Source organism: Lithobates pipiens, unplaced genomic scaffold (assembly GCF_037356315.1).
Source record: "Lithobates pipiens isolate NorthernLeopardFrog02 unplaced genomic scaffold, aLitPip1_a1.2 Scaffold_23, whole genome shotgun sequence".
In the NCBI taxonomy this organism is placed as follows: domain Eukaryota; kingdom Metazoa; phylum Chordata; class Amphibia; order Anura; family Ranidae; genus Lithobates; species Lithobates pipiens.
The window spans coordinates 66,952,177-67,096,355 of record NW_027507785.1 but is presented as its reverse complement, the minus strand read 5'-3'; the positions used below and the strand labels follow the sequence as shown (position 1 = coordinate 67,096,355).

The 144,179-nt window shown below is 44.1% G+C and overlaps 1 protein-coding gene across 4 annotated transcripts; it reads left to right on the top strand.

The window, feature by feature from the left end:
• The first annotated feature begins 29,316 nt into the window (after window positions 1-29,316).
• On the top strand, window positions 29,317-129,877 carry MTMR14 (myotubularin related protein 14). Of its 4 annotated transcripts, none has more exons than XM_077451799.1 (19): window positions 29,318-29,642; window positions 40,996-41,144; window positions 57,692-57,800; window positions 61,488-61,563; window positions 65,062-65,119; window positions 65,883-66,002; window positions 67,000-67,073; window positions 69,286-69,356; window positions 71,385-71,459; window positions 82,239-82,305; window positions 84,478-84,563; window positions 89,039-89,115; window positions 89,568-89,604; window positions 90,785-90,858; window positions 94,377-94,435; window positions 95,968-96,106; window positions 96,707-96,904; window positions 111,066-111,221; window positions 128,206-129,877. In XM_077451799.1, the coding sequence occupies exons 1-19, from the start codon at window positions 29,553-29,555 to the stop codon at window positions 128,384-128,386; spliced, it is 1,896 nt and encodes a 631-aa protein (XP_077307925.1). In that variant the 5' UTR covers window positions 29,318-29,552; the 3' UTR covers window positions 128,387-129,877. The 4 variants fall into 4 exon arrangements, with proteins under 4 accessions (XP_077307927.1, XP_077307925.1, XP_077307928.1 ...); XM_077451800.1 differs by having other exon boundaries at window positions 29,321-29,642; window positions 96,707-96,877; XM_077451801.1 differs by lacking the exon at window positions 111,066-111,221 and having other exon boundaries at window positions 29,317-29,642.
• The last annotated feature ends 14,302 nt before the right edge of the window (window positions 129,878-144,179 follow it).

Below are 144,179 nucleotides of genomic sequence, written 5' to 3'. Positions count from 1 at the left end.
CTCGTAATGCATTGGCTTGTGTTGACCTTCCCCAGATGTTCAAATAAAAAGGAAAATTGGGACTTCAAGCAAAGGAAATACAGACGAGATATAGAACATGGCCCATTATAATTGCTTGAGACAATTTTTCCTGACATGAAGTCCCTTTGTAAATAAAAAAATCCCCTTAGAAACGTGGAGACGTTTCCACTCTGCGGGTTGTATCACAGCTATTCGGTGAAATGCAGATGATTTTGAAGCTCTTGCGTGGGTGTCTGTGGTGTGAATTCATTTCCATTCTTTAGAAATGCTTTCAGAATGTAGAGTATAGTAGCACCCGCCACAACGAGGACTTCATTGTTATGCTACATGCGCTATCACAGTCTTTAATGAAAAGCCCCTCCACGCTGATACTAGGAACCGCAATTCAGCTAGTAAACAGCACCTGGATCAGCAGCAAGGCAATGTCTTGATATTGTATTTAACAGATGGAAGAGCAGCCAGAGGGGAAGCTGCAAGGAAGAAGGGGGGCATACATCTGCAGCCGGAAATCTGGGACACACTTGGAGTGGTGAAAATGTCTTCAGATATCATAGAGAAAAGAAACAAAACAATATTTATAGTGTCATCATGTACCACCCTATAGGTCAGCTTATCTCAACCAGGGTTCCATGAAACCCTAGGGTTCCCCATAGGTTGCTAGGGGTTCCTTGAACTGTGGTTGATTGACCTCCTATCTGATGGCGCCTGCATAGTTTTGGGTCTTGTGCCATTTTGCAGAGCCAGCAGCATGGCACTAATGGACTTTATAGCTGTCTGAAAGGGTGTAATTCTGACCACTGTGGTAAGGGGAGCACAAAGGCAGCCACAGATATGCGGTAAAACATTTTAGGGATCAGTGAAAACAGATGCGGCTAAAGACTGGAGATAGAGGTGGATCTCAATTTGACTGACTTCAAAGTAACCTGTTTGCCGGACAATGCAGATGCCAACCAACAAGGAAGCGGCGGGGAAATGGAGAAGAGCAGACTGACTTGGGTAAGTGAGGGTGAGGTAAGGTTTGCTTGTCACCATGCCACCATTAGAGACTTCAGGTCTTCTGAGAACCATGCCAATGGACATCCAATGAGAAGCATCCAGATCATTACTAGGTAGGGACATGGGCACTGTCATGAATCATCAGCAGGGATGGCCAGATCTGCATGGCTACACTCAGGACACTGGAACCAGACAGTAGATACTTTAAGTGAGATTTATTTACAGTGAAACAAAATCCATCCAAACCCCAACACACAGCAAACATAAAAATAATGCAAACGAAAACCCTAGAGATAGAATACCTGACTAATAAACCTAAAAAACAGAAAGCCTAACTAACAACTAACTACATGCAATAGTTTATAAGGGGAGGAGAGAGAAACATACAACTATACAAAATAAAGAACACAAAAAGGGCAGGGGAAAAACTGGAGGTTCAGAGAGGAGATGGGAAGGAAGAACAAAACTGGGAGGAGGAACAAGGGAGAGCAGGAACAAGGCAGCGGGGTACTGGGTACAAGGTATAGGGTAGGAGCAAGATTAGAAAAACTGGCAATGAGATCTGGCAGCAGTAAAACAATGGAGTGAGAGGGACTAATAGAGGAGGGTCTAAATACCCATCCAGCAGCCAGTATCAGGTGGAAACTGATTACTGGGATCTGATAGCTTCTGTTATACACCAACTGTTGAATACTGGAATTGCAACCCCTATGCAGCACATTTACAAGGATCCTTTCACTCTGCAAGGAGTGAAAGGATCCCTTCACTCGGCAAAGATAAAAGACTTGAGACCGGTTTTCAGGTGACTATAGATTTAGGTGAGTATTTGAAGCATGTAGAATAGGTTATTAATGCGACAATAATTAACTATAGGTAGGTGGGTGGGTGAAATTATTTGGGGGAAAAGGTTCCCTAGTGTGAGCAAAGTTTTATGGGAGTAAGGGGTACAATATACTAGCTTAGATCAGGAAATTCTTGAAAAGGGGAATTATAAGGTGCATTGGAAAGGTTGGAAAGTGCTGAATGGCAGATGAAAAAGTTCAGAGTACAGGGGAGACATGTAGGAAGTCTTTAATGCAAGAGTTGAGAAGGGCAGAGCTGAAAGAGAAAAGGAGGCCAATCACAGAGGGAGATGATGCAAAAAATGGACACGGGTAATTTCTGTATGACCTTGTTGGACATCCTATTCAAAAACTATGGGCATTAATATAGAGTTGCCCCCCCCCCCCTACACACTTACACACAACACACACAGACACACACTTTTCAGCTATAAGGCCGCGTACACACGCGGGGACTGTTCGCTCAACTTTGTCCGTCAAACAGTTTCAGCAAACAGTCCGCTCAAAATTAGCATGGACGGACTTGCCCACACACGACGAACGAACAGTTTGCTGAAACCGTGCGCGATGACGTGAACGGCACGTACGACGGGACGGAAAATACAACGTCCTATACACTGCATTACAACTTTCGGCGTGTAAATCCTTTCTGAGCATGCGCGGAACTTAGTTTGACGAACAAGCCTACACACGAGGGGACTGTTCGCTGAAACCAAGTTTCAGCGGACAGTTTTTCGGAAATTCCGAAAAACCTTGTTCAGCAAACTGTTCGCTGAAACTGTCCGCTGAAAGCCCACACACGGGCGGACTGTCCGCCGAAACACTGTTCAGCGGACAAAGTTGGGCGAACAGTCCCCGCGTGTGTACGCGGCCTAACAGTCTTAACTCTGCTAGGAAGGGATCCCACAAGATTTTGAAGTACGTCTGTGGAATATTTGTGCACATTCAACCAAAGGAGTTTTTGTGAGGTTGGATATTGATATAGGACAAAAAGATAATGCTAAACATTGGCATTCCAATCCATCCCAAAGGTGTTCAGTAGGGTTGAGGTTGGGCACTGTGTAGGCCACTTCTGTTGCTTTATACCAAACTGGTCATGCCATGTCTTTATGGTCCAGGCTAGTACAGTCATGCTGGAACAGAAAAAGGACCTTCCACAAACTGCCGTCAAAAGTTTGGAAGTGTACAATTGTGATGGTGAGTTTGAAGCCAATCTGAAGACCCAGTGGAGCCAGATGGGTGGCACCCTAACCCAGTGATGGCGAACCTTGGCACCCCAGATGTTTTAGAACTACATTTCCCATGATGCTCATGCACTCTGCAGTGTAGCTGAGCATCATGGGAAATGTAGTTCCAAAACATCTGGGGTGCCAAGGTTTGCCATCACTGCCCTAACCTATGAAGCTTCTGCTAAAACATTTGTAGAAGATATCATAACCATTTCTGCCTACAAGAATAGAACGCAGAGGCTCCCAATTTCAGTAAGGCCGCATACACACGGGCGGACTGTATGGCCTACTTAGTCCGTCATACAATCCGACGGACAGTCCGTCATACTTTCGAATTAACGGACTTGACCACACACGGATAGCCAAACAGTCCGACGAAAGCTTGCGCGATGACGTGTACAGCACGTACGATGGGACTAGAAATAGGAAGTCCAATACACAGCAATGCAACCTTCCGCCGTGTAAATCCTTTCTGAGCATGCGCCATTCTTAGTCCGTCGAACTAGCCTACTGACGAGCGGATTGTCCGCTGAAAACAAAGTATGACGACAGAATTACGGAAAATTTCGAAATACTTAGTACGCCAGACTGCACGCTGAAAAAGTCAGCTGAAGCCCACACACGAGCGGACCGCCCGTGTGTACGCGGCCTAAGATATACAGATTTATATAAGGATTTCTTATGGCTCAGACAGTTCTATTCCCCAAATAGGAACTGGTGACATAAAAAAACAGAACGTGCCTTTGTAAAGATGCCTCTCAGACACAGCCTTTACCTTCCTCTGTGTTGTCATTAGCAGTTTATCTTTAAAATGTTGCTGTCTGATTGGATGATATAGCCTGAGGCGGCAATGATAGTGGAATGCATACATCAATGATTTCTTCAGCTACTTCCCCAGACTCCTTGCAGGCTGCTCCCAAGGCTGCATCTAATGTCCGGATCTGTGTCACGAAACATGCCACTGTTTTGCTTCCAATTTATTTGTGCTGTCTGCCCTGAGGATATTCATTGCTGTGCCGAATACACCTAGAGAAGTTTATTGAAGTCACTGCTTATGCATAATAAAAGAGATTTTAATAAAAATGCAGTGACAGGTTCAGTATAAGATGCTGTCTGGCAGTATGTGAATGAACTACAATTGTGCTGTGTATATGTTCTGACCAATAGTCCATTGTGGTGCAATTGATCTGTAGAATACATCAACCCCTAAGTCCTGGTCAGGGATAGATGCATTCTGCAGCTTCATTACACCACAATTGGTGTCTAGAATATCTTCACTAATATCTTTAAATTTGGTTTCCCAAGAAAATAGAAGGTTTATTTGATTGGACCCTTCTGTGTAGTAGAGCTGCACGATTAATTGTTAAGAATCAAACTCGCAATTCTTTTCCCTTTCCGATCTTAAACCAGCATTTCCCGATTCTATCTAACAAGTGCAGAGAGTTCTCTGATAGCTGGAAAAAAAAATTCCAGGCAGCCTGCTTTGTTTTTTATCACAACATGGGGGATAACTATAAACAAAGTAACACTTCATTCTTTAGATCAAAGTGATGAACTTCTGTTTGTAGATGAGGGAATTTTAACCACTTAATGACCTTTTTCTGACACTTGCTGCTTACATGTCAAAATCAATATTTATTGAAAATTACTCAGAACCCCCAAACATGATATATACCGTATTTATCGGCTTATAACACGCACTTTCTCCTCCTTAAAATAGGGGTAAAATTGCGTGTGCGTTTTATACACCGATATAGGCTGCCACAGAGAGGACGAGCGCTGCCAAAATAGAGCCGGATCTCCTGTGTACTCGGCTCGCAGTCCCGCTCCCTGGACTTCTCCTAGCATTGACGTCCCGGCATTGGACCGACATTATGTCCATCATAGTGTTTTTTTTCCTGAGACCCTAGAAAATAAAATGGTGGTTGTTGCCATATTTTATGTCACACTGTATTTGCTCAGTGGTCTTTTGAACTCAATTTTTTGGGGGAAAAAAATTAACTTTAATGAATTTAAAAAAAGCTAAACGGAATCTTGAGAAAATTGTAATCTTTCTTCTAAGAAAAAAAAACTTGATTCTCATTTTAGCCAAAATCGTGCAGCTCTACTGTGTAATAATATCAAGGTGTGCTTTCTGACATCACCAAAGGGCCACACATTGAGTATAGAAATGCTACAGAAGACTGTCTGAAACTGCAAACATACTGGAAGAGACTATAATAGCGTATGGACATGCTACAGGAGATATAGACTGCTAGAGGTTAACTCCATTGCCAAAAGCCAGGTGAGAGATTTAAGAGAATAGGTGGTCTCTTTTAATGGCTTACTTTATGTAAAAAAGTGTTATTCTTCTTTCAAAGTCCAGCTCTGTCCAGCAAGGCACATATATATCAGTACACGGTAGTTCAAGAATGCAGTGCTTACATACAGAGGGACTTCCGAGGCAAGCTTCCTTAATCACTTGCCGCCCGCCCTATAACAAATAGACGGTGGCAAAGTGGTTGCATAATCCTGACCGGACGTCATATGACGTGATCAGGATTATGAGCCGCTGCGCGCCCCCGGGGGCGCGCATCGCGGCGATCGTTGTTGCGGGTGTCAGTCTGACACCCGGCAACTACGATCTCGGTAAAGAGTCTCCGACAGAGACTCTTTACCACATGATCAGCCGTGTCCAATCACGGCTGATCACAGTGTAAATAGGAAAAGCCGGTGATCGGCTTTTCCTCACTCGCGTCTGTCAGACACGAGTAGAGGAGAGCCGATCGGCTGCTCCTCTGACAGGGGGGGTCTGTGCTGATCGATTATTAGCACAGCCCCCCCCGAGGATGCCCACACTGGACCACCAGGGACGCCACCAGACCACCAGGGATGCCCAGGACAAGGTATGCCACCCTAGACCACCAGGGATTCCAGTCAGTGCCACAATGGGTGCCAATCAGTGCCCATAATGGATGCCAATCAGTGCCCACAATGGGCATCACTGATTGGCATGCATTATTGATTGGCACTGATTGGCATCCATTAGTACAATATATTATAATACAATGCCGCCTATCAGTTCCCACCTGTGCCGCCTATCAGTGCCCATCCATGCCACCTATCAGTGCCCATCCATGCCCACCTGTGCCGCCTACCCATGCCCACCTGTGCCGCCTACTCATGCCCACCTGTGCCGACTAACCCATGCCCACCTGTGCCACCTATCCATGCCCATCCATGCCAATCCGTGTCAGCTATCAGTGCCAATTTGTGCCACCTATCAGTGCCCATCCGTGTCGCCCATCAGTGCCACCCATCAGTGCCGCCTATCAGTGCCACATATCGGTGTCCATCAATGCCACCTCATCAGTGCCACTTCATTGGTGCCACCTCATCGGTGCCCATCAGTGCCGCCTTATCATTGCCCATCAGTGTAACCCCATCAGTGCATTTATTTTGCCTGAAGTTGGGCTTTAAGTGTGTACCCATGAGGTTTCCCAGAGGTGGCTTCCCTGCAAGGGTGCTGTCCTATCTAGTGCAGTGCACAGGAGTGTGCAAATTTGAAAGTTGGAAAGCATCATGGTGACCTTACTCAGATGTAGAACTGATTAGACTGTGAGCAAACCTATACTGGTTCTATCCGATAGGAACCTGTCCCTAATGCTAGGCCTACCCCTCCCTTACAAACAGGTCTCTGTCCCTGTCTGTAAGTTTCTACATTACAGACTTCATTAAGGTGACCAATAGATAACCCCTTAAACTTCCCAGATGGCTGCTCAAAGCTCGAAACAGAGACTCATGGTCTCCCAAGATGGATCCTGGAGTCCATGCCAGAGGATACATTGATAGTCTGAATGGGCCCTCCTCTGTGCCCAGTAGTGACCGAGCCGAGGGCTATACTGTATGTATACCCCCTTAAACTTCCCAGATGGCTGCTCAAAGCTTGAGACAGAGACTCATGGTCTCCCAAGATGGATCCTGGAGTCCATGCCAGAGGATATATTGATAGTCTGCCAGGCCCTCCTCTGTACCCAGTAGTGACCGAGCCGAGGGCTAAACTGTATGTACTGGAACTCCTTAGTCCAAGATGGCTGAACAAATAACGTGAGAGCTCTCTGTCCAATGAAATTCAGGCTCTCTCTCAGGGTCTCTTTCATTCTCTGTAAGTTCCCACATTACAGGTTTCATCAAGGTGACCCATAGATAACTCCTTATAAGTGCCAGATGGTTGCTAAAATTTTAAGAGAGCTCTGTGTCCAATGAGACTCAGGGTCTTCCAAGATGAAGCCTGGAGTCCATGGCAGAGGACACACACTGATCCTATGCCAGGCTCTCCTCAATGCCAGTAGTGACCAAGCCAGGGTTATACACAACCCAGCAAGAGTCCAAGATGAACACCCAAGTATCCAGAGAGCTTTGTGTCCAATGAGCAGGGCCGTCTTTAATATAGATAGGAAAAAATTTCTTGGGGTCCCCTCATGCAATTTCCCTCTCCACCTACTCTGAGACATATAATAAATAGCAGCTAGACTTAAAACCTGTTTTCTGTATCAGATCAGGCAGCAAATGAGATTGGTTGCCAGCAGTTACAGCATATCATTACTGCTTACTGACTAGTTGCTAGAGGTTACAGCACACATTACGGCTCACTGATTAGTTGCTAGAGGTTACAGCACATCACCTCCTCACAGCAGGGGAGAATGATATACATAGGAATGCCGCCTTTATTTGCATACCAATGCCGCCGGCCGCAGTTATTTACTTAGTATTGTCGCCGCTATTTACATACGAATGCCGGTTATTTACATTTAAACATAGGTTCTGCAGGTGAGTCATCTGTATACAACAATAGGGCAGAGCTGGGAAGCATTAGTATCAGCACGGCACACTGAGATATTGGGACACAGCACAGGAATAAAACAAGGGACAAGGGAATTTAAACCTGGATAGTTGGCAAGTATGAGGCAGCTGTTTTGGGCCCCACAACAATGACAGGGCCCAGGGCAGCTGCCCCTTTTGCTCTGCCTTAAAGACGGCCCTGCCAATGAGATGTAGGGTCTCTTAGGATGAAGCCCAGAGTCCAGGGCAGAGGACACAATGATACTAAGCCCAGCTCTCCTGTTCGCCAGGTAGCGAACAACATCAGTCATGTGACCACTCTGGGGCATTATTTGTCACAAATGAAATAGTGTTCGGGATGGTGTTCGGAGGCAGGAGAGGTAAGTATTTACAGGCATGCCTTACCTGGGAAACTATTATAAAGCAAAGGGTCACTTTACAAGGTAAATTGCATGGTTGTGGTTTTAGTACCATACCCGAAATAACCATCCCCCAGCTCAGAACATGTTTATGTTGGTGATGGTTCGGTTCTTGAGCCAGACACAATATGTAATAGGTCAGAAACCTGCCACCCCCTGCTTGTCTCCTTGAATGCTGATTACTGAATGCATAGACACAACACTGATCATGCAGCTTTCGTGGGACCACTGCCAGACCAATAATCAATAATTGAGCTGGCTGGGAGTGACCTTTATATCTTGAGAACATCTCACACTGTGAAACAGAGGAGGACAGCTGGTTAGGAAGACACTCCGGCATTTCCAAGGCAACAAGGCACAATAACAAAGGGATCCCCGATGTGTAATTTATCTTGCACCATGTCTGTTTTTAGATATTTTTTTGTTAAACTGGAACATAAAAAATAAATAAAAAATTGTGTTTTTTTTTAATTCAGAAGAAGCATACCATGTCTCTTGTGCAATAAAGTTACTTGGCTGCCTGTCTGCACCCATCAAAATATGTAGGAACTAAAGGGCATGCGTGGGACTGACATTATCTGCGTACACACGGTCGAACTGTTTGACGTACTTAGTCCCTTGAAACACATTTCAGCGGACAATCCACTCATGTGTGGGCTTCAGCGGACTTTTTCAGCGTGCAGTCCGGAGTACTAGGAATTTCGGATTTTCCAAAAATCTGTCCGTCGTACTTTGGTTTCAGCAGACAATACTGTCGTCAGTAGGCTAGTTCGACGGACTAAGAATGGCGCATGCCAAGAAAGGATTTACACGGCGGAAGGGTGCTTTGCTGTGTCTTGGACTTCCTATTTCTAGTCCCGTCGTATGTGCTGTACACGTCATCGCGCAAGCTTTCGACGGACTGTTTGTGTATCCGTGTGTGGTCAAGTCCGTTCAGTGGAAACTACGACGGACTGTCCGTCGGATTGTATGACGGACTAAGTAGGCCATACAATCCGCTCGTGTGTACGCGGCATTAGCCTTGCCAATCAAAATGGCCGATGACAATTAGAACCCGAGAGGAGACCAGATAAAGACGTCAGTGGCCGATGAGTGAGTTCTGGGACACCACAGCACTGGAGTGGAGGTGAGTATTGTTTTAAAGAGCAATGACAGGTAGCAAGCAAAATCAGCCAACTAATTCTATCTAGCAGACATTACAATTAGGTATGTAAGTCCACTCATTGCCTCTTAAAGTCCAACTACAGGTTTAAACACCCAACTCTCTCCACACTCCACAGGCTGCCTTGCACATTCTCCTTCAATCCTGCTGGCCTGTCCTCTTCCAGGTTAAATAATGTCCAGAGTCATTCAACCCACTTGCTGTTAGCATAGGCTGTCATGGACACACCCCCTGGGATGGGTGGACAGGGCCAAACAAAATGTGGAATTGAGCTTTAAAGGATAAATGTACAAGATACAAATATGTGCAGCCTACTGCCTGTTAGCGCAACACATGCTTCAAGAATAGCATCCCAATGTAAATGTATGGTAGCTGCTATCACAGTACCATGCACCATAACCACAACACACCAAGCATGCATTGTGGTGCTCAGCATTGTTAAAAATACTTCATGTGTTGAAATATCCTGCTAACCCCCATTCACATATAGCATGAGTATAGCCAGGTGATTTAGAGGCTTTTTTTGTGCACTTGTATGTATAATTTATAGTACAGGAACAGAATCACGTGTTTCGCCCCCGAAGATGTTTAAATGGGAGTGCCTTACAAACATGAGTAAACACTAATTTTGCAGATGCTTTTATTCACATCTTTGGGGCTAAAACATTGAGTGATTCTGCTCCAAAGAAGCTCATGTTGCTTTTTGAGTCTTGCGTGACAGTTGACACAACACTCAGGTGTAAGCAGGCACATTAAGGATAAGGCCCCTCTCAGACAGACGTTCTGATCAGGTCCTAATAAGAAGGTCCATTCATTCCTACAGACAGGCGGGTGTAATGGAATTGTGTCGCCTACCTCTGGGTAAGTTCAGGCATGCTCAGAGCAACAGGAGAGGGCTCTGTCCTCTTCCGTTTAGGTGGAGCTGATTGGTGGTAGCCAAATGTAAATGGACAGCGTGTACTCCCGACCACCCATAGAGCAGGGTGGGCTCTGCATATACTGAATGTGCCATCTGCCCCTTCTGCTCCAATTAGCTAACAGATTCCCTGCTGATCATAATGGAATCTCCCCCATATGAAAGGAGCCTAAAGGCTCATCTTGAGCATTGTCATCTTGAGGCTTCATCTTAAAAATTGTCACTCTTCTAGAATTGGCGCAACAGAACGCTCAGGTGTGCATTTGTCAGGAACCATGAAACAGACAGAGACAGAAGTACAATCAAATCACACTGGTTTATTAATAAAAATAAAAAGGTAAATAGGAAAAAGCATAGTCAAGCATAGCCAGGGTCCAGTAGTCAGATCGGGTAGTCAGCCAGTTCAAAGTTCATAAACCAGATCGGGTAATCAGCCAGTCCAGACGTCAGGGATCCAAGGAGAGCAACTGCAAGCAGGATAGAAGCCAGGAGGGATGTCAGCAAGCCAGTCTTGAAACAAACAGCAGGAGATGGTTCCTAGTGATGTGACCAACGCGAAGGCAAAGGAAAGAGTGAGCTGGAAGGCTTTAAATAGGCAGGTCAGACGAGCATCATCAGGGACAGCTGGTAACTGTGGAAAGAGAAGAGAGCTGGCAATTAGCCGACAGCTGAGCGGCCATCCCAGAGGAGGAAGGGCTAAGCCAGCCCTGACAGCATTGGAGATGCAGCATTCCACAGGGCATGAAAACACACGTGTTACAGTGGAACTAAACCTAACTTGTAGAAAAATGCAGGCCGTCAGCTCATTATTGCAGAAGAGACATCCTGTGTGCATTCCCAGCATACTCCGACTGTGCCGGAATGACTGACTCCCGTGTACATGCGGTGGATGATGTCATCCCCCACCAGTCAATCAAGAGTCTGAAAACCAAGCATCTGGAGATAAGTTAACAGCGGCTGGTGAAGGATGTACCTACATCGCTGGAAGGCGGAGGTGATAATATTCGTGAGTTTAGTCCCCCTTTAATGCATTCACAAGTGTAAACAAAACTCTGTAGGTCTTTTACTTACCCTTCTGGGCAAAACATATTTTAATCATATGACTGTTATTTATTTTATTACAGGTACTTAGATAGCACTAACAGTTTATACAGCACTTTACATATTGTACATTAACATCCAGGGCTTACAATCTAAGGTCCCTATTTCACATACAAATACTAGGGTCAATACAGACAGGAGCCATTTGACAATTTTGAATGTACCGCCCACACTTCGGGATCAAATACATCCACATCTCAGGAAAGAATACTTTGAAAATTGCAAGGAAGGAGACATTAAGGATGGTGTAACACATATGTCATAAAAGCATACATTTTTTATTATGCATCAACTTTAAAAACACATGAATACACCAAATGTTAAAATCATACAAGAAATATCGTATACAGTAATATTTGATGTCGCCCAACATGTTTCGCCAATAGGCTTCTTCAGGAACTGCAAAGCATTATATGCATTGTCACAACTATAAAGTCATAAATACAGAGTACTAAAACAGTTTTTCTTGCACTAGATTGAAAATTTCAAGGAAGGAGCCTTTAAACATGCCATAACACATATGTCATAAAAGCATCAATTTGTATTGTGCATCAACTTTAAAAACACATGAATACACCAAATGTAAAATCATACAAGAAATATTGTATACAGAAATTAAAGTTGTCGTTCAACATGTTTTGCCAATCAGCTTGTTCAGGAACTGTAAAGTCAGGGATCTAACCAGCGGAGGTGACGCTTGCAGAGCAACCTTGTGGGTCAAGCCAGGGACTGACCCGGTCAGCAGGGATGAAGCTTGAGAAGTATCTGGAGTGCCAAGCTAGGGACCCAGCGGGGAAGCATGGGTGACTGTTGCTAGGGGGTTCCTCGTAGTCTGCCTCCTTCGGCGCCTGGGCTCCTGACGTTACTTTCCTTGGCGCAGGAAGGGAGATCGCCTCTCCCTCTTGTCAATCATCTGGAACATGTGACAGGTCCCAGATGATTGCCCGGCCAGGCACGGTTCGCAGCGCCGCTCGCGCTTGCTCAGTGGGTGCCTGGCTGTGAAGCCAAAGCTGGGTGGCCACAGTTAAAATGCTGGCACCGCCGAGCGGAGGGGGAGATGAGCGGGGCTTCGATCGCCCGCATCCCTGGACCCTGGGACAGGTAAGTGTCCGATTCTTAAAAGTCAGCAGCTGCAGTATTTGTAGCTGCTGACTTTAAATTTTTTTTTTAAGCGGAACACCGCTTTAAGTGGTTAATTTACCGCATTGTTCACACCTGCCTAAAACTTTTGCAAAAGTACTGTACATATACAAAAGTCCACTTTAATAAAGTGTTATAATCATAAACCCGAAAGTCAAGGCTTTTTTCCACCCATCGTCTTCATGACATGTGTTGTTTTCATTGTGAAGTGTCATATTGGCGCTTTTAGACATATGGTCATTGAAGCGTGAACAGGGGCACAATCGCTGTCCCGCAGGCTCGCTCCTGCATCTCATGGCCTCGCCGGAGCGGGTGTTCTGTCTGTAAGGGCGATCGGGGCTCCGCAGGTCAGAGAGGCGGCAGCTGGAAGTCTGTCACAGGCATCCATGTTTAGCTACAACTAGGAAGAGGGTGAGCGTGTTGGCAAAAGATAGCTGGCAGCTGCCACAACCCAGTCACATCCGTCACACAACACCAACCAGTAATGACAAGAGCAAGGAGGATTAACCTGTTGGATACACTATGGATTTCATGTCACTTGGTGGTAAATTGCTTTCAAGAATGGGAATAATCGTCCTTTGGGGAACAGAGGAGCCTGTAGAATGAGGCACAACAAGAAGGAGACAGTAAAGCTTATGTAAACCCAGAATCTATTTTTCTGAAGGCTTGCATGATGTCTCACTATATACAGATTAAAAATATATATATATATATAAAAGTAGATGGACACACTATATTGCCAAAAGTATTGGGACACCTGCCTTTACCTTTGCCTGAACTTTAATGATATCCCAGTCTTTGTCTGTAAGATTCAATATTGAGTTGGTCCACCCTTTGCAGCTATAACAGCTTCAACTCTTCTGGGAAGGCCGTCCACAAGGTTTAGGAGTGCGTCTATGGGAATGGTTGACCATTCTTCCAGAAGCGCATTTGTGAGGTCAGGCACTGATTTTGGACAAGAAAGCCTGGCTCGCATTCTCCGCTTTAATTCATTCAAAAGGTGTTCTATCGAGGTCAGGACTCTGTGCAGGCCAGTAAAGTTCTTTCACCCCAAACTCGCAAATCCATGTTATTATGGACCTTGCTTTGTGCACTGGTGCGCAGTCATGTTGGAACAGGAAGGGGCCATCCCCAAACTGTTCCCACAAAGATGGGAGCATGAAATTGTCCAAAATGTCTTGCTATTCTGACACCTTAAAGTGGTTGTAAACGCTTACAGACCACTTTGACCTACAGGTAAGCCTAGATTAAGGCTTACCTGTAGGTGCAAAGAAATATCTCCTAAACTTACACGGTTTAGGAGATATTTGCAAAAGACAGACACCACTGTCTACGGCGCATGTGCCGTAGACAGTGGCGCACAGGCGCACTGAGCATGCCTTTGCTAACGGCGATCATGCCGTTAGCAGCGGCTAACGCGTGCATGCGCGGGAGTGACATAATCGTGGCTCCAGCCAATCACAGCGCCAGAGCCGCGATACCCGGAAGGAAGTTGGACGCTTTGTGGAAGAGGGGACAGCGGTGACTTCGCTGGCTCCTGTGTCAGGTAAGTGACACATAATGGGCTACTATGCAATTCATAGTAGCCCATTATGCTTTACAAAGAGGAAGTAAAACCCATCAGGGTTTATTTCCTCTTTAAGAGTTCCCTTCACTGGAACTAAAGCCCGACCCCTGAAAAACAATTTGTGAGGTCAGGCACTGATGTTGGATGAGCAGGCCTGGATCGCAATCTCCGCTCTAATTCTTTGTGCCTGGCTGTGCAGAAGTGGGGGATCCCTGTTGATCTGCAGACCTTACGTGGGGAGTGCTACAACTAGCTTTAGCTGTAACATTCAGCTTCAATCCAGAGAGTTACCCTGCAGTACTTTTTTCTGCCACTATATGTCCTCAGTACATACCGCCCAACATCTTAAGATGGGAACGAGGGACACCTACTAGCACATGTATGTAGGCATAGGATATTAACCAAGAATTAAGGAGAATTAACCAAAAACAAAAGATTAATTGAATCCACAAGGGCTATTTTTACCACTACTATTAAAAATTACAAATGCAGAAATTTAGAATTTAGATGAAAGGTTTAGCTCTGGGAAACACTTTTTGAAAGATAAAAAGTGCATTTTATACACAACTATATAGATCAGACCAAAATGAGGGACAAATGAGGAGGAATGAGGGACAAATGAGGAGGAATGAGGGACAGAGGGACATTGCTTCAAATTAGGGACAGTCCCTCCAAATCAGGGACAGTTGGGAGCTATGTCAGTCTGATTCACTTCCTCTGAGCCCATGTCATCCTGGACCCATCCCTGCCTGTGCATGAACAGTGAAAGGAGAAAGCAGCACAGTGATGAGCTCATCCCTCTGTCTGCTCTCTCCTCCTATCAGATGTTTTTTGTCAGCAGATGAGCTGATTGACTCCATGTGCTGCTTCTTCCTCTCACGCTCCAGGGACTTACACAGCTTGTATTTAACCACTCCAATACCAGGAACTTTCACCCCCTTCCCGCTCAGGCCAATTTTGAGCTTTCAGCGCTGTTGCATAATTGTGCGGTCATGCAACACTGTACCCAAATTCTATTTTTATAATTTTTTTCACACAAATAGAACTTTCATTTGCTGGTATTTTATCATTACTGTTTTTTTTTTTGTTTTTTTTTGCTTAATAAATGAAATAGACTGAACGTTTTGAAAAATTGCAAATTTGTGATATAGGTCTAAAGCCCCGTACACACGAGAGGACTTATGTCCGACAGACTTCCGAAGGAGTTCCGTCGGAGTTCTGCCGGAGTTCCGACGGAGTTCTGACGGACTTTTCGGCTGAGCGGACTTGGCCACACACAATCACACTAAACTCCGACGGATTCGAACGTGATGACGTACGACTGGATTCGAATAAGGAAGTTCATAGCCAGTAGCCAATAGCTGCCCTAGCGTCGGTTTTAGTCCGTCGGAATAGCATACACACGAGCGAATTTTTCGAAGGGACCGGGTCCGGCGGAGTTCCTTCGGAAAAATTTGAAGCATGTTCCATATTCTAAAGTCCTTCGGACTTTGGCGAGTCAAAAGTCCGTTGCAGCCCACACACGATCGAATAGTCTGACGGAATCAGTCCGTCGGACTTTGGATGTTGAAAAGTCCGCTCGTGTGTACGGGGCTTAAGTGTCTCTCTCCTGAACTGGAGGTATTGATGTCTGTTCTTTGTTGCTATCAACCATTTAAACATTGAAACTGCAGCAGTATTCTATAGGATTGGAAATCAGCCTTTTGGGGTCCCTTTTTTTAACCTACTCTTTTGAGTGAGTTTTCTTCTCTTGTTCCTTTTTTTATTATGTAAATTTTGGCTATTATGTTTTTCATGTCCCCATGGTGACCTATATACGCTGTTGGCCTCCCCCTGGCTTTGACAATGTGATCTCTATCTCTGTTATTGAATCTGCAATATATCACGTGTTGACTCATGTCGTTTAGTACCTATTTTGTTAGGGATGTGATGTTGTATAATATATTTGTATAATTAATTAATAATAAAAAAATTTTTGTTTCTTTGTTAGTTTACTAGTCACACAAATCTCTCGCTCTAGAAGAAGCGTGTTAAAACACGCGAAACATGTAGAGCTTTCTCCTTCTCAAGCAGTACACCTAATACCGCGAGTAGAATAATCATATTTTGAAGATTATGTATTAAATGTTTACTATCTACTTTCAAAAGTAAAAATGTGAAATGGCGGTATAGTCTGTATATTATGGAGTATAGGGGTCCTGCTGTGATTAGATGTTCTTTTAGCAATCTCTGTTGTTTAGTACAATGGAAAAGATAATATGTTCTTAATAAAATGTTGATTTTTATCCTTATTCCATGATTGTTATTTTATATATGATGCCTAAAAAGTCCAGAAGCCCCACCTTTTGTCTTTTTTGTAGAATATTAATTGGGAGGTGGCACTTATTATACCTCTATGTATCCACAGCACCACTGTGTGTGAGATACATTCTCTAATTAGCATTCAGATCCCACTGAAGGTGGAACAGATGGTGCCGAGGGACAGGAGGAACATGAGTGCCAGCAGGTATTGATAGCAGAACGTAGACTCGGTGGGTCAGGCAGGGCACCAGATTAGGAACAGAGGCGATGCAGGGTAGACCAGCTGAGGTTAAAGGTGCATTCTGCTGGAACTGTAAGTTCTGGATGTGTGACTTGTCGGAGCTCCCAACAGGCTTGAAGCAGGAATACACCATGACAACTGGAGCTGGGATGAAGGACAGCCAGAGCAGGCACTCGGGAATAACATGGAGGCAAACTGGAGAAGGAGGCATAGTCAGAGGGGAAGCCAGGGTCAGCAACAAGCAGGCAATGGGGTACCAAAGCATCAAACAGAAATGTAGTCAAGATTAAGTTGAAGTCAGGAAGAGATGAGCAGAAACATAAACAGGCTCCCAGGTCAGGTCAATAACAAACCAGGTAAGAAGTGGATATCATGCAGGATACAACCAGGGCACAAAGGAACGGCTGAAGACCAGTCAGCACTGAGCTCCTGTGTGTGCGCATGTAGCACTGCCCCCTTGAGTGCTCCTTTGATTTACCTGTACCTGTGACTTACCCACTGCCCTTACCCCTTACTCCAACCCACCTGACACTCTGAGTTCAGACATCTTCTTGCAAACACCTTTAAAAGATATTCCAACACAAGTCAAATAGATATTCACTTAAGTTTTAATGAAGTAAAGATATGTGCACAAGGGGAGGGTTCATGGATCAACTGAGTTCTGAATAACAGCCAAACTCGGGTGAGGAACCCCCCAAGAACCAGCTTGATTACAGTTCAAATAGCACAAGTGCAGGATATACATATATACAGTTAATGCCAACTAGAGAATAAACGGGTGTTTGTAAAGATTCCACTAGATAATGTAATATGTTACCATGCTAAAGGGGAATCCCAGGCCAGCCTATTAAACCTCTACATCCTAATTAGAAACCAGATAGAATAGGAATAGAATAGGGGCCATTTAAGCAACAGCAGTGTCCAGGGCGCAGGCCTGCGGTAATCTTCACTGGCAGTTGGAGCTCATTTGATTATATCCAAGAAATGGCACAGTGATGTGATGATAAGCAGGGAAACTTAATCTGGTTAGTGATAATCCTTACAGTAGCTCAGGATATGGATGTCTATGTACAGTGTCTTATGTAATGCAATAAAGTGTTTCCATGGGCAAGGTGTCTGTACACAATGTTCAAACAAGATGACCAGATAGGGATTGTGAACGATGGGCGACTTCCCCCTCACCAACTGCAGAACTGGATAAAAACCTCCCAAACAGCGATCCTGGATGAGATGTCCTTCTGCTAAGCGAGCGGTGATGGCCGATCGGCTACTGGACACGGATGATCGTTGGATCTGTCTGATGAAGTGGTACTGCGGTGAAGTCTCGTGAACAGCAAGCAGAGTTGGCCAGGCTGAAGTCACTGGATTGCGGCGTGGTAGGCCGCAGCCCTCTCGCCTAGCAGGAGAGAGGTGTTCACTCAGTGAGGCCCAGGAAGAAGAGAGCACAGGGTGGATCTGCTGCCTCTTTCATAGTTTCTTCCAGAAGTCTGTTGGTGTTGCAGAGGGGCTTCTGGGGACTGGGATGTGTAGTCCAGGGGGTAGTTTCACAACATCAGATCGGCTGCTCAAGAGACTACTAGTCCCACAATCTCCCTTGTTTGGCTTAAAGATATGATGTCAGTTACTGGAGCGCAGCACTAGAGAGACACAGGAATATATGGAAAGGGGTGGTCCTCGGAACTGTAATCCACTGTCGGCTACACACGCATTCCTGCGCATATGCATGTGCCTGGATACCAGTCCATGGGCAATACCATGCCTGTGTGCACGTCTGTGGGCCCAATGTGTTGCAGTAACTTCCTGACAGGTTGTTTTGCCAGATAGTCCATGATCTCCGCCGCTGTCTTTTCAACCCCTAGTAGTAGTTTTCAGGCTCTGTGGAATGTGTGACACAGCAGTGCCTACCCACAGGACATAGTGACTACGTGTCACAGAATTTAAGGAAGTAAATGTGTAGGGATCTTCACAGAGTACGTTTACAAAATTCAAGAACGTTCAGAGTAATAGGAATAGGCTAGAAATAATTAAAATACAATAAGGAAATGAATATATGATTTTACATTTTGACCATAGTTATGTTTTATGAAAACTGTATACAGTGAGACATGATGCCAGATTGACTGAAAAATCAGATTTTGGGTTTCCGCACTCTTTAATCTACCTGTATAATGAGATAAAAAAAGCTCTTGTCTCCTTTTGCGTAAATGGGATGATAAATTTCCTAAAGTACAACTTTTTTTCCTACAGGCTTTTGTTAGCAATATAAAAATAGGAGCAGAGTGTACATTGCAATTACATTTACGTAATACTGGATATTCTGGATATGCCAGCTTCTATTCATGGCATGTTCAAAGTGCTCTTTTAGCATTAGCGATGCTGGCGCTGTCAAATTTTATTTCAACTATCAGGGATTTAGCATAATTTAGATGGGTGATCTTAAAATGTACCTGTCCTGTCAAATACTATATAATTATTATTATCATTTAATTGCAGGCAAAGCCCCCTTGTCCTACAGTGTAATGTGTACCACATTCAGGGGCCGCTGAGGAACAATGATGTTTCTATACCAAAACCAGATGTATAGATAGGCATATTAACGGTATAATGTGATTTCTGTCTAATCTGTTAATATCCTGTTTCCCTTTCTCTTTTCATTATCTCTTATCAGATGATCCAGTGGGAGCTTTCATTCAGACATATGGAGTTTTAAAGCTAGTTGCTCTGTTGTGCATTCCATTTTGCTCTGGGAATCCTTTGTCATCTATTAAATGTTTGTTTGTAAACAACAATTCTGTGGAGATATTCTGTATTTACTATATGTTCTCCCACTCTTTTTTTTTTTGGCCCCTTTCACACAAAAGGTCTGATCAGGTCCGCCTGTCAGTTTTTCATTTGAACCTGATTGAATGGTCCATTCACATCTTTGGAACCCTATGGAGTTGTATCTGTTTACAACCGCCTACCTTCATTCTGCTAAAAAAAAAAACATTCCTCTCCACCTGTGGATCTAAACCATAATTGCATGAAACATAAGTTGCTAAAGCATTGAGTATCCTAAACAATTACCTTTTTTTTTCATATAATAATGTTTTAGTGTTTTCTTTATCCTTTTTTCATTTTCAGTTTTGCTGATCATCTCCATCCCTTTAAAGGTGAGCTTCAGGTACGATCTTAATTGCATGGTTACATTGGTCCAGCTTGTGGGCAGTATGCAGTGGGCTTGGCACTGTTAGTTCCATGGACGCCACTATCACGGATGGTCAATATACACTGATGATATCATAGCCCATTATCCCAATTGCACCCTACAGTCCTGTATCAATTTACTCAACTGATGGTTTGAATCAGTCACTTCACTTGCCAGGGTGCTGCTTGTCTCTTCCTCTGGAGGTGTCAAGAGTATGGCTTCTTGTAAGCTTCTTTGGGCTGGATTCTGTTCTGGGGAAATGAAGATTGATCATGGATCCCTCTGGACAATTTAATTTCTTTTACACTTCTATTTATAGGATCTCTATCCCAAATTCCATCTTTTAGTGAGTAAATAATCCCCCTGAGGAAGACCATGACTGTACAGGTCGAAACACATTGGGGTATCAATGTGGCTGGCATTCTGTAATGTAATGTAATGTTTTGCTCCACTGTATCAATATCGCTATATGTGATGGAATTGCTTTGTAATGTATTGTATAACCAGACCTCATATTTTATAGTGGTTGTAAACCCTTTACAACCACTTTTTGCTGCAGTTAAACCTATAATAAGGCTTACCTGTAGCTACCCTGGATATCTCCTGAACCTGCATGGTTTAGGAGATATCCCCTGTATCTGCATGTGCCGATGTCATACGCACTGAAGCAATGGCACGTACCTGCCGTTGCTTCAGTTAGACTGTTGCATGCATGGGAGTGATGTTATCTCGGCTCCAGCCAACCTCAGCACTGGAGCCTGCTACACCTGGATCTAGGTGAGGGAATCAGATAGTGAAGCGTTGCGGCTTCACTTCCCGGTTCCCTACTGCGCATGCGAGAGTCGCGCAGCGCACTAGGAATGGTCCGCACTGTATCTGGGACTCATGTGTGTCCCAGCAGACAGCGCGGCGGGACAGGAAACGGCATAGACTCCCGTGGGAGCCTATGCCCGGAAGTGGGTGCAGATACCTGTCTTAGACAGGTATCTGCACCCCCCTCCCCCCTGAAAGGTGCCAACTGTGACACCGGAGGGGGGGAGGGTTCCGATGAGTGGAAGTTCCACTTTAGGATGGAACCCTGCTTTAAGATCTGAACAAAGCTAAGCAGGACAACTAAGCTAAGCAGGGCAATGATGTGTATAAGATATTTAATAGGTGCAGAATGTACATCCTTGTTTTCTGTTACTGCAGACAGACGGAGCCTTATGTGATGATACCGAAGCTGACATGTCCCTCTTCTATAAGGCATGCCAGACTGGGTTAAAGTGTTAATATGTCTTGGAAGAGAGGGATGCAAGGGCACCAATTCAAGGACACTTTTTATATCCAATTAGTGTGAAAGCCGACACAAGATAGGTGCTTGAGGGAACAAAGGAGATGTCTCAATTGAAGCAATTGAAGTATACCAGGACATGAGGGACATGTGCTGTCTTACCGATAGGGGAATGAATAGCACAATGAAGTCTCACAATAAACTTTGCCTTATAAAGCTGTCTAGCACATGTCAAATAACATTAAGGCAGGATTTGGTGTTAACTTAAAGTGGCACTGGCTTCTTTCTGTATGCTTCCTTGAGTTTGGTTATCCATACATGTTATTCCCCATAGGCCCATCGCAGCCCTATAAGTATCTTCTATGCACTAATTTATGACTTATTGACCATTTTCGATATTTTGGGATTAACATCCATAAAAATATCACTAAATATGAGGCAGCCAAAATAACTGCTTTCATAACCCAAATGCAGTCCCAGCCTTTTATTCCAAGCTCTTTGGACCATATCCCTAGTCATATCCCTAGTCTCCTAATACATACTCATTCACTACTTAAAGCGTTTGGCATGTAATTGTTTTTTAGGGGGGGGGGGGGGGCTTCATTAGGAGGGTGACTTCCTGTCCCACTTCCTCCTTTCGCCTTAGGCGGCCCCTCCCTCTAGGCGATCTCCTGGGACACGTGACAGGTCCCAGGAGATTGCCTGTCCACTCCGGGAGACATCCAGTATTTAAAAGAATTCATGTCATTCTGCTACCAATACAGTTCTGATTAAGATTTTCATTGTTTACACCTTCATAGAACAGTCACTTTCTACTTTTATCTATGTAGGCCTGTCTGTAGGGCTTGGAGTAGGCAAAACTAAAATCGGCGCCCCTCCCCATGTAAATTTTCCTCACCTTTTCTTGTTTAGTGTAAGGTGACCAGATTTTTAAAATGAAATCCGAGGACATATTTTTTTTTTTTTACTAATAATGGCGGCAATCACCGCTCTCTGCCCATTGCCGCTGCCGCTTGCCTCACAGCCTGTCAAGTCTTACTCTCCGGGCCCCCTGGCTGCTATTGGGTGGGGAGCGGAAAAAAATCACTCCGCCAGGGAAGGCAAGGAGATAAGCAGGTAGGTGGCTGGCCGGGACTTGAGCCAAGGCAGAAGAACATGCGAGCGGAGCTGGATGGGCATGCACCCGAAACTGAAGAACTATTCCCTCCGCTCCGACCTGCACATGATCATCAGAAAGGGGCACAGATAATGGAAAAAAATACACTCCCCTAAGCTAGTAGGAGTGGCAGAACGGGGGGGGGGGGGGGGATGTCTGGTTACCCTAGTTTAGTGGATGTGACTCCCTCCAAAATTCAAGGACTACAAGCCCCAGCATGAGTCCCTGAAATCTCACGGGTTCATGCTGGGGCCTGTAGTCCTTCACTAGTTGACTAGTTGGGGGGGGGGGGGGGCAGGTGTCATATCCTCAGCTCTGAGAAGCTCATGCTAAAACCAAAAAATAAACAATCACATATTTTACAATATAAATTGTGCAGCTGTACTGGGGTTGTCACCAATTTTCTAAATCATATAGGAACTAAAAATTGTAAGAATGTTAAAAATGGTTTATGTCTCAAAGTCTTGTTCAGACCTAGGGAAGTGGTGGCTTCAAATCTTTGAATCCATTTAGTTTCTCTCTGAACCTTATCAAAATCACCACCACAAGGGTCTCTGAAGTCCGCTCCAAAGCTACAAATCCCATATGTGATGTGTCAAAATGATGATTTTTACATGTTTTTAATGTTATCATTTTACCATTACTGGATCTCCAATCCTTTGATGGTTTAGCCAACGTAAAATACTCTGCAGGTCCATGAAATTAGATATGGCGCTCATGTTATCACAGTCTATATATAGCTTGGGTACAAAGATCTCCTTGTTAGGGAGTAATGCACCTTCATATTAATGTGTGTAGCAGCACAATGCAGGACAGCACAGTAATGTGCCAAAAGCACAACATGATAATGTGTGGTGTTCTGCCAAAAGATTGTCCATGCATCACTATTCACAAAACACCACAATGCATGTTAGCTTGCTGTTGTGCTACAATGCACCACCATCAGAAGGTGTATTGGGGTGCCATTCAGAAAGAATGAATAGCATCAGTGCACTTAAAGCGGAGTTCCACCCTATAATGGAACTTCTGCTATAAGGGAGGTGACTCCATGACATGCCACATTTGGCATGTCATTTTTTGTGGGGGGGGGGGGGGGCGGATACCCTCTTTTTAGAAGGTCTCAGCCTCCATTTCCTCCTGGCGCACCGCGGCACCGGAAAGGAGATCACCTCTCTCCCCTCCCTCTCTGCAATCATCTGGTACACGTCACAGGTCCCAGACGATTGCCCGGCCAATCACAGCGCGTGGCTCACGCGTGCGCAGTGTGTGCCCGGCTGTGAGAGGAGGGGGAGAGGAGCAGGACACACACTGCGCACGCGTGAGCCAATGCAATTGAGTTCCCTGGCCTGCACACTAGAGCTGCACGATTCTGGCCAAAATGAGAATCATGATTTTTTTGCTTAGAATAAAAAGATCACGATTCTCTCATGAGTCTCGTGACGTAAAATCTTTCACATTATACAAAAAAATGTCTAACTTTACTGGTTAGTGTGTGTTTTTTTTTTAGCAATTTTTTTAAAGTAATTAAAAAAAAAAAATTGCATTGCAAATACAGCGTGACATAAAATATTGCAACTGCCACCATTTTATTCTCTAGGGTGTCTACTAAAAAAATATATATAATGTTTGAGGGTTCTAAGTCATTTTCTAGCAAAAAAAAAAAGATTGTAACTTGAAACCAACAAATTTCAGAAAAAGGTTTAGTGTTTAAGTGGTTAAACTTTTTTCACTTAGGCTGGGTTCACACTGCTGCGGCTACGAGAATCGGATGTGATTCGCACCGCACTGCAGTGCAAATCACATCCGATCTCTGTGCGATGCGAGTTCAGCCATACAGATAGTATGGCTGAATTCGCATCGCACCCTCCCCAAACTTGCACAGGACCCTTTTTTTGGTCCGCAGCAGAATCGGATCGCATGGGTGTTCACACCATGCGATCCGATTCCTGTCCGAGTTTGCAGATCGCACTGCGATATGTGAACTGATCTGGGGGTGTCATTAACATTTCACTGACACTCCCAGCAGTTCGCATAGGGCATAGGGTGTGAACTGCCGCCGGGAGGCATGCGATGCGGGAACCCGCCGCGGATTTGAGGCGTTCCCGCATCACTGCAGTGTGAACCCAGCCTTACACACAAAGTCTATTCCATTGACACATTGTTACAATGTTTATACTTAAGTTCAACTGATAAATAATGTTTTGATTCTTGGTAGACTGCCCAGTTTTTCTCTTCCTTTCTTTTGAGGGCTGTGGCTTCAGAAGAGCAGAGAGAATTCTCTGCATGGAAAGAATCGTGAAACACTTTAGTCAAGATTGTGATAACGATTCTTGATGATTAACTGTGCAGCTCTACTGCACACCTATGACACCAACTACCGAGGAGCAATTATAGGAAGCAGAATGTATTTTATATTATAGAGAACATAACTGTTGGACATTCTGTGCTGCTGAGGGCTATTGTCCCAAGATCAACACCATCATTTAAGAATTATGAGAAAACCAATGCTAAGAAAAAGTGTCATATCATATGTTTTCAGCATTACCCGTTCAGACAATATTAACCTATCGTTAATCATTTTATTGCAGGTGCAGATTGGACAATAATATCTACATCTTCCCTGACAAGATCTCTCTCTCTCTCTCAAAAACAGAAAACAAAAACACTAAAAACAATTTTCTATGTTTTCTGTATTTCTGTTTCTATTAATTTATTAAAGCGGAGGTCCACCCTAAAGTGGACCTTCCGCTCATTGGAACCCTCCCCACCTCCGGCGCCACAATTGGCACCTTTCAGGGGGGAGGGGGGTGCAGATACCTGTACAGTACAGGTATTCTGCACCCACTTCCGGGATAGCTCTGTGCGGAAAGGGGCGTAGATTACGCCCCTTTCCGCAAGTACCCGCCCCTTTCCGCAAGTGCCCCGCTGCCTGCTGGGAAACACACAGATCCCAGAGGCAGCGGGGACCGTCCTTATTGCGCAGCGCGGCTCGCGCATGCGCAGTAGGGAACCGGGAAATGAAGCCGAAAGGCTCCATTTCCTGATTCCCATACCCAAGATGGCGGCGGCAGCACCCGACAGACGATCTAGAGATCGGCTTCGGGTGCCGACATCGCGGGCGCGCTGGACAGGTGTCACTATTTTAAAAGTCAGCAGCTGCAGTATTTGTAGCTGCTGGCTTTTAAAAAAAAAAAAAAACGCGGAGTCCCGGCGGACTCCCGCTTTAATTCTTATTGCAGGTATAGATTGGGCAACAAGGGCTAGAGGTTCCCCGATCTTCATCACCCCTGCATTGCTGGACTTCCTTCCACCTGCTTCGCTGGATGATGTGATTGACAATGGAGTTACAACGAGGGACATTTTTTTCAGATTTATATTTTTAACCACTTGCCGTCCATGGCAATTTTTTTTACATTTTTCACAAACATGTAGAAATCAGCATTTTTAGCTATACAGTTAGTTAGAACCACCAAACATTACAGATTTTATTAAAGCAGAAGCCCTGGAGAATACCATATATTTTTTATGCCACATAATATTTCCACAGCTAATTCTCAAAAAACATGGGGGTTGCTTTACTAAAAGCAAATAGACTGTGTACTTTGCAAGTGCAGTTGCTCCAGAGCTTACTAAATGAGGGGAAGCTCTGCTGACTTCCATCATCCAATCGTGTCTAAGCAAAAATGCAATTGTTGTACATTTTCTTTGCATGTGATTGGGTATTCTTTGTAAAGTGAAGCATCACCTCGTTTACTAAGCTCTGGAGCAACTGTGCTTGCAAAGTGCACAAATTATTTGCCTTTATTAAATCAAGTCAAAGCGTACAGTAGAGAAATGTAATGTAGTGAAGAGTAGTGTTGTGTAGAGTAATGTAGCCTGGTGTAGATTAGTGCCGAATACTGGAGTATAGTGTAGTGCAGGTAAGTACAGAGTAGTGTATAGTATAGTGTAAAGTAGGATAGATTAGTTAGTGTTGTGTAGTGTAGTGTAGTGTAGAGTGTAGTGCAGGTAAGTACAGAGTAGTGCATAGTGTAGTGTAGAGTAGGATAGATTAGTTAGTGTAGTGTAGTGTAGTATAGAGTAGTTTAGGTCTGACCAGAAAAGGGATTACTTTGACGCAGTTGGCCAGCTTAAGCATGCATTACAATGCATGTGAACCAAAATTCCCTGTCTTTGTGCAAAGTTTGCTAGAAATGTTTAAACAGCGTATATAGAGCGCAGAAGGTTGATTTCGATTTTTTGGTATTTCGGGGGAAAACATATATACACTATATAGAACCCAGATGGGTTATACATACTGTATTTATGTGTGAATCTAGATATACTATTGCATTTTAGTATATGCGCAGGCAGACGGGGGGTGACTTTACATTTTTGTATTTATTATTTTTGTTTTATTTAAATTACTGTATTTATTGGCGTATAACACCCACTTTTTCACCATGAAAATTGGGTGCAAATAGCGTATGCGTGTTATACGCCAATACTGCAATTTTAGCTGCCTCGGAGGGGGCAGGGAGGGAGGCGGGACAAGCGCCGTCAGATTACATACAGTGAGAATCTTTTATTTACTTGACGGCCTCTGTAATAGGAAGTCCCGTCTCCTGGGCCACCATTGGACCACTGTTCTGTCTATCATAGGAGATTCTCACTGTATGTAATCTGCCCGTGTTTGTCCCGCCCCCCTCCCTGTTCCCTCTAGGCTGCAGATGGGAATCGATCAGGCTGCACTGATGGCAATGGTGAGGCCGCTGCATTAATGGCAATGGTGAGGCTGCTGCATTGATGGCAATGGTGAGGCCGCTGCATTGATGGCAATGGGGAGGCTGCTGCATTGATGGCAATGGTGAGTCTGCTGCATTGTGGCAATGGTGAGTCTGCTGCATTGTGGCAATGGGGAGTCTGCTGCATTGAGGCAATGGTGAGGCTGCTGGATTGATGACAATGGTGCGGCTGTTGCATTGATGGCAATGTTGAGGCTGCTGCATTGATGACAATGGTGCGGCTGTTGCATTGATGGCAATTGTGAGGCTGCTGCATTGATGACAATGGTGCAGCTGCTGCATTGATGGCAATGGTGAGGCTGCTGCATTGATGGCAATGGTGAGGCTGCTGCATTGATGGTAATGGTGAGGCCGCTACATTGATGGCAATGGTGAGGCCGCTGCATGGATGGCAATGGTGAGGCTGCTGCATTGATGGCAATGGTGAGGCCGCTGCATGGATGGCAATGGTGAGGCCGCTGCATTGTGGCAATGGTGAGGCTGCTGCATTGATGACAATGGTGAGGCTGCTGCATTGATGACAATGGTGCGGCTGCTGCATTGATGACAATGGTGCGGCTGCTGCATTGATGACAATGGTGCGGCTGCTGCATTGATGACAATGGTGCGGCTGCTGCATTGATGACAATGGTGCGGCTGCTTCATTGATGACAATGGTGCGGCTGCTGCATTGATGGCAATGGTGAGGCTGCATTTATTTGGACTGATGAGGCTGCATTGATGGCACTAGTGAGGCTGCAGATGGGCACTGATCAGGCTGCATTGATGACAATGGTGAGGTTGCAGATGGGCACTGACCCTTATTTTTCTTCAAAGTTCCTTATTTAATATTTTAGTTTTTTTCCTAAAAATCCCCTCTTAAAATGAATGTGCGTGTTATACGCCGATAAATACAGTATATTTTTCCTTTTTTTTTCTCTTTAAATTGATTGTAAATCTTTTTTTTTTTGTTTTTTTACTTGTTATACTTACCTGTTCTGTGCAATGGTTTTGCACAGAGCAGCCCCGATTCTCTTCATCTGGGGTCCCCTGCCGATGCTCCTGGCTCCCAATACTTGTCCAATACAACCATAGCAAGCCCTTTGCTATGGGTCACTAGTGCAGGCTTGATCCTGAGCTGCACTGTGTGTGTCCCTAGACTCACGCAGCGTGGCTCAGCCCCCCACCTCTTACTCTCTCCTTACAGGCTGTGATTGACAACAGCAGGGGCTATTGGTTCCCCCTTCTGTTCAGTGTTGAGAGAGGGTAAAGTGCGGGAGAGCCACCACTGTGGTTAACCATGTCTCTCTAAGCCACACCCAGTATTTACTGCAATATATCTACCCCCCCACCCCCCCATCTCTCCGCAGCCTGTTGCACGAGCTGCAAGTTTTCCCACCCCAAAGAGTCCCTCGTTCTCAAATGACACTGTGGTTGGAAGGTAAAAATTTGTTCCATGACTACCATATTTGGCTTTGCATGTGTGATATGCAGGCAGAAAAAAAAGTCAGTGGCAGAAAATACATACAAAGTATCTTGTACATAAAAAATAAAAATAAAATAATAATAATAATATATATATATATATATATATATATATATATATATATATATACATTTTTTCCCCCATTCTTCTTTAAATTGTAAAATTCCCTAGAGGGGCAGGGACTGATCTGCATGGTCTGTGTACACTGTAAAGTGCTGCCTCAGCATAATATAGATATGGGAAATATACATTTATTTTACAAATAGTCCAATTTGGCTTGGAACACAGCAAACTAGCAGTCTTGGCAGTATTTAGGGATAGAATGTGCTCTCTACTGCCACCAGCCAGCCGTAGATGGAACTACAGCTGTATAAACCAACGCAGACTGTGCTCTCTACTGCCACCAGCCAGCAGTAGATGGAACTACAGCTGTATAAACCAACGCAGGCTATGCTCTCTACTGTCACCAGCCAGCATTAGATGGAACTACAGCTGTATAAACCAACGCAGACTGTGCTCTCTACTGCCACCAGCCGAGCTGGCCTAATTCGGGGCTACAGCGGTGTCCCTTCTATGTAAACAATAGCTGATCGTGCTCTCTAGCGCCTCGCAGCGGTCAGATGTAGAATTACAAGCTGTATTATGATGTTAGGGAGAAGCACGTTTCCTATTCTTACTCCTCCAGCCGCCTCCGATCCCGCACCCCCTCCACCTCATCCTCATATCATATCCTAATTATTTATATCACATCGCGGGGTACTTCTCTTCCCCAACCAACATGGCCGCCAAGTCGCCCCCGTGACGTCATTGCGGCCCGCGGGTGACAGGTGTCAGAGGCGTCATAAGGAAGCGTCGGAGGGGTGCTACGGATGTGCTGTCGGGCGGCTACCGGTGCTCCGGTGTTGGGGCAGGGCCGCAGCCAGTGACCGCTATGGAGGAGCCCGGCCGGCAGAATGCCCTGGGGGAGCTGCTGGAGGAGTTCTCCCGGGCCCAGTTCCGGGCTAAGGACGCCGGAGTGAAGGTGAGGGGCTCGGTACCGGGAGCGCAGAGCGGAGGTTGTCATGGAGACGCCGGAGAGACGGGCCGTGTGTGAGGAGGAGCTCCGCAACAGCGCCCCCCTCCGCCCGCCGAGCCACATGTCCGCCTGCCGGCCACTGCTGAGAACTGCACTGCCCAGTGGACTACAACTCCCAGCATGACCCCCTGACAGCTCCTATTATTACAGGGGGACTACAACTCCCAGCATGACCCCGACAGGTCCTATTATTACAGCGGAACTACAACTCCCAGCATGACCCCGACAGGTCCTATTATTGCAGGGGAACTACAGCTCCCAGCATGACCCCCCTGACAGCTCCCGTTATTACAGGGGGACTACAACTCCCAGCATGACCCCCTGACAGCTCCCGTTATTACAGGGGGACTACAACTACCAGCATGACCCCCCTGATTGCTCCCGTTATTACAGGGGGACTACAACTCCCAGCATGACCCCCTGACAGCTCCCGTTATTACAGGGGGACTACAACTCCCAGCATGACCCCCTGACAGCTCCCGTTATTACAGGGGGACTACAACTCCCAGCATGACCCCCTGACAGCTCCCGTTATTACAGGGGGACTACAACTCCCAGCATGACCCCCTGACAGGTCCCGTTATTACAGGGGGACTACAACTCCCAGCATGACCCCCTGACAGGTCCCGTTATTAGAGGGGGACTACAACTCCCAGCATGACCCCCCCCTGACAGGTCCCGTTATTAGAGGGGGACTACAACTCCCAGCATGACCCCCTGACAGCTCCCGTTATTACAGGGGGACTACAACTCCCAGCATGACCCCCTGACAGGTCCCGTTATTAGAGGGGGACTACAACTCCCAGCATGACCCCCCCCTGACGGCTCCTATTATTGGGGGGGACAGGCATAGACCATAAATATTTAGAAAGATGAGGTGTTGGACCAAAAGGCCAAGATTATTTTAATTGTGATGGAAATAAAAGTGGCATAAAAACTGAACAATTTATTATTAAACACAGTCAGAGCTCAGTCTGCTGAAATAAAAGGAATTTTTTCCTGAAATCGGGTAAAAACACGAATCCAGTTACGACAAAAACCAAAGAGCCCAAACCACAGAATTCTGACTGATGGGCCCCGGGGGGGAATAATAAGGAACGTGCTGTGATTGGACGGGGAGAATACAGAACAAGGGCTAAATGGCAGTAAAAAGATGAATTGTCTGATGGAATAAATAATGACAAACCTGTTGAAATAAAACTCCTTGGCTAAAAGTACTAAACAAGCACTTAGAGAATCAGACCGCTGGAATAAAAGATTTGTCAGTTCTATCCAAATTCTCCAGTCTGCATATAGAGGAGAGCAGCCGCTGCGGACACTATGGGGGGGGAGGGGGGGATTTACTAAAACTGGAGAGGGTAAAATCTGGTGCAGCTCTGCATAGAGACCAATCCGCTTCTAATTACAGTTTGTTCAATAAAGCTTTGACAAAAAATAAACAATAAAATACTGGAAGCGGATTGGTTTCTATGCAGAGCTGTAGCGGATCCTGCACTCTCCAGTGTTGGTGAATGAACCGAACAAGAGCGGTCCCAGTATCTGAACGCATGGATCAGCACTCGCCTGAGGCTGAGTAGCCTCATTCATGTCTGTATGAGCCGGTTCTCACAGGGGGGACTTAGTCGCCTGACAAGTCGCGTCCCGTTCTGTGCAATGGAACCGTTCTAATCGGAGCGACTCAAGTCGCTCCGACTTAGAAAAAGGTTCCTGTACGACTTTTGGGGCAACTTGAGATGACTTGCATTGACTTCTATACAGAAGTCGTTTTGCAAGTTGCCGCAATGGTCGCGTCCAGGTCGCCTGAGGCAGTCGTGCTGTAAGTCGTGCTGCCTCAGTGTGAATCGGACCTATGTGTGCATGTAGAGGAGAGCAGCCGCTGCCAAGACTGCATTCATGACCGCAGTTGGGGCCCCGGCCACACCACTGCGATTTGTCATACAATGTGATGGTTCCAGATCGCATGACAAGTCGCACTCCAGAGTCGCACTGATTTCAAAAGTAGTTCCTTCACTATTTTTTTGCACGTTCAGGTGCGACTTGCATAGACTTCTGTACTTGAAGTTGCACTGATGTCTTCCAAGTCGCACCTGAAGTAGCACTGAAATGCTTCATTGAAATCGTACTACTTCAAGTGAAGTAGCATGATTCCAACGTCTCGATCGGTGTGACCTGGGAGGTAAAACGCCCAAAAATCTCAGCATGGTCTCCTGACGGATCTGTTATTACAGGGGATATACTGGGGGACTACATATCCCAGCATGGCCTCCTGATCTGTTATTACAGGGGATATACTGGGGGACTACATATCCCAGCATGGCCTCCTGATCTGTTATTACAGGGGATATACTGGGGGACTACATATCCCAGCATGGCCTCCTGATAGATCTGTTACTAGGGGACTACATAGCCCAGCATGGCCTCCTCGCAGGTCCTGTTATTACAGGAGATATACTGGGAGGACTACATATCACAGCATGGCCTCCTTATAGATCTGTTATAATTGGGGGACTACATATCTCAGAAAGGCTTCCTGACGGGTCCTGTTGTTAGAGGGGATATACTGGGGTACTACATATCTCAGCATGGCCTCCTCACAGGTCCTGTTATTACAGGGAATATACTGGAGAACTACATATCCCAGCATGGCCTCCTCGCAGGTCCTGTTATTACAGGGAATATACTGGGGAACTACATATCCCAGCATTATCTCCTGGCAGGTCCTGTTATTAAAGGCGATATACTAGGACTGAGGGCTTTAGAGAGGAGTATTGAGGCAGGAGGGGGCTGTGATGAAGCGATGTACAGCATCCTCCCAGCCCCTCTCGCTAGCCTTGATCTGCCCACATTGCATTGAGAAGCACAGAGACTCAGTGATGTCACTGGACCCAACATAAGGAATATTAAGAAAATGGGTTTTATTTAACATGTCATTGGCGGGGTACTGGGAAGGTAAAATATAAGCAGAATAGACTTTGACCTGCTTGATCAGGCAGGCGTGGATGCGTGTTTCCTGAAGCTCTTTGGGTGATCGGTCAGAGAAGTGAAAGCGATTTTCTTCTCCTTTCTGTTGTGTAAATGTCGCTCTTTTGAGAATTCTTTCCTAAAATCATTCATTGCAGACGGGCCAGTCATACGCGCAGTTCATGTTTTGGTCCTTTCCATAGAACTGGTCTCCAGCAATTGTGTTTCAGGAAACCAGTCATTTGAGGATTAAAGAGGAACTCTAGCCACACTTTTTTTTTTTTTTACCTTTTCAATGGGACTGAACAGAAATTGGGGCCACAGTCAGCTTTATGATGGTTTGTGTCCCCAATGGGGACATTTTCACTTTGCTTCTTGTGTGGTCAGCAGAACTGGAAATGAACAGTTCTGGCTGGTGTTGGGATTTAAAGTGTGTGTGTGTGTGTGTGTGTATATATATATGTATATGTGTTTGTATATATGTGTTTTTTATTTATTTTTTTGTGATCACATTTCCTCTGTTCTCAGCTGCAGAAGGAGCTCAGGGTGCTGGGGGAGAAGAAACAGCAACACACTGGCCTTCCTAGTAAATGGCTGGGCAGGGGGGATGTGTCCACGAAAGCCAGGTCATTGGAGGAGAGCAGGCAAAGCCAAAAAACTGACCGTGGTGTGTTCTATCGCTTAGTGTGGTCAGTTTTTAATAGGAAAGCAGATGGACTGGAAGGAACACCAGGGATTTCAGCAATATAAGGAGAACAGGATATTTTATTATAAAAGTACATGGTACAGCAGGCACACATCAGGAAATGTTGGGTTTACATATTCTTGACCGCTGGAAGATTTACCCCCCTTTCCTGACCAGGCCATTTTCTCAAATCACCTTTCAGGACAACCCCGGAGAGTAGCTCCACCTTGCAATCAGGAAACACATGCCCGCTTTAAAAACACCTCCTCTTCCTCCATGGCTTCAGTTATTGTGTTTCCTCCTTGGAGGAAGCATGTGCCTGAACCAGGGAGAGCTACACTCTCTGCAGGGGAGTAAGGCTTACCTTTTGTTGCAGGTTGTTTCTCTTTGACCCCCAGCAGCATCTCCACGGGGAGAGGACTCCTGGAGCTCCTGGTCCCGCCATCTCACGGGAGTAAGGACCCTCGGAGTGCCGGCGTCGGGTGCCCGGTGTCCGCTTGTTAGCACAGGGAGGGCTCTGTTGCTGGCGGAGGCCGCTGCAGGTCAGCGGCGTGGCTCCGTTTTCGGCGCCGGGTCCCGGGCGGCGACGGCGTCGTTTACGGTGACGCGCGGGCGCTCTGAGGGGGCGTGGCGCCGTGGTTCAGCGCCTGGAACGCAGGGGTCATGGGGCGGGTCAGGTGACCGCGTGCTTCCGCTTCCGGCCGGCCTTGATGACGCGGCGGCCGGGAAAATTTAAAATGAGAGCTGTTTGTAAAATAGCTGCCTCACTCAAGCGATGGAAGAGTGCAAGCCAGCTATGGCGGAGACAGGCGCCCCCAGCACCGGTCCAGCCCAGGTACGTAAGGTGCACTGGCACCCTCTGCTTTACTGTGGGTTATGTCTTTGTTTTGTTCCCCCCTCTTGGGGGCCTGTCGCTGCAGGTCTGAGGTGGACTTCGCTCTGACCTTTTGCAGCCTAGTTCTGGGGTCTCACTAGTGGTCTGTTTGGTGGTGGGTCTCTGCACTGGCTTGGTGTTAAACAACTGGTTGTTGAGAGCTTTTAGTGAGTTAAACCTGTATGTCGTTTCAGGAAAAATCACTAGGAAAAGCTAGACCAGGTCAGAGAAAATGTCCTTCTTGCAAAACCCCCCTCAGAGATTCATGGCAGAAGGCAATGTGCAGAAATTGTATCAGAGAATTGATGGAAGAGGAAACATCTCAACAATATAAGGATTTGTTTTCTTCGGTTAAAGAGCTGACAAACTCCTTGAGTTCAGTCAGGTCCATCCTGATACAAAACCCTCCCGCACAGACCGAGCCTCAGAACTTACCGCCCAGCCCCAGGGCGTCGTCATCCAGACAGGTGGAAACTGAAGAGTCTGGAGACGAAGGGGGTAGTACTCTCATCTCCTTCAGGGATTCTGAGGAGGAGGAAGAGGAAGAAGATAGCAGGGGCTCCAAATTCAAGCTATCACTAGAGGAAGTAGATGATATTTTAAAAGCAATCTACACTACTCTAGAAATTCAAGAAGAAAAAGTACAACTGTCAGTTCATGATAAAATGTACCAGGGGTTGGACGAAACAAAACGGCGAGTTTTTCCTGTCCACAGGGTCCTCTCAGATTCAGTGAGAAAAGAGTGGAAGGACCCAGAAAAAGCCCCTTTCTTCTCTAAAGCTCTCAAGAGAAGGTTTCCCTTCGAAGATAAGGACTCAGAGGTTTGGAACAAAAAACCCAGAGTCGATGCAGCTTTCTCACAGGTATCCAGACGAACGGATCTAGCCTTTGAGGATATGGGGATCCTTAAAGACCCAATGGACAAAAAAGCTGACTCCATCCTTAAAAAAGCTTGGGATGCCGCGTCAGTCAGTCTAAAACCAGCAATGGCAGCTACGGTGGTGGCCAGGAATCTGGAATGTTGGGTAGAGAAGCTGAAGAGCCATATTGAGGCGGGGACACCCCGCAAGGATCTCTTAGAGTCCTTTCCACTGATCCTGAATGCAGTCAAATACATGGCGGATGCATCAGCAGAATCGGTTAAACTGGCCGCTAGGTCTTCGGCTCTTGTAAATTCAGCCAGGAGAGCAGTTTGGCTGAAAACATGGTCTGGGGACACTGCTTCTAAGGTCAAGCTGTGTGGTCTTCCCTTCTCGGGTGACTTGCTCTTTGGTCCCGATTTAGAGTCTGTGCTGGATAGAACAGCCGATAAAAAGAAGGCTTTTCCAGTTAAAGGGGTTCTGCACTCATAATACAACATTTGCCCATTCTGTTGCCTCTAGTTAATATATCTCATAATGCCACCTGTTTTTTTTTTTTGGATTCACCTACCTTTTGTAATCTTCAGTAGTTTATTTTAAACCCCTGCGGCGATGGGCGGTCTCTTGCGGGGATCAGCGTAATTTCCTGTTGAAGCCCGCACTGTCTCCTGGGATCTCGTTCGTGTAATCCCAGGAGACATTGCGGCTAATGCACCCGACATCTCGCGAGATTTCGGGTGCTACAGCCGACATCTCGCGTGATTTTGGTAATTACAGCCGAGATCTCGCGAGATCTCGGCTGTAATTACCGAAATCTCGCGAGATGTCGGCTGTAGCACCCGAAATCTCGCGAGATGTCGGCTGTAGCACCCGAAATCTCGCGAGATGTCGGGTGCATTAGCCGCAATGTCTCCTGGGATTACACGAACGAGATCCCAGGAGACAGTGCGGGCTTCAACAGGAAATTACGCTGATCCCCGCAAGAGACCGCCCATCGCCGCAGGGGTTTAAAATAAACTACTGAAGATTACAAAAGGTAGGTGAATCAAAAAAAAAAAACAGGTGGCATTATGAGATATATTAACTAGAGGCAACAGAATGGGCAAATGTTGTATTATGAGTGCAGAACCCCTTTAAGAAAAAGCAGATTGCTAAAAAGAATTTTCGTGCTTTTCAGCAGTCCCATAAAAAAGACCAGGAGCACAAGAGCAGATGGGGTTCACAGAAGGGCAAAGGCAGGGGTGGAGTCCTCTTTAGATCTCCCCCAGAGCAGTCCCCTAAGAACAAGTGACAATATCTCCCCAGTGGGGGGGGGAGACTGTCAGCTTTTCGCGAACAATGGGACAGGCTGTCTCCAAATCTGTTCGTGAAGAGCGTTGTCGATCAGGGGTACAGGTTGGAGTTTTCAGAACTACCCCCAAGCAGGTTTTATGTGACAACATTGCCAAGGGATCAGGAGAAGGCCTCTGCAATGAAGCTGTTGTTACAGGAGCTGATACAGCAAGAGGTTCTGATTCAAGTCCCAGTAAACCAGCAGGGCGGGGGTTTTTATTCACATATTTTTCTGGTGAAAAAACCCTCAGGGAAGTACCGTCTAATCCTGAATCTGAAATTCCTGAACAGGTTCATTCGGTACAAACATTTCAGGATGGATACAATTTTCTCCATCACAAAGCTGTTGACCCCAGAATGCTTCATGGCATCCCTGGACCTAAGGGATGCCTACCTTCATATACCAATTCATCAGGCATCGCAGCAGTTCCTGCGCCTGGCATTGAAGGTGGGGAGTTCGGTATGGCACCTCCAATTTAGGGCTCTGCCGTTCGGACTCTCATCCTCTCCCAGGGTCTTTACGAAGATTATGGCAGAGGCCTTGGAACCCCTGAAATTGAAGGGGATTCCAGTCGTTCCTTATCTGGACGACCTTTTGTTTTTTGCAGACTCCAGGGAGCAGGTCCTAGTCAATCTCCAGAGGGCCCAGTCTCACCTCGAGGGCCTGGGATGGCTTCTAAACCTAGAGAAGTCAATCCTGACCCCCTCACAGGAAATGACATTTCTGGGGTATACCTTAAATTCGATTCTCCAGAAAGTTTTTCTACCGTTGGAAAAACAGGAAAAGTTACAGCTAGCTGTACAGCGGATACAGAGCAACCAGACAGTCTCAGTCAGGATGGCTATGGCAGTTCTGGGCCTGCTTACGGCAGCAATCCCGGCTGTTCAGTGGGCCAGGTTCCATTCCAGACCCCTTCAGAGGGAGGTTTTGTCAAGCTGGTCCCATCAAGATCCTTTGGAAAAACAGCTAAAAATTTCGTCAAAGACGAAAAGGGCTCTTTGGTGGTGGAGAGACCAGGCAAACCTCTCAAGGGGCCTGGTGTGGACCTTTCCTGTGGACAAGCGCCTTACTACAGACGCAAGTGCCTGGGGCTGGGGAGCCCATCTGGATGGTCAGACATCTCAGGGGGTCTGGTCCAAACAGGAAGCTCAAAGATCATCCAACTGGAGGGAGTTGAAGGCGATCTTTCTGGGTTTAGTGGCATTTCAGCAGAGTTTGAAAGGCCACCATGTCCAGGTGTTGTCAGACAACACAACAGCGGTTACCTACATTATGAAGCAAGGGGGAACCAGAAGCAGGAGCTTGATGGAGCTGGCCAATCTGTTGTTAGCCTGGGCAGAACAGAACACAGCCTCACTATCGGCAGTGCATCTGAAGGGCTCTCAGAATTTGTTTGCGGACCTCCTAAGCAGGTGCAAATTACTAGAGGCAGAATGGAGTCTGAATCAGGAAGTGTTCCTGATGATCTCCGAGGCCTGGGGGGTTCCACAGGTAGACCTTTTTGCCAGCCAGCAGAACTCAAAGGTGGACAGGTTCTTTTCTCTTCACCGAGGAGATGCAGCAATAGGGTTGGATGCATTCGCTCACCCCTGGCATTACCAGCTGTGCTATGCCTTTCCCCCCTTTCCTCTAATTCCACTAGTACTGAGGAAATTCAGGGAAGAAAGGACAGACTTAATACTAGTCACTCCTTTTTGGCCAAAAAGGCCTTGGTTCGCGGGTCTTCGAAACCTAGCCTCGAAGCCCCCATGGAGGTTACCACTCAGAAAAGATCTGTTATCCCAGGGGACAGTAAGTCATCCAGAGGTGGAACTCCTGCAGCTAACCGCCTGGTTTCTGAGGAGGACCTATTAAAAGCCAAAGGTCTCTCAGATAAAGTAGTAAAGACTCTGCTGTCCAGTAGGAAGGCAGTTACACAGGCAATTTACATGAAGGTCTGGAAAAAGTTCAACTCCTGGTGCAGTTCTAGAGAACTCAAGGTCAAGAGCACGGTGTCCGTCTTGGAGTTTCTCCATGAAGGAATGGAGAAGGGTCTCGCAGCCAGTACCCTGAAGACTCAGGTGGCCGCCTTATCAGTTTTCTTTGAAAAGACTTTATCTAAAGAAACTTTAATTTCTAGATTTTTTAGGGCTCTTGCTCGAAATAGACCAGTAGCCCTTAAAGACTTTCCCAGTTGGGATTTGTCTACAGTTTTACAGGGTCTCTCGGGAGCACCGTTTGAACCCTTACAGGAAGCTTCTTTACAGAAGGTGGTTTTAAAAACAATCTTTTTGGTGGCCATCACCTCGGCCAGGAGAGTCAGCGAGCTACAAGCTCTAGCTATTACAGAACCCTTCCTTAAAATTTATCAGGACAGGGTGGTACTGAGGACGGATCCAGCATTCCTACCGAAAGTATCTTCAACTTTCCATCGATCACAGAAAATAGTGTTACCTACATTTTCTGCAACCCCAGCAAATGCAGGAGAGGAAGTTTTTCACACATTGGATGTGAGAAGATGTCTTTTACAGTTTCTGAAAGTTACTAAGGAATTTAGAAAATCAAACGCCCTCTTTGTGATATTTTCTGGATCACGCAAGGGGGAGAAAGCTTCTAAAAGTACGCTGGGTAGATGGCTTAAGTTGGCTATAACGGAAGCCTATAAAGCAAAAGGAGAAATACCTCCCTCAGGTATTGCTGCCCACTCTACTAGATCCACGGCAGTTTCCTGGGCTGAAAGGGCCGGTGCAACGCCTGAACAAATCTGCAAGGCTGCCACTTGGTCCAGTTATTCGACATTTCTCCGGCACTACCGGTTAGATCTACTGTCTGCAGCAGATCAGGCCTTCGGCAGGAAGGTTCTGCAGGCAGTAGTCCCGCCCTAGGGTAAGTTTCTCGGTTATCCTCTCCGGGGTTGTCCTGAAAGGCGATTTGAGAAAGACTAAGTTAGACTTACCGGTGACGGTATTTCTAAGAGCCTTTCAGGACAACCGTTACTTCCCTCCCTAGGTTATGCTTAGTAAATGTATTAAGTTCTACCATGGTGTTGTGCTTTCTGTGCTTTGTTTTCCAGCGTCGGAAGGCCACAATAACTGAAGCCATGGAGGAAGAGGAGGTGTTTTTAAAGCGGGCATGTGTTTCCTGATTGCAAGGTGGAGCTACTCTCCGGGGTTGTCCTGAAAGGCTCTTAGAAATACCGTCACCGGTAAGTGTAACTTAGTCTTTTTGCAATACGCACTGCGTTCGTTTAAATGGCAAATGCCTGGTAATATGACACTGTACCCAAATACAATTTGTCATTTTTTTTCCCTACAGATAGAGCTTTCTTTTGGTGGTACTTTGATTATCTCTGTGTTTTTTTTTGAGAGAGAGAGAGAGAGAGAGAGAGAGAGAGATATAAAACATATCCAATAAACATTTAAGCCAATCTGTATTCTGCTATATTATTTTGGTTGTAAAAATTCCCGATATGTGTATATTGATTGGTTTGCGCAAAAGTTATAGCGTCTACAAACTGGGATATTTCTATACTAGTAATGGGGGCGATCAGCGCCTTATAGCGGGGACTGTGATATTGCAGCGGACATTCTGACACTTTTTGGGAACCAGTGACACTAATACAATGATGAATGCTAAAAATGTGCACTGTCACTGTACTAATGACACTGGCTGGGAAGGGGTTAACATCAAGGGGGTTAAATGTGTGCCTAGCCAGTGTTTTGCTAAACTGCGTGACGTGCTTTTACTAGGAGAAGAGATGGAATTTTTGCCCTTTTCGGTGACAAACCCCCCCCCCCCCCCCCCTCCTCCAACAGAACAGCAATCTGTCTTGTTTACATGGGCAGATTGCTGTTCTGTCTGTGGTTGATCGGTGGGCACCAGTGGATATCGAGTCCGATGCCGGGTGATCAGCTCCCGCTGTGTGTAATCGAAGCAGGAGCGAGCCGCCAGCGGCATGAATTTGCACCCCCTACCCAGAAGTGCAGGACATTTATTCTGCTTGTATTATGCCTTCCCTGGTTCCCCTGTCCTCCCTCTACATGCCAAAGAAAATGCCAATTTAAACAAAACCTCTGTGGTTTCTTCACATACTTTTAGGAGGAGAGATCACGGGATCTCTGTGCTTCTCTATGCAATGCAGGCAGTTGATGGTGGGAGGAGCCAGCAGGGTGCTGTACATGGCTTCCTGAAAACATCCCAGCACCCGGCCTCAGTATTCACCTCCAGGAGCCCTCACTGTGCAGTGGGTTGGCTTCAGGGAGGAGTTATGGAAATATAAAAATTCTTTGCTGTGTAGATGTCACCTTGCAGGAGTGGTTGTTCCTAAGCAGGGTGTATTAGACCACCCCAGGCAACGCCCGCATGTAATGCTGAGCCTCAACAACTGAAAGAAATGAAATCCACTAAATCGAAGGGATGGGTCAGGGTTCAGTCAGACTGGGGAAGAAAAGGTTTGGCTGATGATGGCTCGTCCAGCCAGGAAATGAGGCGGGCTGTATTGGATTTTCTGTGTGCATGTGTGTTCTTTTTTTTCCCGTTTTTATATTATTATTATGATTTATTATTATTATTATGATTTATTATTATTATTATTATTATTATTCTAGGTGGAGAGAATTGAGAGGCGATGTCTGGAGTTTTTCGGTAAAGACTATTCCTACAGCATCATCCAGAACCCCAACGGCGAGCTAAGCAGCCACTACCCCCGGCAGATTGTCTTCCTGGAGTATGAAAGCACAGAGGAGGACAAAAACATGTATGTGAGCCAACTTTACGTTTTCAGTTTGACAGATTCAGAAAGCCGACCAATTGAGCTTGCAGGCTTACAAATATAGTATGTTAGTTTAACTAGTTGCCGCCCGCCCACCTTCAAATAACGGCGGGGAGGGGCGGCTCTCATTCTGGGACGGCGTCCCAGAACCGCCGTTCTCGCGCGGGGAGATGGCGGCGTATTGCTAGTACACAACGCGACCCCAATCGCTGTAAAGAGCCACGTCTGTGGCTCTTTATCCATGTGATTGGCTGTGTCCAATCACAGCCGGTCATATGGAAACGTGGAGATAACGGTAATTGGCGCGCCTCGTCTCACTCTGACAGAGTGTAGCGAGGAGAGACATCTACACTTGTGCCCTGATTACAATATAGTGCCAACTGTGCCAGCAATCGGTGCCACCTATCAGTTCCCATTAGCGGTGCCAGTTGGTGCTGGCTATCAGTGCCGCCCATCACTGCTGTCGATCAATGCCTAGCCATGCCAATAAGTGCGGCATATTGGTGCCTCCTCATCCGTGCCATCTAATCAGTGCCCATAAGTGCCGCCTCATCAGTGCCCACCAGTTCAGCCTTTCAGTGCTCCCTCATCAGTGTACATCAGTGAAGGAGAAAAATTACTTGGTTACAAAATTTACTGACAGAAACTAACTAAACTTATTTTTTTCAACAGTTTTGGTCTTATATTTCACTAAAAAAAACACAGCAGTGATTAAATGCCACCAAAAGAAAGCTCTATTTGTGTGAAGAAAATGATAAAAAATTTGTTTGGGTACAATGTGGCATGACCGTGCTGAAAAATTTCCTGGGCAAGAAGGGGATGAAAGTGCCCAGTAGGCAAGTGGTTAAAGAGGAACTGCAGTCCGCTCACATAATTTGTAATAAAAACATCTTTGTCATACTGAAGCTTCCCTCCAAACACTTTGCATATGCTTGGGATATATTTTTAAAACCTAACCCTGCTTTAAACTTCTCCACAACTGATCCCTGGCCTGTATGGTGTGTTCCTTGGCCTTTATGATGCTGTTTGTTCACTAAGGTTCTCTAACAAACCCCTGAGGGCTTCACAACAGCTGTAATTAAACTGAGATTAAATTACATGACAAAATGTGGAAAGTTTTCAAGGGGTATGAATACTTTTCAAGACACTGTATATGTGTATCCTCTTCTCGGAGAGGACTTTCCATCTCATATTAAAATAAGTTAAAGTTCCCCTGCACATACATAGGTGCAGGGCTGGTGCTACCACTAGGCAAACTAGGCAGCCGCCTAGGGCGCCCAGCCACTGGTGTTCCTACTCTCTTCTCTCTGCAGCAAGCAACTAAGTCTCAGCATCAGCAGGCAGCCATTCCGTTCCCACAGTGTCAGAGGTGAACAGGTGGTGGAGGACTGTGTCTGCTTCCTAACTCCTGAATGAATAGAAGCAAGCAAACATTCATTGATTATCACTGGCAGGCTGCATTGATGGGTGTTAGTGGTCTGCGTTTGATGGGCGCTTCTTTAAAAAGGTGGGGTATACATGGGCAGGGCAAAGGGGGTGGGGTCAGGGGTGAAGCTAAGAGGGGGGTGGCCAAATTATTTTTCGCCTAGGGTGTCAAAAATTCTTGCACCAGCCCTGCATAGGTGTGTATATACAGTATCTACTATATACAGTATCTCACAAAGTGAGTACACCCCTCACATATTTGTAAATATTTTATTCTATCTTTTCATGTGACAACACTGAAGAAATGACACTTTGCTACAATGTAAAGTAGTGAGTGTACAGCTTGTATAACAGTGTAAATTTGCCGTCCGCTCAAAATAACTCAACACACAGCCATTAATGTCTAAACCGCTGGCAACAAAAGTGAGTACACCCCTAAGTGAAAATGTCCAAATTGGGCCCAATTATATATTTTCCCACCCCAGTGTCATGTGACTCGTTAGTGTTACATGGTCTCAGGTGTGAATGGGGAGCAGGTGTGTTAAATTTGGTGTTATCGCTCTCACTCTCTCATACTGGTCACTGGAAGTTCAACATGGCACCTCATGGCAAAGAACTGTCTGAGGATCTGGCAAAAAAGAATTGTTGCTCTGCATAAAGATGGCCCAGGCTATAAGAATATTGCCAAGACCCTGAAACTGAGCTGCAACACGGTGGCCAAGACCATACAGAAGTTTACCAGGACAGGTTCCACTCAGAACAGGCCTCGCCATGGTTGACCAAAGAAGTTGAGTTCAGGTGCTCAGCGTCATATCCAGAGGTTCTCTTTGGGAAATAGAGTGCTGCCAGCATTGCTGCAGAGGTTGATAGGGTGGGGGGGTCAGCCTGTCAGTGCTCAGACCATACGCCGCACACTGCATCAAATTGGTCTGCATGGCTGTTGTCCCAGAAGGAAGCCTCTTCTAAAGATGATGCACAAGAAAGCCCACAAACAGTTTGCTGAAGACAAGCAGACTAAGGACATGGATTACTGGAACCATGTTCTCATGAGACAAAGAAACTTATTTGGTTCAGATGGTGACAAGCGTGTGTGGTGGCAACCAGATGAGGAGTCCAAAGACAAGTGTGTCTTTCCTACAGTCAAGCATGGTGGTGGGAGTGTCATGATCTGGGGCTGCATGAGTGCTGCCGGCACTGGGGAGCTACAGTTCATTGAGGGAACCATGAATGCCAACATGTACTGTGACATACTGAAGCAGAGCATGATCCCCTCCCTTCAGAGACTGGGCCGCAGGGCAGTATTCCAACATAATGACCCCAAACACACCTCCAAGATGACCACTGCCTTGCTAAAGAAGCTGAGGATAAAGGTGATGGACTGGCCAAGCATGTCTCCAGAGCTAAATCTTATTGAGAATCTGTGGGGCATCCGGAAGGTGGAGAAGCACAAGGTCTCTAACATCCTCCAACTTCGTGATGTCCTCATGGAGGAGGGGAAGAGGACTCCAGTGACAACCTGTGAAGCTCTGGTGATCTCCATGCCCAAAAGGGTTAAGGCAGTGCTGGAAAATAATGGTGGCCACACAAAATATTGACACTTTGGGCCCAATTTGGACATTTTCACTTAGGGGTGTACTCACTTTTGTTGCCAGTGGTTTAGACATTAATGGCTGTGTGTTGAGTTATTTTGAGGGGACAGCAAATTTACACTGTTATACAAGCTGTACACTCACTACTTTACATTGTAGCAAAGTATCTTTTCATGTGACAACACTGAAGAAACGACAAAGAATAAAATATTTACGAAAATGTGACAGTTGTGTGAAAAACTATTTGCCCCTTTCCTGAATTTTTTTTATATTTCTCACACTTAAATGATTCAGATCATCAAACACATTTTAATATTACACAAATTCAACCTGAGTAAATCCAAGATGCAGTTTTTAAATTTTATTTATTAAGGGAAAAAAGCTGTTCAAATCTGCCCGGCCCTATGCGAAAGTACCTGCGCCCTCCCATGCTGAATCATGAATGAACTGTGATTAACCACAATTTTTTTTGGAAAGCTGAGTTAATTCACTTTCCACGCTCAGGTCTGATTACTGCCAGACCTGTTGAATCAATAAATAGCTTAAATATCAGCTAAATAAACGGACACCAGTGTTTCACAGATTTTTCTGGTACTGTAATCTCACTATGCCCCATGAGATTACAGCAGGCGGCATTCTCCACTGTTTGAAGCGTTTGTAGATCGCATCACTCTGCAAAAGAAGACACAATGTGCACCGCTTTATAAACGTGCGCTCAGACAACGATCTCCTCTGAGAACTCGGCAGCGGTTATTTTCCACAGCTTAATAAACGGACACCTGATATACTGTAAATGATTTTTTTTTTCCATGCTTTTCAGCTATTCTTCTCTAGCTGCAAATCTTCAACGACTAAAAAATTGCACCTTGAAAAAAACAATAAAAACATTACAAGCTGAGCTACTAATCATATGCTCCAATTCTTACAAGATCACATCTTTTGCATTAAGACAAAAGGCAAAATAAAAAATAAAATAAAATTGATGTGTAACATTAATCTCCTTCACAATATTTCATTTTATATTTCATTATATTGGCTCTCATTTAGTATATTGTTTGGTAGATGAAACCAAATTTTGGGAAGGAGATTTATGTTGCAAACTGTTTTTGATTTGATTAATTTTTGTTAATATTGTCTGCACATACAATGGGAGATGTGTTTTCTGATACGAACGTGTGTGTATTTTTTTTTTTTTTATCCTATTGAATTGCAGACAGTGGGATTGATTTACTAAAACTAGAGTGCAAACTCTTCGCATAGAAGGCAATTGACTTCCAGTTTTTTTTTTTTTTTTGTCAAGCTTTTAATTGAACAAGGTGAAGCTAGATTGGCTGCCATGCACGGCTGCACCAGATTTTGCACAGATTTTTAGTAAATCAACCCCAATGTTGCCAGAACTCAAAAGGCCTTAAAATAACATGAACAGTAATTATATTAAAGAAGTGTGTGTGTGTGTGTGTGTGTGTGGTCAACCTTTAACCTTTGTAAGACAACCCATTCATCCAATAAGATAGAAATGAAAGGCAAAACATTTGTGTATAGATATAAAAATTGCAGTCACATTCCCTCTGTTCTGCATGAGCTGGGGGAGGAGAAACAGCAGCACACTGATCTTCCCTGTGAATGTTTTTGGGTGGGGTCAGGACAAGTCTGATCAGTGGAGGAGAGCAGGCTGTTACCAGAGCAGCCATAAAAACTGACCTTGCATGCGTAGTGTCTTCTTTGTTTTTGTTTTTCTTAGGAAAGCAGAGGGACTGGCAGGAACACCGGGGGCTTCATACAAAGGGAGCAATATAGAGAGAACAGGATACTTTTTCATACAAGTACATGGTGCAGCAGGCACATATCGGGAAGATGAAATGTTGGGCTTAACTATTCTTTAAGTGATTGTAAAAGTTTTTGCTTTGCTTTACTTTAATGGGGAAAAAAAATTAGGGGTGTGGAAATTTAAAGATTAATTCCTCGATTAATCGATTCATTTTTTTGATCGATCAAAATTCTTTTGCTCTGTAGTCACCTCTCCGCCGGCTTCCAGATCTTCAGGGAGTTCCGTCAGAGATCTGGTGACATCACTGGACTCCTCCTCCAACCTTCCCCAAGTGCCTCCATCTGCTAACGAAGGGAAGGGGGGAGGAGTCCGGTGATGTTGAAGTTCTAATTGAACGTAACGCATACGGGGGAGGAGCTACGCATGACGTCACCCGCTGCTGCCCTACGGCACTAACATGATTGTCGGCTTTACATGCTGTGTTTTTATCATCGTGATGTGAGTAGTTTGTGTTTGAACACAAAAATGAAATCTTATACTTAAAGCGGGAGTCCACCGGGACTCCGCGTTTTTTTTTTTTTTTTTTTTTTTTTTTTTAAAAGCCAGCAGCTACAAATACTGCAGCTGCTGACTTTTAAATAGTGACACTTACCTGTCCAGCGCGCCCGCGATGTCGGCACCCGAAGCCGATCGCTAGGTCGTCTGTCGGGTCCTGCCGCCGCCATCTTGGGTATGGGAATCAGGAAATGGAGCCTTTCGGCTTCATTTCCCGGTTCCCTACTGCGCATGCGCGAGCCGCGCGGCGCAATCCAGACGGTCCCCGCTGCCTCTGGGAACTGTGTGTTTCCCAGCAGGCAGCGGGGCACTTGCGCAAAGGGGCGGGCAGTTGCGGAAAGGGGCGTAATGTACGCCCCTTTCCGCAGACAGCTATCCCGGAAGTGGGTGCAGTTACCTGGATTATCCAGGTAACTGCACCCCCCTCCCCCCTGAAAGGTGCCAATTGTGGCGCCGGAGGGGGGGGGGGATTCCGATGAGCGGAGGTCCATTTTAGGGTGGACCTCCGCTTTAAGCGGCAAGCACTTCGATCTTTTCTTTCTACCCATGACCTGGGGTCCTTGCTGAGATCTAAGGAGACGTGAGAGAAGTTTAATGCTCCGTGTTAACCCTTTTGATACCCGCATGCATGACCACCTGTTTGCACAGGGGTCCATGCCATAAGGTGAGGGTGATTAGTTAGACTGAGGTGGAGGGATTGTCGCGCTACTGTGAAAAATAAAAATTACTTGGGTCAGGGCTACAGTTTGAATTTAAAACGTATTTGTGTGAACTGTGAAGTTAAGTCATGGATTGTGGAAACTAGTGTCGGGTGATTGTATAGAGTGTATACCACATTTACCACTGACTAATGCAGAGATACAATACAAGGAGATCAGCTGAAAGTAGTTGGCTCTGTATGTGCAGTATAATTAATTGAAATTAGTAGATTAATCGAACACGAAAATTTTAATCAGTAACGGCCCTAAAAAAAAAATGTTATACTTGGCTGATAAGGTATTGCACAGAATGGTCTCTTACTGCCTCTTCTGCAATCCCCCACTGGCACTGTCCAGTCCTTTTTACAAGTGCCCCCCTCAGCAAGCCATGCACTCTCGAGCTGGGCTGTGTGCATCCATAGTCACACAGTGCGGCTCAGCCACCCACCCTGCTCCCTCCTCACTGCGTTTAGAAACCTAGAAAAGTGACGGCAGCAAAAGACCAAGTAGTCGAGTATAGTTCGTTGTATTCGTGTGTGTGTGTGTTTTTATTTATTTATTTTTCTTCATGGCAAATGAGAGCTAAAGATAGAAATACTAATGTGAAAGGTTAGGTGAAAAAAAAACTCGGTCACACCATGGACTTTGTCCCTCCATGATCAAACGCTTTAGGGAAAACTTGAACCTAGGTCAACATTGGGATTGATCTACTCAAGGGGTAAAGGCTGTTCCCTTGGCAAAGTGAATATTGGTACATAAGGTAAACCTGCGTGTACTTTGAATACCCAATCATGTGCAAGAGAAAATACATTTTGAAAAAATCTTATGTGAAAGAGTTCAGTTTAAATGCCCAATCTGAACTATCCAGTGCAGAGCTCCGTCCTGTCAGCAAGGATGTGGTGGATTTTGCTTCCTTGAGGAAAAATTCCGCACATCCCTTGATAAAACCACCTCATAGTGCACACATTTAAACCTTTAATCATCCTAGCTGTTTAGCCCTTTCCCAGGCAGTATCATTAGTACATTTTAGCACTAATCACCTGTATTAACGATTTCATGACCAGGCCAAGTGGTTATAGAAGGATATGCTTTATTTTTATGTCAAGTTTACATCCACTTCAAGCTGGTCATACATACTGGAGATGACAAACCTAGCGGTATGTCTTTGGAGTGTGGGAGGAGAACATGCAGATAGTGTATTGGCCGAGATTCAAACGAGGAAGTATGACGTTCACTCTTTACTTTCAGGCTCTATGCACACTTTTTATTTTATTTATTTTTTTTCTGCAAAAAAAAACGCGGTTAAAATCTTTTTGTAGGAGTGTTAGTGTTTTATTAGCATTTTTTTTTTTTTTTTTTTTTTTTTTTAAAGTTCAAATGCCATTAGTGTTTCTGCTGGAAAAACGCTCCAAGAAATGACAAACTTTTTTAAAAAAAATTCTGCTTCTAGACGCTGTAGCTAAAAAAACATGAATAGCCTAATGTAGTGTGCATGAACACTATTTAGCTTCTAGGAGCTTAAAAAAAAAACCACTAATGTGCATGGAGCCTCAATTTCACTTCCATTGACTTGAACGGAGGCCCTTTGCAGGTCGCCAACACCTGCACAAGGTTGCAGGAAGGTTTGAACACCATTTGAATTGTCACACGGCGAGATGAACACATTGGGGGGTTATTTGCGAAAAGGCAAATCCACTTTGCACTGCAAGTGCACTTGGAAGTGCAGTTGCTCTAAATCTAAGGGGTAGATCTGAAGTGAGGGGAAGCTCTGCTGACATTATCATCCAATCATGTGCAAGCTAAAATGCTGTTTTTTATTTTCTTTGCATGTCCCCCTCGGATCTACAGCGACTTCACTTCCAAGTGCACTTTCAGTGCAAAGTGGATTTTCCTTTTTAGTAAATAACCCCCAATGTGTGAATTTTTTTTATATGCTTTATAGACTGTTTTTATATATATATATATATATATATATATATATATATATATATATATATATATATATATATATATATATATATATATATATATATATATATAAAAAACAAATTTTTTTTTTTTTTTTTGTGGTTTAAGCAGGTGATTCATAGATCATGAAAGTTTGCTGTAAACACTGAAGTAGCTGCTTATAGCTTAACAAACACACATGACTTTCACTCTGGGGACATACAATACCTAATCCCAGCAGGCCCTCTAGCAAAATGATTCTCATCATCCATCAGAAGAGCAGTGTCTGTTTAGCTCGGATCTGATCGCTTTATGGCTCTACAAGGGTAAGGGCTTTTTGTAGCAGGCATTTGATGTGCTTATGAAATGCACATTAAACGCAGGTCAGCAGGTTATGATGTATCTTCAGTGCTGTAGTGTGGATGATCATTCTGCAGCCATGTCGGCCCTGCTTTGCATTTCTTTGATTGCAGCAGCTCCTTTGAGCTGCATTTAAATGCAAAAAGCAGCATTTGAGAGCAATGCCTAAAGGTGCTCTTAGTAGACCTTTTAGATTAGTTTTCCAATTGATTTATTTTTTCTTTCCTGTATCAGGTGACAAGCCAGTGGTTGTTGGGCAGCAAATGACAGCCCCCCGTTGGGGATTCATCCTCCTCTATTTGCCCTGTTTACCATTATCATTGATGGTGAAAGCTAAAGGGAATCCCAAATGTTGGGTTTTCCCCAGAAAAGTAATAAAGGGGCAATCTTTCAATGGGGGCACTAGTTCAGGTGACATGGGGGTCCCCAAGAATCTCCCTCAACTTTCCTCTCACTTCCTGTTTGGCTATGGGGACAGGAAGTAAGGGGAAATCTCCGCAATGGAACACAGATGGCTAAAAAATAAAAAAAATCGGACAGGGATTATCACCCTTGCTTTACCCAAAATGAAAATGTTGCCCATAGTTCTACTTTAAGGTAAAAAAACATTAGGGCTTTATAACCACTTTAAGCAGAAGCACTTGTGCTACCAGAAAGGAATGAGGGCACTTCTGTGGGTTATTCCCTCTGTACCAACAGCAAACTTCCAATCAGTAGCAACGGATAGTATTAGGAATGTCAATTGCAGAAGCGCTTCAGAGCGAGGAGAAGAAATGGAAACGGAAATCGGAAATGGAAACAGAAGGCGCTTCTAAGTGCAGAATTCACAAGTGTTTTATTAAGAACAATAGTTAAAAATACTTAGAAGATCCATAGTTAAACTTGCTCAGTCCCGTGCCCCCAAAGGGAGAAGGCCACCAGCTGTATCCAGGGAGGGGAAGAAAGGAGGTGAGTCGGGCAGGAACGTGTTTCGGAGCATGTGGGGGATGGCTCCTTCATCAGACTTGCACCCCCTGTATACAAGATTGGCTTATAGGCCACTTGGGGGAGGAGGAGGAAGTGGAAGACTCTATGACTCTATGGGCATTTCCCTTCCCTGGATACAGCTGTTGGGCCCGGCTTATCTACCTTCAGAGGTGCAGGAACAAGCAAGGACTTTTATACTGATAGGCCTACTTTAACCACTTCAGCTTCAGAAATGTTCCCTCCCTTTTTTATTATTATTTTTTTTTTTTCTTCTGCGTTCTATGCCCCCCAGTAGGGACACTAACCCCTTTTTTTTATTTTTTTTTTTATTTTTTTTTATTTGTCCTGTTTACTGTTCTCAAAAGTGGAAAGAAAAAACTGTAATAGAGGGGAAATTGTCCAATGTGAACTCTAGTTCTGGTGACCTGGGGGGGCCCACAAGGGATTATTTTTTTCACTTTCTGTTTTGGCTATTGGACAGCAAGTGAAGGTAAATCTCAATGGGACAGAGCTGGGAAAAAGCACTGAGGGGTTATCACTCCCCTACTCTATTCAAAAGGGGGGCGGGGGGGGGGGTTTGCCTATAGTTCTACTTTAACCACTTGTTGACAGCACTATAGCCGAATGAGGGCTACAGCGTGGCCGGCTAGTCCTATGACAGCATCTCATGATTGTGCCTGGCGACGATCTCTGTGATTTGTAGTGACACTGCTGCTTGCAGATTGAGATAAAGAGCCAATCAGCTGCTCTTTACCATGTGATCCGCTGTGTCCAATCAGCTCTTTACCGCAATCTTTACCTACAGATTGAGATAAAGAGCCAATCAGCTGCTCTTTACCATGTGATCAGCTGTGTCCATTCACAGCTGCCCATGGATGTGAACAGAAGCCGGTTATCGGCACGCCTTTCCTCACACTGACTGCAGGAGAAGAGAGCCGTGAACATACAAAAAATTGACAATTCGTTTTAAGGATGCACATTTAGTACTGCATGGTGAGGAGTGAAAAATCTGAGTGGAACTCTGCTTTAATTTCAGACTTTATTTGTTTAGCAAAAAAATAAAAAATTCGTTGGTGATTCAATACCGCCAAAAGAGGGCTCTATTTGTTTGATAAAAATGTCATATGGGTACAGTGTTGTGCGACAGCGCTGAAAGCTGAAAATTGGCCTGGGCAGGAAGGGGGTAAAAGTGCCCTATAGGCAAGCAGTTAAAGAGGAAGTAAACCCTGATTCCCTGCAAAGGTAAAGCATAATGGACTACTATGCATCACATAGTAATCCATTATGTGTCACTTACCTGACACAGGAGTCAGCGAAGTCACCGATGTCCCCTGTAGTTCGGAGCATCCATCTTCTCGGTGGGTCTCGCCGCTCCACCGCTGTCATTCGGCGACGTCACTCCTGCACGGGAGCCGCCACTCGCGGCATATTGCCGTTGACCGCGGTGCGCTCAGTGCGCCTGTGTACAGCGGTGCCTGTCTTTCGGCAAATAAGTCCTAAACCGTGTAGGTTTAGGAGATATTTCTTGGACCTACAGGTAAGCCTTAATCTAGGCTTACCTGTAGGTCAAAGTTGGTTGTAAGGGTTTACAACCACTTTAAAAAGCCAGCAGAGAGACTGACTGCTGACCGCCATGAAAGTAATAAAACAAAAAACATTCTTAACAAATGGGAATTGGTTATCCAGTGAGTGCCAGATGGGCTAGTATTTTTTATTCCCTCTGTGGAGATGCTCTGAAATGGTTGTGGTCCAGAATTACGGCTTGCGCCCATTTTACCACTTGGAAAGCAGAGTGGTCAGTGGCCAATTTAAACTTATGAGGACATTAATTGCCTATTTGAGATGATCAACTCTGAGACGCAAGCAAGATGGCCGTTTTTACGGCAAGAAGACCGCGTACAATATAATGGGGGAGATTTACTAAAACTGGTGCACAGAGAATCTGGTGCAGCTCTGCATAGTAACCAATCGGCTTCTAACTTTTAACCTAGGTTGACATTGGATTGATTTGGAATGCGATTCGACATGCGGCAATGGCACCGTCTGAATTGTTGCGGCACCTCACTGGTTCACAAAAGTAATTTCTGTACTACTTTTGGAGACTTCGGGGTGCAATTTCCATAGACATGTGCAGCAACCCGCACAGATGAATTTGCCCCCCGAAGTCGGTACTGACATTCGGATATTAAATTGAGTTCAGCTGTACTCGCACGATTTCAAGGCGGTGAGGTTCAAAGGGGGTTCAGCTGAAGTCGCACGATTTCATTCCTGCTGACGGTATGAACCTGCGCTTATTATCAAAGCTTAACTGAACAAGCTGAAGTTGGAAGCGGATTGGTTTCTATGCACAGCTGCACCGGTTTTAGTGAATCTTCCTCAATAGGTCATAACACTCCAGTAGGCTAGTATTGCTTTCAAAACCTTTAACCAGCTGAGACCCACACTATAGCCGAATGAGGGCTACAGCGCGGATCTCCTTTGCCGGGACGACGTCAATAGACGTCGTCCCGTCCATGAGGGGCACGCGCGGCAAATACAAAAACTCCACGTGAATATGCATTAAAATGAGTGCAGCGGTTTACAAACAAACAAACGTTTGTAAAACGTGTGAAAAAGTAAAAAAATAAAATAAAAAAGGAAATCAAAAGCAGAGTCCCAGTGCAAAAATCTATGAGACTCGCCTGATCACCGATCCGAGCAAGGGGTCGATCCCGACCCCTTATCACGTGATCAGCTGTCAGCCAATGACAGCTGATCATGTGATATAACGGAGCCGGTAATCGGCTATTATTCCTCCTCGCGCTGACAGCGCGAGGAGAAAAAAAAAAGAGCCGATCACCGGCGGCCGTGATCGGGACATCAGTCCCGATCACGGCCAGCCCTGCCAGTGCCCACCTGCCCCCTGCCAGTGCCCACCTGCTCCCTCATCACTAAACCTAATTTAAAAATAAGTGCCACCCAGCAGTGCCCACAGTGCCACCCAGCAGTGCCCACAATCTGCCTCAACAAAGGTGCTGCACCGCAGTGCCGCCCATCAGTGCCCAGCAGAGCCACCTATCAGTGCCCATCGGTCCCATCTATCACTGGTACCTATCAGTGCCCCTTATGCCACCCATCGGTGCCGCCTTATCTGTGCCTATTGGTGCCGCCTTAACTATGCCTATCAGTGCCCACCAGTGCAGCCTATCAATGCCGCCTCATCAGCGCACTTCAATGAAGGAGAAAAATGACCTGTTTGCAAAATTTTATAACAAACTATTAAACATGATTATTTATTTTTTTTTGCATCTTTTTTTGTTTGTTTAGCAAAAAATAAAACTCCGAGCTGTAACTAAATACCACCAAAAGAAAGCTCTATTTGTGGGAAAAAATGATAAAAATTTTATTTGGGTACAGTGTTGTATGCCCGCGCAATTATCATTCAAAGTGCATCAGCGCTGAAAGCTGAAAATTTATCTGGGACTGAGGGGGGTTTAAGTGCCCAGTAAGCAAGTGGTTAAAGTATAAATGACTGTATGGCTAATTTTGTAGAATCTATTTCAGCTCTTATGTACATATGACTATGGGTTTTGCTACTTAGGTTTGTATATTTTTTTCATTTCCAAATAATTTAGGCTTTTTCAGCAAAGTGTAAATTCTAGTAACTCGTAGCAGACTTTAAGAATTAGATTTTATTTTTATTTATTTTTTGATCTAACTTCAGTCAACTGAAATCTGGACACTATGGATGCTGCGGATTTCGCCTTTTGTCACTTGTGAAATATTCTGACGTGCAGGAAGAGGGCAGCACCTCCCCATGAAGTGGATCCATCGAAATGCTTATGTCAGATTCTCCAAAGCTCATGTTATCCTTGTGTGTGTTACATCTGGATTACTGTCTACATTGTTAATCTGCCTTGTAAATAGTAAAAAAAAAAAGTATTTTCCTATAGTACATTAGCATAATCTGGTTGGTCTGCTGAATGACACGTATCATTTATTCATTGTTGTATCATGAATTACAAATTAGGACAGTAGGAACGTCTCTGACCAATTTCAGGCCCTGTGTCCCCTCATTCCAGATTACTTCCCCTTCCTTGATCCCAGCAGTTTGTGTTGTGTGTTTATTTGTCTTCCCTTCCCCCACCCTATGTTTTTTGGAGCCATTTCCACTTCACTAGTTTCCTGGTGCTGATCATTGTTGCCAACATTGTGAATTAAAAATTTATAGGGACACTTTTTTTTTTTTTTTCTTATAATTAGGGGGCGCGGCCTTTGTTTTAAGGCATGACCTAGAGGGGGAAGGAAAATTCAGCATGCTTTGCGAGTCATGATGAAGCATGGGCAGGGTTTCAACAGAATAGTGGGCGTGGCTTAAAGATGTGTGGATCAATGGGGGTGTGGTCCGATTCTGAGATGAACGTGGGATGGAGGGAGGAAAAAAGAAATGGGAAGGAGAGAGAAGGAAAGAGAGATAAAGGGACAGCAGGCCCAGATCCTACACCACAATAGAAATGTTCATTCCATAAAGTTTAACAATCGGCAGATACTGCAAACATCTGGTGATAGCGCTTCAATCATCCCGGCACCGTGGTTGTTATGGTGTCAGGATGATTGAAGCGCATTATTATTACATTGTAATATGAAATAGTTAAACTCGCCATAATGCAGAATCAGTGGGAGCCCTGAACGTGTCCCCTGCCACATCACCCGCCACCAGATGCCATCAGGCGTCCCCAGCGGCGTCCCTCCTCGCATTCAGGCGTCCCCAGCGGCGTCCCTCCTCGCATTCAGGCGTCCCCAGCGGAGTCCCTCCTCGCATTCAGGCGTCCCCAGCGGAGTCCCTCCTCGCATTCAGGCGTCCCCAGCGGAGTCCCTCCCCACAGATCCATGTTCTGTCAAAAGCTCCAACCTATCAAACTCAAACCACGGCAGCTGGCCGTGGGACGGAGGGTTGGCGGCAGCCCCATGTCTGTCTTGTTCCCATGTGTTCAGTGGAGAGGGGAGGGGCAGCTAAGCCCAGCTTCAGTGTGCAAGAGAATTGTGAAGAGAGAAGGCGATTCATTAGCTGCATGGATCGGAGGCACCTCCCCTCTCCACTGAACACAAGGGGGAAAGAACCTGCTAGCCTGGAAAGAGATCTCGCGGCATCGCCGGTGGACTTTTATTTTTTATTTTTTTGGAGCCAAAAGCTGCTGGTGCCAAAAACATTCCCGATATTCCCAGGACAAAAGCAAAATCCCGGGATTTTAATCGGGGTGGCCTCCGATGGGGACGAGGGTCCCAAAATCGGGACTGTTGGCAAATATGGCTGGTCAGTCCTGGATGATGCAGAGGGAAGCGCTGCTGTGATATTACTGGTTGCACTCTGCATCTGTGCACCATGGGGTTGGTTTATCAAAGGCAAATGGGCTGTTTGCTTTGCAAGGAATTTTTCCCTTAGTTTAGTGAATGTGGTGAGAATCTACTTTGTGAAGAATACCCAATCACTTGCACGGAAAGTGTGTGTGTGTGTGGTGTGCGTGTTTTTTTTTTTTTTTTTTCTCTTGAACGTGATTGGACACTTCCTTCACCAAGCTAAGGACATATTCTCTGCAACGTGAGCAGCCTATTTGCCTTAAGTAAATCGACCCCAGTGAGTGCAGGATAGGGAGGGGTTTTGACACTTTCAATTCACAATCTGTTCTCAAGTCTTCTGGGTTAAGTTGTACTAGATCAGTGGTTATCTACTTTTTGCTAGAAAATTACTTTGCAGAGACCCTAGAGAATAAAATGGCAATCTTTGTCATTTTTAATGTCGCACTATTTGCACAGTGTTTTTTTTTTTTTTTTTATGCAATTTTTTTTTTTTGGAAAAAATACATTTTAATCAAATTCATTGCAAAAAACATGTTGCGCTGGGTAAATGTATAGCTGACATGTCATGCTTTAAAATTGTGCATGCTTGTGGAATGGCGTCAAACTACAATCCATTTAAAAATGTTTATACAGGTTACCTGTTTAGAGTTAAGAGGCGGTCTAGTGCTAGAATTATTGCGCTCCCTTTTAACATTTTATGGTATTATCTCACGTGTGTGGTGCGTACACAGTTTACATGTGTACATGCTTTATGTTTGCATTCGCCTCTGTGCACAAGCACGGAGGGATGGGGGAGCTTGAAATTTATTTATTTTTTTACGCTGTCACGTTTTTAAATGTTTGTTTTTTGTTTGTTTTTTTTTTTTTTCTCACTTTTGTCCCTATTAGAGAATGTAAACGTAAATAATGACCGTTCCTCTTTAAGAAGAGATATGGGATCGCTAAGACCCCAAATCTTTTCTACCTTTTTTGAAAGCAAAAAAACCCCAAAAAACTATCTGCTTAATGAAAATAAGTTTACTTTCGCCCTAGACCACAAAGTGACGTCATGACTTCGCTCTGGTCCTCCTAGATCATAGAGGTGATCAGATCTGGTCTTTTTCCACCTTTATGGCCAGCTGCATAAACCGTCAGATCCTATCCCGGTCTCGATGGGAAGCCTGAGAAAAATCAACGACCCCTCCTACTGCTTCTAAAAGTGATCCAGCGACTAATTGGCCACGCAGATTGCTTTTATGAGACAGAGAATCGCCAGCTGAAAAAAAATAAAATACTGGTTATGGTTTATGACTCCAGGCATAACCTCAGTAAACCACTTCATAGCTGCAACGTGTGTGTATACATATTAGTCTTGAAGTGGATATGTAGTGCTTGAGAGACCCAATAGAGGACGTGTGTGTGTGTGTGTGTGTGTGTGTACATTCTACATATTTGGCTGGGGATGCTGCAGAAGATATGAAGCTGGGAACATGTTACAAGAGGCTAGTAGAGATCAGTGCTATGACCATAATCCATATTCCCACTACAGACTGCTGAGGTCTAAGGGCTGCATGTGGCCCTTGGCCAACATTTTAGGCACCAGGGCACTAGATGGCATTCATCCTGGAAGACCGAGGACATCTTGTAAGGTACTGACAGGGATATATATGGGCAGTGCAGTGACTTTGTATTAAAGGGCGAAAGCTTAGCAGGCAATCTGTTTTTCACCATTTTGACTGATCCTTACATTGAACGTGGAATTTGATTGCTTGCTGCAGTTTTTGCACTTTGTTGCACATTAGATCAACTTATTGAATTGCTTCTAGTTGTACATTTTTGGAAGATTGTCAATTGTAGATTTTGGTAGATGACCAACTTTCCATTCACCCACTCGTATTTCTGCTGCAGGTTTGAAAGCACAGTGCAAGTTGGCAAGCTGCAGGACCTCGTCAACCGCAGTAAGATGGCGAGATGCAGAGGACGCTTTGTCTGCCCGGTTATTCTCTACAAGGGGAAGGTATGCGGTTTACAACTCCTCTTCTCATCCTAAGTCAGACCTCCCTCTTGAAGGACAGAACCTTCTGGCTGAGCATTGTATAGAATAATTCAGTAGTTTTAGATGTCCTCTGCTTGAAATCATGGCTAAGTTCAACTTTGTATAAAAATAAATGCCTTTTTCAGGTAAAAAAATAATTTTTTTTTTTTAAATTCTAGGAGCTTGCAAAGCATGGCACTCATGTTCAGCAGATTACATGTGCAATGTGGGGCTCTTGTGAATGTTTGTGTAGTCTTCCCGAACCTCCGATATTGTCAGTTACACTCTGACTGGAAGCATCATTGAACTACCTAGAGCGCTCATCAGTGCCCTTGTAGTTCATTGAGAACTACAAGCCGCAAAGGCTGTTGGCACTTGTAGGTCTCCTATTCACAGAACTCAGTGAATGAAGGATGTGATCAGGTGGGCAGAGCCGTAGCCAAAAGTTTTGAGAATGATACAAATATACATTTTTCACAAAGTTTGCTCCTTCAGTTTTCTTATGATGGCAGTTTTTACATATACTCCAGAATGTTATGAAGAATGATCAGATGAATTGCAAAGTCCATGTTTGCCCTGAAAATTAGCTTAAACCCAAAAGTGGAACTTCTGCTTATTGTACAGGTATCCCGTCCCTACTTCTTTGAGGCTCAGACTCCCTCCTCCTCCTCCTCCTCCTCCTCCTCCTCCTCCTCCTCCTCCTCCTCCTCCTTTCCCGGCCGCCGGGCCAGCAGGAGAGAGGAGCAGAGCCTTGCGCATGTGTAGTAGGGTTCCCGGCATGAAGCCGTAAGGCTACATTGCCGTGTTCCCTTACTCAAAATGGAGGCAGCATGTACCCGATAGCTGATCGAAACATCAACTGCCGTGCCAACATCGCTGGACTGCAGGACAGGTAATTGTCCAATTATTAAAAGTCAGCAGCTGCTGGCCTTTACATTTTGCAGCAGTGGGTGGACCTCTGCTTTAATCCCATAAACATTTGCACTGTATTTGTGAAGAAGGCTTCAGGGCACCCAAGAAAGTTCAGCAAGCGTCAGTATCATCTCCGACTCTCCAGTTTTAGCTGCGTGATCAGGTCACCACCAGTACAGTGCTTGGAATGGCAGCAGGAGGTGTGAGGACATCGGCACGTATAGTGAGGAGACTTTTGGAGGATGGCCTGGTGTCAAGAAGAGCAGCAAAGCAGCCGCTTCTCTACAGAAAAAACACGAGGGACAGACTGATATTCTGCAAAAGGTACAGGGATTGGACTGCTGAGGACTGAAGTAAAGTCCCTTTTCTCTGATAAATCACCTTTCCGATTGGGGCATCTTTAAAAAAAAATAAAAATTAAAAAAAAAAACCTTTTAAGAAGTAAAGGTGAGTGCTACCATCAGTCCTGTGTCATGCCAACAATAAAGCATCCTGAGACCATTCATGTGTGGGGGTTACTCCTAAGCCAAGGGAGTGGGCTCACTTGCAATTTTGCCTAAGAACACCGCCATAAGAATGGTACAAAAACATCCTCCGAGAGCAACTTTCCCCCAACCATCCAAGAATGGTTTGAGGAACAATGGCTTTTCCAGCATGATGGAGCACCTTGCCATAAGGCAAAAGTGATAACTAAGTGGCTTGGGGAACAAAATATTGAAATTTTGGATCCGTGGCCAAACTCCCCAGACCTTAATCTCATTGATAACTTGTGGTCAATCCTCAGGCAGGTGAACTAATAATAAAAAAAAAAAAACTCACAAATTGACAAACTCCAAGCATTGATAATGCAAGAATGGGCTGCCATCAATCCGGATGTTGCCCAGAAGTTGACAGCCTGCCAGGGTGAATTGCAGAAGTCTTGAAAAAGAAGGGTCCCCACAACGGTTTTGCATAAACTTAATGTAATTGTCAGACTTTGACACTGTATGAAATGCTTGTAATTATACTCCAGTATACGATAGTAACATCTGACACACAGATCTAAAAGCAGAAGCAGCAAGCAAACTTTGTAAAAATGTAATTTTGCGTACACCAGCTTCAGTAAATCTTCCCCTGTTTTGTGTTGATGGGGGGAATCATGCAAATTTCCTTCCTGCACCGTTCGTGGTTCTCAACTCAGGCCAGGTTTGCAAAAGACTTGAAATGCATCACAAGTGATATCATTTGCTGCTCAGTGATTGCAGTATTCTAGCCTGCATCTCCCCAAGGTAATACTTAAAATCTGGCCTGTTAGATGATCCTGTGGACAGGAGTTGAGAACCGCTGGTCTATGGCCTGCCTTACAGTAATCCTATTGTATATATATTTTTTTTTGTTCCTTTTTGGGATAAAGATTTACATAAAAGCTGATCGTTGCAAGCAGCACCCCTGTCTGTGTTAAATGGGTTTGTCTCAACCCTCTAACGGCTAAATCTGCAAGACAGCTTGTGCTTTTGAAAAATCGACTTTGTGGCCACATCACTGGGTAAAAATAAAGCCTAAAGAAAACTAATGCAGCCACCACAGCTAAGAACTGGTAAGCTGCAAAGTTAGCTTTTTGAGGTAAATACTACTTTAGGCTGGGTTTACACATGGGAATTGGGTGCTGATTGGGTGCTGATTTCCCTGCATCCAATTCACATGACAGGAGAGTGTGACCGGCTGTCAATGGAGCCAGTTCACACAGCTCCGGGGGGGTGGCAGTCCGCAGTTTAAAAAAGGTCCTATGCATCTTTGGTTCCAGTTCAGGCAATTTGCACCTGAATCGGTGAACAGGGACACACTGGACCCCCTGCTGTGAACCACAGCCGCAGCATATGTGAACCTGGCTTTAAAGCATTGGTAAACGATCGGCATGTAAAACTGCCCATTCAGTTTTTAAAATGGAAATGAAAGCCAAAACCTTTTTGTATAGATTTATTAAAAAAAAGTGTGTGTGTTGTGATCACATTCCCTCTATTCTCCGCATAAGAGCTGGGGAAGGAGAAGCTGCAGCACCACTGAGCTTCCCAGTGAAATGCTGTGCAGTGGGGTCATGTTAGGACAAGTCTAATCATTGGAGGAGAGCTGCCTGAGTTCCCAGCACAGCTAGAGAACTGACCACAGTGTGCTGTCATCCATGGTGTGGTCAGTTTTTAGTAGGAAAGCAGAGGGGCTGGCGGGAACACCAAGGATTTCACACAAAGGAAGCAATATAAAGAAAACAGACTTGTTCATACAAGTACATGGTACAGCAGACACATATCAGGAGTATGAAATGTTGGGTTAACAAACTCTTTAGGGTAAATAGGATGTCTGGTGCTATCTGCCATTAATGCAGGGATTCTCCACTTAACCCACAGGAAGGTCTGGAGATTCCTTTGTACATGTACTCCTGCCTGTATCTGATTTGGATGCAGACATTGTTTTCCACCCGGCTCCTTCGATTTATCAATCAAGATGTTGGGTAGGAGGCAGCCTCCAGGGCTAGTTACTGAGCGAATTTTCGACTGGTTCATCAGGAACCTGGCAGTATTCTGAGTGTATGGCCGGCTTAAAGTAGCAGAAATGGGAGCTCTGGCAGTGTCTCCAGATTCAAAGGGTTTGACTTGACCTTCTTTGCCATAGAAGTGTGTGTGTGTGTGTGTGTGTGTGTGTGTGTGTGTGTGTGTAATCCAATTGGTTATCAACAGTCTTAAAAGAATGCGATTTTAATAGAGATTTCACTTCTTCTTGCAGCACATCTGCAGGTCCGCAACGCTGGCTGGCTGGGGAGAGTTGTATGGAAGAACCGGATATAATTACATTTTCTCAGGTAGGTTCACAGTATAGCTGCACGATTCTCGGAAAAATTATAATCACGATTTTTATTTTGCTTAGAATAAAGAGCACGATTCTCATGGCGTAACATCTTTCACATTATCCAAAGTATGCATTTGAAAGACTGCTGCACAAATACAGGGTGTGACATTTAAGTGGTTAAAGCAGAGCTCCACCTTAAATAAAATGATTAAAAGTCAGCAGCTACAAATACTGCAGCTACTGACTTTTAATAAATGGACACGTGCCTGTCTCAGGGTGCCCACGATGTCGGCAGCAGATGACAAGCAATCGCTCGTCTCTCGGGCTACCCCTGCTGCCATACTTGGTCAGGAAATCAAGAAGCGTTGCGGCTTCACTGTCCAGTTCCCTACTGCGCATGCACGCGTCACCCTGCGTGTCTTCACTGGTCCCCGTTGTGTTCTGAGAACTGTGTGTTTCCCAGAACACAATGGGGGGGGCGCTCATCTGTGGATATTCTGCGGCTATCTATGCCCGGAAGTGGGTGCAGATACCTGCATTATACAGGTATCTGCTCCCTCCTGAAAGGTGCCAATTGTGACACCGGAAGGGGGGGAGGAATCTGTTGAGCGGAAGTTCCACTTTAGGGTGGAGCTCTGCTTTAAGTAGTGAAAGAGTATGTATTAGGAGACTAATGATATGGTCTATTCCCTACTGCAAGTTGCGCTGCGCATCTTTACTGGTCCCCATTGTGTTCTGGGAACTGTTTGTTTCCCAGATCACACCGGGGGGGGGGGGGGGCGGCGGGCATCTGCGGCTAGCTATTCCCGGAAGTGGGTGTAGATACCTGGACTATACAGGTATCTGCACCCCCTCCCCCCTGAAAGGTGCCAATTGTGGCACTGGAGGGGGGAGGAATCCGATGAGCGCAAGTTCCACTTTAGGGTGGAACGCCGCTTTAAACTTCCCTCATTTACCGACTGAAGTTCATTCCTTTGATCTAAAGAACAAAATGTTACAATGCTTATAGTTGGCTCAGCAGATAAGGAATGTTGCAAAACTTGGCAGGCTGATGTGTGTGTGTGTGTGTGTGTGTGTGTGTGTGTGTGTGTGTGTATGTATGTATGTATGTATGTATGTATGTGTGTATGTATGTGTATATATCAGCTGTTGGCTTGAGCAGAGAACTGCATAGAATTGGGAAAATGCTGTAAGATCTCAAGGGGGAAAGTATCGCTATCTCGATTCTTAATGATTAAGCATGCACCTCTAGTTTAGTCACAAATATGTATGTGAAAGCACAATTGAATTTTTAGTTGACTTTGGCTGAACACTTTCCAGATACATCAAGCCAAAGGTCTTGCAGCTCATTTTATTTAGAAAGTAGAAAAGTCTGTCCATTGCCAGCATGCTTGCAGCGAAGGACCTGCTGCTCTGTGTAGAAGCGGTGGTCTCTCTGCAGTGACTCAACTTGTTGTTGCTCTCCAATCAAAAACAGTAGGTGCAAAGGTAAAGCAACCTCTCCGCTAAAACCGATTTAATATATAATTTATAAATGTGGGATAGTCCCATAAAGTCCAATCGCCAGGGCAGTAGTTCCAAGGAGCAGAAGCTGCCTCTGTATTAGAGCTGCACAATTGTGGATAAAATGAGAATCACAATTTTTTTTTTTTTACTTAGAATAAAGATCACAGTTCTCAGCGTAACATCTTTCATGTTGTACAAAAAAATGGGGCTAATTTTACTGTTTTTTACCGCGGTCGTGCGAGATGGCTCCCAAACAAAATTTACGTCCTTTTTTCCCACAAATAGAGCTTTCTTTTGGTGGTATCTGATCACCTCTGCGGTTTTTATTTTTTGCGCTATAAACAAAAAACCAACGATTTTGAAAAAAGGCATTATTTTTTGCTTTAATAAATATCCCCCAAAATATATAAAAAAAAAGTTTTTGTTTTTCCCCCCCTCAGTTTAGGCCGATACGTATTCTTCGACCATATTTTTGGTAAAAAAAAATCGCAATAAGTGATTGGTTGGCGCAAAAGTTATAGCGTTTACAAAATAGGGGATAGTTTAATGGCATTACACATCGGATATTTTTGACACATTTTTGGGACCATTGCCATTTATACAGCAATCGGTGCTATACAAATGCACTGATTCCTGTGTAAATGACACTGGCAGTGAAGGGGTTAACCAGGATGTGGTGGTGTAGGGGTTAAGTGTTTCCTAGGGGCGTGTTTCTAACTGTGGGGGGCGTGGCTGTGATTTACAGATCACTGATCTCTGCTGCAATCACAGGGAGCAGAGATCCGTGTCACTTGTTGCTAGGCAGAATGGGGAGATGCTGTTCACATCGGCATCTCCCCGTTCTCCCTCCCTGTGAGACGATCGTGGGTAAACCCACGGCGATCGAGTCCGCGGGACCCGCGGTCAGACTCACGGGGGTCCCGACCGCATGAGCGTGCGCCGCCGGCGGTGCACACTGAATGATACAGCGGCAATTTTAAATGGACGTACCTGTAAGCCAATTTGCCTGTCCGTGCCATTCTGCCGACGTACAACGTTATGAGCCGGTCGGGAAGCGGTTAAGTGGTTAAACTGTCCATTTACAGGCCAAAGTTCATCCCTTTGATCTAAAACAAGGGTCTCCAAACTTTTTAAGCAAAGGGCCAGTTTACTGTCTTTCAGGTTTTGGCCAGGTCGAGCTGTGGTCAGTAGAAGCAAGCAGTGCCCCATCATTAGTTTTATTGGAAGAATATGCTAGGCACTGGATGTCAGCTGGCATCTGATCATCGTGCAGAGACGCACAGCTGAGTGCGCAGCTCTGTTCGGGGGGGGGGGGTGTATTTTGTGTTGCTGCAAAGCAATGTTTTATGGAAGAAAAGTGAAAAAATATTGAGGTGCGTGGTCGTTTTTTTTTTTTTTTTTTTTTTTTTTTTTTCCATGGCACAAAAAATGATCGCAGAGGTGATCAAATACCACCAAAATAAAAAATGGCATACATTTTTATTAGTATTGAGTATTATTTTGCTTGACCGCGCAATTGTCAGTTAAAGTAACGCAGTGCTCTTTTGCAAAAAATGACCTGGTCATGAAAGGGGGGGGGGGGGCGGGGTTAAATCTTCCGGAGGTCAGGTGGTTAAAGCACTTTCCATTGTGCATTCTGTTTTGGTAAATGCAAAAAAAAGCCCTACTGAGATACTACCAAAAATTTAATGAGCTATAATAAGCTGACAGCAGTGCCTTTTTGCTGCACTGAAAACTACAGAGGAGTACCTCCCTAAATGTTGGAAAGTTGAGAAGGGGACGGCAGCCACCACATCCGAGTGATGGTAAGCAACTTGTAAAGGGTCATGTTCTGTGTTTTAACTGAATAAGCAACCAATTCCAATATTGTTAAAATATTCTTGCAGTGCCCAGTGCAGTGCTGGGACTAGTTGTGAAAGCAGAAGTGGTTCCTGACAAGTTTTTGGCCTAGAGCCATAAGTCATGTGTTGCTCTGATCTCCTCTTTGTAAAATTTTTCTCTTTAGGGGGCTCTGATGATGCCTGCGCCGATGCAGAAGTAACAGATGATGATGCTGCAGCCAGGTATGCTGGAAAGTACCAACTTATACGGTGGAATGCCCTTAGCGTTGGTTCAAGTGATACTAAAGTCTTTGTGTGTCTTTGTGTGTCTTTGTGTGTCTTTGTGTGTCTTTGTGTGTCTTTGTGTGTCTTTGTGTGTCTTTGTGTGTCTTTGTGTGTCTTTGTGTGTCTTTGTGTGTCTTTGTGTGTCTTTGTGTGTCTTTGTGTGTCTTTGTTTTTTTTGTTTTTTACCTGTTCTGCTTACCTGCTCTGTGTAATGGCTTTGCACAGAACAGCCCAGATATTCCTCTTCTCAGGTCCCTCATCTGCACAATGGCCTCTCCCTCATGTCGAGTGCCCCCACAGCATGCAGCTTGCTATAGGGGTACCCAAGCCAAGCTGCAGGTCTGTGTATAAATTTTCACAAAAACCTGCCTTTTTAGAACCACTTCCATTTTGTGCCCCCTTAATGAATTCCTTTTATTTTTTTATTTTTTCCTGGACTAATTGATCTCAAATGTCAGAACACACGAGTCGGTTCCGTATAAAGTTATTATACAGGATTTATATAGTGCAGTTTACACAGCACTTTACAATATAAGGGGAGAAATTATAATTACAATACAGTTAAATACAGAAGGGAATAAGAGGGCTCTGCTCATGGAGTTTACAATCTTAAGAATAAATAGCCAATTATTTTATATTCTGTAAGTAGAAAAGGAAGCATCATGCTGAAATCTAATGCACATCTTTCAGGTCAAACCTTGCTTCTAATTTGCTCTTTCAGAAACTGGGATTCACAATTTGACAAGGTCCGGGGTCATGACATCAAACTGTTAAAATACCTCTCCGTGCGGTATATCTGTGACTTGATGGTGGAGAATAAGAAAGTGAAGTTTGGATTAAAGTAAGTGGGTTTTTTATTTTTTTTTATTTTTATTTTTTTTACATCGTAAATTGCTAAAAGGTTCAGAAAACAATTGACCTTTTTAAAGTGGTTCTTCACTCTAGAAAAAAAAATGAAGACCCCCCCCTTTCACACTGGGACGGCCACCACTGCTTGGGCCCCTTGCATAATGCAGCCCAGAAGCAAATCAAACTTTCACGAGAACCTAGAGCAGTGATTCTCAACCAGGGTTCCTCCAGAGGTTGCTAGGGGATCCTTCAGCCCTGGGCCATTTCTGCCTCTCAAATAAGTTCCCACCGACACCATTGATCTTTTTAGCTATCTGTAAGGAGTTAATTCTTCCCAATGACCACAAGTGTAAGGACCATTCTTCCCACTGACCATCACACTATTGTATCATGAGTTTCAGATTTCTAATTTTTAGCAGGGGTTCCCTGAGGCCGGAGAACTATTTGAAGGATTCCTCTATGTTGAAAAGGTTGAGCTTCCATACAGATGGTTGCAGGAAAGCATAGGGGCATCAAACGTGCACTGGGGGTTTAAGTAACCAGCACAGCGGTCAAATCTGATGCCACTTCTAGTATGATGACACCTATGGGCAGCGAATCTAGGACTTTCTGGTCAGAACTGGGACAGGTTTTGCTCATGAGACTTGGTAAGCTTGTTAAAATGGGGGGGGAAAAGTCCTTCTGGTGGTTGATTTAGATTCCTTGGTCAGGTGTGCTGTAGGCACTGTCACTAGCCTTAAGATTTGTGTCTGATATCCATTTTACAAGCTTCTGAAATCCTTCAAAATGTATTGAAAGATGCATTTGACCTGCAGTTTACCTCCTTCTGACCTGCTTTTAAGCAGGTTTAGCAGTTCCATAAACCTGTTTGCAATTCAAAACCTCGAATGAGGCCCATATAACAGATTTTTTTTTTTTTTGTAATAAATAATTTGACTATTTACACTTACAGTTGTACCCCCAATAAACTTTGTTTTTATTTTGCCTAGTGTCACATCTTCAGAAAAAGTGGATAAAGCCCAACGGTATGCAGACTTCACACTTCTGTCTATCCCCTATCCAGGTAAAGAACTGTAACCTTAATCTAGTTTTGTAATATGTTGTTTTTATTGGCATCCTTTTTTTTTTTTTTTCTCTTCCCTTCAAGCCCACTGCAAGGGTTAATTTCACGTTTAGGGGAACAATACAAATGAATACCCGATCCTCTGCTCCTCCTGCCTGTTAGACCGGTCCCACACTTTAGCAGCCTAGGGTGCTGATGTCGTCAAGATCAATGCAGTGTCCATAGCTCTGCCTTGTGACGTGTTGATGTCAAGAGACTGCACTACCCCATGCTCAGGAGGTGGACTGTCTGCCCAGGAGTGGAGGATCAGGCTAACTCAGTGTTTCTCAACTCCAGTCCTCAAGGCTCCCCAACAGGTCATGTTTTCAGGCTTTCCATTATTTTACACAGGTGATTTGAACAGTTTCACTGCCTTAGTAATTACCACAGCCGTTTCATCTCTGCGAAATCCTGAAAACCTGACCTGTTGGGGCACTTTGAAGACTGGAGTTGAGAAACACTGGGTTAAGTGTTTCTCCTCTCCCCCTAGACCAGTGGTTCTCAAACTCAGTCCTCAAGTACCCCCCAACAGGCCATGTTTTGGGAACTTCCCTTAGATAAAATAGCTCTCATCAATACCATGTCATTGATATTGATTTAAAGGAGGTACCGTATATACTCGAGTATAGGCCGACCCGAGTATAAGCCGAGGCCCCCAATTTACCCCCAAAAAACTGGGAAACCTATTGACTTGTGTATAAGCCGAGGGTGAGATATGCCTGTCCATCCCTGTGTGTGTGTCCATCCATCCATCCATCCCTGTGTGTGTGTGTGTCCATCCATCCCTGTGTGTGTGTGTCCATCCATTCATCCATCCATCCCTGTGTGTGTGTCCATCCATCCATCCATCCATCCCTGTGTGTGTGTCCATCCATCCATCCATCCATCCCTGTGTGTGTGTCCATCCATCCATCCATCCCTGTGTGTGTGTCCATCCATCCATCCCTGTGTGTGTGTGTGTGTCCATCCGTGTGTGTGTGTGTGTGGCCTTGTGTGTCCAGCCTACCTGTGTCCTGAGCCTCCGTCCGGTCCCGAGCCTCCGTCCGGTCCCGTCCCGTCCCGTCCCGAGCCTCCGTCCGGTCCCGTCCCGAGCCGAGCCTCCGTCCGGTCCCGTCCCGAGCCGAGCCTCCGTCCGGTCCCGTCCCGTCCCGAGCCGAGCCTCCGTCCGGTCCCGTCCCAGGATCACCGCTCTTCGTCGGCGCCCATTCCCCTGTTCAAATGCCGCGCCTCCCTGTCTGTGATAGGCGGAACACAATTTCCCAGCAGCCTGTGTTCCGCCTATCACGGACATCGTCTCATCCTCGTCCGTAGTACGAGGATGAGACGATGTCGGTGATAGGCCGAACACAGGCTGCTGGGAAATTCAGTGTTCCGCCTATCACAGGCGAAGGCGGAGCCGGAGGCGGGGCTTTTGAATTATAGAATGGCCGCTGTCTGTCTGCTCGACACGCTGATCGAGCAGGCAGACAGCGATGACTCGAGTATAAGCCGAGGGGGGCACTTTCAGCCTCAAAAAAGAGGCTGAAAATCTCGGCTTATACTCGAGTATATACGGTATTTGAAGACTGAGGTTGAGAACCACTGCCCTATACAAAACAAACAAGCAATTAACTCATGCAGTGCAGACACAGCACCGTTGCAAGGGATAATTTACATTTTCCTTGGGTTGGTCTTTAAAGGAGAAGTATGGCCAAAATACTTCTATGGATCACAGGAGTGCAATTCGTTCTTATTGGCTGATGTCACTCGGCCAGTCCAGGCTCGAGTAAGATCACGCCCATATGGTCGGTATCCACCCAGATGCCGGGGCCAGCACCTGGCTCAGCCTCTCGGCAATTGGCTGAGAGCCTGAGCCAGCCACTCTTTTTCCTCCTCCACAGCAGAGCGCTCCAGTGAGCACTGGAGGGGAGAGCAGGGTGACTGACATGCTCAGAGGGAAGAACTGAGCAACCTGTGGGATTTGCTCAAATCTCACTGCAGAGCTGGCAGGAGACAGATACAGAATTGGATCCATGCTGCATCTGTCTATGGGAGTGTAATCCCTTTATTTATTTTTTTATTCCATACCACTCTTGAAACTATACAATAGTATTTATTTATGTGTGTGTGTGTGTGTGTGTGTGTGTGCACATTTGCATAGCGTGTTTATTTTATTTTTTTAAATTCTATTCAGGTTGTGAATTTTTTAAAGATTACAAGGACCGGGACTATGCTGCAGAAGGCCTTGTTTTTAACTGGAAGCAGGTAGGTCTGGTTTCTGCTCAATATGCCAGCTTCACAAGATTTGAAAGGGATCTCATGGGCCACATTAGGTTTGGTAACCAACGGTTTTGATTTATAACATGGTAATGGAATGAATAAATCTTGCTAGTCCAGCCAACACCTAATTTTAAAATGTGAATAAACATCATAGTTGGTGTAATGAAAACAGAAAATGCTTGTTTTCAGCTCTTTTTTGCAGCTCTGCTGTTGATTTCTTGCAGCCTCTTTCCAGCAATTTCCTGCACTTTCTTAAAAATTACCACAAGGGACCTTTCCTGGCCATGGTAACATAAATTAGTTACTTAGATGGAAGGATAAGTTCACCTTTGGGAACATGTTCCATGTTCCTAATGCTGCAGCCGCTGCCGTATTTTTTTTTATTTTTCCCACATGGTCACATCATTCAAAGTTCTGTGAATGAATGAACTTCACGTACTGACAGCTTTTGCAGATGACGGCTTGTAGTTTTCAATGAACTACCACCTGTCGCTGCATGTACTTGCCCATATGGCATGTACGGACACAGATACGCTGACACATCTGTAGGCGACCTGCATGGCACCAGCGAGCTGCTGATTGCTGGTGCAATGCTTTACAGACTCAAAAAAAAAAAAATGCACTTTTTTTTTCCTGCAAAAGAGTGCATTATTATTAATTATTTATTATTATTTTTTTTTGTGAACTTATCCTTTTTAACCTTGCTTACTGGGCACTTAAACCCCCCTCCCTGCCCAGACCAATTTTCAGCTTTCATCGCTATCACACTTTGAATGACAATTGCGCGGTTATGCTACACTGTACTCAAATTACACTTTTTATCATTTTGTTCACACAAATGGAGCTTTCTTTTTTCTTTAAAAAAAATAAAAACATGTTTTTGTTTATAAAATTTAGAAAATGAGTAATTTTTCTCATTCATTGATATTCGCTGATGAGGCTGCACTGATGGGCACAGATAAGGCACTGGTGGGTGGTATTGATAGACAGCACTGGTTATGACGCACTGATTGGTGACTTTAGGCGGCACTGGGGGCACTGATGGGCGGCACTGTGGTCACTGGTAGGTGATGCTGGTCACTCCTCCACGATCGGGACCGATGACCGCAGCCACTGGTGATGTTTTTTTTTTTTTTTTCTCCTCATGCTATCAACGTGAGGAGGAATAGCCGATTACTGGCTCGGTTTACATCACACGATCAGTTGTCATTGGCTAACAGCTGATCACGTGGTAAGGGGTCTGGATCGACCCCTTACTCCGATCTGTGATCCGGCGAGTCTCATAGATTTTTGCACTGGGACTCTGCTTTTGATTTCCTTTTTTATTTAATTTTTTTTACTTTTTCACACGTTTTACAAACGTTTGTTTGTAAACCGCTGCACTCATTTTAATGTATATTCACGTGGAGTTTTTGTATTTGACTTTTTAGTGCTGGCAGCTTGTTGTATTTCACTATAATTTTATATTTAATTTTTCAAGTGCAGCTTTAGCCCACCGTGCTTTTTTTATTTATTTTTTGAAGACTATTGTCTGACATCTGCCTCTCCATAGAGAAGACTAGAGTGTCCGATCAAGTCTGCCTAAAAACTGACAGGCGGACCTGATCGGACAGCCCGTATGAAAGGGACCTACGGCTGTATTTCCCCCCCCAGACACACAACTGCTGTGTACAGAAGCCTTGTCTGGCTATACACAGGTTTATGATGGCACTAATCCTGTATAGGCGTAGAACCCTGTACACAGACTGTCTGCTTCCAGGGGCATACTGCTTTATACATGTACAGGTTTATGCTGTTACTGGGGTATATCCCAGTACAGCCATTCATTACTATGGACTGCTGTACAAAGCAGCTCTGACTCCCGTGCAGGAAATATGCCACAATTTACATTGAATGCAAAAAATGCCTGTGTGCGTGAGCCCTAAGGATGGGTAAGCTACAAGCTGTTACATTGTTGTTCTTGGGTAGCAATCTGTTTGATAAGTGACACTTGTAACCTGTCTTGTTTTTCAGGATCATGTTGATGCTCCCTTGAATATTCCTCCCTGCTTAATGAGGAACTTAAATATTGATTGGAGGGAATACCAGGTAAATCAATAGTAGTTGACACTCCCAATCGTTTTGTGTGAAAGAGTGTTGTGCAATAAAAATAATAATAATTAAAAAACAAATTAGCAGAACACACACAGCGTTCGCGCTTTGACAGGTCCTTGCACTCCCCTCTCTCCTCCTAGACTCTGTGTCTGCACTGTCGGTTGCCCTTTTGTTTTCCCCGGAGGCTTGGCTGTGCTGCGTCTCGGCAGACAAAGGGATGAAGAAAGTCAGTCGGGGGATGGGGTCGGTCTCCTTAAATAAAGCTTTGTGTCCGGATTGGACAGGTTTCCTCCTCTCGTGCAGCCTTTGGGATATTCCAGAACGCGGGACTCTGCATGTGACGAGCTTGGGAAAATGGGTCAGCACACTGCAGGTAGCGCTGCAGGCAGGTTAAATTAATGGGTTTTGCTGTGACAGGCCTAATTGAGGCTCATTTCACAGGTGGCTCACTCGGCCTTCTGGGAGCATCTGTTTTTGTATTTTTCATTAACCCTCTCAATCCGCACATTCGGTGTGCTTTGCCGTACCACCTGCCTCTTTCGGGTTCTGCTGTCAGATGGCACTTGGCAATCATTAGACTTTATGCTTCATGTGTAGCCAATGGCAACAAAATTCCAATTTTTTTTTTTTTTTTTTTTTATATTTATAGTAGTAGCGGTTAAAAATAGAAATAGTCGATCTAGATATGGAATTAAACTTGTTTAAAGGAGTGGCCAGGCTAGAAAATGGGGGCACCGGTAGCCTGCTCTTTTACCTGCGGGCAGATTTTAAGGTTTTTTGGTTAAACAGAGTGGGGGAGTGTTGGAACCTCTATCATGTATTATTGATGTGTTATCATTGGAGACATTTTTCCTTGCATCCTTTATATGGCAAAATCAATTTTTACCTATTGTTCCTTGAGGGACACTTATCTGTAGGTTTTATACCATGGGTTATACTGCCACCTGCAGGAGGATATGGACACTGAATCACCTCTGCTGGTCAATATTGTACTCGTGAGTAGCAGCAAGACTTGAGCATTTTGAGGCATATGGAATCTACATGTTGTGTGCCTGGAAAAGATAAATAATGTACAAACTTGGTTATCTGCCATGACAATTGTAGCAGGTGCCCTTGTTGCCCAGGTGTGTCAATACAAGGCTGTAGCAGAGCTCTTGTTTGACTGGAATGATTTCTATATTTCAGATGGCAAACGGATTTAACCAGCGCCTACTAGACTGAGGAAATCTCGGTGGACAAAATCCTACCTCAAGACACTAAACTAAGCTGAACATGCTTTGGAGGAGTTGGGTTATAGCCTAGAGAGAACTGGCCCCTTGTAACCTTTTTATATCCAAATCTTGCTGCTGGTGGCAGTATAACCCATGGTATAGAATCTACCGAGATGTGTTAAATTTTGTAAGAATTAATATAGCATTGACAATTTATGCAGTGCTTTACATATTGTTCATTTGTATCCATCCCTGTCCTCAAGGGATTCCTACCGTGCATACATACACCTACTAGGGCCAATTTAGGTGGGAGCTAGTTGCTGTAACAGCATGTCATTGTGTGGGAGGAAACAAAGTACAGGAAGAAAACTCATACAAGCCCAGGGAAAACATGCAAACTCCATGCAGATAGTGTCCTGGTTAAGATTTATTTATTTTTTTATTTTCCTTCTGCAAACCTAAATCGGAGATGGCCACAACTGAGATATTCGCCCACACGGAGGATTCAGAGTTGTCGTGCAGAGATTCTGTTTTCAGCAGCCATTGCCGGGTCCTGAACCACCATGTCCTTTTTGTGGCGATATCATGAGGCTGCTTTGGCAAAACTTCTGATGGCCTGCTGCTGGACCCAGTGGGGCTCCCGGTGCCTCCTGGGATATGAATGTGACATTCCAGGAGGTGACGGGAGCACTGACTTCATTAGCCTAGGTGGCACAAGCCAAAAGATATTAAAAAAAAATAAACAAAGTAAACAAAAAACCCGATTTTTATCTGTGCAGCAGAGGCTGGGCGGGATGCAGAGAAGCAAAGTAAATGGGTAAAGATCCGCTTTATCGCTCCAAACAGGGCATAGTAATAAAGTTTATCTTTCTCTCTATTGGAGAGTTTCATCCTTTCTAATCTGTCCCCTTGTCATTTTGGTGCAGAAAGTGAGAAATCTCCAGTGACACCAATGGTAATTAAACATGACCGGTGTTCTAACCATCCTCCTCTATCCAGAAAAAAAAAAATGCTGGAGTTGACTTTTAAGGCAGGACTCCATTAAAGGGCTCCCAGTTGTCTGAGAAGGGTTATGTCTATCCAGCTAGCTATATAAAGGGTGGTGATTTGTAGTATCCTTCATGCATAGTCCTCTGACACCCAGAACTCGGGACTCCTTCTGTCAGTTAGAATTAGGACAGAGCCCAGCAGGCAGGCTGCAGGGAAGCACTGATTTATTTGGAGAGCTCAAACGGCAGAGAATATTGGGTTTTCATGTATTTCGGAGAATGATTCAGGGTTGCTATGTACAATTAAACTGTCAGATTATTTTTTTTTTTTTTTTTTTAGTTTTTTTTTCCCTGTTTAAAAATCTGAACATTTTAGGTGAAGGACTCTGATCAGCACATAAGAACTCTTGTGAGGTTTGTGAATAATAAGTGGTGACATTTTAATTCACAGCTGAGCTTTACAATTCGCTCTCTAGTGCTTTTATTATTGAAAATTATACTGTAAAGGGAACCTGTGGTTAACATCTAGGCATTGCTATTTTACGGATGTTTTTGTAAAGACGTTTTGAAGTTCAAAAGTCACAAATGCAAAAGAAATAAAACTCCTGTAATCCGCCAAAAAAAAAAGCTCATGTACTTTTTTGCATGACTGGCATTTTGCTTTAGGCAACAGAACACTCAGATGTGAACAGGGGCCATTGAAACGAATGGGAACGGAGCCTAAAATATGGTAGCCATTGCTACTTTTTAAAATTACCAGTGCAAGGTCAAGGTTGGTCATCGTGATATTTGTGTCTATTGAGCTGAGGGTGGGGGGTAATGGTTTTTGTGGTGCCTTCAAGTGGTTGTAAACCCTTACAAACCACTTTGACCTACAGGTAAGCCTAGATTAAGGCTTACCTGTAGGTCCAAGCAATATCTCCTAAATCTATATGGTTTAGGAGATATTTGCCCGAAAACGGGCACCGCTGTCTACGGCGCATGCGCCGTAGACAGCGGCGCGCAGGCGCACTGAACGCGGCAGTTCCAAAAATGGAGCTGCCGCATTTGTCGACTCCCGTGCGCATGCGCGGGAGTGACGTCATCGCGGCTTCGCCGAATGACAGCTGCGGAGCTGCGAGACGCCACAAGCAAGATGGATGCGCCGGACTACAGGGGACAGCGTGACTTCGCTGGCTCCTGTGTCAGGTAAGTGACACATAATGGGCTACTATGCGATGCATAGTAGTCCATTATGTTTTCCCTTTGCAGGGAAAATAGAGGAAGTGAACTCATCAGGGTTTACTTCCTCTTTAACAAGTAATTATGGCAGCTAAAACAAATATGAATAAGGCCCCTTTCACACTAACGAGCCGTTCAGATCCGCCTGTCAGTTTTTCAGGCGGACCTGAACGGATGCTCCACAGAGCTCTATGGAGCGTCGGATGTCAGCGGTGACATGTCCGCTGACATCCGACCCGCTCCGATCCGAAAAAGTGTGGCGGAGGAAAAAGGTATTTTTCCACCTGTCATCGGATCGGGTGACGACAGACCTCCCATAGGGGAGAGCGGCGCTGTGACAGGTCCGTCCCTGCGCAGTGTGCAGAGACAGACCTATCATCTTCCTGCTCAGCGGGGATCGGCGGAGCGATCCCCGCTGAGCAAACGGATATCCACGGGGCGGATCACCACTGATCCGCCCCGTGTGAAAGGACCCTAAATGCTGCTGGTCATATGTTGACGACAAATTGCAATACAGAGTCAAAATAAATATCAATAAACTGTTTTAAATTGTCATACAAATGTATATTTGAAATGAAATCTTATTTTGGGGGAATAACCTGATGTGGGTGGATGTCTGCCAGTCACACGCTATGTCAAGCCCCTCAAGCCTGTCTCTACAAATAAGAGGGAGGTCTATATGTAATCAGGGCCGTCTTTAATATAGATTGGGCCCTGGGCAAATTTTTTCTCCACCTACTCTGAGACATACAATAGCAGCTAGACCTAAAATCAGTTTTCTGTATCAAATCGGGCAGCAATTGCAATTGGTTGCCAGCAGTTATAGCATATCATTACTGATTAGTTGCTAGAGGTTACAGCACATATAAAAAACAAAGGATTCGCCCTGGGACTAAATGAAGTGGGTACTGTTTCCGCCAATAAACATAACAGTAGTAAATATAGTATATGGTTTATTCAAATACAATTGTTTACACGAATAAATAACACCAACGGTTGCCAATTAAAAAATACATAAACAAGGAGTATTGGTACATAAATGTAGTAGTAGTACATAGTACACGGGCATCATACTACCCAGTGAGGTTACAGCACATCACCTCCTCATAGCAGGGGAGAATAATATACATAGGAATGCCACCTTTATTTACATATTGAAATGGATATTTTGATGATAGGCAACTCCTATCCTCATATTGATTAGTGGTTCCAAATTAATAACTACTGCAGTAGGGAACAGACACAAAAGATACGCTCAGCATCTTTCCAAATAACCGTTCTCCTTTATTATGACGCATTTGAAGGCTTTTATACACATGATTACGTAGGTATCACATTAATATTACAATTGTACGTTTATGGTAACAAGGGGCGTTACATAGGCAGGCTTATTCTAATCAGAACTCGAAAGAATGCAAAACATGTACTGAAAACATTATTAGTGCCGTGTGCACAGTGAGGGCAGTGTGCAATACATATAAAATAGAATACAATTATATACAGAACCTACAAATTTCCATTACAGTCTCCTCTCTTTTGATCAATATTTTGATCACTAACCATACCTGCTATCACCTTTAACCTGGAACCTCCACATGCTTAGGTGGAGGTAGTCCTGGCCAAAGAGGCAAAAACTCCATTGTGGAGAAAATAATAGCTGAGCAGCTTTTTTCATTACAAAACGACTTTTCACTGTGAAAAACAAATGATTGATAAGACATATTTACAGAGTACTGGCTGTGCACTCCTGTGGCCAGAATGGCCTTCTAGCTTAATTGCTGGTATGCTGACTTATCAGCATATGTAAACACATACAATTGTACATAAAATGGAAGAGGTATAAAAGACAAAAATGACTTCAACATGGCTAAACTACTTTTCAAATATATGTATCCCTTACAATTAAAGTAATTGAATCAAAAAGTACCCTAGACTGTGATCGCAAGAGGGAAACAAATCAAACACAGAGATTTCTTTCATTTAGTCATTTTTGCAGTGTCTGGTGTGGATCCAGGTGACTTTTCCTTCAAGTTTTGCAAAACTGTACATGAAATAGATGCTGTATTGAGTCTCCAAACATCTCCTTATATATAAATGTCTCTTAACAATCCACAAGTCAACTGGCTTTAGTTTTAGATCCTTCCAAACTTTTAGGATCTGGAATTGGGGAGAAAACACATAAATGAGTTTGTCAAAAACCTTAAAAAATCAGCAACATTCTCTGTGAGATCCGAATGGAGGACTTCAGCTGCTGAGACAAAATATAAGCAAGTGAGCAACACACTCCCCAACCAAATCCCATAGGGAGAGAGTCCAACATCCCCCTACGGGCTTGATAAAATATAATAAAACATTCAGGCAAAAGTTTTCTAGTGTCTTACTCTACTTTGTCCACTACATTGTAGACTGTAGGGGGTGTAAAAATAAAACCTCAAAACTTCTAGTAAGGACTCTCCTATAAAAATGATTTCCTCTGTTACTCTCTGTAGATTCTGCACTCTGTCCTTACAAACTACTTCTGATAACACTTTTTTACTGTGGCCTTTGCAGTAGCATTTGCCACTGGACATCCAGAAAACATGTCCATACAAACAAAATACATTCTCATAAGATCCTGACTTGGGCATCTGGATATATCTTTTTGTTATCTCTGGAAGGGATGTTCAGCTTTTGGTAACACCTTTGGTAACAGGTAAAACAAGAAGTGGTATGTTATAAAAACAACTGTGGAGAACCCTGGCTCTATCCCACGCTTATTTACTAAGGCAGCCATAACTACTTGTGACTGAGGACACGGTCCATGTGTCAAGCTGGAGGGAAAAGAGTGTCTGGCAGACATAAATGATCACCTTTTCCAAAGTCTTGTTTCGTAAGAAGTTGCCCTCTGTGGACCACTTGTGCTTCTCGTTCTGGGGTCCTTAAAGTTGAATTATTAATCCCAGCTATACTGGGCCAGAACTGGGGTGGAATCTGTGAGTTGCACAGACCCAGCAAGTGTCCGGGGCTGTAAATGCAGCATCCTTAGAGTCGCCTGGTCTGCTTCCATATTTGAGTTTTACTGTTAGTATGGCTACCTCAGCAAGAACCTGGAAGGCTGAAAACAGCCGATCAAAATAACTTAGCATGCTTGATTGGTTTACCCGCCGAAGTAAAAACAAACTTCTGACCCTTCAAATGGAACCAAAAGCTCTCTATATCTCGACTATCTATATAAATATATACTCTTTTTATAGCTCACAGGCTTTTCTAAAACATGGAGCTCTGCTTCTTGAGCTGGGGAAAAAGGATCCAATGACTCTGAATACAGAGTTTCCTTCTGGGTGATAAACTTCATCCTCAGTATAAAACCAGGAATAACACTACAAAAAAGTAAATACTCGGGTCTTCAGGGAGAGTGTCCTGCACTGGGCTCACAGCAGCTGATTCCTATGTCATCAATTTAACACATGTGCTTTTTCTTTGTCTCCAGCCTCCTCCAATAGAGGCAATAAGGTGGCTGGATTCAAATGTACTCATTTTTCATTGTTAGATTTGTACATAAACACACAAAACAAATTCATATTTTGAACCTTTCATTAGACAAACACTTAGCTATATATTTGCTGTGCAGAATGTCGGACTATTAAAAATTAAATATTCAACCAAAATAATATCTGTAACTTTGTCTAATAGCAACTTTCCATAAAGCTACAGCTCTGATAGATCAGAGTGAACCCTTGATTACTGGGTCCGGCTTGCATAAATATAACAATGGCTTTTTCCTATCATGCTGTTTGTGTAAGAACACCAATTTCATGTTTCAAAAAGACAACTTTTTCCTGGCAATATTATAATAAATGATAAGAATACCCTGCAGTCATGCAGAGATTTCCATAAACCCTAAGTATTCTTATACTTATACCCACTGCATTATAAGGAAAAGGGACACATCATTTCACAATCCACACATTCTGCTTTGGATTTCAAAAATAAAAATACATAAAAACAAAAGGACCAACAATATGTATGAAGGACCAGAAAGCACTTGGCCATCCTTATATATAAACCAACTGGCTGCAGGCAGCAGCTATCCTAACAGGATGTGTGGACTTGATGTGATGGGTCTGTTATATTTAAATGTTATTATTACTCTCACATCATGGACCGCACATCAAGTTATTATCAGACTTTAAGATTTAATTTCTGTAGAAAAACTTCCATATGTATCCCATCCATCTTGGCTTTGTTAAACATTATTGCAGCTGTATTCAAATTAACAACTTCATCTTAAACTTTTTTTCTTTCCACTCAATAAATGTAAAATTACAAAATTGTTATCTTAATCTAAACTAATTCCATTTTTACCAATTTCCCCATTAACCTGGATTTCATTTCCAACCAAAAGGTTGTCTAAACCAGTTTCAATATATCTATATTTATTAATAAAATTGTTAAACTCATATTAGAAATTAATACTCATATCATAATTTCAATATCACACACTAATATATATGCACAGATAAATGTCCTTAAAGGGGGACATATTACTTAATTTTACTCAATTTCTCTCTTTTTTTTTTTTTAATGCACTGTTTCCACTATCACAGGATATTAAATTTGTGTAAGACATGGTTAATTTGTAACCTTCATTGTACCATGTTTGGAAAACAGATTCAAAAATAATTGTGATCACATTGTTTATCATTAGATTCGTTAACCCGGCACATTTTGTTATAAATGTTTTGTCTAAAAAACTGAAATTGGCATGGTGTCTTCCCAGCTTATCACCAACTCTCATCCCAGCTACATTCTTTGAGGAGAGCACAAAGGTGGGGGTCACATCTGCGTACATGACACAAGCGATAGAACTAAAGGTTTCAGCATTCACAAACAACTCAAATATATCTCTAAAATCGCTTACATTATTCCCATTTGTACACAACATATGCATATCATTCTCTCACTTTCTTTTAACGCTTTTTATTACTTTCTTGCTTAAATTTCTGCTTTCTTTATTTTGTTCTGATATCCTTTGCATCCAATGTATTGTAAGTCCATACTTCACATACTGTACCTTCTATGATCAGACGGGCAGCTATAGTGATCATCCCATCTTCCCTCTCTGTCAACATATAAAGCATTCTGTTTTAACTCTCGTTACTGTTTCTTGACTTTACTAGTTTTAATGCCTGACCCCAAATTCATCCCACAACTTAACATCAAAAAGTTCCTTTCTGTCTCGTGTTAATGTCACTCTTGATCCATCCTGCTCACATAAATAGCAGTTTCTCTAGCTGTATTCTCTGCATGATTCTTTGTCCCTGTGGACTTTGGTGGTAACCCAGTTACCCATTGTGGATCCCTGTCCACTTCAACCATTAATCTAGGGGCTCAGTATAGGCGGAACCGCACCTTCGGTTTATATATAGCGCTCCTCTTGCGCTGGGCATTTTTGAGGGTCTCTTACCCATCATTCCCTTACTTAATTTAATGCCCATAATGACTGGCCAGTCTTCTCTACTTGTGCCTATACACTCTTGCCTCTAAACTACTTTATCTAGCAGATGTACTACATATACCTGTGAACAGCACTATTCTTCCCTTTCTCTATAACACTCTGATGGACAGTAGACAATGACAACATAACATATAACCACTAATCAATACAGTTCGATTAAGGGGAGTAAAATAGGTACCCTTTGTCCCGAAAATGCCTTACCGATCAAGGAAGTCTGATAACTCAAATGTAAGCAAAAGGCTTACCTCAGCCGGCTGATTATCAGAAATTCCCGGATCATCTCAAGCTCCTCGTTTCGGTACTCAGGGTCACCTGATAACCCCTCCTGGCTGGCTCGCCACCTGAAATGGATATTTTGATGATAGGCAACTCCTATCCTCATATTGATTAGTGGTTCCAAATTAATAACTACTGCAGTAGGGAACAGACACAAAAGATACGCTCAGCATCTTTCCAAATAACCGTTCTCCTTTATTATGACGCATTTGAAGGCTTTTATACACATGATTACGTAGGTATCACATTAATATTACAATTGTACGTTTATGGTAACAAGGGGCGTTACATAGGCAGGCTTATTCTAATCAGAACTCGAAAGAATGCAAAACATGTACTGAAAACATTATTAGTGCCGTGTGCACAGTGAGGGCAGTGTGCAATACATATAAAATAGAATACAATTATATACAGAACCTACAAATTTCCATTACACATATCAATGCTGCCAGCCGCAGCTATTTACTTAGTATTGTCGCCACTATTTACATATGAATGCCTGTTTACATGTAAACACAGGGTCTGCAGGTGAGTCACTTGCACACAATAATAGGGCAGAGCTGGGCAGCATTAGTACCAGCACTTCACACAGATATTAGGACACAGCACAGGAATAAAACTTCAAAGGACAAGGGAATTTAAACCTGGATAGTTGGCAAGTATGAGGCAGCTGTTTTGGGCCCCACAACAATGACAGAGCCCAGGGCAGCTGCCCCTTTTGCCCTGCCTTAAAGACGGCCCTGTATGTAATATCCCACCCCCATTGTGTTTAGCTGGTTAGTGGGCATAGAGGAGGAGGGAGGGGGTGGACTGTGATTTATCACTGTATATGCCCACATCCCACATGTGACTCTATAGTTACATGGGCTGCTCAGATGTGATAGAGGAAATGCTTAGCACAGAAACGCACTGAAAACTGAGCATATGCAGAGCTGCTACCACAGCTGAAAAATCCCTAGCTGAATTGGGAGACCTGGATAGAAGGGGGGGGGGGGGGTGTAGAGCAGAAAAATCAACCAGGGTTTTTTTTTTTTTTTTTTTTTTTTTTTTAGTGATTCTTTAAAATGATTGAAAAGTCAAATTTTTTTGTAATTAAAAATACAAATGTTGTTCTTGCCTGCTCTGTTGCAATGGTTTTGCACAAGGCAGACCAGATCCTCCTCTACTTTGGTCCCTCTTTGCTGCTCCTGGCCCCAAGCAAGCAGCTTGCTATGGGGGCACCCTAGCTGAACTGTGCAGCTCCGTATGTCCATTCAGACATGGTGCTGCCGTTAAGCCCCACCCCCTCTCCCCTGATTGGCTAACTGACTTCGACAATGGCGCAGTGGCTTTGTCTCAGCCAATCAAGAGGTCGATTCCTGGACAGCCGAGGAATTCGTGGACAGAGATGGGGCTCAGGAAATAGAGTGCTGAAGCGGCTGCTACACACAGAAGGCTTTTAATCTTAATGCATAGAATGCGTTAGGATAAAATTCCTTTTGCCTTTACAACTCTAAAGTACAGTCTCCAGATTAAAAAAAATATACATATACTTATACTTATATTTGGATGACATGATTTTGGCTGATTTCTATTGCAGAGTTGGGACTTGGTGAAGCAGACACAGAACTATCTGAGGCTTCTTCTTCATATAATTAATGGCGATGGTAAGCACCTTACAGATTTTATAGTTTTAGTACATTTGCATTTTGATTCCACCCCCTCCAAAAAAATAAAAAATTCACCCTCCTGGTACAAACCCCCCCCCCCCCCATCCTTCCACCTCGCATGATTCTGCCGCTGCCCCTGGTCTTATAATTTCTGGCAATGTCTAGTTAAAGCTTGTAGGAGGGGTTTTCATTCTACTGAATGTCCTATGAGGCCGCAGGACATCTGACCCTTTGTCTGGACAGTGATTACTGGCCCTGTGCTGATCGCGTGCACCCTTCCCATGGGGGAAAAAAAAAAACCTCCTAGCTGTACACACCAAACTGAGCATGTGCAGTGTGCCCCAAGGCTCTGTACTATCAACAGATGGATTGGGGACAGTGGAAGAAGGGGAGGATCACAGAAGACCAGATCAAACAGCCTTTTTACACAAAGCAGAGGATTAACCCCTTAGGTTCCTCAGTGAGTATAACAAGCATGTCTTCTGAGGAAGTGGATGCTGTTCCATGAAACGTGTAGACTACAGCTTCAAGAGTACTCCCGTTTTAAGTGCTCTTGTATCTTGTTTATGCAGCACTACCGTGTGTGTGTGTGTGTTTGTGTGTGTGTAAAAAAAAAATATATATATATATATATATATATATATATATATATATATATATATATATATATATATATATATATATATATATATATATATATATATATATATATATATATATATATTAATTTATAATATTGTTTGGGGGTTCTAATTAATTTTCAAGAAAATAATTCTGATTTTAACTGGTTAAATGTAATATGAAATAACATTTGTATGGTGTGGTTACAAATTATTTACTTTGTGTGGCACTATTCAGCTAAAGTCCCAGGGGAATTTTTTTTTTTTTCTTTGGGACTGAGTACTTAATAGCCTGGTCCTAAGCATATGTGGCCTTTCTTATTTTTTTTTTTTTTTTTTTTTTTTCTTTTTTTCCTTTTTTATTGTATGATTTTACTGTAGTAGGTTTAGGAACACTTTAGGAGAACTGGAATTTTTGAAGCAGTGCGCTAAAAAAAGAAAGAGAAAAAGCAGGCTAGTTGCTACCATTTCCTGTGGTTTGACAGCAGCTGTTAGATTCCCAATGACTGACTTTAAGGGATTGTAAATTGTTGGGGGGTGTGTGTGTGTTTGTTTTTTTTTGTTTTTTTTTTACAAACATATCATACTTGTCTCCACTGTGCAGTTAGTTTTGTACAGTGTGGCCCAGAACCTTGTCTTCTGGGGTCCCCCCAGTGGTGCTCACAGCTCCTCCTCACGTCTGTAAGCTCCCTAAGAGAAGCACTCTCTGGGGCTTACATTGCGGGTGCGCTCCCGATTCCAGCATTTGCGTGCATTGACACAGAATGCTGGACTCTGCCCCGGCGCCTACGTCATTGGATTTGATTGACAGCAGCAGGAGCCAATGGTAGCGCTGTTAACAATCTATCCAACCAAGAGCCGAGAACCCCAGGCAGTGGAGTACAGCGTGTCTCCGCTGAGGGAACGGACGGGCTCAGGTGAGTAAAATATGGGAGGGGGGGGAGAGAATTAGGATGCATAAAGGGGTTGTAAACCCTCGTGTTTTTTTCACATTTTAACGTGTGTGTGTGTGTGGAGGCAGCCATCTTGGTAGAGGCAGGTCTTTTGTTCTTCAGAGGCTCTAGCAAGGAAAAAGGTGAGTCAGTGACAGCAGTGCCTTAGATCTCATGGTACAGATATAAAACTGAGGCTGTGCCTAGGCATGCCAGGACATGGAAGTATTTTTTTTTTTTTTTTTGTGGGTACTCCTTAGGAAGATATAACGCCTGCTAAATGTTCTCTATAACATACAAGTTCCTCATGCTTTAAATTCAAGGTCTGCTTTATAGAAATGTGAAGATACATTTAGATCACATAGCAACTGCATTGTTTGCAGTTTATTTGGCTGCACCCATGTACATACTAACAAAAAAAAATTGTATAAGTATGACAGCATAAGTACACCATGAGATTCATAAGAATCGTGATGATTTTCTAATTGGGCTGCATTTCTACCAGTTTACTAAGTTTGTGGGTTTTTCTTTTTCTTTTTCTTTTCTTTGTCTGTCTGCTCTCAGTACAATATATAAATCTTGATGCAATTAGTTTGTGTCCTTCATTTTCTCCATAGATAGCAGCGGGTTGTTGGTGCACTGCATCTCTGGGTGGGATCGCACGCCACTGTTTGTTTCCCTCTTGAGACTGTCTCTGTGGGCGGTAAGTACATTTCAATGCCAAGCAGGGGATGTTGCATAAGGATCCCCCCCCCCCCCCCCCCCCAACACACACTTTTTTTTTTTTTTTTTTTTTCTTTTTTCCCTTTTTAGAACAAAAAGCTAAGATATAAATGGAAAGCAGGCAGCTTCTGGAGCCTGCACTTTCTTGCAATGCATTTTGGGAGCACTCCAGGATCGCTAAAACCTGAGGCTCCCCGATAGACTGATCATTATAAAGTTGAACCCTTGGCAGATTAATAAAACACAAATTATTGCAGCACTGTAATTCTAATATATCATTAGGGGGGCTTATTCGCACCATGTCTGAGCTGCATCTTTGTGAACACCACCATCTTCTGTGTGCCCTGTTCATCTCATGTGTGGTGCTGTGCAGAAAATGTAGCTCAAGCCCTTAATGTATTTTTTAAGTGTAAGCCATGTATGTACCTAAATAAGACCCCATATCGGCCTCTTGCAGTCCCTGTAGTGCAAGAGGAAGAAGCAGTACAAGGGGGTTGGGGGAAGAGAAAGCGGTGTCACAAAGTAGTGAGCTCATCAATGTGTGGCTTCTGCTTTCAGTGTCTATTCAGACTTGAATGTATGACCTGGGCTCAGTGGGAGTGGGTTGCATTGTACTGGCCATCAAATGGGGCACATTTAGAGCTAGGGAAAATCTCTGAAATTTATCAAACTAAATATTGCAGCAAACCTGGCTTTGAATTTATCTTTAGTTCTATCCAAATTTTTGTCTGGATGTCTTCTTTAAAGCTGACATTCAGGCAAATATAAAAAAAACAATTTATTGCCGTTCTGTATTCATTTAACTGCTTGCGGACCACCCCATTCGCACAGAGTACGTGATCTGACGCTTCCTTGTCTGGGGCACGTGAGCCACCGGTGCCCTGCTTTGATTGGACACAGTGGGAGCCATTCGGCAGGTCCGGTGGACTCTGTGTCCTCGATCATTCCCGAGAGAAGCGGAATGGCTGTCTGCCAATGTAAACAAGGCAGATTGCTGTTCTGTGTGAAGGGAAGGTAGTGATCTTTTGTTTTCTGCTAAGCAGGAACACAGATCTGACTACCCACAGTACAAGCACCTCCCCCACATTTAGCAAGCACTACCTAGGCACACAGTTAACCCTTTGATCGCCGGTGATGTTATCCCCTTTCCAGCCAGCGTCAGTATAGTGAGAGTACATATTTTTTAGCACTGATCACACCGGTGTCACTGGCCCCCAAAAAGTGCCAGGTGTCCAAATTTTTGTCCGCTGCAATATTGCAGTCCAGCAACTTATTGCAGATTAGTAATTAATAAAAAATCATATTTTTTATTTTTTTAAATATCCCTTAGTTTGGTTTGCGCAAAAGTTATAGCGCTTACAATCAGTATTTGCTTATTGGGATTTTTCTTTTTTCTTTTTCTTTTTTTTTTTTTTTTACCAAAAATATGTAGCAGAATACATATTGGCCTAAATTGATAAATTGATCTATTTTTTTGTTTTTGTTTTATATCACAAAAAATAAAAACCACAGAGGTGATCAAATACCACCAAAAGAAAACTCTATTTGGGGGGTGGCCAACCTTTTATTTGGGTACAGTGCCACATGACCACGCGCCTTTTATTTTTTTTTAACTGAATTGCAGTGCTGTATTGCAAAAAATTACCTGGTCATGAAGGGGGGTAAACCTTCCAGAGTTAAAGTGGTTAATATACTTTTTTTTTTTTTTTTTTTTTTATATATGCAAGCAGTGTAAGTATGTTGAACTCAACTTGATATCAGCCTCTTGCAGTCCCTGTACAGCAAAGCTTTGACTGGGAGAAGCAGCATTGTTGTGTGATACACTGCAAGGAGGGAAGAGTGATGGGAGAGTTGAGCTCATCAGTCTGCTGCTTCTCCTATTGCTGTCCAGTCACAGGATGGGGGGAGGGGAGGAGACTTGGAACGGTTACTGACCTTACAGGGTCTCCTTCCTTGCCAAACAGGGCTGCCTGGTGTGGCAGAGCTGTTTAAATCACAGAACCGGATGATCAGAAATGCAAATCCTGAGGCAAGTAAAACCACTCATATATATATATATATATATATATATATATATATATATATATATATATACACACACACGTTTTCTGTATATAGTGGTTTACCTTGAGCCTTTGTGCACTGCATTCAGTACCTGCAAAATGCAGAAATTAGCTGAAAGAGTCTGACTTGACCGAACTACTGCTGAAAACCTTCAAACTTTTTTGTTCGTTCTTTCTTTCTCCACTTTGCAGACCTATTTCCTTTTTTTTTTTTCCTTCTTTTTTTTTTTTTTTTTTCTTCATCCTCTGTCTTTGTTCAAGGAAAGTGCTTGTAAAACTCCTCGCTTAATAATTCATCAAACAATGGGTTCCTTTTGGAAAGTTGAGTTCAAAGAACAAGGTCCGATTTCTTATTAATGGCAGGCATGTTGTTGAAAATTAAACAAACTTTATCTCACCGGTAACCTTTGACCTTCATTCATATTTAGGTAAAAGTATGGGAGCATTCTAATTGAGAATTCTGACTGAGGATTCTTCAACAATAAATATTTGACCTTAAAATGAAAAGCGAGCTATTACATGGCACGCTACTTTATTAAAACAATCTAATTGTTTAATTCTGCTGTCCAAAGCCTGGCATTTCTGTGCCAAAAATTCTCTTTTAAGCTGCCGGGTTTTGCATAATTTATACCTTCACGAGGTGCTCTCTCAGCAAATGGGTTAAGCTTTGCTAACCTAATTAATAAAGGAGGCAAGGAAATCCACAATTTCACATTGATCTATATCAAAGGCTGTGTGTTAGCGAGTGGAATAATGTAATAGTAGCGATTATTTGAACCTAATATGGCCATCAAACTGTCTTTAAGCTATCTGCTGTAGAATTCTGTTTGGGGACGGGATCATTTAAAGAAGTATTGCCAAAGCTCTTTTAGCTATACTTATCCTGAGCAGGGTCGTGGTCAGGGGGTACCACTGGTCCTCTTGTACAGGGCCTAGGCAGCAGGGTGACACCTATGTGGGCAGGGAGGGTGATCAGCAGCTGAAAGCTCGTTTTTTTTCTTTGCCTCCTTCCAGCTGCAGAGAGCCATATAAGGGATCGGTTCCAGTAATTTCCCCCTGCAACAATTGCCCTCACTCTGCACCATGTGTTTCCTCCTGTTACCTAGGCCCCTCTGTGTGACCCCCTCACCCCTGCAGTGTTGCTGGATTTGCTTCTCGTCTCCCTGCCAGCAGCTGCAAGCACACAGTAGGATCCTTCAGGGTGGACAGGTGAGGGGAAGGGTCCAGTAAATGTCATATTTACCAGCCCCCTCCTTTCTTCAAAGAACATAGAGTGAGTGGTAGGATCACTCATTGTACCCATTTATAACTGAAGCAGCCCGGTCAGGCTGTATGGGCTTCGTGGTTCCTAACAGCAGCCCTACTTGTGGGTTACAGGAGTACACTTAGTTCTGCTCTCCTGTGACCCAAATTCAGCTGACATCAGGCCAAAGTCAACTTTCGGCTGATGTCACAGAGCTGGTCCAAGCTCTGCAGGGATCCTGACAATGTCAGGATCCACCCAGATGCCTGACCGGCAGCTGCTCCCACCCCTCCACAGTCTGGTGCTCCAGTAAGCCCCGGAGGGGCAGAGCAGAGAGCCAGTGACAGTCGCAACTCTGCTCACAGCAGACCCATATACTGAGTGATTAGAGGTCTTTGATCGCTCAGTTCCTAGTGTAAAGCTGGCAGGGAACAGCTGATGCTTGGATTGATGCTCCAGCCATCTAGGTAAGTATAAATGTTTGTTTTCCATTCCTTGTACAGGGCCCAGGCGCTTAGCTGGTACTACGGTGCTAAAAATAGCACCTGCAAAGCCCCCTCAAAGGAGCCGCTTCTGTGTCTCCAATGTGAAAGTCCAGAGGGCTTTCACACTTGAGCGGTACGCTGGCAGGATGCTAAAAAAAGCATCATTCAACTCTATGGGAATGCAAAACTTACTTGATGCAGGTCAGAAGTTGGTGAACTGCAGGTCAGATGCCCCTGTCAAAAGAATTTTGAATGATGTCTGAAGAGACTCAAACTGATGCCATCTACTCAAGATGAAAGACCATTAATACAGACCCTTAGACTAGTATTGTGTGGTTTTTATCCTCCACTATGCTTGTTATCATTGAATATGGATGCCAATGTAGGCACCATGCTGATGGCTGAAAATGTATATACAGTTGCATTTGTATGTACATCTGTAGGCCTTGTGCTGACCCACTATCAGTTGTACTCGTAACCTTTACTCACTACAGAAGTAGTTGGTAGACATCAGATGACAGCTGTTTACAACATTGTAGGACAGTGAAGGTCTTTATGCCCGTGTAATAACACCCTTCAACAATTTGATGTGAGCTACCCCAAATCTGGCACAACCTCAGCAAGCGGAGCTTAAAGAATGAATTTTGTAATGTTTTTCTTGCAGGACGGCATGGTTCATGGCTCCCTGGAGCCAGCTGAGATCCTTTACCTGACTATAGCCTATGATTGGTTCCTCTTTGGGTAAGTCTTGGCTTTGAATTATTTTTAATTGCAGCTGTGCATTAAAAAGTACAACTTGCACTGGAGGGCTGTTAAGGGACCAGTATTTCTAAAACAGATTTGTTTTTTGTTTTTTATGTCGGAAAAAAAACAAAAAACATAGTCGCAGGAACAGTTACCATATTTGACATTTTACTAAAACTTTCACGCTCTTCTATGAAATTAACACTCACTTTTATAGAATCTTGGCACAGTTCAGCATACACATACTGTAACCTAGAATGGATTATGTAATGACACTTCAGCAGAGCGACCAGTTACGTATTCACTGAAGTGGCTGTGTCATATGCTGTGCAAGCATTTATTATTAAAGCTGGGCAAGTACTGCAATTATAATGGCCATTACGAATTACATAACCTTCCCTCCCTGTTTTTTTTTTTTTTTTTTTTTCTTTTTTTTTCTTCTCGAATAGGCATATGTTGGTTGATCGTCTTAGCAAAGGTGAAGAGGTAAAGAATCACTTGTGCTCTCTTCCTTTCCCTCTTCCTCTCGCTCTGTAACTAGTGCACACTTTTCTTACTCGCTTGTGCCCTCTTTTAATTCTAGCTTGCACCTTCTTCCTCGCTTGCGTGTTCTTCCCGCTCTCCTTCCCTGCTTGCGTATGCCATCTTCTAACGCTTCTTTTTCCTTGCTCATGTACGCTCATTTCCCTCTTATCCTTCCTCTCCTTCTTGCTTGCATGCTCTCTTCCTTCTCTTCACTCTCTCTTCTTCCACTTCTTCCTCCACTCATATTTTTTTTTTTTTTTTTCTTGCATTATGCTCTTTTTTTTTTTTTTTTTCCATCTTTTTGGATGCTCTTTTCCCTGTACATGCATGTACACTCCCACTCTTCTACCTGTACTTGTACTGGTTGCGTGCTCTTCCTTCTCTTTTTCACTCACTCTTCTTTTCCTTCTTCCTCTGCACTCACTTTTTCTCCCTCGATTGTATGCTCTTCTCCCTTGCTGCCATGCTCTTCTCCCTTGCTGCCATGCTCTTCTCCCTGTACTTGCATGCACAGCCACTCTTCTGCCTGCACTTGCATGCTCGCTCTTCCTTCTCTTCTTCTCTCACTCTTCTTCTTCCCCTTCCCCCCCCCCTTTTTTTTTTCCTCCCCTTCCTTTCGTGCAAGCACTTCTCCCTCACTTGCATGCTCTTCTCCCAGTACTTTCTCGCACAGCCGCTGTTCTCCCTGTATTTGCACATTTGCGTGCTCTCTTCCTTCTCTTTGCTCTACTTCCCCTGCATTTGCTTTTTCTCCCTCTTTTCCTTCCTCGATTGCATGCACTTCTTCCTTTTACTTGCACGTACACTCTCTTCTCCCTGTACTTGCACGCTTGTCTGCTCTTCCTTTTCTCCTTCATTCACTCTTCTGCCCCCGCTCACACTCATCTTCTTCTTCCTCCTTCCTCCTTCCTCCTTCCCCTTCCTCCTTCTTCCTCCTTCCTCCTTCCTCTTCCTCCTCCCCATCTTGTAATGCATAGGATGACAAAGTACTTCATTTCTAATATTTAGCCCTGAATCTATATGCACAGTGATCACCAAAGCCTTTCCCCATCTCTCTGGTGTGTGAATATATTCAGGTATATGCAGCCAAAATTTCTGTTCTGCCTAGCTGTTAATAATTGCTCCCATTTCTCTCACCCAGATCTTCTTTTTCTGCTTCAATTTTCTGAAGCACATCACTTCGGACGAGTTCTCCTCGTCGGGGAGGAAATCGCGGTAAGCTTGCGCCCAGCAAAGTATAGAAAAAGCAGCATCTGACCTCGTTAGCGGAGTCGGCTTGGGGATATCGATGGAGGCCATCAAACCCCCAGTGTCCTGACCCAGTTTGTTTAATTTATTCTCTGCTGGAATGGTTCCCAGCCTGGGACCAGCCTCATATGGAGGTGTGTGTGCAGAGGCTCTGCGAGAAGCGGTCCAATTTCCAAACTAAATGTGCAAGCTGGGCACTTGTCTAATACACTGGGCTGGCACAGCTTTCTTTATATAGCCTGACAGTCTAAGAATGTCTCCCTTTTTGGGATATGTCCTCTGTTTGAGCAGTTACATAACCTACAGCTGGAGAAAAATGGATTAACCATTGTTAAATATTATTAATTTCTACTCTGCTTGTGGGCATATGTACTATAATTGTTTAAGAAGTGATTTGAATTTTTAAGCGATTAACTGAATGACATTTTGTTTTCTAAAGTGATGTGTATAACAATTGCTTTTTGTTTGTTTTTTTGTTTTTTAAACCTTTTTATTAAAACTTGTTTTTGTACTTTGTGTCAGTGTTGCTGATCTCCATGCAGCTTTTTTGCAACCATTTTCTGTCTATAGGAACGCTGGTAAATTTTTGTACATAATTACGTAGGCATAGTCCTCTGTTGTCACCAGAAGGACATATCATGATAAAATGCCATATGCAATTCATGGGGAACGTGGCAGTGTTTAGTTAGGCTTTAAGGGAATTTGGGAACCTTTTTAGCTGGCAGATCCAAAGGCATAGAAATTGGGTGTACTCAGGCTGCCTGGTGATTGGTAATGCATGGATTTAAGAGAGTAGTGTGGCTTGTAGCTGTTGCTAAGGAAGATGGGCTGTGTATCTTATATGTATTCTCATGCTAAATGTTCACCCATCTTAAGGGTGGGGGAAAAAAATAAGCTCATACAGTCCATGGGTAGAGGAATAAGCTTGTAATACTTACCACAATCCTTGCTCCAATCGGCTTCTGGCCCGCTTCTCTGGTGCACCTAGTTTTTGAGCGGGCCCTCCTCTTCCTCTACAATGTAGGGTTGCTGGTCCTGCATTGTGCAAGATGTCAGATTAACTACTTGACCTCCCGGGAGATTTTACTCCCCTTCGTGATCGGGCCATTTTCTTTGCAATATGGCAATGCGTTACTTTAACTGACAATTACGCGGTCATGTGACGCAGTACCCAAATAAAATGTATGTCCCTTTTTCCCCACAAATAGAGCTTTCTTTTGGTGGTATTTGATCACCTCTGCCCTTCGTCTTCATAGTGCAAAAAAAAAACTTTCTGCTATAAAAACTATCCCAAAATTTTTTTTTTTTTTTTAAATCTAATTTCTTACGTTTAGGTCAATGTTTTCTGCTACATATTGTTAAAATCCCAATAAACCAATATTGATTGGTTTGTGTAAAAAGTTGGTGTCTACAACAATGGGATTTTGTTTGATTTTATTAGTAATGGCTGCGATCAGCGACTTGTAGCGGGACTACGATATTGCGGCAAACATTCTGCCCCTTTTTAGGGGCCAGTGACGGTGATCAGTGCTAAAAATATGCACTGTCCTAATGACACTCTGGCTGGGGCGATCAAAGGGTTACCTGTGTCCCTGACCAGTGTTTGTGTGAATTGTGTAAGGTGCTTTTACTAGGGGAAGGAGTAGAGTTTATTCCCTTATATCCCTTTGCAGGGACACATTCCATTCCCAACCTCCTGTCAGAACGGCAGTCTTCCTCGTTTACATGGGCAGATCATAGTTCTGTTTCCCTCCCTGATGATCGTCAGGTCCCGGCAGACGTTGAGTACCCAACACCTGCCCATCGGCTTCAGCTGTGTATGACAGTAGAGGCGTGCCGTCGGTGCGCACCCCCTAGCCATAAGTGTAGTCGGATCACGTGCGTATGAATACATGATCTGGTACACAGGTGTTGCTCTGTAGCAGTAAAACAGTTATAGGGTGGTCCGGAAGCAGTTAATGCAGATGGACAAAATGCTGGAGAGAAGAGTCTTCCGGGACCTGGTCGTATAGTATGAAGGAAGCTGGTCAAAACAAGGAATAAGGTAATTATTGCAGCTTATTCTGCTAACCCTAGATTTCAAGTGGTTGTAAACCTCATACATGAGAATTATTATTATTTTTTTTTTTTATATATAATATAATTTTATTCTCCCTCTCTAATGTATACTTTGTCCAGGACGTTAGACCCTAAGGCCCCTTTTACACTTGTGCGACCTAGAAGTCACACGATTTTGATGTGACTTTAACCAATGCCTGTGTAATCTTGGTCTATGGCCCTCAAATCGCATTAAAGTGTCAGACCACAGTAGTGCAGGGACTACTGTGAAGTCGCACAGATATGAATGGTACTCATTGTAAATCATGGGGGTATGACTTGTCATCCGACTTTGCAGTCCCAAGTCGCAGAAGTGTGAAAGGGGCCTTGCATATACCCAGTGAAGTGAACCGCCTCAGATGGTACACAGGGATGAAGCCAATCTCCCTACATACGTTTTAAATGTATATCTGCTGTCTTCAGCTTTATAGATTCTTTGGAGAGTGCACATCCGGTTAGATTTTCTCTTCCTGTTCAGCACTGGGAGTGGATTCTTGGCATAATGCCAAGATAGCTGATTGGAGGAAAGTCGCTCACACTCCCCTCTCCAGAGACTCGCTGTGATAAGGCAGGCTCTCTGCTAATCCATAGCAACCTCCCTTGACACAAATTTCAGGCTGGGCTTATATTGGTTGACTTGTCAGAAGTTATCATGCTGATAACAGAGTAACTAAAATGCAGAAAGCCACGGGACTTAGTGCTTTGAAACAAGATGAGAAAACACTGCAGATATAAGTGCATAGGTCGCATTTCATGAATCGGGTTTAAATCCACTTTTTAAGTCTCATTTCTGTCCGCTGCCTAGTTCCTCTATCTGCATAAGTCACCTCTAAGTTTTATTGACACCAAGGGAATGGTGATGGGGAGGGAGCTCCAGCTCACAGCCTGTGATGGACAGCCTCAGCTCTTTTTCTGTGTGAAGGAGTGGTTCCCTTCCCTCCAATCTGCTCCCAAAGCTTTCTTCACTTTGATCTGCAGATTAACTTCAGCTCTCTGCCACATGTTTCTGAAAGCTCATACAAGCTTTATAAATTCCAGGCTTGAACAGCTATTGAGAAGAGAAGGCTGCAGATAAACGGGTACAACTTGTGTATTAGGGTTTTTCTTTCATCTCAGTGTATCACCTGAGGCCAGTCACTTCACTGGGTATATGTAAGGGTTTTCAACCACTTTAACAAGTATTTAACCCTTGCGGTGCAAGGTGACCATTGCAAGGCTATTTTGTACAAACGTCCTAAAGTTCAGCAATGTTAAAATATTTAATAAATTTAGTGTTGGGGCAGAAGACGATTGGTGACTGAACACCACTTTTTTCTCTTTGCAAAACAAAACTCTGGGCTGATTTTCTATTTGGACTATAATTCCCGGACCATTTCTGTTTGATGCAGGCGGAAAAGCTCACAGCCTCGGGATCCAGGTTTATTGTTGGAAGACTTCTGTGCGCTAAGTATGTGCTTTTATTGAGAATCTGTATTTCTCTAAACTAGTTGTTTATATTCTGTTTTGTGTGTGGTTGGTGCTGTCAATGCTTTCCTAATGAACAGTGAAGTAGCAACACCGGTGCATATAAAACTGCACATTATGTCCAGGTAATGCCCTCTGGGTTAACCAATGTAAAATAACTATTTCCAGTTTTTAATGTTTGCTTCAAACAAGGATAAATGCACCTTCAAGCAAGAATTCTTTTTGCCGCCTTTCCTGACCTGAACAATCTCACCCTTACCCAATATTTAACTTAGTCTGGCAACTGCAGCTTCCAGGTGTCTGTTATATTCTGAAATCGGCCATCTGTGTATTGACCATGACCAATGGGGCACACAAAAATAGGGAATGGGTACAAGAAGTACTATGGAACACTGCCCTGGTCCTATTCTCTGTAACAGAGGCTCCATTCACACTAGCTTAAATGCTCCTAGCAGCAGCTTTAAGTGTGTTTTTTTTTTTTTTTTGGGCAAATATGCTAATTGTCCATGAACACTTTGTATTTTAGAGGCATTTAGGAGCAGGAAAAACTCTCCTTTTTTTTTGGAGAGCAATTTTCCAGCAGGAAAAAAACACCAAATGTTGCTAAGAGCTGCTAAGTAGTGGGTTGTTAAGGAGCAGGTGGCTGCTGCGTCCTTAACAACCGGTGAGTCATCAGCTATCAGCAGGATTTCCTCACCATGCAGGCCGGGGGGGGGGGGGCAGACAAGCGAGCACCCCTTTACCCCAACCCCCGTCCCCTACTGAACCCTACCAGCCCAGGCCACATGCCCTCAACGTGGCTCCTTTTCCCCCATGTTGATGGCATGTGGCCTTGTATGGTTTGAGGGGGCTTCACTCGTACCTTTCTTTCCAGGCCTGCTGGGCTGCAGGCTTGGGTAAGGTCCCTGGTATGGATTTGGGGGGGTACCCCACGTATGTTTGGTGTGTTTTAATTTTTATTTTGTTTCCTCTTTTTTATTTTTGTTTGTTTTCCACCATTCTTTTGTTTACTTTCAGCTGTCAATTTATCGGTTAAGGGTGCTGCAGCTGCTTGCTCCTTAACCTGCTATTCACTGCCAAATGCCGCCACAAAAAGGATGATATGAGCGATTTTTTTTTTTTTTTTTTTTTTTTTGCTCCTAGTGTGCATGATGGAGCCTGAAGGTGTGGTTCTGTAGTCCTCAGGAAGCTGAGAACAATGCATTTGATAACCGTCAACACAAGCGCAGAATACTGGAAGTTATCAGCTTACTAGATTTGTGGAGCATACAGGAAGTTATCAACGTTTTGTGGAAAGATCAGGCATATTTTGAATTTGAAAAAAGATATAGCGAAACCCTTTACCATTTGCCAAACTACAGAAGGGAATAAATGACAAAGTCATTGTTGAGGGGGGGTTTACATACATTTTAAGATTAAACCCTATTTAGGAGGGTCCCTGTTCATCCTCAAACATTGTGCCATAGGTTTTCAGGTTGTGTTCAACTGAGATGTGTTTTGTACCACCTTTTCCAGAACCCCGGGATCGTGGCAGTAACACCAGTCTGAGCAGTGACTTTTCCGTTATAACTGAGGACTCCCCTAGTGCCTTTGGAAATCATAACTATGAAGCTGTAGACCTCATGACCTTCGGCGCACAGAGCCATGCAGTCTGGTGAGATTACACTTTATACCTATATTCCCTTTTATTTATTTTTCATCCCCAACAAGCAGGTAAAACAAAAAAAACAAAAAAACAAACTAGATTCTCTCATTATACACACTGGATGGGGAAATCCTCCCCGCTGTTCTATTGTATTGCAACAGCCCAGAGACCCCCCACCATCAGAATACACTGGTCAGCTCTGGCGGCACTGATCGTGCGGGAGTTTTCCAACAGACTGGTTGTACAGCTGTCGATCAGTAAATTGACTTCTGTACAACCACCCCGCCCATACATGGATCGAGTTTGATTCGTATTTGGCCAGCTTTAAAGTTTAGCATCAGATATCTTAAGAACATCATCCAGAGATCACAGTAACCCCCTCCCACCTTCCTCATCCCAGACAATACGTTCAGCTGGGAGTTCTGCCTAAATACAACTAGTTGATATTGTATATGGACATCTTCTAATACAGTGGTCAACCGTTATGGTCTCCCGATAGTTCTTTTGTGATTGTTTCCTTGAAAATGCATTTGTGAACCATTTTATTTGGTATGGTGCCTTTTTTTTTGCCTTTTGGTTTAATGTTGCCTTTCCTCTTCTACGTGGCAGGAAGAAGACACACACCTCCTCCCCGCATGCAGTTTTGTGGAGCAGGACTGCGGAGGAGCATTTGCTTTACCCACCAGGAGCTGAAGCCAAGTCATCCAGTTCTTCCTCCTCTAACCACTCAGATGTGTTGCTGAGAGCTGGGAGCAGCCCATTGGAGGTGCCGCAGCGAAGGTGGGACACATGCCGAGCCTTTTCTTCGTACGTTTGACCACTTTATCTTATTTCTAAAGTATGCAAAAATTATGAATCTTCTACTAGACTTCAGTCCTTCTTCCCCCCCCCTTTTTTTTTTTTTTTTACTACTACAAGCTTTCTACCCTTCTATCCCCTACCTTGTCAGGCTGTGGTTCTTATAGGGAAGACTATAATGGCCTCCTTTTATTTATTTATATTATTATGTAGCAGAGACCCTAGGGAATGAAATGGCGTTTAAATTTTTTGTTGCACAGTATTTGCGCAGCAATTTTTCTGACGTGATATTTTTGGGGAAAAAACACTTTCAGGAATTAAAGCCAAACCAAAGAGCAATATTTACCCCAATTTTTTTGTATAATGTGAAAGATGTTACGCCGAGTAAATTGATTCCTAACATGTCGCCCTTTAAAATTGCGCGCGCTCATGTTATGACACCGACTTTGGTACTTAAAATTTAAGCTTTGCCTATGGAGTTTATTTTTTGTACAGGTTACCAGTTTAGAGTTGGAAGTCTTGTGCTAGAATTATTGCTCACAGCGATACCACGTGTGGTTTGAATGTTTGCATATGCATTCGCTTCTGCATGCGAGCACAAGGGGATGGGAGCTTTATTTATTTTACACTTTCCCTTAAATTTTTTTACATTTTTGATCAATTTTATTTCTATTACAAGCAATGTAACCATCCCTTGTAATAGGAATAGGGCATGACAGGCCCTCTTTACAGAGAGGTCTGGGGTCTAAGTCCCCAGATCTACCTGTGCTGGAAAGCCTGAGATAAAAAAAAAAATCTCAGGCTTTCAAGCTAAAAAAGGCAGTGTTTACATCTGCTGGTGTCGAAAGTGACATGTCTGACATGTTGCTTCTGGCCTTTTGAGGGTCATAAAGATGGCCAGGGACCATCTGGTCCACAGCCAGCTCTATAGTAAACCGGCACCACCGGCTCCCTGATCGCATAGGAGAGGTGAGGGGAATGTCCCCTCCCGCTGAGTGTAAAAGCAATCAAGCGGCTAAACTGCCACTATGATTGCATTTACATGTGAGGTAATCGCTGGCTGAAAAAAAAAAATTGTGTACTAGCAAATTATTTGAAACTTGCCTGAAATCTAAGTCTTCCTTCCAAGTCCACTGTGTGACTAAGCAGGGACACAATGACTTCACTCCTGTGCACGTGCGGGGGAGCTGCCGTTTATGGCACAGGACCCGGGTGGCGCCACACTCCCCATTTCTACCATGTTCTCTGGTTTGGCCATCTTCTCTGTTCCACCATTGGGAGCCTACTGATGATGTAACATTAGTGCTGGTGCCCCCTAAATGTATTTTCTAGTAGGTTTAGGTTTTTACATTGTCTCCATGCATACTGGTGTCCTCCCCATTTTTTTTATTTATTTTTTTATCCCAAAAGGAGGTTGACAAAGCTAAGCCACTGCCTCTCAATTGGCAATGTCATCAGTCTGCTTTGTGCTCTTCCAGTTGGGGCTGCCTGTTGGACAAGGAGTGAGACAGCCAACTGCAGTGAATATAGTGGCTTGGCATTGTCAGCTTGAAATGGGAAGTGCTTTTACTAGCAGGATCTCTAAGTAAACTCCAACAGATATCCCAAAAAAATTGCATAAGATAATGGTTTGCAGAAATTAAGCCAAATTTTTTTGGGGGGGTTACATACCCTTTAAATACAATCCTGAAATCTTGCTAGTCTGTCTGAACCCTTTCTTTGTGTCCTCTCCAGAATCCTCGGCACAGATGGTGGTCGGTGGAGTTTTAAAAAAAAAAAATTTTTTTTTTTTTTTTTTTTTACAATCTAAGGTCCTCAACTCACATTTATACACTATATTAACAGTATTGGGGCGTCTGCCTTTACGCACATGAACTTTAATTGCATTCCAGTCTTAGTCTGTAGGGTTCAATATTGAGTTGGCCCATCCTTTGCAGCTATAACAGCTTCAACTCTTCTGGGAAGGCCGTCCACAAGGTTTAGGAGTGTGTCTATGGGAATGTGTGATCATTCTTCCAGAAGCGCATTTGTGTGTTCAGGCACTGATTTGGACAAGAAGGCCTGGCTCACAGTCTCCTCTCTAATTCATACCAAAGGTGTCTTATTTTATTTGTTTTTACAGATAAAAAAATCTTACATACTTTGCAAAACAATCTGCAAGTCATTCATAAATATAAAACATAAATACATAAAAAATACATATAGGAACACAAATGGATCTATCCTCTAACATGCATTTAATTACAAAAATGAATCTGTACCGCAGCATATACTCTTAATTCTCCTGGACTGTCTAAATAAAAAAAATAAAAAATCATATGTATAAAAAAGAGGAAAAAAAAGGCGGGTGGGGCCCTCCATCACCTTCCCCTCGCCTCATAAGTAGAGGGGGGACACGGAGAGAGGGCATCAGGGGACAAGCCCCTAAGTACTCCCCTCCCCAAATTCACAGATAAATCTGGGACTGTTTAAATTCTAACTATTTCTTCCAAGTACCCTGAAATCTTGTTTCTGCATTCCTTTGGAAACATATTAATTCTTCCATTATCCTTGTTCTATCTATTTCTCTAAACCAATCCTTTATCATTGGTATTTCCTTTTTTTTTTTTTTTTTTCGGAATTGGTGCTTTTGCTGCATTCAACAGAAATGGGGTAAGTGCTGTTCTATACTTCTTCCTAGAACCCCCAATCGCATGGAACAAGCATTTCCAGGGATCTATTTCCGTCCCGTCAATATTTTAAATTAGATCCAATACTTCCACTAAGTATGGCTGGATGAAACTATGCTGCCACCATATGAGTATGGGTTCCTTCCCACATGCCCTCCAACATAAAGGTGATAGATCATGATTTATTTTATGCATTTTGGATGAAACATGGTACCACTTAGTCAATAGTTTATAATTCATTTATTTTATCCTTGTGTCCGTTGAGGTGGAATGGACATAGTCCATAACCTTTCCCTTCAGCATCTCCGGTACTGATTGGTTCAGTTCTATTTCCCACCTCCCCAAGGGACATGTTAACCCATCGTCCATAGAAGTTATCAGCATCCTAATATATTCTAGAAATTCCCTGTCTACTTATCCCCCCTTGGTCAACTGTTTCCCATGGATTTAACCTACTGGCCGAGCAAAGGGGTTTTGGAAGGGATTCTATTCTATGAAATGTTGGAGCTGTCTGTATCTCCAGCCATCCCATGGTGTTGTACAGTATTTTTCTCGTAACTCCGCTAATGAACAAAAAGGCGTTTGCTTTTAGGACGTCTCTTAATCGATCCACACGGGGCCACTTTAAATACAGTTTATTATCTTTCCCTGGGGGGAATAATTTCCTGTCAAGGGCATCAAGGGGCTATTGTATTGCCCTGTCATGCCCTTGAATACCATATCCCATGCTCTTAATGTTTCTCTTGTAATTGGGTCCATATCTCTAGGGAGACCCCCTGTATTCCCTTGGAATCCAGATAATCTTTACCTAGGGCGACTTTACTCATATCTTCCAGTGATACCCTTTTTTTTTTTATGTGGGACATTATGAACCCAATCCAAAATTCTTCTCAGTACTGCTGCTGCATGGTATTTCTGAAGATCTGTGAGGAACACACCCCCTTGTTTTATTGCATATTGGGAAAATCTCACTATTGCGTCTTTCGCCATCTCACATGACTTGTTTTTTTATGTCAAAGGCTGTGGGAGATGGTGTTTCTTTTTTCATTATTTTATTGAACACTTTACGGACCACGGTTTCTAGGTCATTGCTTTTCACGGATTCTGGCAACCCGCGTATCCTTAAGTTGTCTTGTCTGTTCCAGTTTTCTTGATCTTCCAGCTTGTATCGAATATTCCTAATTTCTATCCAATCCAGTTCCGCACTCACGCAGTTCCATGATAGATTTTTTTTGTGTTCGTCTAACTGTGCTTCAGATTCTTCTACCCTTTTTAGTACATTCTGAATATCCGCTCTGGTTGCATTCAGTTCACTTTGATCATACATTCTAAGTGTGACATCATCTCTGCCATATCCTGTTTGGTAGGGAGTGATTGAGAATTCTCCTTCCTTTTCTTTCCCTTTTTCCATCTTTTGTTGTTGGTGGTGTTTTTCCTGTTTTCTCTGGAGGTTCTCCTTCCTCCACAGTGGTATTTTTATTCACTTACCCCTCTAAAGAAGGGAAATTTTCCTCCACCCTTTCCACTGCCTGTTCCACCCTTTGATCTAGCTTATCCTGGACCATGTTTTTTTATAGAATTCCCTTTCCCACTTTCTGTTTGATTAGCTTTTGCTCCCCTCTTCATCATTGTGTTGCCTCTCACAAACTCGCCCCCTCGTTAAATTTTAATTGCGTGTTATGTTGCTATTTATTGTGTATTCACTCTCCCTGTCTTTCCACTGATATTATAAGTTATAATAACCCCTTATACTCTACTTACATGCAAATTACAGAGAAAAAATATAAGTTTTAGCTAATGTGCAGTGTGCAGCCAATTGTGCAAATAATTATACAGCTAAATATACAAGTTCAAATCCTTCAAATGTGCAGGTTGTAAGAATTTTTATATACCATTTATATATGAATTCAAGTGTGTGTGTGTGTGTGTGTGTATGTGTATATATATATATATATATATATATTCCCCCCCAAAAAAAGGGTGGGGGGTTAGGAGAAAAGTGGGAACCACACAAAAAAAAGAAAACCACACAGAAGAAAAAAAGAAAAGCAGCTAAACGCAGATGAGGTGTATAAAGTGCTTAAAAAAATAAATAAAAAAAAGTCCTAAAATAAGTCTGAATTGTTAGTGAATAAATGTCCAGTTAAATTTATCTAAAGTGCCAATGTGCAGGGGCGTATCCAGATTTATTTATGCAATTATGAAGCGAAAAAAAAAAGGGGGAGAAAGGAGGGAAAAATATTGCGAATAAAGTGCATAAGATATCTAAGGTGCAGTGAATGCTGCCTGATGGTATCGGATAATGTCCGACTCCATTTGTAGATGGATTTTACGGCATATAGATCATGCCGGTTTATTTTTCCAGAACACTAGTCTCCTTATATATTTATAAATAGAAATTTCTTTCCAATATCCATACAGATGGTACTGCACCTGCTCCTATGCATACAGGATATAGAATAATCGCCTGATAATTTAATGTAAAGAAAAGAAAATTTCAGTATGGCACTTCTCAGCACTATTCAGACTAAATCTTCATTCCAAAACTCCCTTAGTCCTAGTACTTCTTATAAATCACAAATGACAGGGAGGAAAAGGAGGAAAAAAGTCTCTTCAGCTTTTCAAAATGTTTCCATAATTTAAGTTTTTTTTTTTTTTTTGTAGCCAGTCGTACAAATGGTCCTACCAGCTCCTCAATATCAGGTCAGATACCTTTTAACCTTACCATATCGGTAGATGGGGATTCACTCCGAGCTCCTGGAAGTCACGGACTCCACAGCGATCTCATGGGGGGGGGGGGGTCACACACCGCCGTCTGCCTTCACTCTCTCGTTGGCTCAAAGGTGTTCTATCAGGTTGAGGTCATGACTCTGCAGGCCAGTCACGTTCCTCCACCCCAAACTCGCTCATCCATGTCTTTATGGACCTTGCTTTGTGCACTGGTCCAAATCATGGTGGAGGGGGGATTATGGTGTGGGGTGGTTTTTCAGGGTTTGGGCCTTGTCCCTTAGTTCCAGTGAAGGGAACTCTCTTAAAGCGTCGGCATACCAAGTCATTTTGGACCATTTCATGCTCCCACCTTTGTGGGAACGGTTTGGGGATGGCACCTTTCTGTTCCAGAATGACTGACTGTGTGCCAGTGCATAAAGCAAGGTCCCCCTGAAAAACAAACCCAAGCCATAATCCCAGCTCCAAGTGATTTGGAGGGGTGGCCCAATACTTTTGGGAATAAGGCATGAATGAGCAAGTTTGGGGGGGAGGAACTTGACTGGCCGGCACAGAGTCCTGACCTCAATCTGATAGAACACCTTTGGGATGAATTGGAGAGGATACTGCGAGCCAGGCCATCTTGTCCAACATCAGTGCCTGACCTTAAAAATGCGCTTCTGGAAGAATGGTCAAACATTTCCATAGACACACTCCTAAACCTTGTGGACAGCCTTCCCAGAAGAGTTGAAGCTGTTATAGCTGCAAAGGGTGGGCCAACTCAATATTGAACCCTACGGACGAAGACTGGGATGCCATTAAAATTCATGTGCATGTAAAGACGGGCATCCCAATACTTTTTGGGAATATAGTGTACATACACATGCTGGGGCCAATTAACTTGCTCCAAAGCATGTCTTTAAAGTACGGAAGATAACTAAAGTACCAGGAGGAGGCCCACGCAAGCACAGGGAGAACTTGCAAACTCCATGCAGGTAGTGTCATGGCTGTCATTCAAACACAGGCGGAAGTGCTAATGAGTAAGCCACTGAGCATTTGTTTGCTTTGAGGGGAGTTTGCATTCCCCAAACAAGTCTATGGGAATGAAAAACGTGCTTGAAACAGGTTAGGTGCAAGTCAGGTCAGCTGCACCCATCTGTTGAATGATCTCAGAGGCATCTTAAAATGTCAGACTGATGTCATTGACACAAGCCCCAAGGTTGGCCATGGACACCTTTTTTGTTTGTTTTTTTTTTTTTGTTTTTTTGTTTTTTTAAGATTTCTCTATCCTTCTTTGTTTGGGGGTCTGCCGTTATGTTTTATTTACTAGTGGTGCATTGAAATTAACATTTCAATGCCAATACTGAAAATTCTGAATGCACTTGGCCGAACCTGACAGTTTGACAGTTTTTATATATATATATCTATATATATATCTATATATCTCGATCTATCTAGATTGTATTTGACCTGACTTAATATCATGAATATGGATTTGTTGATCATTATCGGTACCTTTTTTGAAGCGGTGTTAAAAAGCCTGCATGTTTGCTGCATAGCTGATACAGCGCACCTCCCCGTTGAAATACATTGAAAACACAGCAGGAATGAATCATGCCTGGTTGCATTTTTCTAAATTGCATGACCTATAAAAAAATAAAAATAAAAACACAAGCAAGGTAAAATTGTTGGTGTTTTCGGTAGCCGTTATCTGCACTTTTTTTTTTTTTTTTTTCCTTCTCTCCTTTCGGCACAACCCTTAATGGCCTGTATTCGGTGGCTGAAATCTCAGCACATCACTATTTTGCACTATTGGTTGAATATTGGAAGTGATGCATGGGTGGGAGAAGAGGCAAGGGTCAGGCCTGTATCAAATTGTCCAACCAATTGTAAAATCCTTTTTATACTATAACTGGTGCTGTCAAGGTTTGAAAACGCCAAATGACCAAATGCACTGCTAGCCAATCAGTCTCTGTTGCCAAGTCTCGTCTGTGGCAGGCTTACTGCTATTGGGTGGTGTATAGACTGCTTGCACGAGGATGAGGACACAGGAAGGCACTTGTACAGTAAGCAAGCTTGGGGGCTCAAGAAGCTGCAAAGCTCCAGTAGTGGAGCACTTCTGTCCAATAGCCAAAACCGGAAATGGAAAGAAATCCCTTCAAAGTGAGGGTAAGGGGAATTCCTGGTTGTTACCAGATCTAGTGTCCCCAATCTTTCTAATGGGGGCACAGACCACCATAAAAAACAAAACAAAAAAAAACGGATGGGTTTTTATTAGGGCTGTTACTGATTTAAATTTTCGTGTTCGATTAATCAATTTTATTTTTATTTTTTTTTGTCGCTTACTCGACTAATTTAGATTAATTATAATGCACATACAGTTCCAACTACTTTTATCTGATCTCCTCACATTGCAACTCTGCCTTAGTCAGTGGTAAATGTGGTATACGCTATATACAATCACCCGACACTAGTTTGTTTCCACAATCCATGACTTACCGTATTTAGCGGTGTATAACACACACTTTTTCCCCCTTAGTCGGGAAAATCGCGGGTGCGAGTTATACGCCAATCCCCCACCGATTTTGAGCCTCTGGGCGGCTTTCGGCCTTTCTCGGCAGCTGAAAGCCGCAGAGAATGGCTGAGAGCTACCGAGCGCCGTCCTAGATGCACAGGAAATCCGGCTCTGTACCTCGGCGGCGCCATTTTTAAATGCCAAAGCTGAAAATGACACGGACAAGGCTGCAGATGGACACTGATAAGGCTGCATTGATGGGCATTTAAATGTAAGTTTTTTTTTTTTTCCTTAAACTTCCCTCCTAAAAAGTTTTTTTTTTTTTTTCCTTAATTCACTCCTAAAATTGGGGTGCTTGTTATACGCCAATAAATACGGTAACTTCACAGTTCACACAAATACATTTTAAATTCAAACTGTAGCACTGACGTAAGTAATTTATTTTTATTTTTTTCCACAGTAGCGTGACAATCCCTCCACCTCCGGTCGGACTAATCATTCTCGCCTTATGGCATGGACCCCTGTGCAAACAGGTGGTCATGCAAGCGGGTATCAAAAGGGTTAACACAAACCATAAACTTCTCTCACGTCTCCTTAGATCTCAGCAAGGACACCAGGTCATGGGTAGAAAGAAAAGATCTAAGTGCTCACCGCTTAAGTATAAGATTTCATTTTTGTGTTCAAACACAAATTACTCACATACAGATGATAAAAACACAGCATGTAAAGCCGACAATCGTGTTAGTTCCGTAGGGCAGCAGCGGGTGACTTCATGCGTAGCTCCTCCCCGTACGCGTTACGTTCAATCAGAACTTTGACGTCAGCAGACTCCTCCCCCTTCCCTTCGTTAGCAGAGGGAAGTACTTAGGGAAGGGGGGAGGAGTCCAGTGACGCCGATGTCTGTGACGTCACCGGATCTCCAACTGAACTCCCTGAAGACCCGGAAGCCAGTGGAGAGCTGAGTACCAAACCAAAGAATTTTGATCGATCAAAAAAATTAATCGAGGAATTAATCTTTAATTTCTACAGCCTTAGTTTTTATCCCTCTCCACTCTATGCAAAACTAAAAAGTTGGCCTTTTAGTTATACTTTTATTAATGGTGTTGCGCTATTGCTTGGGCATTTTGCCAGAGATATGTGGAACTGGAAGTATATTTTTACCTATAAGAAGTAAAATCCTTCAAATATATATGTATCAACAGCATATTTAGCGGTTTGGCTAAAGTTTTGCTTTAAGTCAGTCTTTGTATGAACTGTTTAAAAGTCAGCAGGGACTAAAGGGAAGGAGCTTGAGACCAGCTTTCAGATTCTGGGCTTTTAGGCCATGAAAGAGATTGGTTGATACTAGTAGACATCAACTACTGTTTTTTGCTTTGTTTTTTATACATTGTGTGTGTTAATCCTGAGTGGGTTTCTTGGCATGACAATGTGGTGTTTTCTTTGGCTTGGTAATGGTAATTGCATATCTTGTGGCATGAATTGGGCCTGATTAGCTTCAAGCAAACCAGACTCTACTACTTCTTAGCTCTTTATTGTCCAATGGAATCCGGCTGACTTTTTTTCAACGCTTTTACAGATTAGCCAAGTTATAGTCAGCAGAGGAGTATGAAAAACAGATGCATATGTCCGGGGGGAGGGTTTGGCCCCATCAGCTGGGTGACATTGTAGTATATTTCATCCGGAAAGTCTTCAAAGTGCTTCACGCTTTCCACATTTATGTTACAGCCTTATTCCAAAACGGATTAATTCATTATTTTCCTCAAAATTTTACAAACCTTACCCCAAAATGACCATGTGAAGTTTTTTGAAATTTTGCAAATTTATTAAAAATTAAAACAAAATGTACATAAGTATTCACAGCCTTTGCCATGACACTCAAAATTGAGCTCAGGTGCCTCCTGTTTCCACGGATCATCCTTGATGTTTCTACAACTTGATTGTCCACCTGTGGTAAATTCAGTTGATTGGACACGATATGGAAAGGCACACACCTGTCTATATAAGGTCCCACAGTTAACAGTGCATGTCAGAGCACAAAGCAATCGTCTGTAGATCTCTGAAAGGATTGTATCAAGGCACAGATCTGGAGAAGGGTACAGAAACCTTTTTTGCAGCATTTAAGGTCCCAATGAGCACAGTGGCCTCCATCTATAAATGGAAGAAGTTTGGAACCACCAGGACTCTGCTCAGTTTGGCCGGCTAGCCCACTCTAGGAAATCGGGGGAGAAGGGCCTTAGTCGGGGAGGTGACCAAGAACCCGATGGTCACTCTGACAGAGCTCCAGTGCTTCCCTGTGGAGAGAGGAGAACCATCTCTGCTGCAATCAGGCCTGTATGGTAGAGTGGCCAGACAGAAGCCATGAGAAACAAAATTCTCTGGTCTGATGAAACAGATTCAACTACATTAGTTTAATGTAGTCAACACATGTAGAGGGTGGAAAGCTGCAATATGTTGTGTTTTTGGTTTTGGATGCACTTTAATATAATTTTTTTTACCCTTCCACTACTTAATGGCTATGTAATCTATTTTCTCAAATGTTTGTTTTCTACCACTTTTCCAACATTCTTTGAGCTTCTGAACCTCTCCTTTTGCCCCTTCACTTTTGGTTTGTTTTAAAAAGCGTAGTGCACATTAGTTGCGGTCATGTACACTGGTTGAGACACACTACAAATCCCATAGTACATCTTGGGAGGAAGAGAGGGTGACAACATTCCTACATACAGTAGGGCCATAGAGAACAAATGTAGCCACCTTCTAACAGGAAGTCAGATCATGGCAGTAAAATAAAAATACATTTTAAAAAAAATTTAGAGGCCAAGTTGAGGATAAATACTTGAATAGATTTAACAGTTAAGTGACAATCCCTAAAATTTTGTTATTTAAATGTTAACCAACTTCCTCAAGCTTTTTAACCCATCCTGCACATTTTTCCCTGGGTAGTGTTTTAGGACCGCACCTCTGAGAGAAGACGCCTCACTTTGACCCAGTAAAAGCTTCATGGTCATAAATCTAAAAAGTGTTTCCTGCCGACTCCTAAAGTCTAGTGTTTCCTCCGATGGGGAGACCCTTCAGAGGAGAGACTTGTGAGGTGTCTGTCATTGGTGGTCAGAAGTGTGTTTGATCTTGTAAGGTTTCTAACTACAGTAGTCCTAAACCTAAGCCCAGATGGAGGGATGCCTGTCCATTAGCATTAGTAAAATATAAGAAGGCATTGCCTGCAGATTGTCACCTTAGCGTACCCCCCCCCCCCCCCCCCCGATGGGCAGGGGAGGTTTTGAGGATCTGCTTCTTCTGTTCCTGGGGGGGGGGGGGGGGGGTCTAGACTGGTGGGGGTTGGTGCCACCCTGCAGGTAAGGCTGTTTCTGGTTCCCCCTGTGGCCGAGACGGTTTCAAGCATCTGTCGCAGGAAATCGCTTTGGCTACTTTTCTTTGTTTCAATCCCTCTTGTGATCAAGAGAGGTTTTCAGGGGGTTTTTTTTTTGGATGCAAGAAGGTGTTTTTACACCATCTTCAGTTAACCAATGAGCTTAAGAAGACTAATTCCTTTTTTTTTTTTTTTTTTTTTTTTGGGAGCCAAGAAAGGTTAGAAGGCTTCTAGGCAGATGCTGTCAAGGTTATTAAAGCTAGAAATATGGCCGGCTTTTGTGGCTAGAAGTTCCTGAGAGAATCTGCACATTCAACTAGTGTAATGCGGCATCCTGTGCAGAAAGGGCTGGTGCCAGTCCAGGGCCGATCTGTAGACCTGCAACTTTTTCCCCCTTTTCCCCCCCCCCCCCCCCCCCCAAGCACTAGAACCTGGCTGTAGACCCCATACACACTATACACATTTAGTTGTCTGGTTTCCTTTAGATTTACCAGAACCATGTAGTGCAAAGGCCTGCCTGATTGCATACAAATTGAAACTCTTAAGGCTTGACCTCATTATGTGATTTTGGTAAATCTGAATGAAAAAAATGTACAGAAAATTGTATAGTGTGTATCCAGCTTTAATGACAGCCAAAGAGAAGGCCTGCAGGCCATAGTCCCACCCTAGTTGACAAGTACTCTGATACTCCCAGAGGTGCTGTCCTAAAAGATGCATGCCTCAGGGAAACCTGTAACTTACCGGTAACTTTTTTTTTTTTTTTTTATTCATTTTTTTTCTAGTAGCCTTTCAGGACAGCAGCGACTGCCCATCTGTCTTTTGTCTTCAAGTGAAGATTCAGGGGTGCATTTGTTACTGTCTTGCGTTTTTGCTTTGTCTCTCTAGCAGGCCGGAGTTGCTCTAAACGGGCTGGCGGGAGACCCTTTTAAATTGATGTCCATGCTGTGTTTCCTTGGTCAGGGGTGGGGGGACCTTCTCTGAGGTACTGTTCTAAAAGACTACTGGAAAAGGGGTTAGTGTTTTTTTTTTTTTTTTTTTTCTTTCTTTGTGAAGCAAGATAATACTCTGTCCACCATCTATTCCTCGCCAACATGGTCTCTTAGGTGTAGGGGGCCACTAATCCCGAGCTGCAGATGTGCTTACACTGGCCAGTCCCTGATGATCACCTTGTGGGGGGGCGTCATTACTGCATACTCCTCTGGATCCTGAGAGGACCCCACCACTGGACAGCCAAAACGATGCAGTCCCCTATACTCCGAAAAAGATGACTCTAGATTGGAGAATTCCATGGCCATGGCTTTAGGTGAGTAAACTGGGCATTTAGATAAGGCGTGGGTGATGGGGAAAACCTAAAGACAGAGCTTGAAGGCTTTGTTTCGTTCAAGATTGTAAACAAAATAATTTCCTCCTCTTCTCTCTCAGCTGTTTATTCTACACTCTTTTCTGTGCAGTGTGCCAAATAAACTGCAATGTCATCGATATGGAATTTCAGTAGATCGTCTTCTGAATGGTGAAAAAAAAAACTGATACCCAGCCTTCCTAACTTTATCTAAACCCCACTGAAAGGGATGATGTGTAGTGTGATTGATTGGCTCAATTAAACTTCTCTTTGCTGTGCAAAAAAAGCTGGATAGAGTGCCCAGAGGAGGGATAACTGGGTCTATGGGGACAGACTGGAGTATTTTCAGTCCACTATTTACACTGCTGTCAATTGTCAAGCAAAATAGTTAGTTTATGCCAGGTTTTGTAGCCATTGAAAAAGGGGTTGATTTTAATGTAAAGAACAAATGCAGTGAAAAATACAGAACTATATACCACAACAGCCCAATAAAGCTCCGCATCTAGTAGTGCACTTACTGGTTTTCCAGTTGGGCCTTGTAGGGTAACAATGTATTTTTGCATGTTAAGTAATCTATTGCATATACCTTCTCTCCCCCCCTTTTTTCTTTTCTATTCTGTACTACTACTTCTGGTCCTTTTTTTAATGCCCTCTTCGCTTTTCCCAATGTATTGCCTTAATTGCTCCATTGTGCTCCCTTTTTTGTATTTTATTTTATTTTTTTATCCAAACCCATTTTATTTTTCCTCCTCTTTGCTTTATTGCTGCCTTCCCTTCCACTTTCTGACCCTTTCCATGCTCTTTTTCTCTCCCTTTTTACCCCCATTAATTTCTCCCCTCCCCACTCATTCCTTCGTTGCTCAATTTCCTTTTCTCCCTTTTTCCCCAATCATTCCTATCCTTTTCCATTCCCTCCTCTCTTCTAACTTCCTTTCTTCTTTGTCCCTCCTTGCTCCCGTCTTCTTCTTGCGCCCTTCCCTATTGAGTCCTTTATTGCTTACCTTTTTGGTTTCTTTCCATGTATCCTTTCCTTTTGCTTCCCCTCTTTCTTCTTCTCCTATGTCTTCCCTATACCTATTCAGTCCTTATTTGCCACTTTCTCCTGTCTCTTTTCAGGTTGTAAAACCATTTCTTCTAGTAGCGAACAGGTTAAAATCAGCTGAAGTCATGCCTGCCCTTTTTGAAATAGTTTAACTCTTGTTTAGAAAGAAAGCATGTAGCAATTCTATCGAACACATGCCCGTTTTTCCATGTCTTTTTTTTTTTTTTCCAAGCACAAATCTCCTGCAGTACTTCTAACTTTCTGACTTGCTTGCAGCCTCTGTTCTGGTTAACATAACAAAAATAATTTGGTTGAGTCTTTTCACTTTGGGTGCTGGTGTTTGCATGCTTCTAGGCTTGGCTTTGATTGCTTAAATCTGAGGGAGGGCAATGGCTGGCCGCTCCTCCTCCCTGGCTCTCTCCTGATGAGCAGCTATGAACATATGACACCTCAAGAGACATGGAGGGGGTGTCTTAATATTTTTAGCTATAGAAGACACTCATTGCACGGTCTTCCCTCTTTCTCTTCGCCGCAGATCAGCGGACCTTTCGTTGCCTGGATCATCCGTCTCTACAGACTATGGCAGCTGGCAGATGGTATCGGAGGGTGGGAGTGTTAATGACCATGGTATCCTGAGTTCCGGACCCTTCCTACCCTTCAGCTTCACAGATGAGAAGTCTAACAATGGCCTGTAAGTGGATCTAGGTTGTCAGGTGCTCAGTTCGCCAGCAGCAGGCGGGACTGATGGTACTGGCACTACAAATGAAGTTTTAATACTCTAGGGTGTGGGTTTAGTAAAATTTACTTGCGTTAGCCATAAACTCCCCCTTTGGGTCTGGTACTCAAAAGATTCCTCATCCATTTTCAGCAGATCAATAAAGGGTCTATTTTTCAGTGGTCTCCAAACTATGGCCCAGGGACCAGATGCGGCCCTTAGCTTGCTTTTATCTGGCCCTTGGGGTACTATTTCATCCACTGGTACCAACAATCCCCCCCCACTGACAGCAATGAAGGGACATAATTCCACTCACTAACACCAATGGGGCAGAGTTTCTCCAATGACACCAATAATGGGACACAATTTTTTCGCAATGAAGGTACACAATTCCTCCCAATGACACCAATGATGGGACACAATTTCTCACTATGTCACCATCAATGGAGCCCAATGACACCAATAATGGGACACAGTTCCTCCCAATGACACCAACAATGGGGCCCAAGGACTCCAATGTTGGGACACAATTCCTCCCAATGTTGGGATACAATTTCTCACAATGACACCAATGATGGGGCACAATTTCATCAAATGAAACAGCAATGGGCCCAACGACACAAATGATGGGACCCAATTCCTCCCACTGACACCAAAGATGGGGCATTTTTTTTTTCTTAACACTGACATTGGGACCTTCTCTACTCCCATTGGCCACAGTCCTGCCCTCCTAAAGTCTGAAGAGTAGTAAACTGGCTCTTTGTTTATAAAGTTTGGAGACCCCTGGTCTAGTTAATAAAAATAACAATAGTTCTAGATGGTGGCTTCTAGTGGGTTCTCTTGTCTTATGCAATTTCTTGGAGACTCTGGCAGCAAAATCTCCCAGCTGTCGCTTCTGCCATCAACATGGTATAAACAAAATCTAAAAAAATCCTAATTGGGACTGTGGGACCCGCCATTAAAACGGACATAGACATTGAGTCACCTCACTGGACAGAGGTGATGATAGTGATTCAAACCCGAGAGGAGGCTGGAGGAGGGGGATAGATGATATAGGTAGCTGAACTGCCGAATCAAGAAAATTGCCTTAAATAAGAACCACATGTGTCACCAGTAGGGATGAGCTGAACACCCCCCGGTTCGGTTCGCACTAGAACCTGCGAACAGACCTAAAATTTGTGTGAACTTTAGAACCCTATTAAAGTCTATGGGACTCAAACGTTCAAAATCAAAAGTGCTAATTTTAAAGGCTAATATGCAAGTTCTTGTCCTAAAAAGGGTTTGGGGACCCGACTCCTGCCCCAGGGGACATGTATCAATGCAAAAAAAAGTTTAAAAACTGCAGTTTTTTCAGGAGCAGTGATTTTAATAATGCTTAAAGTGAAACAATCGTGTAATATTCCTTTAAATTTCATACCTGGGGGGTGTGTATAGTATGCCTGTAAAGGGGCGCATGTTTTCTGTGCTTAGAACTGTCCCTGCACAAAGTGTCATTTAAAAGCACTCGCGGCTTTAATGAATTGTCGGCTCTCCGTAATACAGAGAACAGTCATTGAAAGTCATTGATTAAAAAATAAAAAATAAAATGCGTGGGGTCCCCCCCCCAAATTCAATTACTAGGCCCTTCATGTCTGGTATGGATATTAAGGAGAACCCCGGGTCAAATTTAAAAAAGACGTTGGGTTCCCCCCCAAATATCCATACCTGAACCCTCAGGTCTGGTATGGATTTTAAGGGGAACTCCATGCCGGATTTTAAAAAAAAAATGGCGTGGAGTTCCCCCCAAAAATCTATACCGGACCCTTTTATCCAAGCACGCAACCTGGCAGGCCGCAGGAAAAGGATGAGAGAGTGCCCCCCCTCCTGAACCGTACCAGGCCACATACCCTCAACATTGGGAGGATGCTTTGGGGGTCTGTGACCCTTCAAAGCACCATGTCCCTGGCCGGTGGTTGTGCGTTTGGGGGAAGCAAGGGTACCCCCAGATCCCGCCCCCCCCGTTTGAAATGGTAACGGGTACATTGTACCCCTACCATTTCACAAAGAAAGTGTAAAAAATTGTTAAAAAAAGACACACAGGTCCCAATTCCAGCGGTGGTTATCCACTCTTGGTATCCTGCGATGGGTGATCTCTTCTCCGGGGTCCAGCGATGGGTGATCTCTCCCGATGACGTCCAGCGCAGAGCTTCCTGACTCCCCCGGAGACGCCGCGGGAATCCCAGCGGCCTGACAGGTCTTAGCTGAGGAGGACGGGGCCACCCGCCACCTGACCCCGTCCCCCTCTGATGCAAGGGGAAACCCGAGGATTCCCCAGTGACGTGCGGGTGACCCCGCCCCCCTCTGATGTAACAGAAACCTGCGTTACATCAGAGGGGGTCGGGGTCACCCGTACATCACTGGGGAAGCCCCTGGTTTCCTCTTGCATCAGAGAGGGGTGGGGGTCAGGTGACGAGTGGCCCCGTCCTCCTCCGCTAAGACCGGCCAGGCTGCCAGTGATGTATCAAATAGTGTCCGCCCTGTACTGCGCTTGCGCAGTATGGAAGACAAGGAGAAGCCGAGCATCTCCGAAGATAAACGCCGCCTGCGCAGTGAGTCCAGGTTCAAGCCTCACCATCCAAGTGGACATAGTTAGAATAAAAAAATAGCCGAGCAGAGCGAGGCCATGCCCAAAGCGTGGCGAGCCCGCGAGGGGCCCTGTTACTATGAGCAACCGTATGTCTCCTTCTCCTCTGTGCTGCGCTGCGCCTGCTCAGTACGGGGAAGACACTATTCAATTACTTTTTGACAGAACACCGGGATTCCCGCAGTGTCTCCAGGGGAGACGTGATGCGCTGCGCTGGACGTCATCGGGAGAAATCACCCATCGCTGGACCCCAGAGAAGAGATCACCCATCGCTGGATACCAAGAGTGAATTACCACCACTGGAATGTGTTTTATTTATTTTTTAATAAAGGACTTCTCCCAATGGTGTCTGTCTTTTAACAACTTTTTACACTTTCTTTGTGAAATGGTAGGGGTACAATGTACCCATTACCATTTCAAACAGGGGGGGGCAGGATCTGGGGGTCCCCTTGTTAAAAGGGGGTTCCAGATTCTGATAAGCCCCCTGCCTGCAGACCCCCACAACCACCGGCCAGGGTTGTGGGGATGAGGCCCTTGTCCCCATCAACATGGGGACATGGTGCTTTGAGAGGTCATAGACCCCCAAAGCATCCTCCCAATATTGAGGGCATGTGGCCTGGTACGGTTTGGAGGGGGGGATGCTCTCTCGCCCCCCACCTCTTTTCCTGCGGCCTGCCAGGTTGGGTGCTCAGAAAAAGGGTCTGGTATGGATTTTTAGGGGGAACTCCACGGCATTTAAAAAAAATAATTAATTGACGTGGGCTTCCCCTTAATATCCATACCAGACCTGAAGGGCCTGGTAATTGAATTTGTAAAAAAAAAATTATTCTTTTCTTTATCAATGACTTTCAATGACTGTTCTCTGTGAACTCGAAGCTCATCCCTAGTCACCAGTCTGGTCGAACATTGTGGGAAAACGCGTACAAATTGCAAGACATAATCCTTTGGAAGTTTTAAACTGTAAATGTATGTATTTATTTTTACTTTTGAGGTCTGCGCTGTCATTTTCAAGGCCTGTTGGTAGCCATCTCCCAGATATTCATCCAAACCATTTAGCAGTTAAAGGGTAACTGACTTCATAAATTGCATATTTTTAAACAAATATGTGCTGTCTCTTTTCTGAAAAGTAATATTTCACTGACACGAAGGAAGCATGTTGGGAACTTGGAATTTAGGCCTGGTTCACACCTATGTAGGTTGCAATTTGCATATTCCAGGTGTGTTTTTCAATGCACATTTTTGATCCATTAAAGTCTATGGAACCAAAAACCAGAAAAGTCCCTGGCCCCTTCTATAAAATCCACAGATGTGAACGTGACACATGGGAAACCATGCTAAATGGACTGTAGCGTTTCTGCAAAACTGAAAACGCGCTAAATGCATAGATGTGAACCAGGCCTTGGGATATGTGTGGTGCCATTTTTGCTTTACCCATTTTGTGAACATGTTGGTACCTCAAGTGTTAAGGCTGAGCCTGTGGCCTCAGTACTGTAAGCCAGGTCTGCAATCCTTAACCACTTCCATACCGGGCCTATTTTGGCACTCATCTCCTACATGTAAAAATCATAATTTTTTTGCTAGAAAATTACTCGGAACCCCCAAACATTTGTTTATTTTTAGCAGATTGTTGCAACAATTTTTCAAACATGTGTTTTTATTTATTTTTTTGGGGGGGGTTTTTTGTTTGTTGTTTTTTTGCATGTGAAAGATGTTACGCTGAGTAGACACCCAACATGTCACTGTTTAAAACTGAGCACACTCGTGGAATGGTGCCAAACTTCGGTACTTAAAAATTTTCATAGGCAGCGCTTTAACTTTTTTTTACAGGTTACAGAGAAGGTCTAGTGCTAGAATTGTTGCTCTCGCTCGAACACATGCGGCGATACCTCACATGTGTGGTTTGAACGGTGTTTACATATGTGGGCGGGACTTGCATTCGCTTCTGTGCGTGAGCACACGGAGACAGGAACGCTTTATTTATTTTTTCACTTTTATTCCTATTACAAGGAATGTAAACATTCCTTGTGATATGAATGGTGTGTGACAGGTCCTTTATGGAGGGAGATGGGGTCTATAAGAAAACGATAAATAACAGATCTGATGCTTTCCAGCCGAGATCGTGGCTTTGTTGACATGCCTGGACATAACGTCATGCCCGGGCCTCTGACGGCTAAAGAGATCACTGGTGACCAGCTGGTCACCGGAAATCTCTATGCTCTTCGACGGTGGTGGATTCTTTCTCCAGGTCCCAGATGGTACGGGAGATCCCAGAGAAGCACCAGAGGGTGGCAAGAGGAGGGTGGATGTCCCCTCCTGTCGCCTGGAAGAATGATCAAACGGTGGAACTGCCGCTATCATTCTTACGGTGCACAGAATCGCTTGCAGAAAAGAATATCTGACTGATATCTGCAGGCATCATTCAGATATTCCCACTGAAAGTCAAGGACGTCATGATGTACTGTGGGCGGGAACTGGTTAATCGTTCAAGGAATGCCTATAGCCCAGCAGCTAGTGTGGGTATGTATGTATGTGTGTGTGTGTATACATGTATGTGTGTGTGTGTGTGTGTGTATATATATATATATATATATATATATATATATATATATATATATAATATAAAACCTATACATATACATGCACTAAGTTTGCATGTTCTCCTTGTGCCTTCATGGGTTTCCCCCATATACTCCGATTTCCTACCACACTCCAAAGACATGCTGGCAGGTTAATTGGCTCCTGTCTAAATTGGCCCTAGCAAGTGGAAGCATAAATGCGAGTTAGGAGCCTTAGATTGTAAGCTCCTTGAGGGCAGGGACTTGAGCTGTCAGAATACACAGATGAGTACTGCAGCCACTGATTCAGCGGCTTTTATCCGCCAGGGCTGTTGAAAAGAAGATGTTAACTTGTGTAAAACTGCAATTGCCACACATGGATCAAAATTCCGCTGGTCCCTGCCGCACTGGTCAAATTTCAATCCATGTATGGCCAGCGTAAAGATAACCAAAGTAAGGGAACATGTAAGATTACGTTATAATGTGTGACTTTGCTTGGCGGCACAGAATGTAAAGCCTATCCGTTTTGCGTTAGGTCGTGAGATGTTTTTGAAAGGTTTGTTTTAAAAAGGCTAGCATTTTAGAAGCAGGTCAGTATTGGATCCCCTTAGTCCTTCTCTAAAAACGTTTCCTTAACCCAGTGTTTCTCAATTCCAGTCCTCATGGCCCACTAACAGGTCGTGTTTTCAGGATTTCCCTCAGATGAAACAGCTGGGGTAATTACTAAGGCAGTGAAACTGATCAAATCACCTTTGCAAAATAATGGAAAGCCTGAAAACATGACCTGTTAGTGGGCCATGAGGACTGGAATTGAGAAACACTGCCTTAACCACTTCAATGCAGGACATTTATACCCCCTTCCTACACAGACCAATTTTCAGCTTTCAGCGCTGTCACATATTGAATGACAATTGCGGGGTCATAGAACACTGTACCCAAACTAAATTTTTTTATCCTTTTGTTCCCACAATGGCTTTCTTTTGGTGGTATTTGATCACCTCTGGGTTTTTTATTTTCTGCTAAACAAATAAAAAAAAAACGAAAATTTTGAAAGTGTTTTTTTTTTTTTTTTTATTTGTTGCAAAACTTTGTAAATGAGAGGTTTTTTTGGGGGGGGGGGTTTTTCTCCTTCACTGATGGGTACTGATGGGGCTGCACTCATGGGTACTGATAGGTGGCACTGATAGGTGGAACTAATATGCAGCACTAATGGGCACTAATAGGTGGCACTGATGTACACTTAATGGATGGCACTAATTGGCATCCCCCCCCCCCACCCCCGTCAGTGAGGAAACGGCTCTTCCTGTTTACACTGTGATCAGCTGTGATTGGACATGGCTGATCACATGGTAAAGAGTCTGCTTCAGAGACTCCCTTCCTAGATCAAAGTTGTGGCGTGTCAGACTGACACACCGCAGCAATGATCGCCGCGATGCGCGCCCCCCAGGGGTGCGCAGTGGCTTGTTATCCTGAAGGACATCATATGACGTCCGGTCAGGATAACGCAACCACTTTGCCGACGTCATTTTGCTATATGGCAGGCGGTAAGTGGTTAAAGTGATGCAGTGCCGAAAGACAAAAATGAATGGGTTAGGACAGTGATGGCGAAGCTTGGCGCTCCAGATGTTTTGGAACTACATTTCCCAGGATGCTCTGGCACTCTGCAGTGTAGGTGAGCATCATGGGAAATGTAGTTCCAAAACATCTGGGGTGCCAAGGTTTGCCATCACTGGGTTAGAAGGGGCCAAAACTAACTTTATACTTTTAGCTACTGCAAACAATGAGTTAAAATGGACAAATATTGAAAAGCCTCCCTTTGCACAGCTTTGCAATATATAGGAGCATTTTTTTTCTTTGTTATCCCTCTTGGCGTATAACTGCTCAAACATGCATAGTGTGGACAGCTGGAGAGCACCGGGAACAGCTGCCACTAAAAATAGGCACCTGGCATTTGAGTGATTGTCAGCAATCTCGCAATTTAGGAAAGTGTGCTTGGCTAGGAGCTTCCCCATGGACCTGGCATCATGTAACTGGTGATTGAGCGGTTAGTGCTCGTGTCTGTCCTCAGCTGCTCACTGTACAAGTGTCTGAAACTTTACTGTCCTCCAGCTGTCTTCCCACCGTCCTCCACCTGATGGGAGGATATAGCACCTTCATTGATCTGTGTCAAGGAAACATTCTTGTTCCATGTATTGATTGGATTCTAGAACTTAAAGCTGACTTCCGCCCCAAAAATGAAACTTCCGCTTTAAGGGAAGGTACCCCCTGACATGCATTTGGCATGTCATTATTTATTTATTTAGCCAGAACTAAGTTCATCTTTTACAAAGATGTATTAAAGATTCATTATGAACTTTATTTACAAGGACTTTTCACATTATCACAAGTTTAACGGTTTTATTGCAGTTTGCGCTTTATTTTTAAAATAATCAGAGGATTTGTTTGTTTCAAATTGGCACCCCGTCATAGATTTTATGTATTGGATTTCTGCCCAACATATCATTTCGTGTTGGGGGCAAATTCAATTTTATTGTCCTTGGACCAGAACACCACCTTTTTCCATGTGGCTTGGAATCTTCAAGGTGCGTTTTTGGTAATGCTTAGTGGTGAGTGCATGTCTCCTTTTTTGTGGAGCAGATTATTATTATTTTTTTTTTTTTTTCTTGCAACCCCCCCTCTTTATCATTTAAGCCATGTTTGTGGAGAATTTGTGATACTGTGTCACAATGACCCAAATTCCTGCAACTGCTTCAGAGTTGCTGTAGGTCTCTTGGTAGCCTCTCTGACCAGTTTCCTTCTCACTCTTTCATCCACTTTGGAGCGACGTCCTGATCCAGGGAGGGTCTGTGTTGTACCAAATATCTTCCACTTCTTAGTAATAGATTTTGCTTTGCAATATCTTTGTATCCATCTCCTGACTTGCCTCGCTACAAATTTATCCCAGAGATATTTTGACAGCGCCTTGCCACCCATAGTTCATGGCATCTGTTGCACTACTAGGGACTGAAATTCTCCAGGAAACTAATGGCAATGGCTTGGAAGGGGTTAACAGGGGACGGTCAAAGGGTTAGCTGTGTGCCTAACAATTGTGTTAGTGTAGTGTGGGAGGTGCTTTTTACTAGGGGAAAGCATGGATCCATGTCCCTGCTTTGCAGGAACACAGGATCCATGCCTTATTGACAGAACGGCAATCTGCCTTGTCTACATGGGCTGTCTGCCATTCTGCCTGTGTACTGAATGATCAGTAGTTGCCAGTGGACATAAAGTCCGTGGAATCTGCTGATTGGCTCCCGCTGTGTTGAATCACAGCCGTAGCGAGCCACCAGTAATGCGAACTTACACCAGCTAACCGGATGTGTGTGTGTGTGTGTGTGTGTGTGTGTGTATGTATGTATGTATGTATGTATGTGTGTGTGTGTATATATGTATGTATATATGTATGTGTGTGTGTGTATATATGTATGTATATATATATATATATATATATATATATATATATATATATATATATATATATATATATATATATATATATATATATATATATATATATTGTAAGGGATCTTCCCGGGGTAGGGTGTGTTTGGACACAGTTCACAGCAGACTTGGAATTTATAAAACAGATCTTGGCGTTTATTCGTGGTACAAACAGTCCAGCAAACAAAATATACAGCAACACCGTGCTTTCTAAGTACAACAAAAATAAAAGTCCTAGCCCGGCTGGGCGCTTACTAACAGGTTCTGCTCACCTATCTGACACTTACAAACACAGCGTCTTTCGCCTGGATGTCGCAGGGTGAGTTTTAGCTCCAGCAGTGGCTGTGCTTGCAGCTTCCTTCAACACACAGATTGTTCATTCCCTGGCTCAGAGCAATCACCTGCAGACCCTGCAGGTCCTTTAGCTTCCCAGGCTAATTAGGATCAAAGCTCACCTGATCCCAAACCCAGAACTGGATCGGGGGATGTGGAATGACAGGTCCCTCTACCAAACCTACCTGCCATTCCATATAAACCCAGGCCCGGCAAAATTAAATAACAACTCAGCAGCATATCGCTGCTGAGAAACTGATCCATCCTGGATTTACCATCTCACACTGTGTAGCAACCTAGGTGAGATGTACACCCCCTCGATCACTTCTCCAGTGACATGTCTACATATCCCCCCCCTCTTTTTCAGACCGGAGGGCTGAGCCTTTTGTCCCCACAGACAACTTACCCTTGACAATGCGTCAGCATTTGCCTGTAATTTCCCTGGCCTGTGTTCCACAGTGAAATTAAAGTTTTGTAGGGAGAGAAACCATCTAGTCACTCTTGCATTTCTCTCCTTGTTTAACTTCATCCATGTTAGGGGGGCATGGTCTGTCACCAACTTGAATTTCCTGCCTAGCAAGTAATACTTTAAAGATTCTAGGGCCCACTTTACTGCCAAACATTCTCGCTCCACAATGGCATAATTTTTCTCGGCCGGGGTTAGTTTTCTACTCAAGTAAGTCACTGGATGCTCCTCACCATTCACTACTTGTGAGAGTACTGCACCTAAGCCTGTGTTAGAGGCATCTGTCTGGACCAGAAATTCTCGCCTGAAATCGGGGGTAACTAAGACAGGTGGTTGGCACAAGGCAGACTTAAGGCTTTGGAAAGCCTTCTCGGCCTCTGGGGTCCACGTGACCATTGCTGTCTTTCCGCCCTTTGTCAAGTCAGTTAGTGGAGCAGCAACTGAGGCAAAGTTCGGCACAAATCTACGGTAATACCCCGTAATACCCAGGAAAGCTCTAACCTGTTTCCTTGTCAGGGGTCTAGGCCAATTCTGTATTGCCTCAATTTTATTTAGCTGTGGCTTAATCAACCCTCTCCCAATAATGTAGCCCAGATATTTGGCCTCTTCTAGGGCTAGAGCACACTTCTCGGCATTTATGGTCAACCCTGCATCACTTATGGCATCCAACACGGCCTGTACCTTACAGAGGTGACTTTCCCAATCAGGGCTAAAAATGACCACATCATCGAGGTAGGCGGCTGAGTAATCACGATGTGGTCGCAGAATCAAGTCCATCAACCTCTGGAAAGTTGCAGGCGCTCCATGTAACCCGAATGGCATCACTACATACTGGAATAGCCCATCAGGGGTGGAGAAAGCAGTTTTCTCTTTAGCCTCGTCAGAAAGTGGAATCTGCCAATAGCCCTTTGTGAGATCGAGGGTGGTTATGTACCTGGCGTTACCCAACTTCTCAATCAACTCATCTACCCTGGGCATAGGATACGCATCGAACTTGGAGATCTCATTCAACTTTCTGAAATCGTTACAGAACCTCCAAGTTCCATTGGGCTTTGGGATTAGCACAATTGGGCTGGACCATTCACTCTGGGACACCTCAATTACCCCCAGATCAAGCATACGTTTTACCTCGGCAGATACGGCTTCCCTACGTGCCTCGGGTATCCTATAGGGCTTAAGGTTTACTCTGCTTCTAGGCTCAGTTTCAATGTGATGATGGATGAGGTGAGTACGCCCTGGGAGGTCAGAGAACTTGTTTTGTTTTTCTGTAAAAATTCCTGAGCCTCCTGTTTCTGTGATACTGATAGAGTATCACCTACCTTGACTGGAGGGATTGGTTGTGACAAATTATTAACAGTATTTGTCGTCCCCCAAGGATTCCCTGTCTTTCCAGGGCTTGATCAAGTTTATGTGATAAACTTGGAAAGGCTTCCTTCTACCTGGTTGGTGCACCTTGTAGTTCACCTCACTGACCTTTTCAACAATTTCATAGGGACCTTGCCACTTCGCCAAGAATTTACTCTCAACAGTGGGGACTAGTATAAGGACCCTATCGCCTGGGTTGAATGTCCTGATTCTTGCGGACCGGTTGTAAATTCTACTTTGGGCCTCTTGAGCCCTCTGGAGGTGTTCCCTTACCAGGGGCATTACAGTGGCTATACGGTCCTGCATTTGTGCTACATGCTCAATAACACTCTTGTATGGGGTGGACTCATTCTCCCATGTCTCTTTTGCAATGTCTAGTAGACCCCTAGGGTGATGACCATAGACCAACTCGAATGGTGAGAACCCTGTGGACGCTTGGGGCACCTCCCTAATAGCAAACATGAGGTAGGGTAATAAATGATCCCAGTCACGACCATCTTTTGCCACCACTTTCTTCAACATATGTTTCAAAGTTTTATTAAATCTCTCCACCAATCCGTCCGTCTGGGGGTGGTACACAGAGGTACGGATGTGTGAGATTTTAAATAGTCTGCATAATTCCTTCATTACTTTCGACATAAATGGCGTACCTTGGTCAGTTAGGATTTCTTTGGGGATCCCAGTCCTAGAGAACATATAAAACAACTCACGTGCAATTGTTTTAGATGCAGTGTTTCTTAAGGGTACAGCCTCAGGATAGCGGGTCGCATAATCTAGGACTACCAAAATATACTGGTGTCCTCTAGCTGACTTTACAATGGGACCCACTAAATCCATGGCAATACGCTCAAAAGGCACCTCTATAATAGGGAGCGAAACCAAAGGACTGCGAAAATGTGACACTGGGGCACTAACCTGACATGTGGGGCACGACTCACAGTATTTTTTAATGTCATCATATATGGCCGGCCAAAAAAACCTCTGGAGAACCCTCTCTCGCGTTTTGTCAGTCCCCAAGTGTCCCCCAAGAACATGGTTATGTGCCATGTCAAGCACCTGACGCCGGTACGGCTTAGGTACCAGAAGCTGTTCCACAATCTCATCCTTAACCTTATTAACTCTATAGAAAAGATCATTAGTCACCGAAAAATGTGGAAATCTTTTTTCAGCATCTGGTTCCTGAGGTACCCCGTTCATAACAGCAACCTGCTCTCTCGCATTTTTGAGAGTGGGGTCCTGTAATTGTGCAGTCCCAAAATTATCGCTAGACACCTCTAAGTCTAGTATATTTTGCTCAGTGGGAGGAGCCTCCTCCTCCCCAGCCAGGACCTGCAAAGGAAAACAATCATTTTCATCCTGCACACTTTTATCATTCACAGTGGACAAGGCAACCACCTTAGAGGTATCCTCACTCCTTTTGGGGATTTTTCTTTTTTCCCAGAGAGCCCAGAATAAAGGAAAATCGCGCCCCAATATTACATTATGCATGAGGTTTTTAACCACACCCACTTCATATTGTACTGTGCCTTGTTCAGTCCCGACTTTAGTCAGCACTATAGGGTACACTTTTGTATCACCATGTATACACACAACGCTCATATGCTTTTTAGACTCTAAGTCCCCAGTCACCAGGCTAGCATGCACCAAGGTTACAAGGCTTCCTGAGTCCATTAACGCTTTAACAGGAAAGTCATTGATTGTAATATCGCAGATTTGCGGTTCAGTCTCTAGTCCAGGAACTGCAGAATAAGATGGTTCCGCAAATAGCGACTGACGCCGGCTAGCGTCACATTCCATGGGTTCAGAGGTAAGAGGGCAATGGGCCGACACGTGTCCCGCCTCATGGCATCTCCAACACTGGATAGGGCCTGGTCTCTTTGGCAAGGAGTCTTTTCGAGAGCCCCTTAGCCACCCGGGACCATCACCAGTCTTTTGTCCCTGAGACACCACTTGAGCCCTTTTCCCCCCATCAGCACCCCTCCACACTCCCCCAATAGATGGAAGTCTCTTACCAGCTGACGGCACAGATCTGGCGCTCCGGGGAGGTGAAGATGCTGCAGGAACATCACGGAGGTAGTCCTCAGTCGCTTGGAACCTCTCCACAAGGTTGACAAGTTCGTTTGCGTTCTTAGGATCACCTTGTCCCACCCAGCGTTGCAGGTCAGTAGGAAGTGCTCGGAGGTAGCGATCCATCACGACCTTCTCTAGGATTTGTGCAGGAGTAGAAGTGTCTGGCTCCAACCACTTTCTTGCCAAATGGATTAGGTCATACATCTGGGACCTCGCTGATTTGTCCAGACTGTAGCTCCAGTTGCGTACCCTCCGGGCACGGACTGCAGTAGTAACTCCTAGTCGGGCAAGTATCTCCTCTTTTAGCCGAGTATAGTCCTTAACCTCTTGCTCACTGAGGTCATAGTAGGCCTTTTGGGGTTCACCTGTTAAATAGGGCGCAATTACCTCTGCCCACTCAGCGGCTGGTAACTTCTCTCGCTCAGCCACGCGCTCAAATACTGTTAGAAAGGCCTCAACATCGTCCTCAGCAGTCATCTTTTGCAGCGCTTTCTGCACAGTCCTTCTCCCAAAAAAAATCTCTGGAGCGGCTCCCATCACTATGGGTGGATTAGTAACCACAGGCGCCTCACGATTTACTATCAGGTGCTCGATAAGTTGTTGTTGGCTTTGGCGCAAAGCTTGCAACTCTTCCTTATGCATCTGCTGTTGTGCCGCCATGGACTGTTCATGTCGTTGCTGTTGTTGCAAACTCACTTGCATAAACTGCTTCAGCATCTCCTCCATGTTGCTGGACTGTTCCTGGAGTGTCATTGCAGCTTTCACCCAAGACATAAGCAGCTGTAGCCAAGTCTGTCCACACCGTTGCCCCTAGCAACCGACTTTGCCCGCATTCTCCACCAATTGTAAGGGATCTTCCCGGGGTAGGGTGTGTTTGGACACAGTTCACAGCAGACTTGGAATTTATAAAACAGATCTTGGCGTTTATTCGTGGTACAAACAGTCCAGCAAACAAAATATACAGCAACACCGTGCTTTCTAAGTACAACAAAAATAAAAGTCCTAGCCCGGCTGGGCACTTACTAACAGGTTCTGCTCACCTATCTGACACTTACAAACACAGCGTCTTTCGCCTGGATGTCGCAGGGTGAGTTTTAGCTCCAGCAGTGGCTGTGCTTGCAGCTTCCTTCAACACACAGATTGTTCATTCCCTGGCTCAGAGCAATCACCTGCAGACCCTGCAGGTCCTTTAGCTTCCCAGGCTAATTAGGATCAAAGCTCACCTGATCCCAAACCCAGAACTGGATCGGGGGATGTGGAATGACAGGTCCCTCTACCAAACCTACCTGCCATTTCATATAAACCCAGGCCCGGCAATGTCATGCCGCGCCAGGATCCCGAGCATATTGTCAGGCTCCACCTAGATGCCTGATTGGCAGTTGGCCCAGCCTCTAAGCGTGCCAGTCGCTTCCACCCCTTCCATAGCTGAACACTCCAGGGAGTGATGGAGGGACAGAACAGTGTGGGGCGAGATGGTCATTGCTCTCTGCTTAGAGCTAGCTCTGTGATCACTCTTAGCCCTTGTACAGATGGTCGGACATTCCGACAGCAAAATCCGTCGATTTTGTCTGCAACTGGTGTTGCATACACACGGTCGGACAAAGTTGTTGGAAAATCCGATCGTTTGGAATGTGATGACGTTATTTAGTTACGATGGGACTACATTCAGGCTAGTAGCCAATGGCTTTGGTCTAGGAATTTGATCTGAGCATGCGTGGCACTTTGTTTGATCATTTGTAGAGAATTCCGATCGGACAAAGTCATCATGTTGTCAAAATTTTTTTATATCCAGCTCTCAAACGACGTTGGTCGGACATTCCGACGGAAAAAGTCAGATGAAGCCCACACACGATCGGATTATCTGACAACGCGGTCTGACATTTTCCGTCGGAATGTCCGACTGTGTACAAGGGCTTGGACAGTTGTAGCATCACACCAATACTGCAGCAGGGAGGTGAGTATGTATGTATGTGTGATTCCCATACTTCTCCTTGAAGTGATATTGTAGTTTGATGAATTGTGATCATAGCCTGTGAGGATGTACGGCACTAATCGTCTGGCAATTTGTATTATATTCTCACCTGCTGCCGGAGGTTTTCAGTATTTTCAGCAACTTGACATTTTCAGCTATTGCTGTAACATTATCTGGGATTAGTGTGCTTCCTGTTCCATATTTTGATTTATTTTATCTTATTCGGCTTTATTTATGCTTCCCTGTAGTGTCTCTATAAGCCCCCGTCCACATTGAATCGACTTGTCATGCGATTTGATAGGTCAAATCGCATGACAAGTTGCACCTTATTGTCGGAAATTGCACTGTTCAAATCGGGGCACCGTCGACTTTGTGGGCGTCGCACTGATTTGAAAAAAATAGTTGCTGCACTACTTTTGGCGATTTCGGGTGCAACTTGCATAGACATCTGTGCATGAAGCTGCACGGATGTCTTTTGAGTCGCACCCGAATTTGCACTGACATGCAGCTTTGAAATTATGTGATTTCAGATAGTCGCACAATTTAAAAGCCGCCGCCAAGATGAACGGGGGCTCAGGGACGGTGTGATTGGAAATTCTTGGCTTTCATACTGTTAAGAGGAGCTCAGTTAGCCATAAAAACATGGATGGGTGAGTTTGGGGTGGAGGAAGTTGACTGGCCTGCACCTCAACCCGATAGAACACCTTTGGGATGAATTGGAGTGGAGACTGAGAGCTAGGCTTTCTCGTCAGTCAGTGACTGATGCACTTCTGGAAGAATGGTCAAACATTCCCATAGACACACTCCTAAACCTTGTGGACAGCCTTCCCAGAAGAGTTGAAGCTGTTATAGCTGCAAAGGGTGGGCCAAGTCAATATTGAACCCTACGGACTAAGAATGGAAGGTTTTATCCACTTCCTGACCAGGCCATTTTTTGCAATACGGCACTGCGTTGCTTTAACTGACAATTGTGCAGTTGTGCGACAATGTACCCAAATAAAATTGATGTCCCCCCCCCTCCCCGTAAAGCTTTCTTTTGATACTATTTGATAACCTCTGCAGTATTTGTTTTTGCACTATAAACAAAAAAGCCGTCAATTTTGGAATAAAACAATTTTTTTTTTTACTTTCCGCTATAAAACCTTCCCTGTAAAAAATCGAATTTCTTCATCAATTTAGGCCAATGTGTATTCTGCTGCATATTTTTGGTAACAAAAATCCCAATAAGTACATATTGACTGGCTTTTGCAAAAGTTATATAGTCTACAAACTACTGGATAGACTTTTTTTTTTTTTTTTTTTGTTTTTTTTTGGCATTTTGATTTATTTTATTTTTACTTGTAATTGCGGAGATCAATAATTTTTAGCGTCACTGCGACATTGCGGCGGACAAATTGGCACTTTTTGGGGACCAGTGACACCAATACAGTGATCAGTGCTAAAAATATGCATCGATCACTGTATAAATGACCAGTGGTGGCCGATGGTAACTTTCCTTGGGGGGGCAGCAAATGGCTATGCATGAATCTATCCATTAGTCATATAGGGGGTGGTGTGGAGAGAGGGGGTGGCGTCCCTAATGGATGGGCCGCCACTGTAAATGACACTGGCATGGACGGGGTTAACACTAGGGGCGACCAAAGGTTTAAGTGTGTCCGTGGTAGGTGCTTTCTAACTGGGAGAGGGGGAGGGGTGTGGATGCACTGGAGGAAAAGAGATCATGTTTCAGCTTAGCTGAAATGCAAGATCTCTTTTGCACCTTGACAAATCATTGGCTTACATAAGTAACACCACTGCTCTGTCTCTCCATAAAATGATCGGTGAGTCACGGTGCCCATCGCAGCCGCAGGACCCCACTGATTGGTGCACGCATGGCCCCTACACCACATGCTTATTTGCCATCATAAAAATGAATGACCAAAGGCTGTATAATCCCCTAACAATGTAAACGCAAAGCTTTTTCACTTTTCCTGTAGAACTTCTTTAGTGTTGCGATATCTCTATCAATCGATATGCTGTGGTGTGTGTTTGTGTTTTTTTGACGCTTGACTTTACTAATCGCACCTTTTTTTTTTTTTTTTTTTTTTTTTCCCATGCAGGCTGTCGGCACAGTCCGAAAGGGCGTCGCGACTGGAGGCTGTGAGGTCCATCTTCCTCTCTGCCTACAACACCGCCATTGGCCTAAAGACTGTGTCCCCGAGCCCATCAGGAGCCATCAGCGGCCTTCTGGAACAATTTGCACGAGGCGTGGGTCTCCGCGGCCCCAGTACTATAGTATGACAGAACTGCACAATCGGAAAAGCCACAGAACCGAAAATGCATTTCTAAATGCGGTCACAAAAGCCATATAAGACAATCCACGGAGCCCAATCCAGAGTCTGGACGTGCCACATGCTGTTCCTTGTAATGTCTAGTTGTACGGTTTTTATGGGGGAATATGACCATTCCTCCGGGAAGAAGCATCAACGATGACGGTCAAGAAATGGTTTTTAACAGATGAAGTTTTCGTTTTTTTTTTTTTTTTGTTTTTTCTTTTTTTGTTTTTTCTTTTTAAATTGCAACCACTGAAATGCAAAAATCACTGTTGCAAAGCTAACTGTTTTATTTTTTATTTTTTTTGTTTGTTTTTTTGTTTTGTTTTTTGTTTTAAATGAAATTTGATTTATTTTTGATATGCCCAAAAAAAGCCTCTGCTTGTTGAATGCTGTGTGCGAGACTGATTTCCTTTTTTCAGGCCTTATTTAAAGTGATCGGGGTAATTCTAACTGAGCATATGTACAAATGAACAAATTCGTAAGTGAAAATATGTTGCTACAATTGGTAGGTGCAGAAATATAGGCAGCTGAAGTTATGTGCGGATCTTGACTTCTGTAAAAGTCAAGTTTGGCCCCGTCCCTCCCTTCTCTTATGCAAAATATTTTTATATATAATTGTATGATCAGTTGTTAAGTTGGTGGGTAAAGATATACTGTTGGAAAGCAAAACTGTGATGTGACTAGGCTCAGAAGGAAGCAGACAATCTTTGTCTCATTTATTGCCTACAATTTCTGGGAAATGTGAGGCTAAACCTACTAATTGGGTCAGTGTGCCAGCACCTGTATGTGACATGTTGGGGAATGGTTGCTTCGTCAGAAGCTGTTCTTACACGTGAGTACCGGTTGAGTCAATGATATGCATAGAGCAGATGTAAGAGGATAGTAACCCATTGTAGCCAGATTTTAGTTTATGGATGAAGGATCAGTAAAAATGATTGGATTTATTACACTTTGCACATTATCCTTTTCCTTTTAATAAAGTGTGTCTCCAGCTAAATTTCTTCTTTTTTTTTTTTTTTTTTGTCGGTGTTCCTTCACTTCCTGCCTAGGGGGGCACAGGAAGTAGGAGAGAATCTCTCCAAAGTGACGGAAAATTCCCCCAATAAGTTTTACCGGAAAAGCTGCCCCCATTAGATTTTCTCTGACCCTGTTCTGGTGACAATTGTAAAATTTTGGATTTCAAACTACTTTTTGGCCCCATTGACAATGGTCGCCAGGACACAACAAGGGCTGATCTTCCCCTATGGGGGTCACAGACAAGCAGAAAGACCCTAGCAGAGGTTCTAACTTCTTTCCCACTCAATCCCATTCTAAAGAGAAGTTTTGGTTAGAGATGCACTTTAAAAAAAAGGCCTCTGCTGACTTAAAGCAATCTTTTTAGACCATATTCATTACGTTAATTTGCATTTAAAACTGAATGCCAGGCAGATGAAATAAAAATAAACCTAATGGGTTACATGTTTTGTCAACAGTGGTTTTAAATAGAGCTAGTAGCTCCAATCCTATATTTATATTGACCTTAAAGTGTTACTAAGCCCAGAACCTACATTCCCTATATCTGGTCTCCCACAGTACACAGAACATGGGAATGCAATTATTTTAGTAAATATAAACTGCTAAATACCTTTTCTCATCAGCAGTATATAGCAGTCATGTGACGTCTATCAGTGTCTGGTTAAAGCTTGTAGGAGGAGTTTTCATTCTACTCTGACTGCCCTATGAGGATGCAGGACCCCTGATCCTCTGTCTGTACAGTGCTGTTTGGCCCTGGGCTGATCACATGCACCCTCCCAAGAAGAAGAAAAACTCTCTAGCAATACACCCCAAACTGAGCATGTGCAGAGTGACTCCAAAGGCTCAGTCTTATCAGGAGATGGATTGTTGATAGTGGAAGAAGGGGGAGGGTCAAGGAAGACAGGATCAAACAGCATTTTACACCGTACAGAGGATTGACCCCTTAGGTTCCACAGTGAATTTGACAAGTATGTTTTACTGCATATACAGACTGATTTTACTGTTGTGGGTTTAGTAACACTTTAGCTTAATGACCTCTCCTGAATGTTTTAACTTGACAGATAATCCACATTTAAAACGTCCATTTTGCCACGTTTACATGCTGCGTTTAGTGGCGTTTGAAAGAAGAACTTTTTTTTTTTTTTCCAAAATGGTCAAAAATTTAAATGTCTGTAAACGAAGCGCGGCTAAATGTGAGCTACTGCATCTGAAAAGTCGGTGTCTGAACTCATTTTTTTGCCTTCAAAGAAAAGCCACTGCCTAAAAAAAAAATGCCTAAAAAAACATCATTAAACCTGTGTACATGTACACAAGAGATAACATTGGATGAGTTCAGGGGCAGCTGAGAAAAGCATCCAACTCTACGCCTCTGAATGTCCGTTTACCAGCAGCAGTGTACATGAGGCCTAAAAGTATAACCAAGCAGAGCTGCAATTTGTCTGGACAAGAGCTAGTAGTGTCAACCAAGCAAGTCCTGCTGTAAACAGCAGAGCAGTTATGACCTTGTATACCTTTTTTTTACTAACCAATCAGCAGCCTGAAACATCTCCAGTAATCTTTATTTTGAAGTAGTTTCACCTTCCAGCCAATGCATGTACTAAGGAAGGGAAGTGGCTCACTGAAATCTCAAAGATTGAGGGGTAAAGCTGTTCACATCTTCCATTTCAGATGTGCGGATCTGCCTGCTCAGGATGGAATATGTCAGTTGAGCAGGCGCATGACGGGTCCGCTTAGTCAGAGACTGATGCAGCCCACTTTCCTGCTGGGATGTAAACCGACCGCCTGTCTGTTTCCATCCGATCCACCATCCGTCTGTTTTTAGCGGATAGGATCCGGATTTTGGCAGGTGTCAATGGACACATGTCCATTGACATCTCTGCTCCCTAGAGCAATTGATGGTCCGATCGGGTCTGCCTGTCAGGTTGGTTTTTTGTTTTTTTTTGGGTGACCCGATCAGATCATCTATTGCTCTCTATGGAGGGGAGATGTCAGACCATGTGAAAGGGGCCTCTTTCTTCTGTGTGTTTCAGTTTAATTGACTTTCCATGGTAATACAACAGTTGTGTGGTCCAATAGCCATCTACAACTGTCTATCATTCCCCATGGACACAGGTGGCTCCCATATTGCAAAATTTGAACTTTTAGCTGGGCAGATTATGAACTTTCTGGCCCAGTGCAAGCAGCATGGAGCAAAATATAATAGCCTTGCTGTAACAGGAGTGAGATTCCCAAGCCATGTCAGGGACAGCCAGTCCATTAGGGCCCCCCCTTATCCATGCATCTGGCCCATGGATTCCAATGGGGGGGGGGGGGGGTTGAAGCCTGGTATTAGAGCCAGAAGCTCTAATAGACTTAAAAAAAGGGTGGGTTCTGGGTGAAGCCCACCCAATTGTGCGACGATATTGAATTAAAATTTGCTATTTCTTTAATCGTACATCACAGGACCCGGAGCCATAGTAAATTACTATGTGGTTTGTAGTCCACCTTCAGGTGCTGGACACTGGCACACCCTAAACAGGAAGTTTCCTCCCTATATAACCCCTCCCACTACTGGGAGTATCTCAGTTTTTTCACCAGTGTCTAAGGTGTTGGTCAAGAGTGAAGATGTGCTCTGCTGGGCTGTCCTTGCTGGGGCCCAGTTATGCAGCCGGATCCATTCAAAGTGTCTTTTAGGCTGAATTGAATGGTACCCGGGCCTTGAATGCGAAGAAACAAGGTTTTTGCCTGTTACGGTTTTCTTAACGGAGCCCACCGTGAAGGGGGAAGATTGGGTCTGTTGGTTTTACCACTGAAAACCCTGTAGCAGGAAAGGTAAGTAGAGTTTTTTTCTAAATTTTCTTAAGCATGACAACAGTTGCGTTAAAGGAGACATTTCATAAGTGTCACCACTGGGGGCTGTATGGAGCACGTACCTCCTCACGCTTTGCTCAGAGTCAAGCTATGTCACAGAAGCGGCAGACTTTTATCCTCCAGCTAGCAGGCAGACCTTTGGTAAGTTTGGGGAGGTTTTGCTTCCTCCAGACACCCCCACCAGAGCTGAACTCTTCCCCTCTTCAAGGGGCTGAGTATAAGGGTGAACGAAAAATGATCGGAAATGCCATTTTTCTTTCACCGCCCCTACATGGTGGCGGCTTCCAGATCTCCTCCCCACCATCCATCCCTCCCTCACTCAGCCAATCCTGTCGGATCAGAGGCCCGTGCTTGCATGAATAAAACACTTCTATTTTTTTTATTTTATTTTTTTTAAAAGAGGAGTGGCATGTGACGGTGGGGGCAGGGCTCAGCACGGCGTTGGTGTCCTCCAACGCAGGAGTGTGTGTGTGTGTGTGTGTGTGTGTGTGTGTGTGTGTGTGTGTGTGTGTGTGTGTGTGTGTGTGTGTGTTTTGTTTTTCAAAAAAAAAAAAATCCACTTGTGCTGGCTGCAAAATTTTCGGGGAGACATAAGGGCAAAGAAGAGCATGAAACGTTTTGGTGATAGACATTTCCTATTTGACACATTTACTATTTGCATCAGGCTGAGCATTAATAGCAGCGGCAGTATATGCAATTTCTTCTAGTCATACCTCTGCTTTGTGCATCGGGCTAAGGTCAGAAGGGTGGTTGAAACGCCCCCCAAAAAAGCGATAAAAGGGCCTCCCTCAAGCTCTGGAAAGCCTACTCGTCTCTACAAATGGCATCCTCCCCTGAGAGGGGATGGCTGGTCAACGTGAGCATCAGGGCCATGAAATGTTTGCAACTGGTTTTAACACTGCAGTCCCTGTGTTTTTTTTCTTAGTTTTTTTGATAATAAAAAAAGTTTAGCGACTTTAATCGCATTGAAATGTGGGTCAAAATGCGACAGGTTCTCTTCTATTACCCAGGACCCTCAAACTGAGCAACTAGGGGTAGGAGAGAATTCCCTCAGTGGACCGTGGCTTCAAAAAGGAGAGTCAGCTGTTCCAATCTTAAGATTAATGGTGCAATTTCTTGCTGAATGATCGCTCCACATTTATGTACCCTTAACTGAGTGTTTGGGTTCACTAATGCCGCGTACACACGGTCGAACTGTTTGACGTACTTAGTCCGTTGAAACACATTTCAGCGGACAATCCGCTCGTGTGTGGGCTTCAGCTGACTTTTTCAGCGTGCAGTCCGGAGTACTAAGAATTTCGGATTTTCCAAAAATCTGTCCGTCGTACTTTGGTTTCAGCGGACAATACGGTCGTCAGTATGCTAGTTTGACGGACTAAGAATGGCGCATGCCCAGAAAGGATTTACATGGCGGAAGGTTGCATTGCTGTGTCTTGGACTTCCTATTTCTAGTCCCGTCGTACGTGCTGTACACGTCATCGCGCAAGCTTTCAACGGACTGTTTGTGTATCCGTGTGTGGTCAAGTCCGTTCAGTGGAAACTACGACGGATTGTCCGTCGGATTGTATGACGGACTAAGTACGCCATACAATCCGCTCATGTGTACGCGGCATAAAGCCTCCTCAAGCTGTGCATGCCTTTTCCTGTCTATTCATTGCTGGTAAAGCTTTTTTGTATCCGAGAAGATCACCTAGATAAGCATTTTTTTTTCCTCATAAAAGTTTTCACACTATATCCTATGGTGGAGGAAATTCACTAATTAGGGTATACCAGCAATTAACGTTGCTATATCCTCTGTGAATAAGTTTGACTTGTCCGGCAGACAATGCTCAAATGCTTAGGGATCCAACTGATAAAAAGGTGGAAATCCTATTGGGGAAAAAAATAAAACTTTTTTTTTCTCTGGCAGATTGAGTGTTTCAGCCTGCACTGACAGTAATTGCTTAACCACTTTCAGACCGGACCATTTTGCTGGTAAATGACCAGAGGTCTTTTTACACTTTGGCACTGCGCTGCTTTAACTGGTAATTGCGCGGTCATGCAATGTTGTACCCAAACAAAATTTGCGTCCTTTTCTTCCCACAAATAGAGCTTTCTTTTGATGGTATTTGATTGCCTCTGCGATTTTTATTTTTTGCGATATAAACGTAAAAAGACCGCAAATTTTGAAAAAAAATGATATTTTCTACTTTTTGTTATTAGAAAAATCCAATAAACTCAATTTTAGTCATACATTTAGGCCAAAATGTATTCAGCCACATGTCTTTGGTAAAAAAAAAGTCAATAATTGTATATTTATTGGTTTGCGCAAAAGTTGTCACATCTACAAACTAAGGTACGTTTTCTGGAATTTACGCAGCTTTTAGTTTACGACTGCCTATCTCATTTCTTGAGGTGCTAAAATGACAGGGCAGTACAAAACCCCCCCAAATGACCCCATTTTGGAAAGTAGACCCCCTAAGGAAATTGATAAGAGGCATGTTGAGCCCATTGAATATTTTATTTTTTTGCCTCAAGCGATTGAATAATGACAAAAAAAAAATTTTTTTTTTTTTTTTACACAAAGTTGTCACTAAATGATATATTGCTCACACATGCTATGGGCGTATGTGAAATGACACCCCAAAATAAATTCTGCTGCTTCTCCTGAGTACGGGGATACCACATATGTGGGACTTTTTGGGAGCCTAGCCGCGTACAGGGCCCCGAAAACCAAGCACCGCCTTCAGGCTTTCTAAGGGCGTAAATTTTTGATTTCACGCCTCACTACCTATTACAGTTTTGAAGGCCATAAAATGCCAAGATGGCACAAAACCCCCACAAATGACCCCATTTTAGAAAGTAGACACCCCAAGCTATTTGCTGAGAGGCATGTTGAGTCCATGGAATATTTTATATTTTGCCACAAGTTGCGGGAAAATTACAAACTTTTTTTTTTTTTTTTTTTTTTTCACAAAGTTGTCACTAAATGATATATTGCTCATGCATGCCATGGGCATATGTGAAATGACACCCCAAAATAAATTCTGCTGCTTCTCCTGAGTACGGGGATACCACATATGTGGGACTTTTTGGGAGCCTAGCCGCGTACGGGGCCCCGAAAACCAAGCACCGCCTTCAGGCTTTCTAAGGGCGTAATTTTTTGAGTTCACTTCTCACTACCTATTACAGTTTTGAAGGCCATAAAATGCCAAGATGGCACAAAACCCCCACAAATGACCCCATTTTAGAAAGTAGACACCCCAAGCTATTTGCTGAGAGGCATGTTGAGTCCATGGAATATTTTATATTTTGCCACAAGTTGCGGGAAAATTACAAACTTTTTTTTTTTTTCACAAAGTTGTCACTAAATGATATATTGCTCACGCATGCCATGGGCATATGTGAAATGACACCCCAAAATAAATTCTGCTGCTTCTCCTGAGTACGGGGATACCACATATGTGGGACTTTTTGGGAGCCTAGCCGCGTACGGGGCCCCAAAAACCAAGCACCGCCTTCAGGCTTTCTAAGGGCGTTACAGTTTTGAAGGCCATAAAATGCCAAGATGGCACAAACCCCCCCCCCCAAATGACCCCATTTTAGAAAGTAGACACCCCTAAATTTAGGGGTACACTAGTGAGACTAGGTAATAAATGGCGGGTGCCCTGAAACTATAAAAAAATAACTAACCAACCAGCGTCACCTGTAACAGTTATATGGTGATCACTGGTGAAAGGGTTAACTAGGGGGCAATCAGGGGGCTTTATGCGGTAGTATATGGGGGTCCCTGGCGCTATAAAAAGCTGCGGCGAACCTAAATACCTACCTGCCTAACTAGCGTCACCTGTGACACTAATACAGCGATCAGAAAAACGATCGCTTATTAGGCTGGGTTCACACTGGAGCGATGCGGGAACGCCACGAATGCGCGGCGGGTTCCCGCATCGCATGCCTCCCGGCGGCAGTTCACACTGCCCTATGCGAACTGCTGGGAGTGTCAGTGAAATGTTAATGACACCCCCAGATCAGTTCGCATATCGCAGTGCGATCTGCAAACTTGGATCGCATGGTGTGAACACCCATGCGATCCGATTCTGCTGCGGACCAAAAAAAGGGTCCCGTGCGAGTTTGCGGCGGGTGCGGCGGGTGCGACACGAATTCAGCCATACTATCTGTATAGCTGAACTCGAATCGCACAGAGATCGGATGTGATTTGCACTGCAGTGCGGTGCGAATCACATCCGTTCTCATAAACCGCTGCAATGTGAACCCAGCCTTAGTGACACTGGCGACGGGGGGTGATCACGGGGTTAAACCTTTATTGGGGGGGTTAGGGGGGTACCTTAGAACTAAAGGGGGCTAACCCTAACTGCCCTAACAGTTATTAGTCACAAATGACACCTGCCGGGTGATCAGGGGGTTAAACCTTTATTAGGTAATAAATGGCGAGTGCCCTGAAACTATAAAAAAATAACTAACCAACCAGCGTCACCTGTAACAGTTATATGGTGATCACTGGTGAAAGGGTTAACTAGGGGGCAATCAGGGGGCTTTATGCGGTAGTATATGGGGGTCCCTAGCGCTATAAAAAGCTGCGGCGAACCTAAATACCTACCTGCCTAACTAGCGTCACCTGTGACACTAATACGGCGATCAGAAAAATGATCGCTTATTAGGCTGGGTTCACACTGGAGCGATGCGGAAACGCCGCGAATCCGCGGCGGGTTCCCGCATCGCATGCCTCCAGGCGGCAGTTCACACTGCCCTATGCGAACTGCTGGGAGTGTCAGTGAAATGTTACTGACACCCCCAGATCAGTTCGCATATCGCAGTGCGATCTGCAAACTCGGATCGCATGGTGTGAACACCCATGCGATCCGATTCTGCTGCGGGCCAAAAAAAGGGTCCCGTGCGAATTTGCGGCGGGTGCGGCGGGTGTGGCGGGTGCGGCGGGTGCGGCGAATGGCTGAACTCGAATCGCACAGAGATCGGATGTGATTTGCACTGCAGTGCGGTGCGAATCACATTCGTTCTCATAAACCGCTGCAATGTGAACCCAGCCTTAGTGACACTGGCGACGGGGGGTGATCACGGGGTTAAACCTTTATTGGGGGGGTTAGGGGGGTACATTAGAACTAAAGGGGGCTAACCCTAACTGCCCTAACAGTTATTACAGTCACAAATGACACCAATGCAAAAAAAAAAAAATGACATTGGTGTCACTGTGACTGGGGGGGCAGGGGTAATTGGGGGGGTGATCGGGGGGTAAAGGGGGGGTGTGAGTGTGCCTGGCATGTTCTACTGTGTGTGGGATGTGTTGGTGCAACTCACTGATCCGCTCTCCTCCGTGTCGGAACGAAAAATACCGACACGGAGGAGAGAATACATCACTTCCTCTCCTGTGTTTACATTACAGGAGAGGAAGTGATGTCACCGGGGATTTCCATTCGTCGGGAGCGATCGCGAGGGGGTGGCCATGAATGAATGGCCGTCCCCTCGTCCGGGATCGCTCCCGAACGAAAACCGACCGCCGCAGGCACCGGGCGGGGGCCCGATCGGGCCCCCGACCCGCGGGAGGCAAATCACGTACATGTACGTGCTTATGCCTGCCCGTGCCATTCTGCCGACGTACATCGGCGTGAGGCGGTCGGCAAGTGGTTAATCATTGAGAGACCAGTTTAAACAGGTGTTCTAGGTTATCCTGCTCAGCAGGCAGCTTTATGTTTGCAATAGTTGCTATGAGAGATTCTATTCTTCAGGCCTTGCGCCCTTCGCAAAGCGCCTTGTAAAAGAAGCTCCTGGCTAATCTTACTTTTTAAAATGGCTATTTGGAGATGTTTTGGATAATACATCCAAAGAAATTCTAGTGAAAAGGAGTAAATGTATTTTCGTTTTAAAGCTCCTTCTGTGCTAGTCATGGCAACTTCCATCGAATTCTTCTGCAGTTCTCAAGGATCTGGCAGTAAGTGTCGAGACGAATGGGGGACTTCCTCAATAGCTCCAGGGTACATACTGGAGTTCCAAGAGTTCCCATCCGCTCATTTTCTCAGATCAAACGTTTCTAAGGATCCAAAGAAAAAGTGATCATGGGGGTGTCCATGTAAGGACAAAGGTTGGGGTTTAATTCAAACCTTTTTTTTACGGTGCCAAATCCGAATGGACATTCCCGATCGCAAAAATCTAAATTCAGTTCCTGAATATAACACTCTTTTCAAATTGGATATGATCCAAATCGGTTATCTCCATCCTACAAGGAGGAGAACTTCTGCCGTCAACATCAAAGATGCATACCTCCATATGCCCATTTCCTCACTCCCTAGTAATATCTACTTTTCAAGGTGGAAAATCTTCATTTTCAGTGTGTAGCTCTGCTTTCCGGCCCAGCTACTGCACCTTGAGTAGTTACAAAGGTTCTGGCCCTTCTTCTAGCCAGATTAAGTGCCCAAGGTATAACTATTATGGTTTACCTAGTCTATCTGTTCTTGATAGACCAGTCGGTAGCCCGCTTAGACCAAAGTATGGTCGCCACATTTAACTACCTGGAATATCTAGGTCGAATTCTCAACCTAGGAGAAATCTTCTTTTAAAACCATGAAGAAAGCTAAAATACTTGGATCCAATCATAGGTTCACCCAGAAAAGGGTATTCTTACCCCAGGCAAAGATCAGTGCCATACAGGCACTGATTTATATGATCGACGCAAGATGAATTTCTTCTATTCAACTTTGCATGAGGTTGTTGGGAAAGATGGTGGCTTAATTTGAGGCCATTCCTTATGCTCAGTTTCATTCGAGACAGGATACCGTTTTGCAGCAATCGGCTTGGAACAAAGGGTTCAAGTTCTACATTCCCAATTTGTCTGACTCCAAAGCCTATGGCCACATCAGCCTGATGGCGCCCGACCTCGTCTGATCTTGGAGGCTAAGCAGCGTCGGGCCTGGTTAGTACCCGGATGAGAGCCTACCTGGAAATACCAGGTGCTGTAGGCTAGGTGTGCCAGAGCCTCAGTTTATGGTTAATATTCAGAAATCAACTAAGGGGAAAATCCTTCAGTTACCTGGGAAGTGGTAACATGTGCCATCCTTTTTTGTTTAGGTTGGGGAATAGTCCTGTAAGAGGCCACTGTCCAAGAGAAGTGTCCCAGATCAGAAATGGCCTTGCATTTTAGAAATTCAGGCAGAGCTCTTGGTCCCAAGGGCCTGAACGTTCAGTTCATGGTATTTTCCTGCCAGGGTTCAATCTGACAGTGCCACAGCAATGGCCTGTATTAATCACTAAGGGGGCACAAGAAGGTGAGCGGCCCAGAGAAAGGTGAATCATCCTATCTGCAGTCTTCATTATAGGAATAGATAATTGGCAGGTGGATTACTTGAGTTGCCAGCAGTTGTTCCCGGGAGAATGGTTCTTTCATCCAAATATCTTCCTGTCAAAAAAGGGGGATCCCAGACATCTGTTTTAATCCAGGTTCCATAAAGAAATCGACAACTTTGTGTCAAGTACAAAGGATCTGCTATTCCCGTGGAATAGTTTCTCACTGATTTATACATTCCCTCCTGTTCTGCCTGCCTCCATGACTTCTTCGCAGGATCAAGCAGGAAGGGAAGGCCTTGATTCTTGTGCCCCCCCCCCCCAGTGGGGCCCAGGAAATCTTGGTATGCAGAGATAGTAAAGATGGCAGTAGGGGACCCTGCCATCACAGCCAGACCTCTCAAAAGGTCTGGTGTTCCATCCAACTTTATAAATGTAATGGTCTGGCTATTGAGACCCACACTCTGAAGAAGCGTGGACTGTCAGGTTCAGTAGTTTCTACCTTGGTTAATGCAAGGGAGCTGGCCTCCATAATTGTATATGGAGTCTGGAAAATGTATGAAACCAGGCGTTGCACCCCAGGAAATAGGTCAAAGGTAGAGTCCTTGACTTACTGCAGATGGGGTGAGAAATAAGGCTGGCCTTGAGTGCTTCTAAGGACAGGTCCCAGCCTTATCAGTATCATTTCAACGACCAGTTGCTTTGCATTCTTTGGTTCCTAACTTTATTCAGGGGGCAACACTTAATCTCTAGTTAGGTAACCTCTGAACCCTTGGGACTTGAATTTTTAGTTTTGTCAGCATTACAAAACAGGCTTTTTTGTTTGTTTGTTTTTTGTTTTGTTTTTTTGAGCCAATACGACACTATTTCTTCTGGTAACCATATCTGCTGCAAAAAGGGTATCAGAATTGTCTGCTCCACAAAGACATATTTTTTTTGTTCACCAGGATAAGGTAGGATGAGGACACGATACTAACTTTTTACCGAAGGTAATATCAGTTTTTTATCTAAACCAGGATATTGTGCTACCTTAATTTTTCCAGCACCTAGTTCTGTGGAATAAAAATCGCTACATTCTTGATGTGGTGAGAGCAGCTAAAGTCTACTTAAAGGCGAGTACTCAGATTTGGAAAACTGATGTTTTAGGACCTTCAGGCAACACGTACAAAAGAGGACAGGCAGTATCGAAACCTACTATTTCGAAATGGATTCGTCAAGTAATCATTCAAGCTTATGGTTTAAAGAGGTAGTTCTACCCTCTCAAATCAAAGCACACTCCTCTAGGGCTGTTAGTGCTTCGTGGGCAGTGCATTACCAAGCCTCCATGGCTCAATAATGCAAGGCCGCAACTTGATCTTTAATCCATACATTTACCAGATTCTATCTGGTAGATGTAAAAAGACATGAGGATGTCGCCTTTGGGCGCAGTGTACTGCAGGCAGCCGAATAAATCCTCTGATCTCATGGTGCCCTACTTTGATTGTGTCTCCCTCCCCTCATTTGGCATTGCTCTGGGACATCCCACGTAGTAATTACCATGGCTCTGTGTCCCATGATGTACAATTAAAGAAAATAGGATTTTTAGAACAGCTTGCCTGTAAAATCCTTTTCTTTTGAAGTACATCATGGGACACAGAGGTCCCACCCCTCTTTCTAGTATACACGTGTATTTCTTTGCTACTAAACTGAGATACTCCCAGTAGTGGGAGGGGTTATATAAGGAGGCAACTTCTTGTTTATAGTGTGCCAGTGTCCAGCACCTGAAGGTGGACTATAACCCACATAGTAATTACTATGGCTCTGTGTCCTGTGATGTACTTCAAAAGAAAAGGATTTTACAGGTAAGCTGTTATAAAAAAAAAATCCTATTTTCACACTAAATCTCCTACCCACCAAACGGGAAGCAGGTTGTGAAAGAGGGAAAGCTGTTTGGTCTCTCGGAAGAGGCCATGCCTCTTATGTCATACCTACAGAATAGCTCTGCAAATCAAAAAGCTCATGCCCCCTATCGTTTGGAGAGTGGCAAGCGCTAGCTCTGATTTGCTAGGTAGTATGTCAGACTTCTACAGGCAGACTGTTTCCTTGCAGTGAGCACGGGTCCCAATCTACAACATGCTGGCAGTGGACAGGCTTTTTTATGCTTTTTTTTTTTTTTTTAACCTCTTGGTGCTGACCGTATGCAAATATGTGGCCTTTCTGTGCCTAGTCCTTAGCTCTGAGGGGCCGCATATTTGCATGAATTACTGTCAATATACCTGTCCCGAGAGCGTGCACACTCCCGACATTTACCTTTGCCTAACTGAAAGCTTGCGATCGGGCGTTTTCGGACCACGTGACCACAGTTATTGCCGGTCACGTGGTCTGAAAACTCCTGATCACAAAGAGCAATCGAGAGCTTTCAGTTAGGTGATGGTAATTATGCCAGGAGGGCGCAGTGCGCTCGCTCTTGACACAGGTGTATTGGTAGTAGTTTACGCAAATATGCAGCCCCTCAGCCATAAGGACCAGGCGCCGAGAGGCTGCATATTTTGCGTATGGCCAGTGCCAAGGGGTTCAATCCTAAAAATTATCTTTAAGCTGCGCCCCACCTCCCAGCATCCTAAACCTCTTAAAGGGCTGGGAGGTGCCGGTGCTAAGAGTGTTTAAACTGAAAGTTCAGTTGTGCTTTAAATTCCAATTTTTTTTTAAAATGTGGCATCTAAAGGTAAAAAAGCAAAGAAATGATGCATGCTCTGGAACTGTCAACCGTACACAGAGGAAAGTGTCAAGCCATGGAATGATGGGTTTTATGCTGCGATAATATAGTGTTCTGTAGACAGAATCCCATCACAGCAATAACAACCTACCACATTCCTGGTACAACTGGTACATTAGATAGATACAATGGAACACAAATTATGACAATTTTTTCACTGCCTTGGGTAGTTGATAACCAATTTAGGGTAGAGGATGGGGTAACTCTTTTTAAGTGTGGTGATCGATGAGTATTTCTAAAGTAACCAGACTAAGAAAAGGCTGTGTAATGTTTTGCTGACTGGTAGAGTTCAGATACGCACAGAAATGAAATTATGTATCCAACTAATGTGACAAGACTATGGAGATAGGGTTATAACAGCCCAGTGTTCTCGTCTACCCTGACCCTTACTATACTTTTGACAGCTTGATGGGTAAACTCCAATCCCTGCTTCTTCAACACTCTAGCTCAATGTTTCTCAACTCCAGTTCTCAAGGTGCCCCAACAGGTCATGTTTTCAAGCTTTCTATTATTTTGCACAGGTGATTTGATCAGTTTCACTACCTTAGTAATTACCACAGCTTTTTTATCTGAGGAAAATCCTGAAAACATGACCTGTTGGGGCGCCTTGAGGACTGAAGTTGAGAAACACTGATCTATACACACAAGGCATGTACTGTAGGGCTCTGGTGGCTGCTATCCTCAGAGTTGAGCCAGCTCTGTATGAATAAAAGGAGGAGGGAAAGGGGGGGGAAGCGCCACCTAAAGTGCAGCATTACAACATGGAATCTATTGTCAAATTGTATGTTGTAATGCTGCACTTACATGGTGCTTCCCCTGCCTTTCCTTCCTTCCTGTGTGATCAAGGGGTTAAATGTGTGGAGTGCTTGCTAACTGTGTGGGGAAGGTGTTTGTACTATGGGAAGGCAGAGATCTGTGTTCCTACTTTGTAGAAACACTGTATCGCAGCCTTCCTTTCTCACAGAAAGGTGATCTGCCTTGTTTACATAGGCAGACCGCTGTTCTGCCTGTGCCCCGAATGATTGGCTGGGGTCCTTGCGGACATTGCGTTCCCTGGACTCGCAGATTGGCTCTCAAGCTGTGTCAAATTACAGCAGGAGTGGGTTGGCGGCGGCGCACGTGTGCGCCCCAGACTGGGAAGTGAGGGATCCCACTGTATATAAACAGTATAGGTCGGCAAGCAGTTAAGCCATGTGTATGCATTACAATATGATTGTTAAACCCCTTCCTGCTGAGCGTGCGCAGATGTGCGTACTTGGCTTTGAGGTGTTATACCGGGATGATGCCTGCAGCTGCAGGACACAATATTCGGACAGGAATTTGTCTCAGAACAGAGCCTGATAGGAGGGTGAGGGGGCACTATCCACGCCACATTACTATTCTCTTTGGAGTGCCCAAAGGTGTCCCAGGTCTGTTACAATCCTATAGTGCAGTGATAATGAACCTTGGCACTCCAGATGTTTTGGAACTACATTTCCCATGATGCTCAACTACACTGCGGAAGCATGATCATCATGGGGAAATGTAGTTCCAAAACATCTGGAGTGCCAAGGTTCACCATCACCGCTATAGTGTATGCTGAAAAAATAAATGTTTGCTGTGCGCCGCTAAAGGGTTTTGGCTTGAAGAAAAAGTGGCAAGCCTAGTTACAACCTGATTGTCAGTTGCCTTTAGTTCTGCCAACACTTATGTAGTGTGAGGGATGTATCTGACCAATCCATTTGTATCCAGTTGGCCGGGTTTTTCCTTACATGGCTATTGTTCTAAAGATAATTTTGTTCAGTCAATCTGTAATGTGTATGGGCAGCCTTAGTCTTTGCCGGCGCTGGTTGTCATAGGCACCATGAAT

Coding starts and splice junctions, on each gene's coding strand:
- MTMR14 (XM_077451799.1), top strand. CDS start 29,553: ATGGAGGAGCCCGGCCGGCAGAATGCCCTGGGGGAGCTGCTGGAGGAG. Junction 41,145..57,691: donor ACAGAGGAGGACAAAAACAT/GTATGTGAGCCA, acceptor TTTCTGCTGCAG/GTTTGAAAGCACAGTGCAAG. Junction 71,460..82,238: donor TTGATTGGAGGGAATACCAG/GTAAATCAATAG, acceptor TTTCTATTGCAG/AGTTGGGACTTGGTGAAGCA.